At 42.2% G+C, this 137,641-nt stretch overlaps 5 protein-coding genes, 1 long non-coding RNA gene and 1 pseudogene across 6 annotated transcripts; 2 read left to right on the forward strand and 5 right to left on the reverse strand.

Annotated features, from left to right (window-relative positions):
- Positions 1-25,351: 25,351 nt before the first annotated feature.
- Positions 25,352-31,779, reverse strand: LOC120056417 (interferon regulatory factor 8-like). Its single transcript, XM_039004577.1, has 9 exons — positions 31,679-31,779; positions 31,291-31,464; positions 29,470-29,653; positions 29,078-29,181; positions 28,722-28,830; positions 27,940-27,987; positions 27,422-27,826; positions 27,114-27,229; positions 25,352-26,583 (listed from the first exon to the last, which is right to left on the reverse strand). Exons 2-9 carry the CDS (start codon positions 31,462-31,464, stop codon positions 26,386-26,388), a joined length of 1,338 nt encoding a protein of 445 aa, XP_038860505.1. The 5' UTR covers positions 31,679-31,779; the 3' UTR covers positions 25,352-26,385.
- Positions 31,780-44,161: 12,382 nt separating this feature from the next.
- LOC120047748 (dual specificity protein phosphatase 22-A-like) lies at positions 44,162-73,782 on the reverse strand. Its single transcript, XM_038993306.1, has 7 exons — positions 73,502-73,782; positions 71,044-71,077; positions 70,177-70,259; positions 69,336-69,385; positions 59,610-59,684; positions 59,353-59,524; positions 44,162-45,489 (listed from the first exon to the last, which is right to left on the reverse strand). The coding sequence occupies exons 1-7, from the start codon at positions 73,520-73,522 to the stop codon at positions 45,289-45,291; spliced, it is 636 nt and encodes a 211-aa protein (XP_038849234.1). The 5' UTR covers positions 73,523-73,782; the 3' UTR covers positions 44,162-45,288.
- A 511-nt stretch (positions 73,783-74,293) lies between these two features.
- Positions 74,294-82,593, reverse strand: LOC120047758. The gene is made up of 5 exons (XM_038993316.1): positions 82,515-82,593; positions 78,751-78,827; positions 78,212-78,376; positions 75,770-75,901; positions 74,294-74,612 (listed from the first exon to the last, which is right to left on the reverse strand). The coding sequence occupies exons 2-5, from the start codon at positions 78,824-78,826 to the stop codon at positions 74,476-74,478; spliced, it is 510 nt and encodes a 169-aa protein (XP_038849244.1). The 5' UTR covers position 78,827; positions 82,515-82,593; the 3' UTR covers positions 74,294-74,475.
- Positions 82,594-84,274: 1,681 nt separating this feature from the next.
- LOC120056426 (ER membrane protein complex subunit 8-like) lies at positions 84,275-86,979 on the forward strand. The gene is made up of 5 exons (XM_039004588.1): positions 84,275-84,783; positions 85,076-85,152; positions 85,248-85,317; positions 85,421-85,515; positions 85,972-86,979. The coding sequence occupies exons 1-5, from the start codon at positions 84,565-84,567 to the stop codon at positions 86,129-86,131; spliced, it is 621 nt and encodes a 206-aa protein (XP_038860516.1). The 5' UTR covers positions 84,275-84,564; the 3' UTR covers positions 86,132-86,979.
- A 4,427-nt stretch (positions 86,980-91,406) lies between these two features.
- Positions 91,407-92,879, reverse strand: LOC120056436. Its single transcript, XR_005477798.1, has 3 exons — positions 92,813-92,879; positions 91,824-91,927; positions 91,407-91,458 (listed from the first exon to the last, which is right to left on the reverse strand). It is a non-coding gene; the product is annotated as an uncharacterized LOC120056436 (long non-coding RNA).
- Positions 92,880-96,118: 3,239 nt separating this feature from the next.
- On the forward strand, positions 96,119-117,714 carry LOC120052670. The gene is made up of 5 exons (XM_038999721.1): positions 96,119-96,151; positions 97,928-98,058; positions 114,878-114,964; positions 115,158-115,308; positions 115,469-117,714. The coding sequence occupies exons 1-5, from the start codon at positions 96,119-96,121 to the stop codon at positions 116,630-116,632; spliced, it is 1,566 nt and encodes a 521-aa protein (XP_038855649.1). The 3' UTR covers positions 116,633-117,714.
- Positions 117,715-120,144: 2,430 nt separating this feature from the next.
- LOC120052679 overlaps positions 120,145-137,641 on the reverse strand; it is an 81,385-nt pseudogene continuing 63,888 nt past the window's right edge.

A 137,641-nucleotide genomic window follows, 5' to 3' on the forward strand; every position in this document is an offset into this window, starting at 1 on the left:
GCCCATAAAAGGAAAAAAACAGAGAAAGAGGACGGCAAAGTTACATAAGAAATCGCTCAAATATGTCTGTGTGTATTTGTGTGCATATATGAACATGCGTGTGTCTGCGTGCATTTGTGACTGTGTGTGTGTGGTCTGTTAGAGTTGATTTATAGATATATGGAGAGGCAGGGGGTAGAGTGAGGGGATGGTTGCGGGACAGGTTGTAGACTAAACCCAGACATTACAGACAGAGATAGAGAGAGAGAGCATCAGTACCTCTGCCACCCAGCCAGCCTCTTCAGTCAACAGACCAGACAGACACTACTCAGACGAGTTAATCATCCATCCAACTGGCAACCGGATGTCAGGTACTGTTTGAGATTGATTTGACCTGCAAGGAAGTCTTTTTGAATGTCCTTGAGGATAGCATAATGCTCTATAGCTGTTGAGTTTTATCCCACCACTGTTGCCATCAACTCTCCCAGCTCACCAAATTAAACTACCTCTGTGGAACTATTTCAGTTTCACTTTATGATTTACTTTGCTGTGTTACTAGGTTTCCGGTGTAGGCTGGAAATTACGGTGTGGAAGTCACCCCTCTCCTGACCCCTCTGTGTGCCCAGCGTTAGGGTTAGGAGAGGGTCACACATTGTTCAGGAGGATGCAGATCTGCAGACACAGTGGCTGATGGATGGCCTTTCAGACTTGTTCCCTGGTTCAGCTGCAGACGGGAAACCGTAATTCACACAGTGGAGGAACATGAACACGGATCAGGCCCCTCTCTGCTGCTCTGCACAAGTTTATTCCTGAATTCAGGAAGAGATGAAGAGGTTCTGGGAGAGGGAGGGAGGGAGGGAGGGAGGGAGGGAGGGAGGGAGGGAGGGAGAGGGAGAGGGAGAGAGGGGGAAGTAGGGAGGGAGGTAGGGAGGGAGAGAGGGAGGGAGAGAGAGAGAGGGAGAGAGGGGGAAGTAGGGAGGGAGGTAGGGAGGGAGAGAGAGAGAGAGAGGGAGAGAGGGGGAAGTAGGGAGGGAGGTAGGGAGAGAAGGGGAGAGGGGGAAGGAGTGAGGGAGGGAGAGAGAGAGAGAGAGAGAGGGAGAGGGGGAGGGAGTCATGGAGAGGGAGAGAGAGAGAGAGAGAGAGAGGGAGAGGGGGAGGGAGTGATGGAGAGGGAGAGAGAGAGAGAGAGAGAGAGGGAGAGGGGTAGGGAGTGATGGAGAGGGAGAGAGAGAGAGAGAGAGAGAGAGAGGGGAGTGAGTGATGGAGAGGGAGAGAGAGAGGGAGAGGGGGAGGGAGTGATGGAGATGGAGAGAGAGAGAGAGAGAGAGAGGGAAAGGGGTGGGAGTGATGGAGGGGGAGAGAGAGAGAGGGGGAGGGAGGGAGGGAGGGAGGGAGGGAGGGAGGGAGGGAGGGAGGGAGGGAGGGAGGGAGGGAGGGAGGGAGGGAGGGCTCAGTGGGCTAGGATAGAAGGATGGGACAGAGAGTAAATCTTCACACACAGCTGTCCTCTATCTCCTGTAGTAGGGTACCAGGACACTGCAGGTGATGCTATATACATACTATCTCATACTCATTACTGTCATGGAACACCTACACATGACTGATGTACTGTACAGTCAAGCCTCATTTACTGTAGCTGTCCACCTTTAACAGTACGTTTCCATCACAAACACACTACCACACACTTGGTGTGGTCAACAAACAAAAATATTGTTGCACCACGTGTGCACTCTCAATGACCCCAACACACATAGACACTGTACTGTTGACTAACCCCATTCCGTACCAAAACCGCAACATTCAAACGAGGCTGCAAAGAAAACTAATGGGACTGTAGCGACTGTGTTGGCATCAAAATCTGGGGTGTGAACTATGTTTCTATTCAAGCGTTGACTGACATGGTAATGTCCCAATAGTATTGGAGAAAAGTGGAAAAAACGGACACCTCTGACGCTGTATGTTAAATTGTGACATGTCATGACATAACGTACAGCACGCATAATGCAAATGATTCTGTGTCTTACAGCCTCTCTCCACCAGGTGTAGCGCTTCTCTCACAGTTTAAAAACAAGAAAGGGACAGGGACAGGGACAGGGACAGGGACAGGGACAGCCGCTGTTAACTTCAGAAGATAACTTCAGCGCCGCCCTAAAAACCCCATTCAAATTCAACACAAACCTTCAAATAATGTCATGACACATTATATAAACTCTTTATAGTGTTTATTTACATTTTAAGTTGGACAAATCGGGTGAAAAAAGCTGTTTCCCCACACGGAGGGCATGTTGTCCGGTCCTCTGGCAGTCTCTATGGGGGTACCACAGGGTTCAATTCTCGGGCCGACTCTTTTCTCTGTATATATCAATGATGTTGCTCTTGCTGCGGGTGATTCCCTGATCCACCTCTACGCAGACGACACCATTCTGTATACTTCTGGCCCTTCCTTGGACACTGTGCTATCTAACCTCCAAACGAGCTTCAATGCCATACAACACTCCTTCCGTGGCCTCCAACTGCTCTTAAACGCTAGTAAAACCAAATGCATACTTTGCAACCGTTCGCTGCCTGCACCCGCCCGCCCGACTAGCATCACCACCCTGGACGGTTCCGACCTAGAATATGTGGACATCTATAAATAGCTAGGTGTCTGGCTAGACTGTAAACTCTCCTTCCAGACTCATATTAAACATCTCCAATCCAAAATCAAATCAAGAATCGGCTTTCTATTTCGCAACAAAGCCTCCTTCACTCACGCCGCCAAACTTACCCTAGTAAAAGTGACTATCCTACCGATCCTCGACTTCGGCGATGTCATCTACAAAATAGCTTCCAATACTCTACTCAGCAAACTAGATGCAGTTTATCATAGTGCCATCCGTTTTGTTACTAAAACCCCTTATACCACCCACCACTGCGACCTGTATGCTCTAATCGGCTGGCCCTAGCTACATATTCGTCGCCAGACCCACTGGCTCCAGGTCATCTATAAGTCCATGCTAGGTAAAGCTCCGCCTTATCTCAGTTCACTGGTCACGATAACAACACCCACCCGTAGCACGCGCTCCAGCAGGTATATCTCACTGATCATCCCAAAAGCCAACACCTCATTTGGCCGCCTTTCCTTCCAGTTCTCTGCTGCCTGTGACTGGAACGAATTGCAAAAATCGCTGAAGTTGGAGACTTTTATTTCCCTCACCAACTTTAAACATCTGCTATCTGAGCAGCTAACCGATCGCTGCAGCTGTACATAGTCCATCTGTAAACAGCCCACCCAATTGACCTACCTCATCCCCTTACTTTTTTTATTTATTTACTTTTCTGCTCTTTTGCACACCAGTATCTCTACTTGCACATGATCATCTGATGATTTATCACTCCAGTGTTAATCTGCTAAATTGTAATTATTCGCTCCTATGGCCTATTTATTGCCTACCTCCTCATGCCTTTTGTTAACTCTGTGTTGTCTGTTCACACTGCTATGCTTTATCTTGGCTAGGTCGCAGTTGTAAATGAGAACTTGTTCTCAACTAGCCTACCTGGTTAAATAATTGTGAAACATTTTTTTTTTTTTTTTTTTTAAATAACGGGATATCTATCACGCAGTAGGTTTCTCTTCCCCACCCGTCAATTTCAAAAAGACCCGACAGAGCTCATTGCCTTCTTCAATCATGCAGAGAGGGGCAGCATGAAGGCCTCGTCATTCATTTTGCTGGAAATTGTGCTTTACAATGGTATTCATATTACAGTTGACCTGGAAGTATTACGTTTTTTGGGCGCTAAAATAAGGTAAATTGTACGTTACAGCACGATGTACAGAAGTTTTATCTTGGCCAGGTCGCAGTTGTAAATGAGAACTTGTTCTCAACTGGCCTACCTGGTTAAACAAAGGTGAAATAAATACAATTTTTAAAAAGTGCGTTAGCTAACTATAGTAGAGTGAGTCTTCTATCAATATTGAAGCCGTGGCTTCTATGTATACACCTCACTATACACCTCACTGTCCCTCTCTGTGTATCTCTCTTTACTGCAGAAAGAGCTGAGGAGGGAAATGGCCGCCACAGAGGAATTTACTCTGGTGTTTGGTTTTCTTTAATCCCAACCACTTCAGGAAGGTCTCTCTCTCTCTCTCTCTCTCTCTCTCTCTCTCTCTCTCTCTCTCTCTCTCTCTCTCTCTCTCTCTTCAGCCCTATCTTTAACCTCCCTCCCTCCCTCTCTCTCTCTCTCTCTCTCGCTCTCGCTCTCTCTCTCTCTCTCTCTCTGTCTCTCTCTTTCTCTGTCTCTCTATCTCACAGAAAGTTGTAAGGTGGTGCAGATGAGCAATATTCTGTCTGAGTTAAATGCCAGAGTATCACTTGTGTTTACATTAGTGACCACAGCCCCCTGAGGCCTGGCTTACAGGAGCCATCCATGTTTATTCTTGTTGGAAACAAGACACTGCTGTAGGCAGGGGCGCAACTTTGGTTTTAGAAGTGGGGGGGACATAATTAGGCGTCCGCATGGTGCTCGTTTTGTATCAAATTCCAATGATAAAACTGGGGGGGGACAAAAACGCAGTTTCAGAATGTGGAGGGGACATGTCCCCCCATCCCCAGTGAAAAGTTCACCCCTGGCTGTAGGTGTACGAACCTCTCTCTCTCTTTCTCTCTCTCTTTTTTCCTCCCTCTCTCTATGTTAGTAGGTGAAAAGATACATACTTCTTCCCCAGTCACAGGTGTTATATGTGTTTGGAGGTATTTATGTGTGTGTGTGTGTGTGTGTGTGTGTGTGTGTGTGTGTGTGTGTGTGTGTGTGTGTGTGTGTGTGTGTGTGTGTGTGTGTGAGTGTGTGTGTGTGTGTGTGTGTGTGTGTGTGTGTGTGTGTGTGTGTGTGTGTGTGTGTGTGTGTGTGTGTGTGTGTGTGTGTGTGTGGGTGCGTGAGCATGTTTCCTAATAATTGACCTTGAATGACCATCTGAATTACCCAATCTTTTTCTTTAACCTCAAAACATAACTGATGAAATAATTCCAGACCATAAACTTACATGTTACTAGTCACACACAGACACACATACACACAAACACACCTACCCCTTTGATAATTTGGTTGGATTTGACCAAAACCACAAAATGCGAAAATCACACTCTCACAGCCCCAAAAGCTGAGGGAACTCTCACACTCCAAACCTCAAATAAAACTAGAAAATAACTTTCACTATTTCACTCTATTTCACAAAAAGAGGAATAGAACTTATGACCACAAAGCACTAAACATTTGTTTTTCCTCAGTGATATTATGATATTTCTAAGATTTATGTTCAGGATTCATCTTTCTGCCTTCTTCGCAAGCCATGTTGGCATACGGTCAATGTGTCCTGGTGTCAAGGTATGAGCATTCATCCCAGTGCCATCTAGCTCCCTCTCATGGCTGAGCCTCATACTACAGTTGAGATATTCAAGAGAAGTCAACAGGATTTTTTTTATTTCCAAACAATATTATCTCTGTGGGCACCAATGCCCATCTTTGACACAAAATGTAACATCAATACGTTTTTATTAGACTTGTATTGTGGATGTATATCCTGGGAACCTCTTGTACCCCATTAGACCGCATTTGCCAGCAGCATCCCACCCTGCATCCCACTGTTGGCTTGCCTCTGAAACTAAGCAGGGTTGGTTCTGGTCAGTCCCTGGATGGGAGACCAGATGCTGCTGGAAGTGGTGTTGGAGAGCCAGTAGGAGGCACTCTTTCATCTGGTCTAAAAAATATCCCAATGCCTCAGTGCAGTGATTAGGGACATAACCCTGTGTAGGGTGCTATCTTTCAGATGGGATGTTAAATGGGTGTCCTGACTCTCTGTGGTCACTAAAGATCCCATGGCACTTATTGTAAGAGTAGGGGTGTTAACCCTGGTGTCCAGGCTAAATTCTGGCCCTCATACTGTCACCTAACCATCCCCAGCTTACAATTGGCTTATTCATCCACCCTCCTCTCCCCTGTAACTATTCCCCAGGTTGTTGCTGTAAATGAGAATGTGTTCTGAGTCAACTTACCTAGTAAGATAAAGGTTAAAAAAAAGACCAATGGGGCCTGAAGACTGAGACAGATGCTCTGGACCCAGGCATGCAATCCTCTCTCTCTCTCCCTCATATATGCACATTCTCTTACTCTACTTCCTGCTCCTTCACTCTGCCAAGTCTTCAATTTGGTGGCCCAATGAGTAATTGTGTGTTGTTGATGAGTAAGTGAGAGTCGGTCATTAGGCTGGATGTGGAAAGTCTCTGCATGGGAAAGCCTTGGTGTGTTTCCCCTGTTGTGTCCAGGGTGACAGTCTGAGAGAGGGTTTCTAAACACATGCCATTGTAAACACGCTCTGAAGAGGCATGCAAGCAGCCCACTCAGCCTGTACAGTATATGTCTCCCTGGGTTTTCATCCCCTCTGGTTGCATGGTGCTTTAACGGAGCCAAAGATAATGGAAGATGTCAGAGAGCTGAGGTAGTCATAGGTAGGGCCAAAGACCCCTTAAGCCCTTAGAGACTAGGTGGGAAGAAGTGTAAATTGAAGTAATTCAGATTTAAAAAATCAGATTGTTTTATTGTTGTCATCTCAACGTTAATAACACAGTAATCAAGACTCTGACCTCATTGTACAGGGTCCCATTGATATTGGAACACCTGCCAATTCATTTTAGGTCTCTCCCTCTGCATGAAAGCAAATTAGATTTAAAAAACAGATAAAAAAAATACCTTATGGAACAGCGGGGACTGTGAAGCAACACAAACATAGGCACAGACACATGCATACACACACACACACACACACACACACACACACACACGATAACATACGCACTATACATACATATGGATTTACTACTGTAGATATGTGGTAGTGGTGGAGTAGGGGACTGAGGGCACACAGTGTGTTGTGAAATCTGTGAATGTATTGTAAAGTTTTTAAAATTGTATAAACTGCCTTAATTTTGCTGGACCACAGGAAGAGTAGCTGCTGCTTTTGGCATCCATAATAAATACAAATACAAATGTAACTATGGAAATGCTGCAAATCAAATCAAATTGTATTTGTCACATGCGCCGAATACAATAGGTGTAGACCTTACTGTGAAATGCTTACTTACAAGCTTACAATGTCCAATGCGAGTAAGAGACTTCACATCGTGGAGGCCCGAAGGAGACCCTATGAGAAGTTTGGCAGGAGATGCCTCCTGTGCCCTGTTCACCCTGACCACCCCCTGGATGCTCCTGCTACACCCCACTACACCCCCTTTCACCTCCACGCACCCCGACCTTATAAGACACATTTTCCTGTTTGTGTTTCCTGTGTGATTACAGTAGTTGTTGGAATTACAGAGAGCGAGAGACTGACAGACAGGGGACTGTACAGTAGGGAATGCCCAGATACATGCCACAGCTGTATTGGTGGAAATATGCAAACGTGTGCAGTTCTGATTTGACAGTTCTGATTTGACAGTTCTGATTTGACAGTTCTGATTTGACCGTTCTGATTTGAAGGTTTAAGGGAAACTGCCGTCATACTACTAAACTGTTGCATCATTATATTAGTGAGAGGATTGATACATGAGCTTAGGGTTTATTATTGAGTTATCAAATTAAGAGTTTATTTCCAAAGCACTATATATCCATTTCAGAAATGTTGGCAAATTAGGTTTTATTGTTTAAAAAAATTATGAAAGAGATTGTTTTTTTGTTTTTTTACTGTCTAATCATGGTATGGGGTTGTTCAATGACAGACATGTATTTGTTTAAAATCGATAATTTTAGAGTGACAAATGTCGTGTCTTTGGCTATGCCAGATTAAGTGATATGACATGCTATTCTATAAAATCCTTTCTCCGTAATAACTATTACCTGATTGAGCTAATCATGTACGTAAATGTAATTAACTAGAAAGTCGGGGCACCACGAAATAATATTTATAGAGCTGTTATCTTCCGAATAAACTCTTAAAGACCTAGTAATATTTTACATCAATAGCAGTCAATATTAATCGTCACCTTATTTCAGTCTCATCTGAAAGTTGTAAATTCTTGGTTATCTTCATGAACCCTGGCTAACACGTTGAATCAGCAATACAAAATTGAAGTTTAATTATCTTTTTACTAAATACCTAACTAATCACACAGAATTACATATACACAGAATGAATCAAACCTTGATTACAAATTATGTCATAAAGGAAAACGTCCCTAGCGGGCGGAACAGATATGACAGCTGGTTACACAAAAGAAAAGGGGGCTGGGTTTGAGTGAAAGAGCGGGACGACTTGAGGAACCAAGGGGAGAAGCCATGCTATCGCAAATACAGTATCTTATGCATTCTAAATTACCGCCCATTTGGAAAGGAAAATGCAATAAATATTTACTCTGAGCTGCACTTCGGTAGGTTGGTGGTAGATGGAAGGCCGTGTTGCCCAACCGAGTCCTTTGTCCTTTGAAGAATGTCTCTACGTTGTAGTAACGTCGTTGTGTAGTAGACGGGATACTCGGTCTGTTCTTTCCTAATTTACGTTTGCAGCTGCTGTTGCTAACTCCACGTCTAGGAGGTATCACTTCTGTAGTGAATAAGAGTTCAAAGTTCATACCATTCGCAACCAAAGCTCACGCTGATGTTGGCTTAGTTCTGTAGTTGACATGTTAGTCCTTTTTAACGTAGGGACCGTCGTCCTCACATCCTTGGAACAGGAGGTTACATTTTCGTCAAGGGCTTATATAGTGGAGGGGGAAAAGGGGTGTGTTTCATAATTTACAACCCATGTCTCTTCACGTGGGCGGGCCACTGAGTCGGGCCTAATTCACTCATGAAAACCCAATTCTCACATTTTAGAAGCTAAAATCACATTTCATCCCATCATGAATAATTTCATATTCAAACATTTAAATTGAACAACAATTCCATGTGAATCCGATAACTCTGATGTGTAGACTTTCCACTGTAGAGTTTATGTCATTCTATCATTGATCAGAATGTCTCAGATGACAACCGAACTGAATATATTCATTAAGTACCACCGCATATGTTCAATTGGTCGGATTACCAGACTCAATTGGACTCATTACCAGACTCATTACCAGATTCAATTGGTCATTTCCCCCCACCTTCTGATGTTCCCAGAATCTCCATGTTAACCAAGGGGTTTTCTAATGTCACATCAGTAGGGTAGAGAGAGGAAAAAGGGGGGAAGAGGTATTTATGACTGTCATAAACCTACCCCCAGGCCAACGTCATGACACAAATAATCATGTTTTTTTTTGCAAAACGCTATATATCTGCCTGACTCGCAGAGAAATAAGTAGTACTGCTAGGTTTACACAGTCAAATGTAAGAAATACGTTTAGAAAATGATTAAGAACTGTACAAATTATACATTTGTGACATCAATATTAATACAATTTTAAAAAATATATATTCAATTGTCACGCCCTGAGCCTTTTAATTTCTCTATTTGGTTAGGTCAGGGTGTGATTTGGGTGGGCATTCTAGTTTTATATTTCTTTGTTGGCTGGGTATGGTTCCCAATCAGAGGCAGCTGTCTATCGTTATCTCTGATTGGGAATCATACTTAGGCAGCCTGTTTTTCCACCCTAGTTTGTGGGATGTTGTTTTTGCACAGTAGCTGTATAGCCCTGCAGAACTTTACGTTCGTTTTTTTCCCCTTTGTTGTTTTTGGTGTTATTTCAAATAAAGTACGATGAACACTTTCCACGCTGCGCTTTGGTCTCATTCCGACGACGGACGTAACAGCAATAAAGTAATATGAGATCTGTATGTAAAACATTTACATTTGTCATTTTAGTAATTTAGCATGCTGTTATTGTTACCTAACTAGGAGTGCTGGGTGCAGAGTCAGGCGCAGAGAGCAGAGGTTTAAGGAAAACCGTATTTATTCCGATGAGAAAAGGTCATGCCAAAACAACAGGCGAATAAATGACCGGCCCAAAACAGGACACAAACAGTCCGGAAAAATACAAACAATACCATCCACAAAACAGAACAGAGAAACAAGCCCGCACAAAAGCAGGCGGGCATAACAGGCTTAAATAGCCCTAAACCAAACCCCAAACAAGAAACAGGTGAAACCAATAAGACATAACCAACAGAAAAGGAAAAGGGAATCGGTGGCAGCTAGTAGACCGGTGACGACGACCGCCGAGCGCCACCCGAACAGGAAGGGGAGCCACCTTCGGTGGAAGTCGTGACAGTACCCCACCCTCACGCGGCTCCTGCAGCACGCCGACACCGGCCTCGAGGGCGACCCGGAGGGCGAGGCGCAGGGCAATCCGGATGGAGGCGATGGAAATGCCTCAGCAGTGATGGATCCAAGATGTCCCCCACCGGTACCCAGCACCTCTCCTCCGGACTGTACCCCTCCCAGTCCACGAGGTACTGTAGGCCCCTCACCCGGCGTCTAGAGTCCAGAATAGAACGTACTGTGTACGCCGGGGACCCCTCGATATCCAGAGTTGGCGGAGGGACATCCGGCACCTCACCTTCCTGCAGAGGACCAGCTACCACCGGCCTGAGGAGAGACACATGAAACGAAGGGTTAATACGATAGTAAGAAGGGAGCTGTAACCTATAACACACCTCGTTTATCCTCCTCAGGACTTTAAATGGCCCCACACACTGCGGCCCCAGCTTCCGGCAGGGTAGGCGGAGTGGCAGGTTTTGGGTCGAAAGCCAGACCCTGTCCCCCGGTGCGAACACGGGGGCCTCACTGCGGTGGCGGTCAGCGCTCCTCTTCTGCCGCCCACCAGCTTGTTTGAGTTATTCCTGGATGGCCCTCCAGGTCTCCTGTGAGCGCTGCACCCACTCCTCCACCGCAGGAGCTTCGGTCTGGCTCTGATGCCACGGTGCCAGGACTGGCTGGTAGCCCAACACGCACTGAAAAGGCGACATGTTCGTGGAGGAGTGGCGGAGTGAGTTCTGAGCCACCTCCGCCCATGGGACGTACCTCGCCCATTCTCCTGGCCGGTCCTGGCAATACGATCGCAGAAACCTACCCACATCCTGGTTCACTCTCTCCACCTGCCCATTACTCTCGGGGTGATAACCCGAGGTCAGGCTGACCGAGACCCCCAAACGCTCCATAAATGCCCTCCAAACTCGGGACGTGAACTGGGGACCCCGATCAGAAACGATGTCCTCAGGCACCCCGTAGTGCCGGAAGACGTGGGTAAACAGGGCCTCCGCAGTCTGTAGGGCCGTAGGGAGACCGTGCAACGAGAGGAGACGGCAGGACTTAGAAAACCGATCCACAACAACCAGGATCGTAGTGTTCCCCTGAGACGGGGGAAGATCGGTGAGAAAATCCACCGACAGATGGGACCACGGCCGTTGTGGAACGGGGAGGGGCTGTAACTTCCGTCTAGGCATGTGTCTAGGAGCCTTACTCTGAGCGGACACTGAACAGGAGGAGACATAAAACCTCACGTCCTTAGCTAAGGTGGGTCACCAGTACTTTCCCCTAAGACCCCACACTGTCCTCTCAACACCCGGATGACCCGAAGAGGGTAGCGTATGAGCCCACCGAATCAATTGATCACGAACACCAAGCGGCACGTACTGAAGACCCGCTGGACTCTGTGGAGGCGCAGGTTCCAATCGTAACGCCCGCTCGATGTCCGCGTCCACCGCCCATACCACCGGTGCCACCAGACATGAAGCTGGAAAGATGGGAGTAGGATCGATGGACCGATCCTCGGTGTCATAGAGACGGGACAGCTCGTCGGCCTTCGTGTTAAGGGAACCTGGTCTATAGGAGATAGTGAACCTAAATCTGGTGAAAAACATGGCCCACCTTGCCTGACAAGGGTTCAGTCTCCTCACTGCCCGGATATACTCCAGATTACGGTGGTCAGTCCAGATGAGGAAAGGGTGCTTAGCCCCCTCAAGCCAATGTCTCCACACTTTCAGAGCTTTTACCACAGCTAACAACTCCCGGTCCCCCACATCATAGTTTCGCTCCGCCGGCCCGAGCTTCTTCGAAAAGAAAACGCAGGGGCGGAGCTTCGGTGGTGTGCCCGAGCGCTGTGATAGCACGGCTCCAACCCCAGCCTCGGACGCGTCCACTATGAACGCCGACGAGGGGTCCGGATGGGCCAACACGGGAGCGTCGCTAAACAGCGCCTTCAGACGATTGAAAGCTCTGTCTGCCTCTGCTGACCACCGCAAACGCACCGGCTCCCCCTTCAGCAGTGAGGTAATGGGAGCTGCCACCTGGCCAAAACCCCAGATAAACCTCTGGTAGTAATTGGCAAACCCTAAAAACCGCTGCACCTCCTTTACCGTGGTTGGAGTCGGCCAATTACGCACGGCCTTGACGCGGTCACACTCCATCACCACCCCCGAGGTGGAAATGCGATAACCCAGGAAGGAAACGGCTTGTTTGGAGAACACACATTTCTCCGCCTTGACGTATAGGTCATGCTCCAGCAGTCGCCCAAGTACCTTGCGCACCAGAGACACATGTGCAGCGCTTGTGGCGGAATAGATCAGGATATCATCAATATACACCACCACACCCTGCCCGTGCAGGTCCCTGAGAATCTCATCTACAAAGGGTTGAAAGACGGCTGGAGCATTCTTCAACCCATACGGCATGACGAAGTACTCATAATGGCCAGATGTGGTACTAAACACGGTTTTCCACTCATCTCCCTCCCGGATATGCACCAGATTATACGTGCTCCTGAGGTCCAGTTTAGTGAAAAAACGCGCTCCGTGAAATGATTCAACCGCCGTAGCGTTGAGAGGTAGCGGGTAACTAAACCCCACTGTGATGGCATTTAGACCTCTATAATCAATGCACGGACGCAGACCTCCCTCCTTTTTTTCACAAAAAAGAAACTCGAGGAGACGGGTGACGTGGAGGGCCGAATGTACCCCTGCCCCAGAGATTCAGTGACATATGTCTCCATAGCCACTGTCTTCTCCTGTGACAATGGGTACACGTGACTCCTGGGAAGTGCTGCGTTTACCTGGAGGTTTATCGCGCAATCCCCTCGTCGATGAGGTGGTAATTTGGTCGTCCTCTTCTTACAGAAGACGATAGCCAAATCGGCATATTCTGAGGGAATGTGCACAGTGGAAACCTGGTCTGGACTCTCCACCGTCGTGGCACCAATGGAAACTCCTATACACCTACCTGAACACTCCTCTGACCACCCTGGAGAGCCCCCTGTTTCCATGAAATCCTAGGATTGTGACTAGCCAGCCAGGGAACCCCCAGCACCACTGGAAACGCAGGTGAATCAATAAGGAAGAGACTAATCCGCTCCCCATGATCCCCCTGCGTTACCATGTCCAGTGGAACCGTTGCCTCCCTTACCAGCCCTGACCCTAACGGTCGGCTATCTAAGGAGTGCACGGGAAAGGGTGGATCTATCGGCACCAGCGGAATCCCTAACCTACGAGCGAGTCCGCGATCCATAAAGTTCCCAGCTGCGCCTGAATCAACTAGCGCCTTATGCTGGAGAGAGGGAGAAAACTCAGGGAAAGAGATTAGTAAAAACATGTGACCAACAGGGAGCTCTGGGTGACCAAGAAGTGTCACCTGGGGTGACCAAGAAGTGCTCTGCCTGCCCTTGTCACGATCGTCGTCCTCCTCATCTGAGGAGGAGTAGTAAGAAGGATCGGAGGACCAAAATGCAGCGTGATGATTATCCATTTTAATTAGAAAACTTGAAAACAAAGAACAAAACAATAAACGGACAAACGAACGAAAACGCAACAGTCCCGTATGGTGACATACAAAAAAGACACAGAAACAGGAACAATCACCCACAACCCACAATACAAAACAGGCTACCTAAATATGGTTTCCAATCAGAGACAACTACTAACACCTGCCTCTGATTGAGAACCATATCAGGCCAAACACATAGAAATAGACAAACTAGACATACAACATAGAATGCCCACTCAGATCACACCCTGACCAATGAAAACATAGAAACATACAAAGCAAACTATGGTCAGGGCGTGACAGCCCTCTCGACTACCAGACAAGCTCCTCCAGCACCGGTCGGCAGTGTGTTCTCTCCGACCACAGCTGGTGCAGGAGGAGCCTCCTCCTCTGGTTCCCCTCGATGCGGCCCCCCCTAACTCCATAGGTATTGGAGCGGGAGGGCCGGGAGGTGGAACTAACAGGGCCCGTTCTGAACGCCCGCGGGCAGCTAGCAGGTTGTCCAGTCGGATCGACATGTCTATGAGCTCGTCAAGGGAGAGGCGTCCCGACAAGCTAGCTCCCTGCGGACGTCCTCCCGGAGGCTACACCGGTAGTGGTCCATCAGGGCCCTGTCATTCCACCCCGCTCTAGCGGCCAAGGTCCGAAACTCCAGCGCGAAGTCCTGCGTGCTCCTCGTCTCCTGCCTAAGGTGGAACAGCCGTTCACCGGGTGAACTCTGGGTAGTGGTCCCTTGCGGAGTCTGGGCTGTTCCAAACCGCGTTGGCCCACTCCAGGGCTCTGCCTGTCAGGCAGGAGACGAGGACGCCACGCTCTCCTCACCAGAGGGAGTCGGGCGAACGGTAGCCAGGTATAGATCGAGCTGGAGCAAGAATCCCTTGCACCCAGCCGCCGTTCCATCATACTCCCTTGGGGGCGCGAGATGAAGAGCGCTGGACCCGGACGCCGCCGGAGGAGTCGATTGAGTAGTCGAAGGAGGAGCTGGAGGTGCGGTAGGGAGACCACTCCTCTCCCATCGGTCCATTCTCTCCATCATCTGGTCCATCGCTGACCCGATTCTATGGAGGATGGCCGTGTGATGGAGGACACGCTCCTCCATAGATGGGAGAGGGGTTGCAGCTGCTCCTGCTGACTCCATACTATGGTGCGGGCTTCTGTTACGTAACTAGGAGTGGTGGGTGCGGAGTCAGGCGCAGAAAGCAGAGGTTTAAGGAAAACCGTATTTATTCCGGTGAGAAAAGGTCATGCCAAAACAACAGGCGAATAAATGACCGGCCCAAAACAGGACACAAACAGTCCGGAAAAATACAAACAATACCATCCACAAAACAGAACAGAGAAACAAGCCCACACAAAAGCAGGCGGGCATAACAGGCTTAAATAGCCCTAAACCAAACCCCAAACAAGAAACAGGTGAAACCAATAAGACATAACCAACAGAAAAGGAAAAGGGAATCGGTGGCAGCTAGTAGACCGGTGACGACGACCGCCGTCGACCACCTTTTTTTGCAAAAGAACACATTTTAATTCACATCTAAAATCTGTGAATTAAAACATCAGAAAAATTGGTGGGTATAGTGTTTTGGAAATAAACTGTTCAAATACGGAGTTGTATGTTAGTTTGACCCTATGCCACTAATCCTGTATGTTTTGGGATATAAATAATCCTGTTGAGTAAACTACTGAATTATTATTCCTCTTCAAGAAACTGTTGCATTGGCCACAAGTGTATCGGTGCTGCTCACTCGAAGACTGTTTTAATGTAAAAGAAAATAATCAACTTTGTTAAACAGATAACAAATAAGTGAAAAGCATCTGTTTGTTCTGAAGGAATCATTTTGGAAAATCAGGGAATGGAATGTATTGTGTGGTTTGTGTCAGGAGCAAAGTTATCATGGACAACATACTGCAGCTGCATCCAGGTCTGAATGAACTAGCGATAGGAAGATTAGCAGTAGATTTGATCTACTAAAACCTTTTCTCTCTCAAATACTGTTATTATTAAATAACTTACATAATATTCTGAATTGGATTTTCATTAACTAAGTAATAGTGTTATTTATTCAGTAAATGTACTAATTTAATTCAGTAAATGATAAATAATAGACATCCACTAGTTACATCTTTAAAGTTTCCATACTTGGCCCATTATTCATACATTTTGCAGGTAATGAAATAGCAATAATTTCTGATATTAAAATGAAAACACATTTGCTCTGTAAATATGCAACTTGAAAACACGGAAGTAAAAAACAGAAGTGAATGCAGAAAATCCCTCCGTATTTCAACATAGGTAAATAACCATGGCTAATGCTGTGCAATGGTTATTTTCATTTTAGTCACATGATTTGTCTCACACAATATTTCATGTGTCATTGCAACAAAGTACATTACCGAGGACTACTGTACATTTCCGGGAGGTTTCCTGCACACAGATTAAGCCTAATCCTGGACTGAAAAGCATGTTCAATGGAAATTCTCCACTGTTTTAGCTTTTTAGTCAAAGACTAATCCTAATATGTGTCTGGGAAACCGGCCCTTCGTGTTTCTTGTTGGACTCAATAAGGAGTAGTCCTGAGTAGCACCACTAGAGGGTAATGTGGTAACATAAACTCTGATTGTGGATTCACTGGACTGGCTCGCCAGTTTATTACTGAGTTGAATAGGGCAGAGAATTACCAAGGTAACTTAGGCTTTACCAAGGTGTATGGAAATAGCATTCGTACCCCATTCACTTGTTTTCCTCTTTCACAAGCTATCCTTAGCTTGTTTCATATCTTTGAAAGATTCCCCATAGCATTACCCATAGTTCTTCTTGGTTCTTCTTGGTTACATAACAAGGTCTATCCTCTACAGCTAGTGTAGCCTTCACTAGCATGGTTAGCCAGCCATAGGGGATGTGCTTCAGTGAGCTCTACAGCTCTGCGTTACCTTCCCCTCAAGCCCCAGTGTGGTGCATGTTAGACTTACATGCAAATGAGCAGACAGAAATACACTTTCCCCCCTCACCTGGCTGCTGTTTATAACCATGCAAATGACTGCATGTTACCCTGCCAGGCTGTCGATGAGACTGTGCTTACTGGGAGATTATTTTAGCTCAGTGTTTGTTATGTTTGTGAACCATGACGTTGATATTCTTCATGGGTGGCGGGCTGAATGGTGGCTGTCAACATTTTGTTTGCATGAAAACCTTCCAGATTGATATCATGTGTGGTTATTCTGTAATTCTTATCAGAAAAGTTCCCAGGTCCCTTTTTTATTTTCTCATAATGATCGTTGATTACAGAAAAGTGTCCTTCATACTAAATAGTAGCCAAAATGTATTTACATCTACAACAGAATATTTTGCAAACATTAATTAGCTAGTGATGTGTTTACATTATATCCAACCAATTCTTACATTTCATTCAAAATACATCAGGATATTACACATTGCAAGATATACAACCTTTGGTCAAATGTGTTTACATAATAGGTGGCTCATGTTCAGGTTCCGGTCGACCTCAGAGAGGGAAGCGTGTCCTACACAGGCATTCTGCAGTCAACAGACAACCCTGTAGCCCTATAGCTGAGGTTGGACCACAGGCTCCTCCAGCTGCACTCCAACCGTTATAGACCGACTTTTATTAATATCCATCCCAGCAGCACCTGTGGCCTGAGCGGGCGGTTTTTCCTCAGTAAGAGGTTGTGTAATCAGGTAACATGTCTGGGGTCTGATGTGGTGGTTTCACCTCCAAAATGTTGTTCCTCTATCATACATGACAGGGTTGGATCATTCCATTTTGAAGAAAAAATCTATATCAACATTAGTTTCAGGGGGTATAGTGTGCATAACTTATGCACATAAATGTTTGCTTTATCTTTAAGATTTCTTGTAATTGTGCTAAATGTGCTAAAGTTTTCTAGTGCAGGTCTGCAGGAAGTTATTTCCACCTCCTTGTTACCAACTAGGTTTTAATTCCTTCACAAAGCTGCGACTTCAGTCACCAAGACACTTGTGATTCACACATCTTAATACTGCTTATTTACAACCTCTATAGAGAGAAATATTAATGGCATCTTTTTGTAGGCACTAACTCCGCCCTGGTTCATTGGACTAAACCTATGGGAAAATGAATGGCGTTTTTGTAGGGGTTTTTAATAAACGCCGAAAATAAGGTCTGTGGTAAACACAGGCTTAGGAAATCTTATATATTTTGCTCTATGAGATCATCTTCACCAGCTAATGTGACATTCTGTGAATTTTGAAGCATTTATGTAATAAAAAAAGCATTTATGTTAACTGACTGATATTATGTCATAGAATAAAACGTATAAGATCTCCTACGCCTGTGTTAACCTCAGACCTTCTTTTTTGGCTTTTAACCCTAAACTCTATTCCTTCCCTATTCATTTTCCCCATAGGAATGGATGAATAAACCAGAGGCAACTCATTTACATTTTTTAGGACTACAAGCTGCGAGAGCTATATACATATCATATACAGTACCAGTCAAAAGTTTGGACGCACCTACTCATTCAAGGGATTTTACTGTTTTCTACATTGTAGAATAATAGTGGAGACATCAAAACTATGAAATAACACATATGGAATCATATGAAAAAGTGTTAAAAAAATTAAAATATATTTGAGATTTGAGATTCTTCAAAGTAGCCACCATTTGCCTTGATGACAGCTTTGATTGGAACCAAAAATCTAAAATTTGCACTCATTAGACCAAAGGACAGATTTCTACTGGTCTAATGTTCATTGCTCGTGTTTCAAGGCTCAAGCAAGTCTCTTCTTATTATTGGTGTCCTTTAGTAGTGGTTTCTTTGCAGCAATTCGACCATGAAGGCCTGATTCACAGTCTCCTCTGAACAGTTAATGTTGAGATGTGTCTGTTACTTGAACTCTGTGAAGCATTTATTTGGGCTGCAATTTCTGACACTAACTCTAATGAACTTATCCTCTGCAGCAAAGGAAACTCTGGGTCTTCCTTTCATGATGCGGTCCTCATGAGAGCTAGTTTCATCATAAATCTTGATGGTTTTTGCGACTGATTGACTGACCTTTATGTCTTAAAGTAATGATGGACTGTCGTTTCTCTTTGCTTATTTGAGCTGTTCTTGCCATAATATGGACTATCTTCTGTATACCACCCCTACCTTGACACAACACAACTGATTAGCTCAAACACATTTAGAAGGAAAGAAATTCCACAAATTAACCTGTTAACTGAAATGCATTCCAGGTGATTACCTCATGAAGCTGGTTGAGAGAATGCCAAGAGTGTGCAAAGCTGTTATCAAGGCAAAGGTTGGCTACTTTGAAGAATCGCAAATATAAAATATATTTGGATTTTTATTAACACCATTTTGGTTACTACATGATTCCATATATGTTATTTCATAGTTTTGATGTCTTCACTATTATTCTACAATGTAGAAAATAGTAAAAATAAATAAAAACCCTTGAATGAGTAGGTGGGTCCAAACTTTTGACAGGTACTGTACACTTCAGCTATTCTCATCTCAGGTGCTTTTCTGTGTCTTTCATCTATCGGAACCCTATGACTGTCACCTGTCTTTGAGCTGGCCAACCACATCCTGTCCCCTGACACACACACACACAATCCAGTGAGCACTGAGCCGTTTGAGATGGCCTGGGTCAGAGCGGCAGGTTGGAGCAGAAATCCCCTGTACTGTGACCCTGTGATCACTGTGGCAGCCCCCATACTCTCCCTTGGGACTGACACCCCACCCCACTCTACATCACCACCACCCACCCCCTATTACCCTGCTGACACTGTAAGTTTTGTTTCACCCGAATTCACCCAAATACGAACAGAAGAGCAAATGGTCAACCTAGGACTCACCAAGTTAAAAAAAAAACTATTTAAAAGTTGTCTATATTTCAATGGAGAACAATTCCTGTTCAGCAATGTCCTCTCGATGTGTACAGACACCTCCCCTACACACAATTTCCCCTTTCACTTCTATATGTAGTATTTTCTATGTGAGTATAATCTATGTGCTCCAGCCAGGGTCTTTGACTCCTTGACCATTGTCTGTCTCTGGCTCCAATGCTCTGTGTCTTATTCCTCTTTTCTATAGGGAAGTTGCATTCTGCTCAGTCGGATTCTCTCCGGTCCACATGCTCTTCCTGTCCAGGCCAGGCCAGATGAGGAGGTCACAGATCACTCCTCCGGACAGGAACACCAGATGCTGCAACTCTCAACTGACTTTACACAGTGAGAGCTCTATGTATTTTATGTTCTATGGACTTTAAACTGTGATCTGTACGTGCATGTTAGCTAGTAGGAGATGGATGCAGTATGTTATATGTACTGTATACCTTTATGGCTTTTCAGTTAAAAAAAGGTTCAAACTAAATAAATACAATTGATACCTTTAGATAGCCTACTGTATACATTTCTCACTCATATTAAAGGATTTTCAACACACGCATATGTATGTGTCTTCAGCTGGTCTTGTCTAACTCATTATTTCTGACATTAAAACTTGCTAATAAGCTTCCTATGGGTACAGCCCCCTGTAGAGGCTGGTTACTCACGGGCCCAGACCCACTGGCTTATAGCAGATCACCATGCGCAATGCCAACCGTTGGCTGGAGTGGTGTAAACTCACCGTTCTTGGATTCTGGAGCAGAGGAAACACGTTGTCTGGAGTGATGAATCACACTTCACCATCTGGCAGACTGACGGACGATTCTGGATTTGGCGGATGGCATAAGAACGCTACCTGCCCCAATGCATAGTGCCAACTGTAAAGTTTGGTGGAGGAGGAATAATGGTCTGGGGCTGTTTCACGGTGTGGGCTAGGCCCCTTAGTTCCAGTGAAGGGAAATCATAACGCTACAGCATACAATGACATTCTAAACAATTCAGTGCTTCCAACTTTGTGGCAACAGTTTGGGGAAGGCCCTTTCCTGTTTCAGCATGACAATGCCCCGGTGCACAAAGCGAGGTCCATACAGAAATGGTTTGTCGAAATCGGTGTGGAAGAACTTGACTGGCCTGCACAGAGCCCTGACCTCAACCCCATCGAACACCTTTGGGATGAATTGGAACGCCAACTGCGAGCCAGGCCTAATCGCCCAACATCAGTGCCCGACCTCGCAAATGCTCTTGTGGCTGAATTGAAGACCACGTGTAACCACGCCAACCCAGGACCTCCACATCCGGCTTCATCACCTGCGGGATCGTCTGACACCAGCCACTCGGACAGCTGATGAAACTGTGGGTTTGCACAACCGAAGAATTTCTGCACAAACTCTCATAAACCGTCTCAGGGAAGCTCAACTGTCCCAGTTCTTCCTGTCCCAGTTCTTCCATGCATACTCACCAGACATGTCAACCATTGAGCATGTTTGGGATGCTCTGGATTGAAGTACAGTACCAGTCATAAGTTTGGACACACCTACTCATTCAAGGGTTTTTCTTAATTTGTACTATTTTTTAAATTGTAGAATAATAGTGAAGACATTAAAACTATAAAATAACACATGGAATCAAAATGTATTTTACATTTGAGATTCTTCAAAGTAGCCACCCTTTGTTTGATGACAGCTTTGCACACTCTTGGCATTCTCTCAACCAGCTTCATGAGGAATTTATTTGGATTTGTTTTCCACCATTTTTACACTTTAGTAAAAATAAAGAAAAACCTGTGAATGAGTAGGTGTATGTGTTCCAGTTCCCGCAAATATCCAGCAACTTTGCACAGCCATTGGAGAGGAGTGGGACAACATTCCACAGGCCACAATCAACAGCCTGATCAACTCTATGTGAAGGAGATTTGTTGCGCTGCATGAGGCAAATGGTGGTCACTCCAGATACTGACTGGTTTTCGGATCCACATCCCTACCTTTTTTTAAAAAGGTATCTGTGACCAACAGATGCATATCTGTATTCCCAGTAATTTGAAATCCATAGATTACGACCTAATGAATTTATTTAAATTGACTGATTTCCTTATATGAACTGTAACTCATTCATAAAAAGAGATAGGTGTGAGATAAAGGACGCATTGACCCCCAGAACTTGTGGCTCCTCCGCCTTGCAGGGACCCCTCCCAGAGGGGCTTGGTGGTGGGTTTGGGGTCAGAGGGACATAAGTGAACCGATACTGATTAGAGGAAACAACCCTGGACTGCCGGCCAATGTGTGTGTGCATGTTTGTGGTTCATGTGCATGCATGTGGGTGTGTGTGTGTGTGTGTGTGTGTTTGTGTGGGTGAGGTCAGGTGTCTATCCTCCAGGTTCCAGGATGTGGGTTCCCTCTCCACCTGTCTCTCCACCCCTCAGTGTTCTCGCTGCTCTCCCAGTTCCTCTCTTGTTGACTATTCTCATCTCACACATGCTTGTCTCTAACCCCACTCCTCCCCAGAGACGCCAGTCAAACTCCCAACCCACTCTGATTGCATAATAAAGATCCTTTTCTTAGGAAATCACAGGTTCCAGCATAATATTACATTCTGTTATTTTGTGTATGTCTTGGTTATGCTTCTGCTTCTCACTTGGTATTTACTTTGTCAAATGTTTTTTTTATACCTATATTGTAACAGGAAGTGATGATGAGACAAATCTCTCTTTCACTGATTAGCCTTGTATACAAATCGATACACATCAATATACTCCCGAGTGGCGCAGCAGTCTAAGACACTGCATCTAAGTGCTAGAGGCGTCACTACAGACCCTGGTTTGATTGCAGGGTGTATCACAACCGGCCGTGATTCGGAGTTCCATAGGGCGGCGCACAATTTGCCCAGCGTCGTTAGTGTTTTGCCGGGTTAGGCCGTTGTTGTAAATAATAATTTGTTCTTAACTGACTTGCCTAATTAAATAAAGGTTAAATAAACATCAATACATGAAAAGCAAAACACAATCATAGAATCATTCTTCAGTAAAGTTTCCGCAATCATCCTTTTGAAATGCCCTAGAGGCACCAATTCTTCCACCCTTAGAGAGCCTTGGAGATCATTCCACAAGTCATGTGCAAAAAAACTAAAAGCAGATTTACCTAAATCAGTGGAGATGGAATGGATCTCAAGATTTAGCCTTCCCTAAGACCGGGTCTGGTATCTTGTACGTCTGTAAGTAAAAAATGAAGTAAGGTATGGAGGAAGTTTATAAAGGAGGGCTTTATAAACAAAAACAGTGCTATATAAACAAAAAAATCACATAACAATTGAACAAAACAATGATATAATTGAAACAAGCAGTAGAAAATACCATTTAGCAAAAAGGTTATGTGGGAATGCACCTGTAGATCTCACCAAGACCTTTGAACTTTAAGTCATCATCTATTTGGGTGGGGCAGCTAAAGCATCATCAACAACAACTGTCAATCTTTAATCTGGTATGTATTTACTGTATGTCCCTTATTTATGGAAATTCACACAGTCTTTCTCCACATCCTTCTGTCCTGGGTTTCTGTTACCTGCTTCTCCACCTTGTCCCTGCGGTTAGTGAGGCCAGGATTCATATGATACAGTATCATCCAATCATCAGCACTGATACAGTAACTTAATAACAGTAGTCACAATATAGTATTCAAAATACATCTCAATACAGTTTAGAAAGTAAAATACATATACAGAAGATAGTTTGATTATGCAAACATGTATAATATTGAACACAAGTGAGAGAAGAAAACAAAGTGTTTGCCACTAGATATGACTCCACCCATGGCTTTTCATGCATTGTTTCCTGTAAATGTTGCCTTTCTCCAAAGACAGGCAAACAATAATGATGTTTTAGAGTCTCATATGTAGCCTAGTTACGTATAACTGAATGAATGCAATTCTTGTTTCACATCAAAATTAAATAAATGGAAAACATAGCAGTACAGAAAATCTTACTTTCATGTTCTGCTTTTACATACAACTGGGCTCACATAGGAAAAAGGACATATTTTTATTTCCTGTGTTTTTGAGTGTCAATGGTGAATATGATGAAACAAGATGAGGGGATTCACAGACCAAAACATTGTGAGGGAAGGGAGTGGTTATTGCTGACTATACAGCCCAGTTCAGAGACATCTTTTCATTTTAAGAGAAGTCAGCAACAAATCCAGCCACAAAACCAGAAAGAGAAAAAGCAGATTTCAAGGAAATACTTTGGAGCATAGTAATTCCTCTTTATTTAATCTTTAATTTCTTTGATGATTCTAGTTAGTTCGTGAGAGGCTGAAGTGTATGTCAGTGTCTCTAGATCTGGCATAATGCATGTGTAGAGACCATTACATTCAATTACTACTGTAGTGTCTGTATGATACCACCACAGCCGCTGATGTTGAATGTAAGTCTTGCTTTTTTATGATCATTTATTGTGGGAAACCTCAGACGCCACAAGGCAGTGTTGCAAAACAGGAGACACCACACTGCAACTGTAGACAGAAAATCGAAGCTTGTGCTTCGTGCATAAGTGCACTTCAACACCCCCATAACCAACTTGTCTCATTATAACTAGGGACAGCAGTTTTTCCTGACCACTTGATCTGACCAGGAAGTCTGAGTTATTAGGCCTAGAGTTTGTCCTGCTCAGATCACATAAGTAGAGGCAATAGACCCAATTCTATTCTTCTGAATATTAGAGACACAGGGGGTTAAATGAGCCTAGTCTCAGACAGATCTTATTTGAGGGGTAGACTTGGTTTCCTGTGAAAGTTTCTGACGGCTTGCAGTCAGTTCCTGCTTGTTGAAACCCTGTAGAGGGGTTCTGACAGATGTGTAACACCTCTACATGTCTCTGGACAACACACACACACACACACACACACACACACACACACACACACACACACACACACACACACACACACACACACACACACACACACACACACACACACACAAAAAAATGTATCCGAGCCAGCCCAGTACAGTTCTTGTCAGCCCTGTAGTGTGAATCAGGCACAAGTGTGTTTCAAGTGAAATACATTACCTAGACTATTTGTGATGAGAGTGTGTTTCAAGTGAAATACATTACCTAGACTATTTGTGATGAGAGTGTGTTTCAAGTGAAATACATTACCTAGACTATTTGTGATGAGAGTGTACGAGTGCGGCTTGTTAGCAATGTTTTGTCGCTGAATTCCAAATAAATAAGTGCTGAGTGACATGAGAACTCTAATCTGTGTGGGTGTTAAGTGGGCATGTTTGTGTAGGTTGTTCTTCTGTAATTTAGCAGTTTCTCATGATGTGAGATAGCCCATTCTCTAGAAGTTACCACCAATGAGAAGAACAATAAATGAATCCCCCACAGAGGGAATGGGGAGATCACAAAGACCTTTGTCTCTCTTCTTCTGCCCTCTTCCTCCTTTCTCTCCTTTCTCCATCAGCCATGTCTTACTCACTGGGGATGTCCTAGACACTAGTTTCCCTCCTCTATGGTCCATCCTTTCTATGGTTTCTGAAAATGTTGGCTGTTGTTCCATTACTAGTATACTCATTCCCTCACTCAGACACACGTGATTTCACTTGTGGGATGCATGGTGACGGGTGCCTCTACCATGGAACTGAGATTCTATGGTGGCTAGTATGGGTACACTTCTCTGGAAAATGCTTTTTTAGGCCGCCTGCGTCTTTCAAAGTATTCAATGAAATACACACACACACACAGGAAAAATATGTAATTTTACAATTTATTCTGGTTTATTGTGTGCTGAATAGTTTTAGCTGTGGTTTTCAAGCCATCATCAAAGCCTCAAACAATGATACTTTCAGTAAGTGACTTTATAGATATTGCTGTATAACAGCTCATAAATAAAATACAAGCCAAATTAAGAGATTCACTGAAAAGTTTGATATTATTTCAAAGTTTGAAAAATGAATTCAGAGAGAGTAAAACAGTGGGCAGAATACGATAGTAAAACCTATCTATATCAAATAAAATCTCTCATACATTATAAGAAAAATATGTTTCTAGAGTACAAATAGAAAAAATATAAACGTTTTAAGGATGTTCGACATTTTACAGTTATACTGGCCCCTGATTTAACATGTTTAAATGTATATACACTTTGATATGATAACTAGTATGGACTATTGGATTGAATATCAATCACATTTTCCATCATAAAAAATACATTAAAAGCAGGTGAGAAATCTGACAAAAGCTAGTCAATTGATAGACACAAATTCTAATATAACATTCAACACTTCAGGGTTTATTCAATCAAATTTACTGCTGTAGTAAATTAACCACATGTTGTTTAAAAATGAATAGTGATAACATTGATGATAGTAGGTTTACAAGACAGAATAGTTCAAACCACTATTTATTCAGAATTGTATTACATTTTTACTGTGTTTTTTTTCTGGATTGGGGGAAACATGTGGTATACTTACTGGGGTGGTACATTTGATGAGTAAACCTTTTAATACCTTTACAGCACCATTTGTAATACGGTTGTATAGTAATTCCCTTTCTTGACACACAGTGCCTCTGTAACACCCAAGCTGCATAGCTTTGTGTCCTATCAGTTCACACCTTGCAAGTATTGGCTTTGTTGGCTTTCTCCATTCATCAAAGTATGCTCTTGCTCATTGGCTCTGAAGAATTGAAAAGCATTGGAATGCTGTAAGCAAGGGCTAAAAGGTGTGAGACGCTGAAGCGTATGTTAGTGACATATTTCACCATATTTCATGTCAGTCCTTTCTTGTTATATCAATGAGGGGGAGTGAAGGAAGGTGCTCTGTTCAGGCGGTGATGGGCATGTTGTCCCTGTAGCAGGCTGCCCTCTGGGGGGCGGTGTAGCTACACAGGTCCTGGTAGATCCTGGCCATCTGTTCCCCGGCCTGCAGCTCGTCTGACTGGATCTCCAGGTTAGGACTGCTGTACTGGGAACGACGCATGCTCACCGCATCCAACAGCTGCTGACAGTTCACTGGAGTGACCTGTGGCCGAGCACAGACAGAGAAAAAAGAAGAGAAGGGGAGAGGGAGAGAAGGAGAGGGGGAACTGTAAGCTCAGTCTGCCAACTTCTGACAGTAGACTGGAGTGATCTGAACACAACCAGACAGGGAGAGAAGAAGAGAGGTAACTGTTAGCTCAGTTTGTATTTTTATGGTACACTCTTAGCACCTTTTTTCTATCTAGAACCTTAAAGGGTTCTTCGACTGCCCACATAGGAGAACCCTTTGAAGAACCATTTTTAGTTGCAGGTAGAACCCTTTTGGTTCCATGTAGAACCTTTTTATACAGAGGGTTCTACATGGAACCCAAAAGGGTTCTATCTGGAAGCAAAAAGGTTTGGGGACAGCCCAAAGAACCCCTTTGGAACCCTTTTTTCTAAGATTGTAGTGGTGCCCTTTTGACCAAATCACCTTGAAGACTAAAGTTACCTCTATTTACTCAAACACATTCTGGGACTGTGCAGGGTGGATACCACATGTTTCAGTGATCCAGGGGATATAACCTCTGTTACCTGGACGATGATAAGTTTGCTCTTGGCTGTGCTGAGGTCATGAAGCTCCTCCCCGAAACACAGGGTCACCATGGGGTCAGGTGCGGGAAGCTGGCCCTCCTGGTACAGCTGGAGAGCTGGGACAAACAAAGCAGACAGAGAAGAACTTATTACACAGACAGATAATGCTTCATCATAACTGCACTCTGATGAGTGAAGGCATGTACTCCAAAGAGTATCTGTCTGTCAGTAAAGAGTACATGTATTCCTGTCCTCTTCAGAGCACAACATCCTAAATCAAAAAACAACATGAGTTCCTTCCTCCTCACCTTGGAAGAACCTTCCTGTGTCAAAAATCTTGACCACAGCGTCTCTCTCCAGTTTGCAGGGCCCCCCATGGCTGTAGTGGGGGCCCAATCCCCCCTGCCCGCTCCAGAACACACGACTCTGGCACAGCCTCTTGATGAAGATGCCCTCGCGGTTAGCACGGACCAGCACGCCCCTCTCCAGGTGGCCCAGGAGCTTGCGGGTGACATGGCGTTGGCGCTCAACCTCGATGAGCTCAGCGGGAGGGAAACGGACGTTCTGCAAGCTGTCTGCGAGACCGTAGGGGGACCTGTGCTGTACCAAGGGAGGCTGACCCGGAGAGATACGACAGCCATCAGCATGAGATGTCACCACGCTGTCCATCAGCTTCCCACCATAGAAGAAGTTAATGATCATCTGGGAGAAGGCTGGAAACAGAGGGAGGAAAGTGTTGAGAAAGCCACCGCATTGTCTTCTATTAAGTCTCGCAAGAGTAATGGAAATAAATACATTTGTATTTAGAAATACTGAGGAAACATACCGGCATTGAAAGAACCCATCGGCGAGGGATCTTGATGCCCCGGGAAGACTGCAGGGTAATAAAAAAAAAAAGATAACTGACTTTGTGGTATAGATATTTTCTATCATAAAATTCAAATATTGCCTTCCTCTTACATATGCAGCATGCTCGTTAAGATGCAATGATCTTGAGTGACCGTGAAAAACATCTGACCCCTCTATCATGTCATGATTTGTCATTTCATCAAAAAATACAGCCCGTCAAGCACAACAGACTCACAGGCGGCGTGACCAAGAACAAAAAACACCTTAGTCAGCAAAGTGCTAAAGGAAATGAGCAAATCGTTCCCCCTCTAGAATTCTAGAATCATGTCAACAAGCCTGTGTTAGAAGCCATAACTGCAAGGTAATGTCGCAGAGTTTTGCCTCGCTATATATGCAGTTATTTTTAAATGAATAAATCGCAACCTCTCACAAAGGAGGAACTGTAGCCTCATAGAACATACTACAATAATGCCCATTTTGATACAGGAGACATAAACATGCAAACATTCTCTACACACCTTAAAAAATGTTCTCATGGAAAACAGCTAGACAGATACTTTTAACAAAGGACAAAATGATGTATAAGCGTTTGCTAACTAATTAGATAGATCAGATAATTCACATACATATATGTTCCAGTCGCCACTGTATGAACGTGTTAAAATGGACATGACACCACTGCATGTTGGCGATAATCCACTAGATTGGATGACACTGCTAAAGAAAAGAACAGTTGACTGAGTGGAGAAAGACCCTTACCACTGACGCTGCCCTGGGACCAGTACTCTGGGCTGGGCTGCATCCTACAGCCATCCTCCTGGGGAGAGTGGCTCCTCTTGACGATGCCAAGGTACTCATCACTGGAAGACTGACAATGGAATGACACACCATGCAATTAGTCTCTAATAACCATACATCAACAATCATACATATAATCATACATATTTAGAAACAGAAGAGTTAAGATAGTTGATAGTGGAGGATAGAGACAGAAAAGGAGAGAACTTGAGTGACAGTAAATCAAGAAAACAGAGAAAAACAGAGAGAGTAAAGTTGGTGAGAAATATAGATAGAGAGAGGAAAGGAAGAAATGGATGGAAAAAAGAAAAGCATACCTGTTTCACCTCTTTGATGAGCTCCTCCAGGTCTGCAGAGCTGCAGTCCATGTCAGTAATGTCACCAGGGCTAGATGTCAAAGCTGCTGCTGCACTTTTACCTGCTGGAGCAGAGGGGACAGCATGGTTGTAAGTATTATTGTCACAGCTATTTTTTATATTTACTACGGGAAAAGGCTGATGGTCAAATGTAAATCAAGTCTCAGCAGCAAGCTGTCTTTGTCCAGGTTTCTAAGTTTTCAACTCTGATCAAGGCAACATCCTGCTGCTGAAACATTAGTGACTTTTAATAGATAATTTGGGCATGGGTGCAATTTGACTCTCCATCCATTCAATACAGGTATTTATAATGTTCATTATTCTAATGTCTCCATAGTGAAATATGAACTCACTCTTCTGCTCCTCCTCGGGGACGATGCGGTACACCTTGTAGGGCTCAGAGATGTCCAGCTGGGACCTGTCTCCCACCTCCTCGAAGTCAGGGCTCTTATTCAGGGCACACCGCAGCCTGGTCTTCCATGTAGCAGGCTCAGCCTTCTCCCCCTCCTTAAACTTCCCCTTAAACACAGCCCAGGCCTGCAGGGAGGGAGCAGGTGCATTAGAACGAGAGTCATAGTAACACACATCCAAACATAACACATACCTGCTGGTGCTATCAACAACTTGTTATATTCAAAAAGGTCTGGAACTGAACGAAAGAGATTAGAAAAGTCCACGATGAAGCCATACATAGAAGTAATTAGAATTCAACTACTTTGATAGCCAGAATACAATTAATCACATGATAAATACAGGTAGGTTACATAAAACAAAAGGTTGAATTGTAATGACATGAAACTGGACAGGTTCTGGTTTAAATTATTTGTTAACTGTTAAGTTATAATTACATATAATTACACAAAGATATTAGATTTTCAATGTAATTTCTCTCTGCTTGACTTCTTGTGACCATGGGCTCTATTTTAGCTGGCTCCAGCATAGCCTCCCCTTATTCAAGGCCGATTTAGCAGCATTGCATAGATGCATCTTTTTATCCGGGCCATTAGCCAAGTAGCCAATGGAAAAAGGGGTTTTAAATGGTATGCTGAGAGTGCTTAGAAATATTTGGCCCTCATGCTTTTTCACAATTCACATACCTGCATAGTTAATTTCGCTTGTTCAAGTATCCATCCTCATCTCCACAGAGTGCATTTCATCTGGTTACCAAAGACACACTCCTCCAAACGTATTAAAATTATTCAGTCCTATAATGCATAATCAACGGTAGGCCTAGGCTATATTTTGCTTATTGATAACGTGCCTCACACATACAATGCGATTTGTGGGAGCCTGGTATTTTTTATTTTAGATGAAGTGCGATGCGTAAAGACATGTAGGCTATAGGCTAGGCTCGTTGAAGCCAATTACAACACTGTTGACTGACACCATTCCAAACATAGACTATTGAGCTAACTCATATGTTTTTTTACTGTTGCTATTACTTATTACTGTAGCCTATGCTATTTAATAAGCTGTAGTATAAATCCACAATGGATCAGAACGAGAATAGTCCATGCCCACAGCCGAATTGGAGTTGATGACAATACAAAGATCATCAATAACCTACAGAACTTGAGACAAATACGTGCATTATTAAGCCATGCAATGCATTGAGGGGTCAAGCCCTTGTCACACCTACAACTTGTGTATTTATCAAAACCCAGCCCTTTCGTGCCACTGCCAGCTATTGTGCTTATAATTCTGGCTGTGAAAACAGCACACATGTTTCTGACACACCCCCAGACCAAGAGATACTGCCAGCACTTGGATTTAACATTTTGTTAGGTTTGTTAAAATAGAGCCCCATGACTCATAGATCAACGTATTGTCAATTATGTCATCATACTCTGTAGCCTATTTATGTGCGTTACAGATGGTGAGGATGTGTTAATAAACCAACAGCACGTAATGCACACTCGTTCTATTTGTAGGCGCATATTAAACAATTAATGTGTAGCCTATTTATGCGCGTTACAGGTGGTGAGAATGTTTTAGTTAAACCAACAAAACGTAATTCACACCTGCTCTATTTGTAGGTGAAAAAAGAAGAAGTTTGTGCTATATGTCTCTCCAAAAGTGGTGCGGAAGGCGACACATATCGGTGATCTAAATATGCTCTCAAATCTACCGCTATCAACAAAATCCTCGTTTGAAATTTGAGCCAATGAACCTACCTTGAAGATAGAAGCGTCGACCTCCTGGTTGTAATCCTGCTTCCCAGCATGTTTCCAGGGGATGCGGAACATAGTGCGGCTGTCGTCCTCCCAGAGCAGCCCCGGGTACTGACCGCTCTGGATCTGCTCAACTAGCCACTGTTTCAGCCTCCGACCGCCCGGGTTTACTGACATCTGTCATAAACATTCACAAGACATGTCACTGTATGAGCTGAACGTTTGTTTTAATTTGATGCTTGTTTGTGATAATTAGGAACTTATTTCAAGAGAGAGAGAGCAAAAAGTAAAACAAGATAATATTGGTTTATTATTTCAAAACAACTATCTTTTTATATAGCTTACAAGGGACCACTCTTGAAGAGTTTAAACAAAGACAACTAAATCTTACCTTTTATTTTTGTATTGATACGTCCTTTAGATATCCTTGTGATATCCTTCAAATAGATTATTGAAGACTTTTAAACCTTAACACCAAGTCGTTGTCTCAGAGTCAATAGAATAAATCTTTACTCGCATACAGTTTAATCTCTTCTTTCAGATGAATGAAGCATTGACTGCAAGCTGATTGGACAGATGCGTTTCACTTGTATCCAATCAGGTTCGGGAAATACTTATAGATAAACCAATTCGGAAGTCTTGTTCTTCGAAGCATGGGCATTTACAAGAAATCATCTGACATGAGATATCGTAGTAGGGTCTATGCCACAGTTGGCTACAGACGGCGGGGTATTGAACAATCCTGGATAATAATTAGTAAAGGATAAAGGGAATTTCACAGCGTCATAACATTACATTTTACTGTAAAGGTCGGCCCAACAGGTATTGCTCCTTCGTCACCCCACTGGTGCAGGTTTTACTACAGCCCAGGCTGCATTCAAACAACTGTAGGTGTAGGCAGAGTGACTTTCATGTTGGCTATGTTGGAGCGATATGTACTCTGAAATAGATGCAATTATAAAGTGTTTATCATGTTACCATGTGAATTAGTTTTTATTTCGTGAGAATAAGAATGTCCAAAAAAAAGACAAAGTCTCTAATGCCAACATGCTTATTCATAGCCCTTATACTGAAAGGACTATACACAAAACATTAGGAACACCTGCTCTTTCCATGACATAGACTGACCAGGTGAAAGCTATGACCCAATTATGATGTCACCTGTTAAATCCACTTCAATCAGTATAGATGAAGGGAAGGAGACAGGTTGAAGAAGGATTTTTAAGCTTTGAGATATGATTTATGTATGTGTGCCATTCAGAGGTTGAATGGGGTATGGTAGTAGATGCCAGGCGCACTGATTTGAGTGTATCAAGAACTGCAACGCTGCTGGGTTTTTCACACTCAACAGTTTCCCGTGTATATCAAAAATGGTTCACCATGATTCATTTCAATTTTAAAAGCTTCTATGAAAATGTATATAAATCAGAATTAAACAACAGTTGGACTGATCCTATATCCTATAACAACTCTGAAGCAAGACAAAAAATAATCACAAAAAACAGAGATATTAGATAGTGTTAAAACATTCACATGGAGAAAAGCATCAGGAATGGATGGCTTTCCCATAGAATTCTATTCAACATTTGGTGACAAAGTAGCCCCCCTATTTATACAAGTGACAACACACGTCACTCAAACCAGTACTTCCTAGTTCCATGTATCAAACAGTTATTTCAGTTATATTAAAATCAGGAAAATGTGGAGAGTTCCCTGCTGATTATTGACCCATAAGTTTAATAAATTATGACAAAATATTAAAGCTTATAAACAATAGAATGGCAAATGTCTTATCAGACTTGATACATATCAATCAAAAAGGGTTTATTAAAAATAAACACCTACAAAAAATACAAGAACATGTTTCAGTTTAATACAATACACAAAAAAACAAGATACAGATTTATCAGTAATGGTTGTTGATGCCAAAAAGAGTCAACCGTCAATGAATGCCCTTTTCGGAAAAAAAAGTTTCGAAATTTTCAACTTTCCAGCTGTAATAATACATTTAATAAAAATATTGTATAATTGTTCTAAAGTAAAAATACAAACAAATAACACAATATCTGATGAAATTGCTTTAGAAAGGATCACAAAACAGGGATGTCCCCTCTCCCCCCTCCTGTTTGCAGTGGCAATTAAACCACTTGCAGAAATAATTAGACAGGACCCAAACATAACAGGTATTGGTAAACATGACCATAAACTAATCTTATTGGCAGATGATCTCTTGATATACCTGACCAATATTGAAAACTCAATGCCCCCTTTGTTAAAAATATTTACAGAATATTCAAAACTCTCAGGATATAAAATTAACTTCGGGAAGAAAAAATAATTACGGCAATAGGATTCTTTTAAATTTAATTGTCTCGATTTACAGCAATACTTTAAGTGGACCACAAAAAATATTAAATATTTAGGATACTTAATAAGTGACAACAAACTACACATTTAAACAGATAACTTTATTCCATTACTCAACCATATGAAAGCAGATCTAATTAAATTCAATAATCTTCCCATAAATCTTACAGGTAGAATTAACCTCTTTATAATGGCATGGCTGACAAGGTTTTTGTATTTATTTTCAGTAATACCAATTACCCCACCGAAGAGTCATAAAAAAAGTGTACTCAGTCATAAGACTTTATATGGGAAAATGAAATGCATAGAATAAAAAGGAAACTTTTACATCTTCTGATGTTGGTTTTAACCTTCCAGACATGGTATTGTATCAACTTGCCACTCAAGGCTTTTACTTTGCAGCAGATAGTTAAATGCACTAAAAAGGAACAATGGGTACATATTGAAGATGTGCATGCTCATCCCCAGAATATTTTTGCATGTCTATTTTCAAAGGATAAGGAACACTATCACAACATGGGAGAAAATTATACGTATTCTAGAAGAACCAATATCACTTCTTAAAAACACAACCTTATGGAACAATCCTTGGACAGCTTTTCAGAATTCACCGATAAATTGGTCGACATGGAAAACTAAAGGCATAGAAACCGTAAATGACTTGATAACAGAAATACATTTATTTCCATGACAGAATTACAAATACATGCAACTTAAAAGTTAGATATCACAAAATGTATATTTGAAAACGTTTGGACATCACAGCAACCTTGAGGGAATCTTATTTGTCAGAAAAAGGATGTTCATATGATAGGGAAGATATACAAAACCTTGCAGAGAGCATATCCAACTGACAATCTCTTAGAGAAAAATAGAAACTATTGAAACCAACTTTAAAAAACTGATGTTGGCACAAGATGGAAGGAATGTTAGCATAACTAATGAAATTACAGCTAACAAAAAAGTATACTTAATCCAGTATAAGATAATGTATAGAAATTATTATGCAAGAGACAAAATTCACAAATTATACAGTACAACGGCAGAATCATGTCTTAAGTGTTAAACAAATAATGACTTAATAATCCATGCTTTTTATGAAGTCCGGAAGTTGTGGACGGAGGTAGAAAGTTGGCTGTCAGAAGTATTGCAATGTAAACTTAATTTTAATCTGTCTGTCTGCATATTTCAAGACATGGCATATGGGGGTGTAGTGAGGTACCCGATGGGTTGGACGATTCTCTTCTCATCACTCATCTTGAAAAAATGGATACAAAAAACTTGGAAATCAATCAATCCGCCATCATTAACACAATGGAAAAATTGAAAGATTTATCATTTAAATATTGAAAATGCGTGGGCTATGGAGAGAAACAAAATGGTGCAGTTTCAGGCCATGTGGCGGGAAATGATGTGGGCCCTGGAGATGGGGGTATGTGCTAGTGTGTCTAGCCTGGTGGGATGTAGTTCATGTGTGTATGATGTTGTCATTTGTGTGTATGTTTTGTATTGTTTATAAAATCTTATAAAAAAAGAATGGTTCACCACCCAAAGGACATCCAGCCAACTGTGGGAAGCATTGGAGTCAACATGGGCCAGCATCCCTGTGGAGCACTTTCGACACCTTGTAGTCCAAGCCCCGACGAATTGAGGTTGTTCTGAGGGCAAAAGGGATGCAACTCAGTAATAGGAAGTCGTTCCTAATGTTTTGTACACTCCATGTATATGCTAAAAATAGCCTGCCCTACAGCAGAGAGCTGATTTCATCTGACTAATATTAAAACTACACAGGAATGGTTCAGTGGTTTCAACAGATACTACAGGACTGAATGTTGGAGGAGAGGGTTAACTTGTTGTGCCCCATCCTCAGTACTGTATTCAGACAGCCTTTGTATGTATCATTTCGAAACTGAGAAAAGCAGTTGTGGTGGAGGTAAGGTCACATGTCAAGGGTGCGTTTTGAGGATTTGAGCCATGTCGTGGTCTGGGCTCACCTGTACAGCGGGGGTGGAGTCTGTATAGGGGGGGGACTGTTTGGGGAAGCTGGGGGTGGCATGGTCTCTGGGTCAAAGAAGGACTTCTCACTGAGGGGAACAGAACACTAATTGTTACTACTGTGTCCATGCCAGTCTGGGGTGGCACGGCGAAGGCACTCTGTCTCTGACCAACCCTCCATCTCTGGGTCTTTCCCTAACACATACACAAATAATAGTTTATTTGTCACATGTGCTGAATACAACAGGTGTAGACTGAATCGTGAAATTCTTATTTACGCGGCCTTCCCAACGATGCAGAGTAAAAACACATATATTTTTTAAATGGTAACACGAGGAAAAAAATACACAAGAATGGAGCTACACTACATGACCAAAAGTATGTGGACAGCTGATCATCGAACATCTCATTCCAAAATCATGGTCATTAATATGGAGTGGTTCCCCCATGTGCTGCCTCCACTCTTCTGGGATGGCTTTCCACTAGATGTTGGAACATTGCTGCGGGGGACATTAGTGAGGTCGGGCACTGATGTTTTGGCGATTAGGCCTGGCTTGCAGTCGGTGTTCCAATTCCTCCCAAAAGTGTTTGATGGGGTTGAGGACAGGGCTCTTGGCAGGCCAGTCAAGTTCTTCCACGCCGATCTTGACAAACCATTTCTGTATGGACCTCGCTTTGTGCACAGGGGTATTGTCATGCTGAAACAGGAAAGGTCCTTCCCCAAACTGTTGCCACAAAGTTGGAAACAGAATCACTAGAATGTCATTGTATGCTGTAGTGTTAAGATTTTTCTTCACTGGAACTAATGGGCCTAGACCTAGCAATGAAAAACAGCCCCAGACTATTATTCTTCCTCCACCAAACTTTACAGTTGGCACTAAGCATTGGGGCAGGTAGCGTTCTCCTGGCATCTGCCAAATCCAGATTTTTCTGTTTCTGTCATCACTCCAGAGAACGAGTTTCCACTGCTCCAGAGTCCAATGGCGGCGAGCTTTACACCACTCCAGCCGACGCTTGGCATAGCGCATGGTGATCTTATTAACTTCTTATGGCTGGGGGCAGTATTGAGTAGCTTGGATGAATAAGGTGCCCAGAGTAAACTGCCTGCTACTCAGTCCCAGAAGCTAAGATATGCATATTATTAGTAGATTTGGATAGAAAACACTCTGAAGTTTCTAAAACTGTTTGAATGATGTCTGTTAGTATAACAGAACTCATATGGCAGGCAAAAACCTGAGAAAGAATCCAACCAGGAAGTGGGAAATCTGAGGTTTGTAGGTTTGCCTATCCAATATACAGTGTCTTTGGGGTCATATTGCACCTCCTAAGGCTTCCACTAGATGTCAACAGTCTTTAGAACCTTGTTTGATGCTTCTACTGTGAAGGATGAGGGAGTAAGAGCTGATTGAGTCAGGGCTCTGGCAAGGTGCCACGAGCTCACTCAGGCGCGCCCCGTGAGAGTTAGCTGCGTTCCATCGCATTTCTACAGACAAAGGAATTCTCTGGTTGAAACATTATTGAAGATTTATGTTAAAAACATCCTAAAGATTGATTCTATATTCTACATCATTTGACATGTTTCTACGAACTGTAATGGAATTTTTTAACTTTTCGTCTGGCCTGCGCGTCATCAATTTGGATTATGGAATTAAACGCACAAACAAAAAGGAGGTATTTGGACATAAATTATGGACGTTATCGAATAAAACAAACATTTATTGTGGAACTGGGATTCCTGGGAGTGCATTCTGATGAAGATCTTCAAAGGTAAGTTAATATTTATAATGCTATTTCTTACTTCTGTTGACTCCACAACATGGCAGATATCTGTATGGCTTGTTTTGGTCTCTGAGCGCTGTACTCAGATTATAGCATGGTGTGCTTTTTCCGTGAAGTTTTTTTTAAATCTGACACAGCGGTTGCATTAAGGAGAAGTTTATCTAAAATCCATGTATAATACTTGTATCTTTTATCAATGTTTATTATGAGTATTTCTGTAAATTGATGTGGCTCTCTGCAAAATCACCGGATGTTTTGGAGGCAAAACATTACTGAACATAACGAGCCAATGTAAACTAAGATTTTTGGAAATAAATAAGAACTTTATCGAACAAAACATACATGTATTGTGTAACATGAAGTCCTATGAGTGTCATCTGATGAAGATCATCAAAGGTTAGTGATTAATTCTATCTCTATTTCTGCTTTTTGTGACTCCTCTCTTTGGCTGGAAAAATGTCTATGTTTTTCTGTGACTAGGTACTGACCTAACATAATCAGATGAAATCGGACACTGTGGTGGGATTAACAACAAGTTTATCTTTAAAATGTTGTAAAATACTTGTATGTTTGAGGAATTTTAATTATGAGATTTCTGTTGTTTGAATTTGGCGCTCTGCACTTTCACTGGCTGTTGTCAAGTCGATCCCGTTAACGGGATCTCAGCCATAAGAAGTTTTAAGCTTGTGTGCGGCTGCTCGGCCATGGAAACCCTTTTCATGACGCTCCAGACAAACAGTTATTGTGCTGATGTTGCTTCCAGAGGCAGTTTGGAACTCTGTAATGAGTGTTGCAACTGAGGACAGATGATTTTATGCGCTACGTGCTTCAGCACTCGGTGGTCCCCATTCTGTGAGCTTGCATGGTCTACCACTTCGGAGCTGAGCCTTTGTTGTTCCTAGATGTTTCCACTTCACAATAACAACACTTACAGTTGACCGGGGCAGCTCTAGCAGGGCAGAAATTTGAAGAACTGACTTGTTGGAAAGTTGGCATCCTATGATGGTGCCACATTGAAAGTCACTGAGCCCTTCAGTAAGGCCATTCTACTGCCAATGTTTGTCTATGGAGATTGCATGGCGGTGTGCTCAATTTTATACACTTGTCAGCAACAGGTGTGGCTGAAATAGCCGAATCCACTCATTTGAAGGGGTGTCCACATACTTTTATATAGGTCCTGTGTAGCTCAGTTGGTAGAGCAGGTCACTTGCAACGCCAGGGTTGTGGGTTCGATTCCCACGGGGGACCAGTACGTATGCACTCTACTGTAAATCGCTCTGGATTAGAGCGTCTGCTTAATGACAAAAATCTCAAAAGTAAATATATAGTGTATATACAGGAAGTACCAGGTCAATGTGCAGTGGTATGAGGTATTTGAGGTAGATATAGAAAGTCTACTCCCCCTTTCAACATTTTCGGCTCATAGACTGGAATTAAAATGTAATTTTTCCCCATTGATTTACATATCCTACCCCACAACTACCAAGTGAAAAAAATATTCTGGAATTTTTCATTAAATCTATTTGTAAAAAATGTAACTGAAAATCTTGGTTAGATAAGTGATAACAATCCTGAATTACATCAGGTGTAACCAATCACCTTCAAAATCACACACTAAGTTTATTGGCCTATATCTGTGTTAAAATGTAGTGATTTGCATGATTGCAGGATAAATTCAGCAGTTCAAATCAAATCAAATTGTATTTGTCACATGCGCCGAATTCAACAGGTGTAGACCTTACATGCTTACTTACAAGCCCTTAACCAACAATGCAGTTAAGAAAAATACCTAAAAAATAATAAATAAAAGTAACAAATAATTAAAGAAATAACAATAGCGAGGCTATATACAGGGGGTACCGGTACAGAGTCAATATGCGGGGGCACCGGTTAGTTAAGTTAATTTAGGTAATATGTTAATGTAGGTAGAGTTATTAAAGTGATTATGCATAGATAATAATAACAGAGAGTAGCAGCAGCATAAGAGGGGGCAATGCAAATAGTCTGGGTAGCCATTTGATTAGATTTTCAGGAGTCTTACGGCTTCGGGGTAGAAGCTGTTTAGAAGCCTCTTGGACCTAGACTTGGCACTCCGGTACCGCTTGCCATGCGGTAGCAGAGAGAACAGTCTATGACTAAGGTGGCTGGAGTCTTTGACTATTTTTAGGGCCTTCCTCTGACACAGCCTGGTATAGAGGTCCTGGATGGCAGTAAGCTTGGCCCCAGTGATGTACTGGGCCGTACACACTACCCTCTGTAGTGCCTTGCAGTCGGAGGTCGAGCAGTTGTTACACCAGGCAGTGATGCAACCTGTCAGGACACTTTTGATGTTGCAGCTGTGGAACTTTTTGAGGATCTGAGGACCCATGACAAATATTTTCAGTCTCTTGAGGGGGAATAGGTTTTGTCGTACCCTCTTCACGACTGCCTTGGTGTGCTTGGACCATGTTAGTTTGTTGGTGATGTGGACACCAAGGAACTTGAAGCTCTCAACCTGCTCCACTGCAGCCCTGTCGATGAGAATGGGGGTGTGCTTGGTCCTCCTTTTCCTGTAGTCCACAATCATCTCCTTTGTCTTGATTACGTTGAGGGAGAGGTTGTTGTCCTGGCAACACACGGCCAGGTCTCTGACCTCCTTCCTGTAGGTTCCCTCTGCTGGGTAGTGAATTGCAAAGCAAACACTCAACCATAAGCACCAGGGAGCTTTCAAAAGAACTCTTGGACAAAGTTGTGGAAAGGCACAGATCAGGGGATGGGTATAAAAATATTTTAAATGCCTTGAATACCCCTTGAAGCACTTGGGAGATTCTGTAACCATGTGGTCAAAATGTTTGTGTTCTGACAAAATGAAAATGAAACTATTTGGACTAAATGTAAAGCTTTATGTTTGGTGCAAACCCTACACGGCACATCACCCAAAGAACACTATCCCTAATGTGAAGCATGGTGGTGGCAGCATCATGTTATGGGGATGTTTCTCGTCGTCAGGGACTGATCAGGATAGAAGGTAAAATTAACGGAGCAATGTACAGAAAAGTCCTTGAGGAAAACCTGCTACCCTCTGCAAGAAAGCTGAAACTCGGTGGGAAGTTCACCTTTCAGCACGACAACAACCCGAAGCACACAGCCAAAGCTGCAGTGGAGTGGCTAAGGAATAAAAAGGAACATTTCCTTGAGTGGCCCAGTCAGAGCCCTGACCTAAATACAATCGAAACTTTGCAGCATGACTTGAAGATTGCTGTCCATCAACGCTCCCCAAGGAACTTGAAAGAGCTTGAACAGTTTTGCAAAGAAGAATGGTCAAATATTGCCAAATATAGGTGCGCAAAGTTGGTAGAGACCTATCCCAACCGACTCACGGCTGTAATTGCTGTCAAAGGTGCTTCCACCAACTCAGTGGGGTGGAGAGGTATACAATTATGACATTTCAGTTTTGTATTTAATATTTTTTTAAATTGCGCTTTGGTACTATTTTCACAAGTGTGTGGTACATTTTCAAAACTCTTAACTGGTCACACTTGTAACAGTCTTTCATTCAAAACCTGTCATTGTGCATTGATTTGGAATGTAAACATCTCTCACCACTCAACCATTGATTCAAAATATACATTTGTGAAATGCAATGAGAACATTGGTTTAATCCCCAAAACACAACATTGATATCGTTTCAATCTAGTCATTTTAACTACCAGTTAATCCAATACCAAACAATGCAACATACATGTTTCGAATCACCCTTAGAAGTGATGAAAGTAATATGCTACAGTCCTGTAAATTACAGTAGATTACAGTTTTCACATTAGGCAATACACTTACATTACCCAACAAAATGGATAGAAAATCTATAATTTCCATAATATCTATCCAATGTGTAATCAAAGGTGTGATCAATGAAGACAACTACAACCATTCATGCAACATATAAAAAAAATGCAATATAGGTGTACTGTCTCTAATAAAATGTAAGAAATTAAATGAAACAAATTAAATCGATGAAAATAAAACATAACGTTTAGCTCGCATTCATTTGTATCAAGCCTGTCTTGAGCATTTGGCCATAAATTCATCCACATCACAGTGAATGTCCTCATTGTTCATGCACCACGGGAAAAAGCTTTTGGCATGGCGAATACAAGCTTGAAATTTGGTCTGCATTGATGTCATAACATGCCTCATCCATGGCCAGAAGGAGGTTGGCAAGCTCATGGGGATGGCGATCGTACAGCTTCGACCTTCAATCCTATTGAGGATTTTCAACCCAATTGAAAATCCTCAATAGGGTTAAAAGAATAGAGAGTATGGGGCAGGTATGGCATCACGAATCGGGGATGGGCCCGAAACCATGCCTGAACCACCTCTGCATGGTGGAACCTAGCATTGTCCCACACAATGACCCTTCACCTTGACAGGCCTGCTCAATTTGATTGAGAAACACAATGAGCTTTGCAAGTAATGGCCGATGTCCGACCACAACATCTTCAGAGATAGCTGTTTCCCCCACGTTGTCCAGGCACTTGGATGGTCGCCAGTTGGCCGATGTTCCGCCCACGGAGTCGAGTTTTGGCCAGGTTGAAGTCCGCTTCATCAACAAAGATATACTTGTGATTGTTCACAGCAGCATCAAGCACCCTCTTAAAATATATTTTGGTTAGTTACTTTTACAGTATAGTTACAATATGATATTGTGATTCTGAGGATAGAACAGAGTATACTGTCAATAGATCATACTGTAAGAATACTGTAACATGTTTTGTGAATTTAAATGCATTATAATGTCATTTACTATAAATGTAATGGTAATATGCATAGTGCATATCCTGTAGACTTACAGGTTTTCTTGATGAAATGTTCTCATTATCAAATTGACAGTTGATCTTTTTAGATCGGGGTGAACTAATTTGGCAGCCTCTGCCATGGTAAGGCCTCTGTTTGCCACATGGTCAATGACGATGACCCGGGCTTCATTCGACACAGTTTCCTTACAGGGCCCATGCCCACGTCTTTGACCTCTTAATGTACCAAAGCGATTAAAAAGCAGCATTTCCCAATCTCGGCTCTGCCCCCCTGGGTACACATTTGATTTTGATTCAAATCATCAAAGCTTGATGATGAGTTGGTTATTTGAATCAGCTGTGTAGTGCTAGGGCAAAAAACAAAATGTGCACCTGAGGAGGGAGGGGTGCAGAACCGAGTTTGGGAAACCCTGCTCTAAAGCACTGACACAACAAAGTGTGAAAAAAGTCCAAGGGGGTGTAGACTTTCTACATGAAGGCAGGGTAAAGTGACTAGACATCAGCATAGATAATAAGAACATAAACAACATAGTGGCAGCAGCATATGATGTGTAAAAGTGTGTGTGTGTGTGTGTGTGTGTGTGTATATATATATATATATATATATATATATATACACTACCGGTCAAAAGTTTTAGAACACCTACTCATTCAAGGGTTTTTCTTTATTTTTACTATTTTCTACATTGTAGAATAATAGTGAAGACATCAAAACTATGAAATAACACATATGGAATCATGTAGTAACCACAAAAGTGTTAAACAAATCGAAATATATTTTATATTCTTCAAATAGCCACCTTTTGCCTTGACAGCTTTGCACATGCTTGGCATTCTCTCAACCATCTTCATGAGGTAGTCACCTGGAATGCATTTTAATTAACAGGTGTGCCTTCTTAAAAGTACATTTGTGGAATTTCTTTCCTTCTTAATGTGTTTTAGCCAATCAGTTGTGTTGTGACAAGGGGGGGTGGGGGTAGTATACAGAAGATAGCCCTATTTGGTAAAAGACCAAGTCCATAGGAATGGAAGACCCAGAGTTACCTCTGCTGCAGAGGATAAGTTCTTTAGAGTTACCAGCCTCAGAAATTGCAGCCCAAATAAATGCTTCACAGAGTTCAAGTAACAACTGTTCAGAGGAGACTGTGTGAATCAGGCCTTCATGGTCGAATTGTTGCAAAGAAACAACTACTAAAGAACATCAATAAGAAGGACATCAATAAGAAGAAGAGACTTGCTTGGGCCAAGAAACACGAACAATGGACATTAGACCGGTGGAAATCTGTCCTTTGGTCTTGAGTCTAAATTGGAGATTTTTAGTTCCAACCACCGTGTCTTTGTGAGACGCTGTGTGGGTGAACGGACAATCTCCACATGTGTATTTCCCACCGTAAAGCATGGAGGAGGAGGTCTATGGTGTGGGGATGCTTTGCTGGTGACACTGTCTGTGATTTATTTAGAATTCAAGGCACACTTAACCAGCATGGCTACCACAGCATTCTACAGCGATACGTCATCCCATCTGGTTTGGGCTTAGTGGGACTATCATTTGTTTTTAAACAGGACAATGACAAAACACACCTCCAGGCTGTGTAAGGGCTATCTGACCAAGAAAGAGAGTGATGGAGTGCTGCATCAGATGACCTGGCCTCCACAACCCCCCAACCTCAACCAAATTGAGATGGTTTGGGATGAGTCTGACAATTTAGCAGTCTTATGGCTATTTAGCAGTATTATGGCATGGGGATAGAAGCTGTTGCAGAGCCTGTTGGTCCAAGAGCTGATGCTCTGGTACCATACACTTTCAAGCACAAGCTCTCTCTATCTCTGCACATACACACACACAAACACACATTAGTTTTGTTATGATTTGATAATACTTTGGTTTGTAGCCAGCCTTATACAATTGTTGTAAGGTTGTTTCAGTCTCAATATGCTGCTTTGGCTTCATAATAGTATTTATTAGCATATATTTTTTGGCAAACAATGAAAGTGTACATTTTAATATTAATAAAGCAGATACATAAACTATGATACAACATCATTTGTACCACTAAACATTTAACAAAGATCTTAAAAATTCCCTAAAACTAAAATAATATTTATAACTTCTGATAAGCAAATTTCCAAAGAAGATTTACGGTAGATTTTAGGAAGACCCCATATTATGACTTTGGGCTGTAATGATTCTTCATTTTACGAACTGGAACGAAGCATTCATTTTCTATGGCAAAGCTGCTGTTATTTAAAGCTTTATCACATGCAGGTATACAGTAGCTGGATCAGCTTGAATTAGGGCGGAGAGCATCTTATGTTCATTCATATGTCCATTCAACCTTCAACACCAATCAGATCTTCCATCTAACCAGCGGACTGCATTTAACATGATGTAATCATGGTACCATGTAATAACATATTGATAAACATATTAATAATAATTTATTAAAATGTAATGTTAGGTGTAGGACTTTTTCCTGATCATGTAACCTAACCAGGACCTCGTTATAGGTCTTAGGCAGATGATTACAACAAAAAAATGCTAGTCCTACACTTCTTTACCTGTTTGGCCTTAAAAGTTGACCCGTTGGGTTTAGAGATGAGTTGAGGCGAGGTTATAGGACAGGTGAATCCTCATGGTAGTATGTGGCTGTAAGGTCAAGGTGTTGAGGTGTGGAGGTGTTTGGACTAAGGCTTCAGTGAGCATCAGAGCTCCTGATCAGGCTGTACTAAGGTCAGTTTAGTGGCGAGGGACATGGGAGGTAGTGCAGTGGTGAGAGAGTCAGTTAGACAATACCCCTATGCACTTGGGACCTGCAAGTACGAAATAGTTACAGGCAATAAGGTGACAATTCCACCTAGTCTATCAGAGGGTGGGGTGGAGCTATTCCCATATTGCTTAGGAGGACTAGGCTCTGGAGAATGTCTTGGTCAAGAGAAACCCCTGGCCCTACTTACACCCATCAGATCCTTTCAGATCTAAGTGCCTAGGGATTGGGACATTGTCTCACTCAACAGGCAGGCCTGAGCTGGAGGTTGGTGGGACCAGGGAGACTCGCGGCCCCTTGGCTCATCTGTTGCCCCCAGAGCCGTTGTAGGCATTGTAGGGTAGAGGGTAGACACTGGAGGCCTGGTTCATCCAGCCCTGGTCCCCTCCTCTCCTCTGGTTCTCCTGCTGCTGCTGCTCTATGTACTGGTTCAGCAGCGCTCCCACCTGCTCCTGGTCCTTGAAGGGACTGTGGCGGAAACTGGCCCGCAGCCACGCCCGGTACTGGAGAGAAAGACAGAAAAGACCATGTTTGGTGGTTCAGATCAATTAGTGTTCTATGGTCCCCCAAGGATGGGATGTCAGAGCAGAGTGTTCTGGAGTCAGAGCAGAGTGTTCTGGAGTCAGAGCAGAGTGTTCTGGCGTCAGAGCAGAGTGTTCTGGCGTCAGAGCAGAGTGTTCTGGAGTCAGAGCAGAGTGTTCTGGAGTCAGAGCAGAGTGTTCTGGCGTCAGAGCAGAGTGTTCTGGCGTCAGAGCAGAGTGTTCTGGCGTCAGAGCAGAGTGTGTGGGTGAGAAGTTATTTTTCTATTGTGGTGTAGTTTACCACACTTTCTCTTGGTTTCTTTCCCTTCCCAGTAGATGGTGATAGATGTAGATAGAGGCAGCTACAATCTAAGCAATTTATCTCTAGATCAATCTCTGTGTGTGGTTGGCAAACGGACAGCAGACATTCCTGAAAACGAGGGACTTTCCTCGGCAGCTCAGAGAGCCATAAGAGGTCCAACAGCTGTGCCCCCAACAGACTCACTCTGGCTTTAACAACATTGCTTCTGGGCTTGATCCCAACTTGAATTCTGTGCACGTAAATCATGCATTGATGTCATTGCATGTGTAACTTGTGAAAATTCAAGTTACACATGCTGATCTCAAGATGAGATGTGACCTTCTATGAGGACTGTAAGTATCATATCCTTACACAGACAATGTCCTCTATAATGGCCCAGTGTCTGGGTTTAACGGTACACAGGGATTAGTACTGGTTAGAGGGCCTCGAGGAGGCAGCAGGGGTTGGGTGGGAAACCCCTGGCAGAAGTCCCAGGTCTTTAGCCCAGCAGTCAGTGGGCCCACATAGGGACCAGTGAGAGCTGAGGAAGGGGTGGAGAAAGCTAGCTCTGAATCAGAGCTTTACCAGGAACCTGCCTCCACTTCCGTCACTCCTCCTCTGACATTCCTGCTCACACAGTAGCTACGGGCTCTCAAGCAAAAACAGATCTAGGACCAACCTCGATTGTAGTGACTGTGCAAGTGATGTCACCCAATTCCATTGAAGCTTGTAGAAAAGTACACTTTACAAAAAAGAACTTAGGAAAATTGCAATTGGTTCAGAACAGGGCAGCACGGCTGGCCCTTGGATGTACACAGAGTGATAATATTAATAATATGCATGTCAATCTCTCCTGGCTCAAAATGGAGGAGAGATTGACTTCATCACTGCTTGTATTTATGAGAGGTGTTGACATGTTGAATGCCTCGAGCTGTCTGTTCGAACTACTGGCGCACAGCTCGGACACCCATGCATACCCCACAAGACATGCCACAAGCGGTCTCTTCACAGTCCCCAAGTCCAGAACAGACTATGGAAGGCACACAGTACTAAATAGAGCCATGACTACATGGAACCCTATTCCACATCAAGTAACTCATGCAAGCAGTAAAATTAGATTTAAAAACAGATTTAAAAAATACCTTATGGAACAGCGGGCACTGTGACGCAACACAAACATAGGCACAGACACATGCATACACACACGATAGCATACGCACTATACACACACGTGTACATGGATTTTGTACTGTATATACGTGGTAGTGGTGGAGTAGGGGCCTGAGGGCACACAGTAAATGTATTGTAATGTTTTTAAAATTGTATAAACTGCCTTAATTTTTCTGGACGCCAGGATGAGTTAATCAAATCAAATCAAATATTATTTGTCACATGTGCCGAATAAAACAGGTGTAGACCTTACAGTGAAATGCTTACTTACAAGCCATTAACCAACAATGCAGTTTTAAGAAAATCCCTAAAAAAGTAAGAGATAAGAATAACAAATAATTAAAGAGCAGCAGTACAGTGCCTTGTGAAAGTTTTCATGTTGGCCCCTTGGCATTTTTCCTATTTTGTTGCCTTAAAACCTGGAATTAAAATATATATTTTGGGGGGGTTTGTATAATTTGATTTACACAACATGCCTACCATTTTGAAGATGCAAAATATTTTTGGGGTGAAACAAACAAGAAATAAAACAAAAAACTGAAAACTTGAGCGTGCATAACTATTCACCCCCCCAAAGTCAATACTTTGTAGAGCCACCTTTTGCAACAATTACAGCTGCAAGTCTCTTGGGATATGTCTCTATAAGCTTGGCACATCTAGCCACTGGGATTTTTGCCCATTCTTCAAGGCAAAACTGCTCCAGCTCCTTCAAGTTGGATGGGTTCCAGCTGGTGTACAGCCATCTTTAAGTCATACCACAGATTCTCAATTGGACTGAGGTCTGGGCTTTGACTAGGTATAACAGTTTTGCTTCCGTCCCTCTACCTGGGCTCAAACCAGGGACCCTCTGCACACATCAACAACTGACACCCACAAAGCATCGTTACCCATCGCTCCACAAAAGCCACGGCCCTTGCAGAGCAAGGGGAACAACTACTTCAAGGTCTCACAGCGAGTGACGTCACTGATTGAAACGCTATTAGCGTGCACCCCGCTAACTAGCTAGCCATTTCACATCAGTTACATAGGCCATTACAAGACATTTAAATGTTTCCCCTTAAACTACTCGAGTGTTGCTTTAGCAGTATGCTTAGAGTCATTGTTCTGCTGGAAGGTGAACCTCCGTCCCAGTCTCAAATCTCTGGAAGACAAACCGGTTTCCCTCAAGAATTTCCCTGTATTTAGCACCATCCATCATTCCTTCAATTCTGACCAGTCCCTGCCGATGAAAAACATCCCCCCAACATGATGCTGCCACCACCATGCTTCACTGTGGGGATGGTTTTCTCGGGGTGATGAGAGATTTTGGGTTTTCCTTGATGGCCAAAAAACTCAATTTTAGTCTCATCTGACCAGAGTACCTTCTTCCATATGTTTGGGGAGTCTCCCACATGCCTTTTGGCGAACACCAAATGTGTTTGCTTATTTTTTCTTTAAGCAATGGCCACTCTTCCGTAAAGCCCAGCTCTTCCGTAACGCCTAGGTACTGGATGGCAGGAAGCTTGGCCCCAGTGATGTACTGGTCCGTACACACTACCCTCTGTAGTGCCTTGCGGTCGGAGGCCGAGCAGTTGCCATACCAGGCAGTGATGCAACCCGTCAGGATGCTCTCGATGGTGCAGCTGTCAAACCTTTTGAGGATCTGAGGACCCATGTCAAATCTTTTCAGTCTCCTGAGGGGGAATAGGTTTTGTCGTGCCCTCTTCACGACTGTCTTGGTGTGCTTGGACCATGTTAGTTTGTTGTTGATGTGGATGCCAAGGAACTTGAAGCTCTCAACCTGCTCCACTACAGCCCCGTCGATGAGAATGGGGGCGTGCTTGGTCCTGTAGTCCACAATCATCTTCTTTGTCTTGATCACGTTGATGGAATGGTTGTTGTCCTTGCACCACACGGTCAGGTCTCTGACCTCCTCCCTATAGGCTGTCTCATCGTTGTCAGTGATCAGGCCTACCACTGTTGTGTCATCGGCAAACTTAATGATGGTGTTGGAGTCGTGCCTGGCCGTGCAGTCATGAGTGAACAGGGAGTACAGGAGGGGACTGAGCATGTACCCCTGAGAGTTCCCCATGTTGAGGATCAGCGTGGCGGATGTGTTGTTACCTACCCTTACCACCTGGGGGCGGCCCGTCAGGAAGTCCAAGATCCAATTGCAGAGGGAGGCGTTTAGTCCCAGGGTCCTTAGCTTAGTGCTGTCCAACAATACTCTATTGTGGCTCTATTTCTTTTCACATAAACAAAACATTCAGTCCAGGTGCCCCTTTTTTGTATTTTTTTTTTGCAATTCTCAATAAGCCTTTCAGGGGCTCTGACAGTCCTTTTTGGTCGTTCTGCTGAAGTGCTTCCTGAAACAGTTGGACAGCGTTCATTGTCAGTCAGGGTGTTCTGACTGAATTGTCCATTTCCATTTCATTTGACGCTTCAGCAGTATCCTCCTGATGATCCTCAGTCCCTTGAGTGAATGGCTCCAGCCTTAGATCCACTCTGTTTCGTCTCAGTTGTGATCCATGCTCTGTTTGGATCTCATAGGATCGCGGTGCAACTTCTCTCTGCACACACCCTTGCTGTATCCAGGTTCCTATAGTGATGTCTCGGAGTCGTACATGATCTCCAGGTTTCAGTTCAGGTAAGTGTCTTGCACTTTTGTCGTGACGATGTCCTCAATGCACTTATTGATAAAGCCAGTGACTGATGTGGTGTACTCCTCAATGCCATCGGAAGAATCACGGAACATATTCCAGTCTGTGCTAGCAAAACAGTCCTGTAGTTTAGCATCTGCTTCATCTGACCACTTTTTTATAGATCGAGTTACTGGTGCTTCCTGCTTAAATTTTTGCTTATAAGCAGGGATCAGGAGGATAGAGTTATGGTCAGATTTGCCAAATGGAGAGTGAGGGAGAGCTTGGTACGCGTCTCTGTGTGTGGAGTAAAGGTGGTCTCGATTTTTTCCCCTCTGGTTGCACATTTAACATGCGGATAGAAATTAGGTAAAACTGATTTCAGTTTCCCTGCATTAAAGTCCCCGGCCACTAGAAGCGCAATCTCTGGATGAGCGTTTTCCTGTTTGCTTTTTGGCGGAATACAGCTAATTGAGTGCGGTTTTAGTGCCAGCCTCGGTCTGTAGATAGCTACGAAAAATACAGATGAAAACTCTCTAGGTAGATAGTGTGGTCTACAGCTTATCATGAGATACTCTACCTCAGGCGAGCAAAACCCTGAGACTTCCTTAGATATCGTGCACCAGCTATTGTTTACAAATATGCACAGGCCCCCGCCCGTGTCTTACCAGAGGCTGTGGTTCTGTCCTGCCAATAGAGTGTATAACCCGCCAGCTGTATGTTCTTAATGTCGTCATTTAGCCACGACTCGGTGAAACATAAGATATTACAGGTTTGAATGTCCCGTTGGTAGGATATACGTGCTTTCAGTTCATCCCATTTATTTTCCAGCGATTTAACGTTAGCTAGCAGAGTGGAAGGCAAGGGCAGATTATCCAGTCATCGCCTGATCCTCACAATGCATCCTGATCTCTTTCCGCGAAACCTACATTTCCTTTTCCAGCGAATCACGGGGATCTGGGCCTGGTCGGGTGTCCGTAGTATATCCCTCGGGTCCGACTTACTGAAGAAAAACTGCTCGTCCAATTTGAGGTGAGTAATCCCAGTTTTGATGTCCAGAAGCTCTTTTCGGTCATAAGAGAAGGTAGCAGCAGCATTATGTACAAAACAAGTAACGAACAACGCAAAAAATAAAATAGCATGGTTGTTTAAGAGCCGATAAGACGGCAGCCCTACCCTCCGGCGCCATCTTCATTAGCTGCCTTGGCAGTAGCTAATGGGGATCCATAATAAATACAAATACACAAGAAATTGTATTTGACCGATATTGTTTTTTATTCCTTCTATTCATATGTGTTCTATTTCTATGTCAGTCCTGGTGATTCTGTAAGTGTGACACACCATACGTTAATTGAACATTACCCAGCCCTCCTTTTACCACAGTGGAACCACAGCCTGTGGGACATGCTCCATCTTGCCCTTCCAGTAAAGCTCTAACCATTTAGGTCAACAAGTCCAACAGACCATCCAGATCTGCGGTTTCTGGAGGGAATCCAGGAAATAAACATCTAATAATTTGTTGTGTAACACCATATATATTGCGAAATAGGACGAACTGAAAGTGTCTCTGAAAGTAATATATGGAATTATGTTCCATTTCAGTAACGATATATGAATACAAAGAGGGAACTGTAGATTATAAAGAGACAAATAAAATGTTCACACTAGTGTGAGCCTAATGAACCTAAACATTCTTTTCGCTTCAGTTGTCACATTCTTTTGGCACCTGTGTGTTCACTAATCAAGGTTATGCAGCTTAGATGTGTTCCACACCGCTGGATCTATAGACATCATTTATGAACATTTTGGAAATGCAGTGAGAAATCAAAACAACCACACAGTTGGACATATTATTGTTCTGACATGAACATTGCTACCCCTCACCGAACACATCAAACATGGATGTCCTTGTAAGACCAGCCGAGTATAGTGCAGTTTATGCTCTTTTGGGTCAGACTTCCACACAGGACAGTGGGATTGATCCGTGTAGTTCTCAGCTGTGCTGTGGGAAGACATGGCTGACATTTAAAACAACGGAACATCACATCATGGGCTTCTGGTAGACAGGTGTTGAACATCACATCACGGGCTTCTGGTAGACAGGTGTTGAACATCACAGGCTTCTGGTAGACAGGTGTTGGACATCACCTCACGGGCTTCTGGTAGACAGGTGTTGAACATCATGTGCTTCTGGTAGACAGGTGTTGAACATCATGGGCTTCTGGTAGACAGGTGTTGGACATCACCTCACGGGCTTCTGGTAGACAGGTGTTGAACATCACGGGCTTCTGGTAGACAGGTGTTGAACATCACGGGCTTCTGATAGACAGGTGTTGGACATCACATCACGTGCTTCTGGTAGACAGGTGTTGGACATCACATCATGGGCTTCTGGTAGACAGGTGTTGGACATCACATCATGGGCTTCTGGTAGACAGGTGTTGGACATCACATGGGCTTCTGGTAGACAGGTGTTGAACATCACATCATGGGCTTCTGGTAGACAGGTGTTGGACATCACATCATGGGCTTCTGGTAGACAGATGTTGAACATCACATCACAGGCTTCTGGTAGACATGTGTTGAACATCACGGGCTTCTGGTAGACAGGTGTTGGACATCACCTCATGGGCTTCTGGTAGACAGGTGTTGGACATCACGGGCTTCTGGTAGACAGGTGTTGGACATCACATCACGGGCTTCTGGTAGACAGGTGTTGGACATCACATCATGGGCTTCTGGTAGACAGGTGTTGGACATCACATCACGGGCTTCTGGTAGACAGGTGTTGAACATCACAGGCTTCTGGTAGACAGGTGTTGGACATCACATCATGGGCTTCTGGTAGACAGGTGTTGGACATCACGGGCTTCTGGTAGACAGGTGTTGGACATCACATCATGGGCTTCTGGTAGACAGGTGTTGGACATCACAGGCTTCTGGTAGACAGGTGTTGGACATCACATCACAGGCTTCTGGTAGACAGGTGTTGGACATCACATCATGGGCTTCTGGTAGACATGTGTTGGACATCACATCATGGGCTTCTGGTAGACAGGTGTTGGACATCACATGGGCTTCTGGTAGACAGGTGTTGAACAGCACATCGTGAGCTTCTGGTAGACAGGTGTTGAACAGCACATCATGGGCTTCTGGTAGACATGTGTTGGACATCACATCATGGGCTTCTGGTAGACAGGTGTTGGACATCACATCATGGGCTTCTGGTAGACAGGTGTTGAACATCACATCATGGGCTTCTGGTAGACAGGTGTTGGAGATCACATGGGCTTCTGGTAGACAGGTGTTGGACATCACATCATGGGCTTCTGGTAGACAGGTGTTGAACATCACATCATGGGCTTCTGGTAGACAGGTGTTGTACATCACATCATGGGCTTCTGGTAGACAGGTGTTGAACATCACATCATGGGCTTCTGGTAGACAGGTGTTGAACATCACATCATGGGCTTCTGGTAGACAGGTGTTGAACATCACATCACGGGCTTCTGGTAGACAGGTGTTGAACATCACGGGCTTCTGGTAGACAGGTGTTGGACATCACATCATGGGCTTCTGGTAGACAGGTGTTGGACATCACAGGCTTCTGGTAGACAGGTGTTGGACATCACATCATGGGCTTCTGGTAGACAGGTGTTGGACATCACAGGCTTCTGGTAGACAGGTGTTGGACATCACATCATGGGCTTCTGGTAGACAGGTGTTGGACATCACAGGCTTCTGGTAGACAGGTGTTGGACATCACATCACAGGCTTCTGGTAGACAGGTGTTGGACATCACATGGGCTTCTGATAGACAGGTGTTGAACAGCACATCGTGAGCTTCTGGTAGACAGGTGTTGAACATCACATCATGGGCTTCTGGTAGACAGGTGTTGAACATCACATCATGGGCTTCTGGTAGACAGGTGTTGGACATCACATCATGGGCTTCTGGTAGACAGGTGTTGGACATCACATCATGGGCCTCTGGTAGACAGGTGTTGAACATCACATCATGGGCTTCTGGTAGACAGGTGTTGAACATCACATCATGGGCTTCTGGTAGACAGGTGTTGGACATCACATCATGGGCTTCTGGTAGACAGGTGTTGGACATCACATCATGGGCTTCTGGTAGACAGGTGTTGGACATCACATCATGGGCTCCTGGTAGACAGGTGTTGGACATCACATCATGGGCTTCTGGTAGACAGGTGTTGAACATCACATGGGCTTCTGGTAGACAGGTGTTGGACATCACATCATGGGCTTCTGGTAGACAGGTGTTGAACATCACATCATGGGCTTCTGGTAGACAGGTGTTGGACATCACATCATGGGCTTCTGGTAGACAGGTGTTGAACATCACGGGCTTCTGGTAGACAGGTGTTGGACATCACATCATGGGCTTCTGGTAGACAGGTGTTGGACATCACATCATGGGCTTCTGGTAGACAGGTGTTGGACATCACATCATGGGCTTCTGGTAGACAGGTGTTGAACATCACATCATGGGCTTCTGGTAGACAGGTGTTGGACATCACATGGGCTTCTGGTAGACAGGTGTTGGACATCACATCATGGGCTTCTGGTAGACAGGTGTTGAACATCACATCATGGGCTTCTGGTAGACAGGTGTTGAACATCACATCACGGGCTTCTGGTAGACAGGAGTTGAACAGCTCAACATGGGCTTCTGGTAGACAGGTGTTGAACATCACATCATGGGCTTCTGGTAGACAGGTGTTGAACATCACATCATGGGCCTCTGGTAGACAGGTGTTGGACATCACATCATGGGCCTCTGGTAGACAGGTGTTGAACATCACATCATGGGCTTCTGGTAGACAGGTGTTGAACATCACATCATGGGCTTCTGGTAGACAGGTGTTGGACATCACATCATGGGCTTCTGGTAGACAGGTGTTGGACATCACATCATGGGCTTCTGGTAGACAGGTGTTGGACATCACATCATGGGCTTCTGGTAGACAGGTGTTGGACATCACATCATGGGCTTCTGGTAGACAGGTGTTGGACATCACATCATGGGCTTCTGGTAGACAGGTGTTGAACATCACATGGGCTTCTGGTAGACAGGTGTTGGACATCACATCACGGGCTTCTGGTAGACAGGTGTTGAACATCACATCATGGGCTTCTGGTAGACAGGTGTTGGACATCACATCATGGGCTTCTGGTAGACAGGTGTTGAACATCACGGGCTTCTGGTAGACAGGTGTTGGACATCACATCATGGGCTTCTGGTAGACAGGTGTTGGACATCACATCATGGGCTTCTGGTAGACAGGTGTTGGACATCACATCATGGGCTTCTGGTAGACAGGTGTTGAACATCACATCATGGGCTTCTGGTAGACAGGTGTTGGACATCACATGGGCTTCTGGTAGACAGGTGTTGGACATCACATCATGGGCTTCTGGTAGACAGGTGTTGAACATCACATCATGGGCTTCTGGTAGACAGGAGTTGAACAGCTCAACATGGGCTTCTGGTAGACAGGTGTTGAACATCACATCATGGGCTTCTGGTAGACAGGTGTTGAACATCACATCATGGGCCTCTGGTAGACAGGTGTTGTACATCACATCATGGGCTTCTGGTAGACAGGTGTTGAACATCACATCATGGGCTTCTGGTAGACAGGTGTTGAACATCACATCATGGGCTTCTGGTAGACAGGTGTTGAACATCACATCATGGGCTTCTGGTAGACAGGTGTTGAACATCACATCATGGGCCTCTGGTAGACAGGTGTTGTACATCACATCATGGGCTTCTGGTAGACAGGTGTTGAACATCACATCATGGGCTTCTGGTAGACAGGTGTTGAACATCACATCATGGGCTTCTGGTAGACAGGTGTTGGATGGAGTGGTGGGTGGCTACTAGTATCAATGCAATGTGTATTTATTTAGTCATTTTCTTATAAATTACCTATAATTTATTACAGTAATGTATAGGTTAACAAACTAGTGGTACATTATTTACATTAGTTGAGTAATCATGAAATACAGTATCATTTTAATGTTATATACAAAATAGTGTTACAGACTTCCTATCATAAATTCAGGATTTCCAGATGAACCAAGACAGTTCCCATGTCTGGTAAAAGAGAAGAGTTTTGTTCAGGTGTCACGTGCCTCCTAACGGAGGGAGGTGCAGGAATCAGGAGGAGGAGAGCAAGGAATTCCCAGTGGCAAAATAGTTTAATGAGCATTCCCAACACAACTACAACATGGGACTGAAACACGCCCAAACGAGGTTGCCACACACACAGGGAAATAAAGCGCATACACACGGAGGAGAAACCTCTGCTACTAAACTCAATACCAAACGGCACAACTGCCGAGAGAAAAGAAACCCTGTGGTGCAGACACGCACCCCTACTAACGTAACCACAGAAAACAATCCCGCACAAAGACTAGCAGGCAGCGGAGGTAAATATACCCACCGAAATCAACTAATCAGACACAGGTGTAAACAATACAGACAGACACAAACAAAAAGGAAAAATGGATTGGTGGCAGCTAGTAGGCCGGCGACGACGACCGCCGAGCACCACCCGAACAGGAAGAGGAGCCACCTTTGGTGGAAGTCGTGACATCAGGTGTGTCACTGTGAAGTATGTTTCCTCCCACACAACCGTCAGGTGTCACAGCGACTCCCATTACCACCATCCATAACCAGCCATACAACATACTCAAACCTCTCTACAAGAAAATGTACTGTGTTACAAAAATATGCACTGTGTTACAAAAATACACACCAAGGAAGGTACAATGAACAGTTAGACTACACACGATAAGGACAGACAGGAGACTTGAGTCCCAAACCCAGCTTTGAGTCAGACTCTCCACCATTCCTTTACCAGTTTTCACTTCCAGATCAATTATTCATGAGAAAAGGATTACTCAAAATTGGAACAAATTATGTCAATTTCAGTTTTGTTTGCTTGAAAACACCTCTTTGCTTTGAATCCATTCAAAGTAAGTCAAAGTCCAAACTAAGGAACAGTGACCTGGACACAACCCCTAAGACACTATCACACTTACTGAACCTTACCTTATGCACAACAAAACACCCACGTAATAATGCATTTATAATCATTTTTAACAACAGACATGCCTTAGTTGTATCAGTGTTTTAGGCAAAGTGTTGTGAAATTAAAAAAATATACAATTGATCACCTCTATATACAGTATAACACTATAGATAAAACTATTGGGATGACAAGAGCAAATTCTCTCTAAGACACAGTCGTGGGAAAAGCATGAAGAAAGGAATCCCATTTCCCCTTTGATCCTCAAAATCACTGTCAACTCAACCAAACAATAAGAAAATAACAAATGTTTTTTTCTTCAGTGAAGACATGTTGCAAGCCTCTGACAGTAATTACAGTCACGTGATGGTTATTACCAGGCTAATGCAATTTCAGCAAGCCCCTCCAGTTCCCCTTCTGTATGCTACACACACACACCAGTTCCAGAGACAAAGCCCTTCTCAGCAACCTCCATACACAGCTCTCTTTGCAGCATGGTCTAGAAACGTGCGTGTGTGTGTGTGTGCGTCTGTATGTCACACATCATTTCACAGGTTTGAAGTCTGATGTGTGTGGAAATAGCTGCCCCACAACAGGAAAGCCATTTTCTCCCCCCACTACATCTTGTGTGAATAACATGCAGATGGGTATAAATAAACTGACAACACAGATACTCACTTTGAAACCAGCAAACACTTTAGTCTAGGTCTAATGACATGAGAGTGAAGGAGGGTGAAGTCACGGTTCATATGCATGATGGTGGCACTTCTAATTAAATAACTTATGTATTTCTGGTGGCCCAGATGAAAGTCACATAGTAACAGTTTACACACGATCTAGTTGTCTTCTGTTTGCCTAAATACATTGAGGGTTCATAACCCACCTCGGTCATAACAGCAAGTCCAGAGAAAGCCATCAGCCATCACAGAGATCATCTCCCAGATTGCTAATGAGCAGTATGATGAGTGTAGGAAGATCCCTGGTAGGCCATACAAAGTTGAGTCAGGCAACCAGGAAGGATGGGCTCCAGGTTTACTGTCAGAGACCCACCTCCATCTACAGAAGTGAAAGTAAACCAAAAGTATGAACCTGACAGGGCAGGAGTGGCCTTGTAGAAAACAGCTGCATCATTAACTGATAGCAGCTGAATGATGACACATTCCTGTGACTCTGTACTATGAGTTTGGCTTCCGAGTGGGTGTTAGAGAAATGGTGGGACTTAACTGGCATTCTTCTTACTCACTGAAATGGTTTACCGTTGATAGGCCTGAACTATTCAAGTCTAAATATTACGCCTGAGCTGTGTTACAGGGTGTTTTTCTGCCCACATTGAATTGCGGGAAGCTGTAGAATAATAACAATAATTTGGGGGTTGCTTATATTTGTCCTGTTATTTGTTGCATATCCCAACTCCCCGTGAGACACCTGCAGGGAGTGGGGTCACGGCCAGGGTCACCATTGTACAGCGCCCCTGGAGCATTAAGGGCCGCCCCCAGGTGGTAAAAGTAGGCAACAATACGTCTGCCACGCTGATCCTCAACAGTGGGGCCCCTCAGGGGTGTGTACTTAGTCCCCTCCTTGTATTCCCTGTTCACCCACGACTGCATGGCCAAACACGACTCCAACACCATCATTAAGTTTGCTGACGACACAACAGTGGTAGGCCTGATCACCGACAACGATGAGACGGCCTATAGGGAGGAGGTCAGAGAACTACAACCTCTCCCTTGATGTGAGCAAGACAAAGGAGCTGATCGTGGCCTACAGTAAAATGCAGGCCGAACAGGCCCCCATTAACATTGACGGGGCTGTAGTGGAGGGGGTCTAGAGTTTCAAGATCCTTGGTTTCCACATCACCAACGAACTATCATGGTCCAAACATACCAAGACAGTCATGACGAGGGCACGACAAAACCTTTTCCCCCTCAGAAGACTGAAAAGATTTGGCATGGGCCCCCAGATCCTCAAAGGTTTCTACAGCTGCACCATCGAGAGCATCCTGACCAGTTGCATCACCGCCTGGTATGGCAACTGTCGGCAACTGATCGTAAGGCGCTACAGAGGGTAGTGCAAACGGCCCAGTACATCACTGGGGCCAAGCTTCCTGCCATCCAGGACCTATATAATACGTGTGTCAGAGGAAAGACCATAAAATTGTCAGAGACTCCAGTCATCCAAGTTATAGACTGTTTTCTCTGCTACCGCATGGCAATCGGTACCGGAGCACCAAGTCTAGGACCAAAACGCTCCTCAACAACTTCTACCCCCAAGCCATTAGACTGCTGAACAATTTATAAAAATCGCCACCGGACAATTTACATTGAACCCCCCCTCCCCCTTGTACACTGCTGCTACTCGCTGTTTGTTTGTTACCTATGCATAGTCACTTCGCCCGCACCTACATGTACAAATTACCTCAACTAGCCTGTACCCCCTGCACACTGACTCGGTACCGGTGCCCCTTGTATATAGCCTCATTATTGTTATTCTTATTGTGTTACTTTTTATTATTACTTTTTATGTTAACCTACTTGGTAACTATTTTCTTCTTCTTGAACTGCACTGTTGGTTAAGGGCTTGTAAGTAAGCATTTCACGGTAAAGTCTATACTTGTTGTATTCGGCGCATGTGGCAAATAAAGTTTGATTTGATATACAGGGTGTGTGTGTTTCAATGTGTGTGTAACTACCTCTGTGACTTGGTTCATCTGGTACTCCTGTAGTTGCTGTTGGAAGCCATAGTTCGGGCCTACGAAGGAACGCACGGCCTTGACAGCCGACAGACACTCCTCCCAGCTGTAGGTGGTGACGGTCATCAGGTAGGCCACCACCATGGTAGTACTACGGGACACACCGGCCAGGCTGCATTATGGGACAGAGCATAGTCATGAGGGGTCAGGTACGGTCAACAGAAAGTTAGTGGTTTATGGTTAGGTGGTGTATGTACCAGTGCACCAGACAGGCCCCTCCATTTAGACGACATTTGTGGATGAACCTGATGCTCTCTTTGAAATGCTGTGACCTGCAAAGACAAAAACACATGGCCTTATAAGTACAAGTACAGAATAAACAGTGTAGTGTAAAAAGTGTATCACTGATCATATCAGGATGTGGATTGTCTTGTCATAGGTGAGACTAGGGCTGTTAAGATGACCATATTACTGCCACACTGGCGGTCACGAGTCATGATGGCAATCAAATTCCACGTGACCATTTAGACACGGTAATTAGGCTTCTCCAAGCTCTGATGCTGCTGATGGTCATTAGTAGCCTACCTAACTTGCCAACTGCCTGGTACTTAGCATTGTCCCTCTAATCACTCTGACATCAATGCAAATGTTATTGAAAATCTAAATCAAACACTGAATGAGAGCCCATGAGCTCATGTTGCGCAACATTTCTATGCAATTGCATGAGAAAACAGAGTGATGGCCTCTATTAAAAATAGGAGGATCACATCAGCTTTCTATAGGCTAGGCCTACTATATTTATTTCTCAACTTCCCTAATACTAAGCACATTGCTTCTCTTTACAACAGGAGTATAGCCTACCTGGCTGGCATGAAAATGAACCACGAGAATAGCGTTCTCCACTCTCTATTTAAGTGCATAGATTCCATGTATTTTTTCCCGGCCCCTGTTTTGAGACAGGTACATGATAAATCAAAATTTCACATATATATTATTTAGTATATGTAAAGAGAAGATTAAATCAAGAATAGTCTGATGGGTGACAATATTAGCCTATCACTTGTGAATTATATATTATCACTTGATGCCCAGCTTAAGGCAAGAAACAGCACAATACTTTTTTTGGGAGACTTTTCACATCATAGTGTAATGGCTGTTGGAAGGAGAGGACCAAGGTGCAGCGTGGTACGTGTCCATATTTATTAAATGAACACTGAAATAACAAAAATAACAAAGCTAACAACCGAAACAGTTCTGGCTGGTGCAGACACACAAAACAGAAAACAACTACCCACAAAACACAGGTGGGATGTGGCTACCTAAGTATGGTTCTCAATCAGAGACAACGATAGACAGCTGCCTCTGATTGAGAACCACACTCGGCCAAACACATAGAAATATAAAACATAGAACAAAAACATAGAATGCCCACCCCAACTCACGCCCTGACCAAACCAAAATAGAGACATAACAAAGGAACTAAGGTCGGGGCGTGACACATAGCTGCACACCTCATATGTAGCCTAGCCCATAGGACTATATGTTTTGAAAAGGTTTGTATCACAATTAAAGTGGCCAAATAACTTCTTAAAATGGAGCACAATAATCAGTTTTACAACGGGTGTAGAGCCTAACTGGCATACATGTGAAGCATGTGAGTTTCAAGTATGGGGAAGATAATTTTCACCATAAAAATGCACATTTATAATAAAAGCATTACATTCATAATTGCATTTGCGGTCACTTTTTAGAATTGTGTTTTCCTGCTAATGGAAGATTTGTGCTTATAGCTTACTACGGTGTGCACATTGCTGCGCTTATAATGTGAGGAAATATCCTAATAGTTGATCAACAATTTAAGCTAAACGTTCTGATCTGTTGCTTCAGGCTCATTGCTTAAAAAAGTAGTTTTGATGCTAGTGGTTGGATTAATTTGGAATCTATCGCATCCCACAACTGTCCTACACTATGTTTGGAATATTTATTTCTCACACAGAATATGTCGACTTTTGTACTATGGGGGATAATAGATTGACATAGGCTAGTGTTTTTGCTGTTTGTTAGGCCTACTCATCTTGTTGGCTGACGAAAAGTAAATGTGGACAGTTCTTCCTCGGAATTGGATAAGGACACACGCAGTTGCCTCCCCAATGTGTCTGTCTTCACTTGTAGCCTGTGAGAAAGACCCGTCACGTGATGGAGAGCCATGTGAGTAAGAGGTGCATCAGAGCGTGCAACCGGGAGAAGGGAATTATAATAATTATATTCAGCCCAAGAGCACAATGGCCACTGGCCGCTAAAGACATAGATTTCTTTTTACGTGACATTACAGCCACACAAAAGGGATGCCACTGGAAAATTCGAGGCATTATCAAGAGCTTGTCAAAGTGTGTACAGCAAAAAACAAAGCAGGGCTCATGCCTTTCATGCAACTTTTTTCAAAACATCATTAGAGTCGCACCATTAGAGTCGCATCATGCAGCCTTATTGTATTAAAAATCAGAAGATATAGCCCGATGTTTGTATCACAACCAAAGATGCATAAATAACTTGAAATTAAGTATTTAGGAGTAGCTGTTTCTTTGTTAAGCGCTCAACACAGAATAGCTGCATATGCACACTCCTTTAAAATGTTTGGAGAAAATATCCTTTCTATTTTACTCAGCTATGTTCAATTGTATTCTTCATTCTATACAATCATGTAAAATAATGTCACAGAATTCTAAGCAAATCTTGTCTGCTTAATGAACTAGTGTACAGTTCCACAGACATATGGCATAGCCAGATCAGGGCCTAACACAAGGACAACACAAGGACAACAAAGAGTATGCTATTCTGTTCTTCTGAAATAGACTACATTTTCTTCATATCATGTTTCTTTAGACCTGTCTAAAATAAATCACGGATTTACTGTGATGATGTAGGCTCTTACATGGATATATTAGACTTTATAAAATGTAGATGTTCCAAAGATCTGCATCAGTGGAAATGTGTGGAAGCCAGGAGAAGCTAAATGTGTTTATGTTAATTAATGGTCAATTACCGTGAAACTGGCAGTTATTTGCTTAACAATCACCAGCTGACAAAATGTCATGACCGTCACAACCCTAGGTGAGACCAGATCTATAACTATATAAATTGATTTCAGGTCACATTTTATGGGATATGAGAAAGAACAGGAAGAAGTGAAACTAAGGTGTAAAAGTCATCTGGACCCCATCTCTGCACAGCACAAGTTCCTTCAATCCGTTTCATCTTAGTCATGATGTCCAGATAGATACCTGTCCTGTCTTATACCCAAGTATCTGTGTCCAATCATCACACCACTGGGAAGTCCCAGGGCACAGTCTAGTAATTTAGCAGACGGTCTTATCCAGAGTGACTTACATTAGTGCATTCATCTTAAGATAGCTACTGTAGGTGAGACAACAACACATCACAATCGTAGCAAGTACATTTTCCCTGAACAAAGTGGTTATCAGCAAAGTCAGTGCTAGTGGGAAAAGACGCATAAGGATGTTATGGAGGGGGAAGGGATGGGTAGCTTACTCTGGAGATGGTGGTGGAAGTGATCTGTCCTATACAGTTGTCTTGTTTAGTAGCACTCTCCACTGGACACTACCAGGAGAACCTAGAAGTATTTTCTATTCAACTTCCATTGTCATCCAAGAAAGTCATAATATCTCTCACACAACCCGTTGGTTTGTCAATTCATGCACCTTTGTAGGACTGCGAGGTAATGAGAGTATAAGGGACTCCTATACTGCTTCCCCTCCCAGACTTTACAACCACTATCATTCCATCTTTAGAGATCATCTTTTCATGTAGATCAATACAGCATGTACCCCAACTAACATTCTCCTTCCATCTACCCTATACTGTGACTTGATCTGTTTTTTGCTGTTGGTGTATGGCTACCACTCCAAACACTATTGGGAAATAGTAGTGAAGCGTTGCACAATGGGAGAGTCATATGGTGGGGAGCATTGTCCTATAACAGCAAAAGCTGCTTGGTTACCCAACCAACTCAACAGCCAGGGGCTAAAATAGATGGATTGCGCGTTCCCTCCTTCTCACTTGGAGTCAAACTCTTGCTGAAAGATGTCTCCTCAGCACTTTTCTAATTATTTCTGGTCCAGAGGTTTCCGGCTATCTTGTTAAATGTGCAGAAATGTATTATGTGGTGATTGTTTTGTGTTTTGAGAGGCTGAACTCCAAATGAAAACAAAAAGAAATAGGATCTTACACTGAGTAGACAAAACATTAAGAACACCTGCTCTTTCCATGACAGACTGACCAGGTGAATCCAGGTGAAAGCTATGATCCCTTATTAAATCAGTTTCAATCAGTGTAGATGAAGGGGCGGAGACAGGCTAAAGAAAAGTTCTTAAGCCTTGAGACATGGATTGTGTATGTGTGCCATTCAGAGAGTGAATAGGCAAGACAAAATATTTAAGCGCCTTTGAAACAGGCATGGTTGTAGGTTCCAGGTGCACCGGTTTGTGTCAAGAACTGCAATGAGGGAGGGGAGGGGTGTTTGGTATACTCAGTGTATATTTATGCAATAAGCCCCGAGGAGGTGTGGTATATAGCCAATATACCATGGCTAAGGGCTGTTCTTACGCACAACGCATCGCGGAGTGCCTGAACACAGCCCTTAGCCGTGGTATATTGGCCATACATCACAAACCCCCGAGGTGCCTTATTGCTATTGTAAACTGGTCACCAACGTAATTAGAGCAGTAAAAATACATGTTTTGTCAAACCCGTGGTATACGGTCTGATATACCATGGCTGTCAGCCAATCAGCATTCAGGGCTCGAACCACCCATATTATAATCACAAATGAAGGACAGTGGCAAACTGTATGGTTGAATCCAAACAAAGACTCTGTAGTGCTTTAGTTTTGTGATATCTGGTAACTGAAGATATAGGACATGTCCACCTGAATCTAATTCTAATTCTTGTTTCTTGAGTTTTTAATAAAACAACATGAAGTGGGGGTCAGGTCAGCATCCTACCACAATAATGACACACTCTCAGAGACTCATAAGGAGAGAGGCCCCCAGTCCTAGCCCCTAGGGCCCCTAGCCATGTCAGTCCCTGGCCTGGTCTCTAAAAGCGGGGAACAGGGGGACGTGATGAAACCAGTGCGGAGACCGTTAGCCCTGTTTTCCCAGCCTAGGGATTGTGACAGAGGGACTATAATAGGCCTGGTGACCGAGGCACAGCAGGATGTCACAGCAAGGCTTCCTTCCTGCTGCCTGCAGACCAGTTGGTTGCGACAGGGGGGTCAGAGGCCCCCCAACCCAACAACATCCCCTCCTCCCCTCATCCGCAACCTCCAACCACCCTCATCATCATCATCATCTCTCTCCTTCTTATTTTCCTCTGAGAAGACAAGTGATTGACAGACTGACTGAGTTATGCTCTGCTTGCGGGAGGTAAAAAAAAAGACTTACTAGTCGCCAAAGTTACGGAGCATGTCTTTAACACTAGTGTCTGTCCTTTTCTGACTGACTGGCAGACAGGGTGTTTCTGTCCAGGTATGAAAAGAAGGGTAGAACATTCCACCCTGGTAGTTATCCTTACTGCGCTACACAGCGGGCTACAATACTAATGTAATGAGCAGTAATTAATGTGGACAGTGGACACAGAACAAACTCAACAGATGGTGCAGGTCATAGGTACCATGGAAGTAGCTCTCTCTTTTATAGGATCTCTAAAAGTGGTGCGTGGCCAGCGTAATGTGCGGCTATGTATTGGAAAACGACACAATTATCTGTGCTTTTTTGGGCTTAGGCTCATAAAATGTCTTTAATGTATGGCTCATCAGGCTCAGGTGGCTTCAGGCTTGAATTTTCATGCCGATCAAAGCTCTAATCAAATCCAGACATACAGTTGAAGTCGGAAGTTTACATACACTTAGGTTGGTGTCAATAAAACTATTTTTTCAACCACTCCACAAATTTCTTGTTAACAAACTATAGTTTTGGCATGTCAGTTAGGACATCTACTTTGTGCATGACACAAGTAATTTGTCCAACAATTGTTTACAGACAGATTATTTCACTTATAATTCACTGTATCACAATTCCAGTGAGTCAGAAGTTTACATACACTAAGTTGACTGTGCCTTTAAACAGCTTGGAATATTCCAGAAAATGATGTCATGGCTTTAGAAGCTTCTGATAGGCTAATTGACATCATTTGAGTCAAATAGAGGTGTACCTGTGGATGTATTTCAAGGCCTACCTTCAAACTCAGTGCCTCTTTGCTTGACATCATGGGAAAATCAAAAGAAATCAGTCAAGACCTCAGAAAATAAATTGTAGACCTCCACAAGTCTGGTTCATCCTTGGGAGCAATTTCCAAACACCTGAAGGTACCACGTTCATCTGTACAAACAATAGTACGCAAGTATAAACACCATGGGACCATGCAGCCGTCATACCGCTCAGGAAGGAGAAGCGTTCTGTCTCCTAGAGATTAACGTACTTTGGTGCGAAAAGTGCAAATCAATCCCAGAACAACAGCAAAGGACCTTGTGAAGATGCTGGAGGAAACCGGTACAAAAGTATCTATATCCACAGTAAAACGAGTCCTATAGACATAACCTGAAAGGTCGCTTAACAAGAAGAAGCCACTGCTCCAAAACCCCCATAAAAAAGCCAGTCTAGGGTTTGCAACTGCACATGGGGACAAAGATAGTACTTTTTGGAGAAATGTCCTCTGGTCTGCTGAAACAAAAATAGAACTGTTTGGCCATAATGACCATTTTTATGTTTGGAGGAATAAGGGGGAGGCTTGCAAGCCGAAGAACACCATCCCAACCGTGAAGCACGGGGGTGGTAGGATCATGTTGTGTGGGTGCTTTGCTGCAGGAGGGACTGGTACACTTCACAAAATAGATGACATCATGAGGCAGGGAAATTATGTGGATATATTGAAGCAACATCTCAAGACATCAGTCAGGAAGTTAAAGCTTGGTCGCAAATGGGTCTTCCAAATGGACAATGACCCCAAGCATACTTCCAATGTTGTGGCAAAATGGCTTAAGGACAACAAAGTCAAGGTATTGGAGTGGCCATCACAAAGCCCTGACCTCAATCCTATAGAAAATCTGTGGGCAGAACTGAAAAAGCGTGTGCGAGCAAGGAGGCCTACAAACCTGACTCAGTTACACCAGCTCTGTCAGGAGGAATGGGCCAAAATTCACCCAACTTATTGTGGGAAGCTTGTTGGAAGGCTATCTGAAATGTTTCACCCAAGTTAAACAATTTAAAGGCAATGCTCCCAAATACTAATTGAGTGTATGTAAACTTCTGGCCCACTGGGAATGTGGTGAAAGAAATAAAAGCTGAAATAAATCATTCTCTCTACTATTATTCTGACATTTCACATTCTTAAAATAAAGTGGTGATTTTAACTGACCTAAGACAAGGAATTTTTACTAGGATTAAATGTCAGGAATTGTGAAAAACTGAGTTTAAATGTATTTGGCTAAGGTGTATGTAAACATCCGACTTCAACTGTACTTACCCAGCGTACGAAACATTGCTCTCTCTATGACAGACTGACCAGGTGAATCCAGGTGAAAGCTATCCTCCCTTAAGGATGTCGCTTGTTAAATCCACTTCAAATCAGTGTGCATGAAAGGGAGGAGACAGGTTGAAGAAGGATTTTTAAGCCTTGAGACAAGTGAGACATGGATTGTGTATGTGTGCCATTCATAGGGTGAATGGGCAAGACAACAGATTTAAGTGCCTTTGAACGGGGTATGGTAGTAGGTGCCAGGTGCACCGGTTTGAGAATGTCAAGAAGTGCAACGCTGCTGGATTTTTCACACTCAACAATATTCCGTGTGTATCAAGAATGGTCCACTACCCAAAGGACATCCAGCCAACTGTGGAAAGCATTGGAGTCAACATGTGCCAGCATCCGTGTGGAACGCTTTCGACACCTTGTAGAGTCCATGCTCCGATGAATTGAGGCTGTTTTGAGGGCAAAAGGGGGAGCAACTCAATATTAGGAAGGTGTTCCTAATGTTTGGTACACTCAGTTTATATGTTTTATATGCTTTGGAATGACACTTCCGGTTTTGGCGGGAAATACCTGGTGCCCGAGAGAAAAGTGATTTATTCTCGGGATGGAAACATTTTTAAATACCGGGAAAATATTCAACTCTACTAAAGACTGAATGTGAAAGTGATAATGGCGTGGGTGGAAGTAAGGACACCCACACAGAGCAGAGCTGAGCAGAACGGTCTCAGTGCTACAGGGACTCTACCCTCAGCTGTCAAGTCACTTGGAGAGACATCACAGGATTAAGCATGTGATGCTAGGGGGACTCTGACACTACTTTTCTTTTCAAATAACCACAACGTGTAATCAAATGACATGAAAGACCTGCCTCCAATGACCACCACAACACTAGAGTCGGAGTCCCTTACTACTGAAATGATTCTCGTGTGTTACAGCATTTGTATTATCATTTTCAGGGGTTGGAACCGGTTCAAGGAACAGAACCGAAAACCGGAAAAGAACAACATTTTTCAAGGAATAGAAATGGAACCGGGAATGAAAGTGATCCATACTGTTCCGGAACAGAACCGTTATTTTAAAAGCAAGGAAAACCGGTTAATAACGTTATTTTACGTTCCAGGCATTTTTTTCTAGTCCCACAAAAAAAATGCAACAAAGCGCCAATGCAAAGCCCTCACTCTGTCACTCAGAAACTTATTCCAGCGTCTGCCTGCAAGCTGAAAATCTTTGCCGATGTATGTGCATGTTTAAGTTACCTGCCTCTCCCCCTTCCGAAGCATAGGCTACTGTATTGACGTTAGAAGAGTGAGAAGATGGGGAGAGATAAATGTATTCACTTTTTCAATGCTAGTTAAGAATATTATAGGCCTAGTTACTGTATAACTCTGTCGACCTAATTCATATAATGCATGTCATAACAAGATGCCTAGAGCTTCAAGCCTGCACCTTAACCATCTCTCGCTCTCTCCCCACTCGTAAAATTTCAGTCACATCTTGCGCAATAGTCTACACTTGTCTGTCCATCATGCATGTAAACAACTAGCTTGCCTGCTCTATCCGCAATGATTGGTGAAGTAATTTAATGAGCAGGTTAAAAAAGAAACAGAAAGGAACGATATAAACTGGTACTTTTTTGGGATTCGAACCGGTTCAGAACTTTATTTTGCTGGTCGGAACAGTGGAACGGAACAAAAGAAATGTGGTTCTGTACAGAACGAAATGATTGGGAAATGATTTCGGTTCCAACCCCTGATTATTTTTTATTTTCAACTGTTACATTTCTGCAACTTGTTTAATAAAATTTTCAGTATTTATACTAAATGGTAGTATGCCAATGGCGACCCACCAAACATGAGAGCAGCTTAGAGACAGAGAAGTAAATGTTTTGGTCTGCTGCTATAATGACAGAGGGGGACTTGATAACACACGTGAAGCAGCAGCAGTCTATCTAGCTCGTTTCACACAGTGGGGATGGGGTCTATATAAAACTACAGCCATTTAAAATACTGCACCATCTCCACACTCTTTCCTGCTCTGATAGCAGAGCCAGACAAGTCAAACTGAGATGTCTTTCTCTCAGAGTCCTTTAGATTATCAGGTCTTAGTGTTTTTTTACTGTTTTGGTCTCTGACTTGATAATGTAGGTACCCTGTTTATTTCTACCTGATACATACTGTATGAACCTTTAAAAGACTTCCAGGCTTATTTCAGTTGTTTCAACGACAAAGTGACTAATCTAATTTTCCTGCCTGCGTGTCACCCTGGAGCCACAAACTGAAGAGTTCCGTTCAACTGATGTTATTGAAACAATATGACACGAGTCATATCTTGTTCACAGGAAGAAAAGAGGGACCTCTGACGATGGTATACAGCGGAGTGGCTTGTGTTGGTGGATTTGTTTGACAATGAATGGTGTGTGTGTGTGTGTGGTAACTCACAGGTTCTGGCTAGACGCATCAGCTGCGTGGATACACAGGTAGGTCATGTCCTGTGAGAGGTAAACAGATAGGAGTACAAACACAACACGAGGGTCAGTTTTGTTCTGCACACAGCACATGCCATCTACATGTGGTCACAGTACAGCTTATCAGCGGTATATCATTCACTTTCTTTCAATTAGCATTCTTGTAATTTTTTCTATTGTTTGAAACAGTAATTAGTAAGTAAGGTGTGTGGTCATCAACTGCACATTGTTGTTGGATGAGTCAAGTAAATACATACACATACTCAACTGAGTATTATAAATGAACCACATAGGTCAAATAAAACTAAAATATGATGCTTCAAGAGTGAAGTGCTTTATTGAACAGTTAAAGCTTTGTCTAAAGTTCTACAGCCCAATGTCACTGGTATGTATTAAACTGTGAGACACCACTACCCCCAGCTGGCTTCAACTATGTACTACAAAATCTATGTTTTCCACTTCTACAAAATTATGCCATACTGTACGGATTTCATTACACAACACAATTCCCATGAATCAAATCAAGGAACTGAATACTGACCCAAAAAGTTATGAGACGTCTCTCTAGAATTTGAGACAAAGTCCCATATTCACTAACTGAGTATGAGGAAGTTAAAAATCATTTAAATATTTAAGTTTGACTCATGTAAGACATGTTATTCAAGGTTATGGTCAATGGTCATGAAATCCCATTTCAGTTCTTGACCAACTAAACCAGAATGAAGCCTACTCCAGCCTGACTCAAGACACAACAATGTATTCAGTCTGTCTGTGAAACTGGCCTTGTGTCCTCTATGGCTGCCTGCCCCACTCACCTCCAGCACGGGTTTAGCATTGTTATACACAGACAGGATGTGGCTGATGTTGTTCTGGGACAAACTTTCTCTGTTCTCCGAGTCTGGGAAAAGACGAAGGGAGGGAGAAAATGTCGATCAGTGATTCTTCTCAGTGAATTTCTATGAGACCCTCAGTAGACAAAGCAATGCCATAAGGAGAGAGAGGAAATGCATCATTTGAAGTGTTTAAGACCCAAGAGTGGCTTGCCCAGAAGCAGCATCTTTGACTTTGTGGCTGTAATTTGGTTAGCAATCATTTGGCCTTGTCACTTAAAGCTATTTTCAGTGTGTGAGCAGTACTTGGACCATCTAGCGAAGCCATCATCAGTATGGCTAACATTATAGCAGGGTAGATGTCACATTAAGCTGGTAGGGCAGAAACCCCCATGGCTGAGGAGCAGATAAATCACCAACATTACCAGAGGGAGTAAATGTGCCATATTCTACTGATGGATACAGTATGATGCATGCAGCAGCCTTAAGTTGGGCCATGCCTTAGTTCATTGAGCTACAGTACACATATAACCTTCTGCTACTCTATTTTGATCTATACATAACTATAATACACTCACTAGATATTCTTGTTATCTCTTCCCTTGTTAAATTTGACCATACCTTACAGGTAACGTATCAACAACATTATAACAACATAAGGACAGAGAAAGTAAAGCTCATGTGCATCAATAACAGAAGAAAATGCCTGAGTCTCTTTGAAAGCTGCCCTGGATTCAAGCAAGATGCTGCTGCCACACCTAGTGAATTAGTGAGTGTTGCCTCTTGGGTGTGATGCCTGACTGTGCAATATATAAAACAACTGAATTGATTTCAACAGAATCCTGTTCTCACCTCTGATATTTCCCAGGTAGAGCCCATCAACAACCTGCAAATAGGAAAACAAAGAGACATTTCACTAGTTAGATATTCACAATTTGAGCATGGCCTTAACCTTAGTGATGCTCCTTATCTATGGTCGTAGGACGTATTCAGGTGTCCAGTTTGGTCAAACAGTATTTTCCCAATTGAGAAAACAAACAGGAACCGTTCTCATAGCTAAGTCAAGCCTTATAGGGCCTGTAATAAATAGTATTGCCTGGCATGACTGGGATTGAGGAGCACTGAACCAACTCTGATGGTTAAGGCCATGTTGACACAAAGCTGTGCAATAAAGCTGTAGCGATCCCATCATGATCTCTTCTAGACATTACAAGACTCCTGCATTATTTAAGACTTCAAAATAAAAAGTATATGCCTGCCTATGATGTTAGTGTCCTCTGAAATTCAGATAAGCTTAGAGCTTCAGTCAGGGTGGAATTACAGTGGTGCCCAGAGGTGCTTCTGGACACTCCCATCACCGTTAACGGGACACTAAGAGGTGTAATATATACAGTACCAGTCAAAAGTTTGGACACACCTACTCACCTACTCATTTTTCTTTATTTGTACTATTTTCTACATTGTAGAATAATAGTGAAAACATCAAAACAATGTAATAACACATACCGAATCATGTCGTAACCAAAAAAAGTGTTAAAACAAAATATATTTTTGATTTTAGATTCTTCAAAGTAGCCACCCTTTGCACAGTCTTGGCATTCTCTCAACCAGCTTCACCTGGAATGCTTTTACAACAGTCTTGAAGGAGTTCCCACATATGCTAAGCACTTGTTGGCTGATTTTCCTTCATTCTGAGGTCCAACTCATCCCAAAACCATATCAATTGGGTTGAGGTTGGGTGATTGTGGAGGCCAGGTCATCTGATGCAGCACTCCCTCACTCTCCTTCTTGGTAAAATAGCCCTTACACAGCCTGGAGGTGTGTTGGGTCATTGTCCTGTTGAAAAACAAATGATAGTCCCACTAAGTGTAAACCAGATGTGATGGCGTATCGCTGCAGAATGCTGGGGTAGACATGCTGGTTAAGTGTGCCTTGATTTCTAAATAAATCACTGACAATGACACCAGCAAAGCACTCCCACACCATCACACCTCCTCCTCCATGCTTCATGGTGGGAACCACACATGCAGAGATTATCCGTTCACATACTCTGTCTCACAAAGACACAGCGGTTGGAACCAAAAATCTCAAATTTGGACTCATCAGACCAAAGGAAAAGATTTCCACCGGTCCAATGTCCATTGCTTGTGTTTCTTGGCCAAGCAAGTATCTTATTATTATTGGTGTCCTTTAGTAGTGGTTTCTTTGCAGCAATTCAACCATGAAGGCCTGATTCACAGTCTCCTCTGAACAGTGGATGTTGAGATGTGTCTGTTACTTGAACTCTGTGAAGCATTTATTTGGGCTGCAATTTCTGAGGCTGATAACTCTAATGAACTTATCCTCTGCAGCAGAGGTAACTCTGGGTCTTCCTTTCCTGTGGCGGTCTTCATGAGGGCCAGTTTCATCACAGGGTTTGATGGTTTTTCAGACTGCACTTATAAAATGTTCTGCATTGACTGACCTTCATGTCTTAAAGTAATGATGGATTGTCATTTCTCTTTGCTTATTTAAGCTGTTCTTGCCATAATATGGACTTGGTCATTTGCCAAATAGGGCTATCTTCTGTATACCACCCCTACCTTGTCACAACACAACTGATTGGCTCAAACACATTAAGAAGGAAAGAAATTCTACAAATTAACAAGGCACACCTGTTAATTGAAATGCATTCCAGGTGACTACCTCATGAAGCTGATTGAGAGAATACCAAGAGTGTATAAAGCTGTCATCAAGGCAAAGGGTGACTACTTTGAAGAATCTAAAATCTAAAATATATTTAGATTTGTTTAACACTTTTTTAGTTACATGATTCCATGTGTTATTTCATAGTTTTGGTGTCTTCACTATTATTCTACAATGTAGAAAATAGTAAAAATAAAGAAAAGCCCTTGAATGAATACGTGTGTTCAAACTTTGACTGGTACTGTATATACAAAACATTTAAACACCCAACTATTGACAGATAACAATAAGGACTTTAAAACAGTCAAAATAGTAGGGCAAAGTGTTTTTCTCCATTTGATACCCTAAATCCAAACCTGTAACCTGTATGAGTTATCACGTTATTATATTAATTTACAGTGTGTGATGAGTAGCCTACCCTTTGGTTTTATTCAGGGAACTATAGGGACGTTCAGTGTTGCAGATAGACATGTAGATGGCTGATGTAAATACCATGACATAATATATTCCGCGCATATCTATGTGCAACGTTTACGCCCCTCCGAGGAAGTGCCTAGCTACAAAATAACAATCAAGCCATTGAACAGAACAGATACATTAATAACAAAAACACAAAGGCCCCTACCTTGTTCATTCCATTTCCCATCTCTCTCGCAGACGACAAAGATTATGAAGTATTTAAAATACAGCTGAGTATTTACGTCTCAATGCAACAACGCAAAATATTGGACAAGAACATGGACTGACTTTCAATAACATGAAGCGGTGCGTGCGAGTAATCGCGAAATGGTCTGTCCGTCACTAGTGAGACCACTTCGCGCCTCTGTAGTTCAACATGGGTGTACTTTGACCGCTTTGTCTACATTGCTTCACAAGACGATCGCCATAATGCTGCTCTGTATGACCTGCGCTCCATAATCCTCTTCCGGGTTTCCCCCGAGAAATTATATCATTGGTACATGGGATCGTAATGCAGCCCATTCCGCGCGGGTTTCGTGACATTAGACTTGTTAAGGATTATCATCAATTCATCCAGTACTACTTATTTGTACTATGTCCTAAATAAATGCATTTTAAGTATTGGAATTATCGAATAGCCTATGCTTTTTAATTCCTGTAAACCCACACATGCCTGCCATAGCCTAATCCAGGACTACAGCGTGGATTCCTTAAAAATGGCAACTAAAAACATGGCACTAGTACGATATTCACACAATTAGCTAAGAGGCAAGAAAAGTCTTGCCAGGTTTCAAAATAGGGTCAATCCATGGGTGCTGATACATCACACCTATGCTCTGTTTATGATGTTCCTTGTACTAGTAAGCCCTACACATATAATTGACATGTCGGGCCTACTCCTCCAGTGGCATTTAACCATCCACAACATGGTAGATATAACAGCAAAGGGGAGACATACTATTGGGTAAACATAGGAACTTTTATTTTGCTCTATAATACATGATAACCTTAAGAGGAAGAGACCTTCCAAAACGTATTGACTGAGGTAATGTGGACAATAGATAAATACAGACAAGTAATTGGTATGTTTGTACGTTTGTTGGTGACATGGTATGTAATGTGGTCCACTGGATGGTTGGTTTACTTCTTCCATTCCTTGTTCTCATAGTCCCATTTGGCTGAGAAGCCCTCCACGGGGTTGATCCTCATGTCCAGCATCCTCTGCACCTCCTTCTCTTTCCATTCTGACTCAAAGGTGGGGGGGACAGGTCCGTACACTGCAGCGAGACAGACAGCTTGTTAGGCTCTGCCTCAAAGTTCACCCATGAACATATATTCTTTAATAGTCTGTATTGAACATTTATCTACCAAGGTAATCATTATTGAGAACATTGTTTCACAATAACAACCTGGTTGCTTGTCAGTTATAACAATTATGGTTGATGCAATACAATGGCAGAGAAGACAGGCAACCCATTTATTTGAAGGGGCACTGATGGCCAAATTGAATATTTGAATTATGTCATAAATAACATCTTGTATATCTATCTCATTGAGATAGAATGCTGACTTATGGCTCTTAACAGGTGGGTGGAAAAGCCATGAACATCAACGTACACCGAACAAAAATATAAACGCAGCACGTAAAGTTTTGGTTCCATGTTTCATGAGCTAAAATAAAATATCCCAGAAATGTTCCACAAAAAGCTTATTTTGCTCAAATGTTGTGCACAAATTTGTTAACAGCCATATTAGTGAGTATTTCTCCTTTGTCAAGATCATCCCTCCACCTGACAGGTGTGGCATATCAAGAAGCTGATCAAAGAGCATGATCATTAAACAGGTGCACCTTGTGCTGGGGACAATAAAAGGCCACTAAAATGTGCAGTTGTGTCACACAACATAATGTCTCAAGTTGAGGGAGCGTGCAATTGGCATGCTGACTGCAGGAAGGACCACCAGAGCTGTTGCTAGAGAATTGAATGTTCATTTCTCCACCATAAGCTGCCTCCAACGTTGTTTCAGAGAATTTGTCAGTACGTCCAACCGGCCTCACAACCACAGACCATGTGTTACCACGCCAGCCCAGGACCTTCACCTGCAGGATCGTCTGAGGGTGGGTGGGGGATGCTGAGGAGTATTTCTGTCTGGAATAAAGCTCTTTTCTGGGGAAAAACTAATTCTGACTGGCTGGGCCTGGGTCCCCGGTAAGTGGGCCTATGCCCTCCAATGCCCACCCCCCTACCCAGTCATGTGAAATCCATAGATTAGGGCTTAAATTATTTATTTCAATTGACTGATTTCCTTATTTGAACTGTAAATCTTTTAAATTGTTGCATGTTGCGTTGATATTTTTTCAGGATATTACAACTGAATGATCACAGACTCCATCCACAATAAATGTTCCCATTCCTTTTCTTATTAGAAGACATACCAAACTTCCTCTGCCATAGGACAACCAGTCCTGTCATGCCAATAAAGAAGAACATTCCTGCGATAACTGATTTCCACTCCTTTGTGCCCTCGTTCATCTCTGCGAAGCTCTGCTTGAAGCTAATACGGTACACTGTTGGTAAAGAGAAAATGCAAGACCTTGGTTAGATAACAATTTAACACAGCCTAACGGGTAGGGATGTGCATCTCTCCTTACATGCACGATTCAATATGCATCTAGATATATGGGCTCCGATACAGGAACGATATTTTTAGTTTGAAACGATTTGACGCGATTCAATTTAATTAGTGGAATGAATCAATGCGATTAACAATGATGGCATGAACACATTAATTTTCCATTCTAAATGAATATCTGATAGTGATGGCGCTCAGGAGCTGAGTTGGATCTGACTGAGCTGACTTCTCTGAGCTGAGTGAACGAACCATGGCTTGTCGTTGCTGTATGATAGAGAAGTATTTCTGCCGTGTGTGTAATGTAATGTGTGAGTTGATCCATAGGGCAGACTGAGCATCTACCACTATCAGATTAGGGGGGGCAATTTATGTTTTGTCCCCACACTGCTATAACTTGTCATATACCAGATACATTTTGAGCTAGTAAAATTTATATATTTATCTTAAGAAATTAGCTTTGACATACATAGCCAATTAATATAACACAGGTTTGGATTTCACCTGCCTCAAAAGTGAAAGGTTTTGACCGTTTGGAACCAGAGGTGATCTATTCTCCCGTTCTGACCAGTCCGGCTGGCGAAAATGATTGCGGTCCTTGTTATGAAATTACACCTTTATCCTGTTCATGTAAATATGACCAAATCCAAACAGAACTAACAAAAATATTTTGTACGGTGAACCTGGCAATCGAAAAAACCCAAATCAGCAGTTAGATGTGCAATCAGCAAGATGTGAGTTATGTCCACTCCGGTAGCCGACAGAGCTCCACCAGTAAATGTATTTTCTACAGCGCATTTGGTAACACAAATCAGGTTTCCATCCAACCTTTAAATGCAAGTAAAGTACCTGTTGGAACCCAAAGAAGTGTATGCCATGCCCGATGGAAATTTGTCAGTAAACTTTCCAAATGTCAACAAAACACGCTAGACAAGGTGGGATCCTTTAGTGTCTGTAAATTAATTATGCTTGAATGTCGGTGGAAATGCCTTAATGAGCAAATATTGATATAATAACCATCATATCGAAGTAAACTTGGAGTCACGCAATGACGTGTGATCCTCCCACATTAGGAAAACATGCAGTTTATTAGGATACAGATGAAATATGTTCTGATGAACTTCACAGGGTGTTTAATGTGCAGATGATGAGCTTGATGCTCCTTTCCAATAAATAGAGGGTCTTATTCTGGTGACATGATCGTTGACGCTTGGCTGCCGTGACAAAAATAATCTCTCTTTTGTCCATAATAATCTAATGTAGGCTATACCCACACTGTGTCTGTGACCTGATGGCTACAGCGCACGTGCCAATACTAGAGTGGGCACACGTGCTATATAACGCACATTTTTTTGTGAGAAAACCATCAGTAGAGCTGAAAATGCAGTGGAAACCCACTTAACTTGTATTTTCTATTCGATACATGGGAATTGAACCACCTTTTATCCTCAACAAGTCAATTTAATGAAAAAATGTAAGAAAATGTGCATATTGTTTTTATGCAGATTTGAGAATATTCACATGAAAATCTATCACCAATTGGACGGAAGCCTAGCTAAATGACCCAGCAAATGACATCGGTTGTCCCTCAATTAATAAAACCTATTTAATATTGCGAAAGCCACTTTAAAAACATCTTAATGCTGAAGGTGCTGTGCAGATGTTGCCTACAAATATTAGAACAGGGATAGGGTAGCCCTACCTCTCGTTGGCGCAAGCAGCTGCGTCTCCCGCACTGCGTACATAGTTATCTGACTTGTAGATCAATATCACATGCAAATACATGCACAAACGTTTGATAGGCTGAAGGAGAGGACGCATCAATTCAAACAGATGAGGTATTTTCAGAATAAGGCAACAAAAAAATAGCATAATAAACGTTAGTGAACCGGCGATTCGTAACATTTTCATTGGTTTTCTTACCGATGCATGCTACATATGGATCGGTTTGGGCTCCCACGGACAGATGCACTCACATCTTAAACATTTGAACCAGGGACCGACGCGTATCGGTGAATCGTGTAACTCTGTGTTGTTGTCTGTGTCACACTGCTTTGCTTTATCTTGGCCAGGTCGCAGTTGCAAATGAGAACTTGTTCTCAACTAGCCTACCTGGTTAAATTAAGGTTAAATAAAAAATATCCCTACTAACAGAACAGATAGGCAAACAATACTTCTGTCTTGTTTTGAGTAAGCAACAAAACTGACAAATGTCAAGTATTCAACAACAAAGGTGAAAACCACTTACATGCAATCTTCTCCTCATTGGAGAGTGTGGCCCAGGAGCCCTTCTCCTTCTCCTTTAAGGACTTCTGCACTGCACTCAGCTCTGTCACAAACTGGACGTCTGGGAGGGGGTTCTCCCGCCTGTCAAAGTAGGCTGGGAGAGCGTAGTCGTCTACCTTGGCAACACCTGCAGGAAACTCACCATGTTACTACATAGGACTGACAGACACAACCAATAAATACATGTATTCAAACCTGCATGGGACCTGCTTAGAAAATATGTGCATACGCAAATACATACTGTGTTGTGTGCCTTTGGGAGCCGCATAACTGCTTTTTCAGTCTACCTAAAAAACGTAAATATCTTATTCTACAATAAGCTGGTATTGTCTGATTACTGTACATCTCCAAACCATGCTGGTGGTGGTGTATTTTATCCATTGTTTACATTTGTTTGTGTGCCAACTTTTTAGTGGTAGGTACAATTTACAGAGGATGGTTTTAAAGGTCCATACCATGAAGGTCAAGTATGTGGTGTGTACTGCCAACATAGTCACTCACCATGTCCCCCACGTACACAGATTGATGTGGAAATGGCACGTTTGCCAACAAGGCTAAGGGCTCTGGTGGCCAGCATTCTGAAAGAAAATAACATGTATGAGAAAACCCTTGATGAAAAATGAATATAGCTAGCTACTACTGTAACAAAACATTACTGACCAACGAATTACAAAGAAGTTATTCTGATGACATGAAACTATAGCCTAGAGGCTAGCCATTAGGTCTCTGTAAAATAGTGTGGTTAGTTTTATTCTTAGTCAATTCAATTTATAGAAAAATAGCAACTGTTCAACAATAATTTATGAAACTGCACGCATCCCTAATCTGACATTTAGCAACTAGTTATGGTCACTGCTCAAGCACACATAACTAGCAACCAGTTTTTGTAACAAATACAATCTAATTAACAGAACTGTCAAAAAAGAGGAAAAACTAGTTAGCTACGTTAACCTAGATAAAGTTACCCAGCTAAAATGTCTATGCTAAAAAGTTGCCTAGCAAACTAAATATAGCTAGCCATCTTTCGATTTAGCCATCCATCTGCAAAGGACATTTCAAGCTTACATTAACCATACGTTTCAATGGTAACAGACAGGCTAATAGATAGCTAGCTAACGTCTATGTTGAAAATATTAAGTTACATTCAAACTAGGCTAACGTAAGCTGAACTAGTACCTGGGCTTGTGGAGGGGATGAATATGATGAGATTTCCTCCGACACCCAGGATCCTTCAGTTCAAAGTCCCATTAGCCAGCTCTGCAAACTTGAATTATGTCAAAATGCGTTCTGGACTCATCAAAATATGTAGTTTCGCAGAACTACTATTGTTATTACTGATGTTATGCATGGCACGCACTTCCAAAAAAGGTCGACAAAAACAGTTATTTTACTTTGACCTTATTTGGAAGTACAAACCATGCGTAACGACAGTAATGACGATAGTTGCTCTATGAAAGTCCATATATTGTTGAGTACTGAACATTTTGACATAACATTTGCAGAACTGGCTAATGGACTTTGAATTGAAGGATCTGATCGTCTCAAGCCCAGGTACTGGTTCAAACCAATGACGTATATAAACCCTGGATTGCTGATTCTATGGCTGCAGTCCAAACACTTAAAATCAAAAGTATTTATAAAGCCCTTTTTACATCAGCCGATGTCAAAGTGCTATACAGAAACCAAGCTTAAAACCCCAAACAGCAAGCAACGCAGATGTAAAAGACGCACACTATCCCCTTAAATATTAAGTGGAGACTTCTGATGATGTATCATGATGTCTGACAAGTATACACTTGCAGGGCAAGGAATGATTTTTAAATCGACCACCTTTGCCCAGATATCGTCACTCGTTCATCCTGCGATGATTGTGTTTTCAGCCACCGGTAGCTTGTGGGTGCTTTATATGCAGTACAGTCAATTATGAGTGCATGTCTACTTATATTAACTATATAAGTACTCATATACGCCTACTGTATGATAGCTAGCAAATCAATTAGCTAACTAACATTAGCCTGCCTAGCTGGAACTTCTGAAGGAAAATGTTTTTTCTACAATTTCCAAATGCTAACCAAACAAAAACATTAACTTTTATGGACATACTTTTATGGACATACATACACTTATTATTCTAACAGCTTTTTTGTTAGTAGAGTATTTAATTGTCTTTAAAATACAGTTCAATTTATTTTTGTACGGTAATAAAATGTGGTGTTCTGTTTGTAAATTTACATTTGTGAATATGAAACTTGGCCAAAAGAATAATGAAATGAATTACATAAAAATGTTTCAGCTTATTTCTATCGTATGTAAAGAATCCAAGCAGTACATCTCTCCACAATAGTGTAAGATCTTCATAAATGTGTTCAATTATAAATCTACTTATGTCTTGCCACAGTTTTCTTACATGAATACAATGCCAAAAAAATATGCAACACTGTTTCTGGGTGGTCATTACAAAAGGAACAATTTAAGTTGATGTTTTCCTTAAAGTTTCACTGGAACTTTGTCAATATTATAATTGCAAACCAACATGAAGTTAAGGCTACCAAAAGAAGAGAAGACATGATGAGGAATAAAATTCCACATAGAACCTTTTAGGAATTGTTTTATCCAATTGATCTTAAAAGTCTTATTTAAGGTAGTAAAGTCAAGAAAATTCAGCCCACCATTCTCATAAGTGTTCATTACAACAGTTTTCTTAATTTAATGGGTACGGTTTCTCCACAGAAAGTTGAAAAGCATCTGGTCTATCTCCTTGCTTATTGTACCGTCAAGATAGAGCGTCATATGTTAGTCTAGAGATACCTTCAGCCTTGGTTATTAGGACTCTTCATTTTAAAGATAAGTCCCTCTGTAGCCATTGATTTAGCTTCTTCAGTTTTTTTTTTTTTTTTTAAATAAAAGGGTTAAAATGTAGTAAGCCTCTAGACTTCGGATCCTTTGTAATGGTTATGCCTAAATATGTAAGTTCGTCTTTTACTGGAATACCATAATATGAAGGTGTCACACAATCTGACAGCCATGAGTTCACATTTATTAATGTTAAGATATAGACCAGACGCTTTGGAAAAGGATTGTATCACATTGATCGATATGGGAATTTGGTTAGCGTCTTTCAGAAAAAGTGTAGTATTGTCTGCCAGCTGGCTTATAATAATTTATTTACCAGCGTTGGAAATACCTTGTACAGGACTATTATTTAAAGAATTTGTATGAAGTTGGGTGATTAATAAAAACAGGTACGGCGAGATAAGACAACCTTTCCTAATTCCTCTCTTTAACTCAAATCTAGGTGAGGTGCCATATTTCAATTTGATAGAGCTGTTACCATTTGTATAGAGTCTTAATAGCCTTACAGGAAAAAAATCCCCACTTAAAAATCATTCCTTTCTCACCCTGCAAGTGTATACTCGTCAGACGTCATGATAAGTCATCGAAAGTGTCCACTTAATATTTGAGGGCTGAGGGGATAGTGTGCCTTTTAAGTGTTTGGACTGCAGCCTATGTATTGGTCATTGAGAGACTAAATATTATGTATTTAAGTATATTTGTTGTTGGACAGTAACACTAGTACTAAACAAATATAATATTAGGAAATTGTTTGCTTCGCTCTCAATGTAAAAGTATGCATGAAGGTGTCTAATAGAATTAACGTGTCAAAAACGAATGGCGAAATTAATAAATGCATTTCTATTGCTTCCTAAATCTGTTTTACAATTGAGGAGTACCAAGATGACTACGCAGTGATCTCAATACAGCGCCCCGTAAGGCATCCGGGGTTTATACACATCATTGGTTCAAACGTTAGTAGCTAGAAGGCTCACACTCAAGCTGACGATGCTAATCATCGCTAACTGGCACAAGGTCAAATACATAGCAGACATCCAACATGTTATTCCTTGTGTAATATTCCTGCTCCGGTCTAAACTCCACAGTAACATTACAAATGACTATGAGGAGGAATACCCACAAAAAAATTATACTACATACAGGAAAAGGGCACCTTAACTAACGTTAGCTAGGATGCTAGCTAGCCTAGCCAACCATTGCATATTTGCCCCTTGTCTTGTCTGCCTCTTTTCAATGTCAATGTCAATCTCTTCACTCGGCTCGTTCGGAAACATTGACAAATCCATTTCTGATTACACAGCAGACATGTAGCATGTTTATCTTCATAAAAAAATATACAGTATATAATATGTTCTATGATAGCTGTATATCAGACGTCTAATAATTTAGAAAATTCACCCAACATCTCTTACTTTTTCTCCTTTCGCCGGCGCTCCAAAAACCATAAAGGAAGTGTGATTAACCGGAAATACGTAGCTGGTGAGGGAAACTGTGGTAGGTCAAATGTAGTCACACTATTATATACATATTAAAATATGTTTGTAAATAATGTGAGTGGTAATTCATTTAGCTGTGCAATTGAATTCTAACTTTTACGACATTAATGTAGCGAAACTAGTGTTCATTCGCTACCATGTTGCGCAGCATTGGCATTCTTCCTGTCACGCGATGTGCCCTGAGATGAACCAAAATGGTGTTTGTGGCCTGCCATACGGTGTGGGATTCAACCCGGGTGTGTGCTACCTTCGTCCCGCCAGCAAGAATAAGCAAGACCTAGCAAGAACAAGGCCGTGACCTCGGTGATTTTACTTTAAAATAAAAGTTTCGAAATGAAGATGGTGAAAAATTAAACAAATGGTCGAAATTCGTAACATTTTATGAGGAAATGTTAGCAGATTTAGAATGTTGTGAAAAAGCAATACAGTTAATCGCCATTATAGCACAAATAATATTATAGCATTGACATTATTGTTAACAGCATTCAAATTAATTTTATTTAACCTTTATTTAAACTAGGCAAGTCAGTTAAGAACAAATTCTTATTTACAATGACAGCCTACCAAAATACAAAAGGCCTCCTGCTGGTCACGGGTGCTGGGATTAAAAATAAATTAAATAAAAAAATATAGGACAAAACACACGTCACGAGAAGACAGACAACAAAACACTACATAAAGAGAGACCTAAGAAAACAACATAGCATGGTAGCAACACAACATGACAAAAACATGGTAGCAACACAACATGGCAGCAGCACAACATAGGTAGCAGCACAAAACAGAGTACAAACATTATTGGGCACTGACAACAGCACAAAGGGCAAGAAGGTAGAGACAACAATACATCACTTAAAGCAGCCACCACTGTCAGTAAGAGTAAGTAAGAGTCTTTGAATGAAGAGATTGTGACAAAACTAATGATGACTAAATAGTTATGGTAAGAACAGTAATAAATAACAAAACATGATTTATAATGCTACTATTAATACTAATAGTAATAATAATATTATAATAATCAACTTTCGAAAACACTTGTAAATACCATTCTTAATTAACCCATTCATATTGAACACTGTTCAATACATTTTTCTTTTTGCACCGTAGTAAACAATCCATTCTACTTAGGAGCACTCAAAGTTTCCAAATCCATAGAGTTTACACCCAGAGGAGTGTCGCTGCTCATTTGGTGGGCCTTATAGGGTGGCCCATCAATTTAAATAAAACAGATTTTTCATATTGGACATTGGATTTAAATTGATGGGCCACTCTTTAAAGTCCACCAAATCAGCAGTGATGCTCCTCTGGGTGTAAACTCTGTGGATTTGGAAACTAGAAGTGCGCCTGAGTAGAGTGGAACCCCCTTTTACTGTGACACAACGTACAGATACTTTTATAATGGGCAATAAATGAGTACTCACACAAAAAACATTGATGACCATTTAGGCTTTAAAAAATAAACATCAACAAATAAATGACATGTCTTATATAATTACTTTTAATTATTCTTTGTATGATAAGTAGTATACAATGTATCGATAATTGTGCACATTTTCCATAATTTTCGCCCTAGTTATTCATTTACAAAGTATACAGGGCTGGATTTTTATTCTGAAGTATTCCAAAAATTGGTGACCCGGAAGTACTTAGTTATTCTTGCCTGTTTCATAGTGGTGTGTGTGTGTAGCATGGTACCGGTGCAAACCACCAGAGAGAAGCCAAGCAGCGTTAATTTGTAGTAGGATATAACGTTACCGTCGTGACCAACATACAACATTAATGCACTGTAACATTCACGAAAAGTTACCTTTATGTAGGTAGCTAGTTATAAGAGACTCGATTACCGTAGTCAACCTGGCAGAGCTGTCACTCTGTTGTATCGGGTATGATATCCGTTGGCTAGCTGTCAAGCTAGCAGTCTCCAGACCATCCTTGTACAATTAGCTAGTTTAGTGTCTATCTCGAAATGAGAATGAGTATTAAATTGACAACTCAGGCTTATTGCAAGATGCTTTTGCATGCTGCTAAATATCCTCATTGTGCCGTGAACGGATTACTGGTTGCTGAGAAACAGAAGGAGAAGAAAAAAGACAGCCACTCCACTCCAATCCTCTGTGTGGATTGTATACCACTATTCCACGGCACACTTGCATTGGCACCTATGCTGGAAGTTGCACTTACATTGGTGAGTGAATTGATCGTCGTTATCTTCTATTCACATGTAATGTTTCAAAAATGTTCATGTTACTCCACTGCATGTTCACCACTGCAAGTTACTGGGCCTGTGGAAGTAGAAGTGCATTAACAGCTGTCAGTCCTGCTGACTCGTCAAGCTAAACTCAACATCATGGTGAAAGAAGTTTCTGATGTTTCAACTTGTCCATTGGTGGAGTTTATCAGAAACTTCCTTCACAGTGGTGTTGAGTTTAGTCAGCTAGTCAAACAAGCTAATATATTTTTTCTTTCCCCACTTCCAGATTGACACGTGGTGTAAAGAGAATAAATATGTCATAGCTGGGTATTACCAAGCCAACGAGCGCACAAAGGACTTCAGGTAACAATATTTTGATACAGGATCCCGTTCAAGCTCTGTGGAGAGTTGTGTTGATATGATACACAATGTACTCTGTCTTCTTTTGACTTGCACAGACCTAACCAGGTTGCTGAAAAAGTTGGGGCCAGGATTGCAGAGAACTTCAGCGAAGCAGCAATGATTATGGTAATCCTCTATTAGCCGTCCAGTATCAGAACTGCCACATTACTGAATTCACTCATAAGACCTACACTGACCACTGTATCTCTAATAATGTTGTGTTCCTCAGGTGGACAGCACCAGATTCACCATGGGCTGCTATGAGCCCATATTAGCCATCTATGACCACCATGAAAACAAGTGGAAATGCAGGGACTGTAATGTGTAAGTGTTCCTGAGCTTTCCTAATATGTCATGTGGGATAGATATATCACAGCTACTGAACAGCCATTTATCCAAAAAGATTTGGAACGACATGGTATACTATGCCAATATCTGTTAGTGTGGTAGATATTTATTTTACTCTTATTATTATCTATCCTGATGCCTATTTACTTTACCCTGCCTTCATGTACATATCTACCTCAAATACCTTATACCCCTGCACATTGATCTGGTACTGGTACTCCCTGTATATTGCTCCATTCTTGTGTATTTTATTTTATTCCTCTTGTGTTACTATTTTATTTTTAAACTGCATTGTTGGGAAGGGTTCATAAGCAAGCATTTCAAGGTGAAGTCTACACCAGTTATATTCGGTGCATGTAACAAATACGATTTGATTTGTGATTCTCGAACGTGGAGCTGCGGTTCTGGAGTGTTGGTTTGTGTGTGTTCCAGGGACTGCTTTGAGGACTGGTGTGAGGCTCAGAAGATCACGTCGGCTCTGCTGGAGGGCAGGTCCTACGAGAGCCTGATCGACTTCGACAATCACCTAGACGACCTCAGGAATGACTGGACCAACCCTGAGATCAACAAGTCTGTCCTGCACCTGTGCTAAGCCTCCCAGCCGAGTGACTGCACTGCACTGCACTAGACAAAGACCTTGCGGCCAAAACGGCGTTGGACGTGCTAATACTACTGTAGCGCAGGAATGCTGAATGCTAAGTCTTTGTTCTCAGTGAATTGCTCTCACAGGGAAGAGAGCTTTCAGAGCACTGGCCAGTCTATTTTCATGGGCAAGCAGGACACATGTACGATTGGGATCTTTGTTCCCGTAGTAGGGAGGATCAAGGTGATCAAGACCTTGGTGTCATTCAATGCAACGTGTTCATTTTCTTTCTCATTTTTTTGAGTACGATTTTTGTATGCTAATAGTTAATGAAGATGTATGCGTAATTCTGAATGGTAGGGAAACATGAATATCATTTATTTAGACTTATATTGAATACTTTAGGTTCTTCAGAAATAGTAGTGTTACAGAGATGATAGACATGATAAATTATTGTTCTGAGATTTGACTTATTGAAATATTACAGAATTGTAATCAACAAGAGATGTTATGTTTTTTTATTTCACTACATATTAAGTCTTAATGTTTATATTCTCAGAACTGTTTCACTCTTGTTTTTCTTTTAAGAGATAGCTTAGTATTTATTTGTTAAAAGATGATCTGATTATTCTTTACTTTATTTGCTGAAATAAATCTTATTGCATAAGTAATAAACTGTAAGTCACTTGGGATAAAAGCATCTGCTAAATGTCCATGTTATTATTATTGATTCATGAATGATATATTTCGGGTTGGATTAAGATATAAAAGCCTAAATAAAATAATTTGTGAGGTTTTGATATATTAAACCTTTTTGTAAAAAATAGTTTGGACTGAATGTACAAATAAAATGTAACTTTTCAGATATTGTGCATGTTTTTTATGCCTTTTTCTAAAATCACTCCCTTACCCTAGCGCTGCCCTAGATCCATAGATCTGAATGAGTTGGGTGTTCAATTTAGGAAGCAGTGTTCCATCATTTTGGGTTGAGACAGCATACAGTGGATATTAATGGAAAATACTTTCCATTTTCATTTATCCCCCCTTTTTCAATCTTGTCTCATTGCTGCAACTCCCCAACTGGCTCGGGAGAGGCAAAGGTCGAGTCATGTGTCCTCGATAACATGACGCGCCAAACTGTGCTTCCTAACACCCGCCCGCTTAACCAATGTGTTGGTGACAACACCATTCAACTGACGACCGAAGTCAGCCTGCAGGCACCCAGGCCCGCCACAAGGAGTCGCTAGAGTGTAATGAACCAAGTAAAACCTCCCCGGCCAAACCCTCCCCTAATCCGGACAATTGTGCGCCACTTTATGGGACTCCCGGTCACAGCTGGTTGTGACACAGCCTGGGATTGAACCTGGGTCTGTAATGATGCCTCAAGCACTGCGATGCAGTGTCTTAGACCGCTGTGCCACTTGGGAGTCCGGAAAATATTTTACAATCTATGAGGGTCCATCAAGACAAGATATAGAAGCTGAGACGGTATAGAAAAGTTTATTCTAAACCATCTCTGGTAGAAGTAAGGGGCCATGACAAATGGTTTGGTGAAAAACTGATTCCAGAAAGAGTCCCTACCCCAAAGAACTTTCCATAACCTATCAGAGAATATGATTCCAACAGGAAATGTACGCCTTTCTTACACACACCTTTCCTAAGTACTTCTCAGTAGTTAGTAGTCTAACTTATCCAGAGCTTGGATTGAAATAGGTGTCGGTACTCATTTTTGGTGCCGTTACTGTTTACATTTAGGTGCAGGAGCTCCACAATACTTTAGAGCTAATATTCTATAAGCGGAACAGGAGCTCAAGCAGTATAACATTTGAGGTGGTTCCCTTGCATGTGCTGAATACATTGAATTCAACGCTGAAAACCTTCCCACTTGCTGGCCAACAGATTTTCTTGTGGAGTTTTCATTCAATAGGATTTATAGTACATTTATCTTAAACCATCCCTTTCAATATGATGTGCCTTTAACCTGTTAAGGAGGCGGAACCATGTTACCAGAGCAACGATAGGAGCACCATCTGTCAATCAGACAGCAAGCTCTACCACTGAGTTAAGCAGCCAATGAGTTAGCGGGAGGACGCTAGGCCCTTCCCCAGAGCCTCCTTACTCTACCAAGCACACGAAATAGCCCCCTGGCTCTATGGAGGATGTCTAGACTCTAGATGCTGTGAAACTCTGATTTTAAAATGTACTTGTTTGAATTAATTGTAATGTAATATATTATTTGTTGAATGTAGTAATTAGGTATTTAATGAATATATTGCTGTAATTTCAGACAAAAAATAAAATATTTGAAAAATGTACTTGAACAGTTAAGTTGTTCCTCTGAAAGCTCCAGGAGTGAAACATAGAGGGATGTAGGGACCAGACCTGCAGCCAATCTCCCCTCCCTGCCATCTCACATCCACAGCATCAAACTGGAGTTCAAACAGAACCCCTTTAGGACTACATACTCAAAGCCTTGTCAAGTCTGACTGAGCACTACAATACCCACACTGCATTGCGATCTATGCTGCCGGAGGTCCTCTTGTAAGGCTAAACGTTTTATTTTACAAAACTACAGGCCAGACACTCCCACAGAAGGAAGGTATGGGAATAGAGAGACTGGGGAACAGGGGTACTGAGGCACAGGAGACAGCTATGGCCAGCAGCAAGGTGGACTGATGTAGGGATGAAAACACACACTATAGATGCACAGTGCAGAGCAGGACAAGGATTCATATACTTGGCAAAAGAGAACCTTTCATTGACTTTGGATTTGAGGGCCCTCAAGTGGAGAAAAAAATAAATCGTCCATTATCCAATTGTTGGCAAGGGCTTTGACATTATGATACGTGGGATCAATGTAGTAATATAACACGTTTTGAAGTGGGCTGGCCATTTCAATTCAGGGAGTTGTCTTAATTGCTCTATTTTGAGGTTTAAAAAAGTCTCATGATATTTTGTGTAAGGGAGGGCTACTTTTTGGCACTATTTCCTTTTATGGCAAACACAAAGGAGAAGAATCTAGCAAGATCTCCCTCGGTGCATTGTCACATGGTACTGTCTGCATTGTTTCCTCTCTCTAGGTTTAGTGATGTGAATGTCTCATAATGGGTGTTGTGTCCCTTGTGCTTAATGATAAGGTCCAGAGAGATTGGTCTAGTTATCAGACAACAGTTCTACTAAGGGCTCATCCCTGGACTAGGGGCTGAAGGGGAATATATTAGAGAGAGAGAGAGCGAGAGAGAGAGCGAGAGAGAGAGCGAGAGAGAGAGCGAGTGCGAGAGCGAGAGAGAGAGAGAGACTAACTGTAGCGGTCACTCACTCTTTCCCATGGGTAACTACTCACACAGGGAGAGTGGTAAAACATGCTGTTCCTGACAGGAGGGGTTCTGTGTGGGTGTTCTGACAGAGTGCATGGATCTGGGAGGCCTGTGGGGCCTGGAGTTAGGTCTTACCCCCATCTCAGTAAGCCTTACGGGGCCTGGAGGCCAGGGGAGGGAGGGATGTGGCTGGAGCTCAGGCTGCTGCTATGGCAGCACACATGGCTGGGTCAAAGGAGGAGAGGAGAAGAGGAGAGCATGTTCTCTCTCTCCTTTTCTCCCTCAATCTATATCTCTGAACAGGGCAGTCCTGACCAGCAGCAGAACAAACACTAAAAGCAAAGCTTTCTGTTTCAACCAAAAAAGCATGAACATATAAAAAAATGGCAGGCTTATTTTCTTCTTCTTAAAAGAACAATGATTAAAGTAATAAAAACATACAAAATTATTTTTAGTCTTAATATCATTTACAATACAAGGCTGAAGCACCTTTTAAATTCTTATTCTCATCTCAAAATAAAACATTTCCTTTATTCATTCCAAAATGTGCATTTTGTAAGTTCTTCCCTAATTTGAACAGTTCTTTGTCGTAACACAGTACCACCAGGTAGTTCTTCAGGTCTTTCTCTTTAAGTGCATTTCAAGTTTGAAAGCTGGCCTGATGTCACGATCGTTGTATGTTGGATGAAGAGAGGACCAAGGCGCAGCGTGATAACAATACATCTTCTATTTATTATAACGAAGACGAAGAACACTTAAACAAACTATACAAAAACAACAAACGTGAAGCTATAATTACAATAAGTGCAGACACAGGCAACTTACATATAGACATAGACAATCACCCACGAACTACCTAATGAATATGGCTGCCTAAATATGGTTCCCAATCAGAGACAACGATAGACAGCTGTCTCTAATTGAGAACCAATCTAGGCAACCATAGACATACATACACCTAGACTAGGCACTGCCCCATAAACATACAAAACCCCTAGACAATACAAAACACATACATCCCCCATGTCACACCCTGACCTAACTAAAATAATAAAGAAAACAAAGATAACTAAGGCCAGGGCGTGACACCTGTCCTGCCGCCAGGAGAGATGCTGGGAGGTTCAGTCCTGTCCGATTGGCCAGAGGTAGGGGCATTGGATTGGTGGTAGATGGCGCTATGTCACGTGTAACTATCTGTCACCATTCCAATTGCAGGATTGTCTGTGTGGGCGTGGCTGTGAGGGGAGTCCAGGATGGGGCTGGGATAGCAATGTAAGAGAGTAACTGGTGCCTGATGAAGAGAATGGTGTGAGTCTGTGCCTCTTTGTATGTTTGTGTGTGTTGACCATGCCGTCCTAGAGCTTTGCCCCATGTGTGACGTGCCCGTTGCACCCTCTGACCCCAGGGTTAGCACAGACCACTGGCTGGTGGCACCGTCCCTGGCAGGCTGGCAGCAGCCCCAGTCAGTGCTTCACTGCTTGGACCTGCTGCCCCATCCATCTGTCAATTAATCCATTATCCCTCTCCTGTGGAGCTGTCCATCCCTCTCTCCTGTGGAGCTGTCCATCCCTCTCTCCTGTGGAGCTGTCCATCCCTCTCTCCTGTGAATCTGTCCATTCCTCTCTCCTGTGGAGCTGTCCATCCCTCTCTCCTGTGGAGCTGTCCATCCCTCTCTCCTGTGGAGCTGTCCATCCCTCTCTTCTGTGGAGCTGTCCATCCCTCTCTCCTGTGGAGCTGTCCATCCCTCTCTCCTGTGGAGCTGTCCATTCCTCTCTCCTGTGGAGCTGTCCATCCGGGTCCAGATCCAGGCTGGGTCATAAAAATAAACTCTGTTTGGGCGGGGAGGGAGGGGGCCGGGCCTGGGGGTCAGTGGAGCTGTCACCTGGGGAGGTAACCCTTGTAGTGCCCTCCCCTGGCCCAGTGGGGCTGCAGCAGCGTCAGACACTTCCTGAAGTGCTCCAACTCGGTCTGTAACTTCTCCCTCTCCACCGCCAGCTTCTGTCTCTGAGACATCAACTCCTATAAAGAGAGAAGAAGGTAGTAGAGTCAATAAAACCACATTAACAAAAATGTAACAACTCCATAAAGAGAAAGTAACAAAAACACACGCACACACGCATACACACACACACACACACACACACACACACACACACACACACACACACACACACACACACACACACACACACACACACACACACACACACACACACACACACACACACACACACACACCTTGCTTAGAATTCTGTGGCATTATTTAATATTATTTTACAGTATGAAGAATACAATTGAACATAGCTGATTAAAATAGAAAGGATATTTTCTCCAAAGATTTGAAGGAAGCTCAGTGACGATAGATGTAGCAGACAGGGTCTTACCCCCATGCTGTGTGAGAGCTGCTCTGCTGTCAGGCTCAGGTTGTAGTGCTGGTTCTCCAGTCTCCGACACTGGCTCTGCAGCACCTGGCGCTCCACACCTTGCTCTGGAGGAGGGAGGGAGGACCGAAGGCAGGGGAAGAGAAGGAGGGGAGTGGAGAAGGAGAGGAGGGAGGCAGAGGAGGAGAGGGAGAGAGGAAGGAGAAGAGAATAACAGTGAGCCTGAGGGGATATGACCTGGGTTCTCATTAGCATCCATGCTAACACTCCCTACCTGTCTCTCCCCATGTACCAATAACCAGAGAGCAGCACACAGCTAGAGCTACAGCAGACCATACTGCCACAGGCAAGCAGCACACAGCACACAACTCACTACACAAGACTCATTACAGATAGTGTGTGTATGTATGTTTGACTGTTTACATCCTATTTGTTGGACCAACGAGAGTAGTACAAAACGATAAATGCCACCCTCTAGTGTTGGGAATACGCTACGACTACTCTTAACCAAAGTCAAACATGTTCATTGGTCTCTAGATTTCAACCATAATTGAACCATTCCAAAACCAAGGACATTAGACATTAACGGTCCAATGCTGCCATTTTTATCTCAATATCAAATCATTTCTGGGTAAAAATGAAGTACCTTATTGTGATTGTTTTCAATTAAAATGTTAAAAAGGAAACAAAAGTAGATTCTTAGTAAATAGCAATTTCTCAAGCAAAAATGTTACTAGGAGTGTCTGGGAGTGCTCTAAGTGGGAAGGGAAAAACTGAAAACTATATTTTATTGGCAGCGAGGTTTGGAACTCTTTCTTATTGGTCTATTAACTAATTCACTGCCTGGTGATGTCTCGAGGCAGGACAAAACGCCATCCCACTAAAACAGCCTGAAAAAAAAAAATATATATATTTTTTTAATGACAGGCTGGAATTACGTTTTGACTGCACTGGGCCTTTAAATAAACATAGAAAAGTGACTGACTGCTTACCTTCAATGTATTCCTGATAGTCTTCAAAGATCGCTTCAATCCCCTGCCACCTTGGTACTGGGGCCTCCTCTTCCTCGTCTTCTTCTGAGTCCTCTTGTGCAGACTGCTTCTCCCTCGCTCCTGGGGGCTCCTGGTGGGGTTGCGGGGGGCAGTGTTGCCCATTGGGCTGGGGGTGCGGGTGCGCGTGAGAGTGCGGGTGTTGAATGGAGTGTGCGTGCGTGAGGGTGTGTGGCGGGGGCGGCCGGCTGGGGGCGTAAAAGTAGGTTAGCTGGGTCTATGCTTTTTGTCCATATTCTGATGATTTGTGCTGGAAAACCGTGCAAGGCAAGCTAAACACGTCAACCCTGTTAACCATGGATAGATAGGCTAGAAATATTTTAACAGTTACATTTTTGGGTGGGAAAGTTGCATTCAATTGCCCATCCTTGTTGCACAGAACAGGCTTCCATTCCCTCTATCACAAGGGGATTTATGGCTGATTTAAGATGTAAACCTCAACCCTGTTAAGGTCAACCCTGTTACTTTCATGGCAATACATTGGCACTTACTATTGTATTTATATTTATTTAACCACTTGAGATGGGAAAACTCTTTATGACAGAATGTTAAAATCAGGTAAAATGTTGCACAACCTTAATGGTCAGAATTAGGATCTATTTTGGTTTCAACTGGCAAGTGTCTTCACTGACATTTTCAACCTCTCCCTGACCGAGTCTGTAATACCTTCATGTTTCAAGCAGACCATCATAGTCCCTGTTCCCAAGAACGCCAACGTAACCTGCCTAAATGACTACTGACCTGTAGCACTCACATCTGTAGCCATGAGGTGCTTGAAAGGCTGGTCATGGCTCACATCAACACCATCAACACCATCATCCCAGAAACCCTAGACCCACAATTTGCATACCGCCCCAACAGATCCACAGATGACGCAATCTCTACTGCACTCCACACTGCCCTTTCCCACCTGGACAAAAGGAACACCTATGTAACAATGCTGTTCATTGACTATAGCTCAGCATTCAACACCATAGTGCCCTAAAAACTCATCACTAAGCTAAGAACCCTGGGACTAAACACCTCGTTTTTTAACTGGATCCTGGACTTCCTGACGGGCCGCCCCCAGGTGGTAAGGGTAGACAACAACACATCTGCCACTCTGATCCTGAACATGGGGGCCCCTCAAGGGTGCATGCTTAGTCCCCTCCTGTACTCCCTGATCACCAACGACTGAGTGGCCAAGCATGACTCCAACACCATCCTTAAGTTTGCAGATGTCACAACGGTGGTAGGCCTGATCACCGTCAACAATGAGACAGCCTATAGAGAGGAGGTCAGAGACCTAGCAGCGTGGTGCCAGGACAACAACCTCTCCCTCAACACGATCAAGACTAAGGAGATGATCGTGGACTACAGGAAAAGGATTGAGCACGCCCCCATTCACATTGACGGGGCTGTAGTGGAGCAGGTCGAGAGCTTCAAGTTCCTTGGTGTCCACATCACCAACAAACTATTATGGTCCAAACACACCAAGACAGTCATGCAGAGGGTACGACAATGCCTATTCCCCCTCAGGAGACTGAAAAGATTTGTCATGGGTCCTCAGATCCTCAAAAAGTTATACAGCTGCACCATCGAGAGCATCCTGACTGGTTGCATCACCACCTGGTATGGCAACTGCTCGGCATCCGACCGCAAGGCGCTACAGAGGGTAGTGCGTACGGCCCAGTACATCACTGGGGCCAAGCTTCCTGCCATCCAGGACCTCTATACCAGGCGGTGTGTCAGAGGAAGGCCCTAAAAAAGTCTAGGTCCAAAAGGCTCCTTAACAGCTTCCACCACCAAGCCATAAGACTGCTGAACAGTTAGACAAATGGCTATCTGGACTATTTGCATTGACAACCCGTTTTTTTACGCTGCTGCTACTCACTGTTTATTATTTATTATCTATGCATAGTCACTTTACCCCTACTTACATGTACATATCACCTCAATTACCTCAATTAACCTGTACATTGACTCAGTAGCGGTACCCCCTGTATATACCCTCATTATTGATACTTTTTTGTGTTACTTTCTTTTTACTTTAGTTTATTTTGTAAATATTTTCTTAACTCTTATTTTTCTTAAAACTGCATTTTTGGTTGAGGGCTTGTAAGTAAGAATATCACGGTAAGGTCTACACCTGTTGTATTTAGTGCATGTGACAAATACAATTTGATTTGATTTGATCTGGAGATTCACAGTATAAGCTGATCCTAGATCTGTGCCTGAGGATAACTTGCACCTGGAGTATGAACGAGAGCTGCTGTGGTACCTTTGTGCTTCTGTAGGGCCTTCTGTGTGGACTGGAGGACAGACTCGTGGAACTGCTGGGCAAACTCTTCAGCAGTAAAGCTCTTCCAGGGCTTGGTCCGGCCATTCAGGCTGGGGGGAGCGTCTTTAGGCTGCATGGGGGGCCGCAGGCTATTCAGCAGGCTGGACGACGAGCTCCTCTTGGAGGGGGGGCCCTTAGGCAGCCCACGGGTCTTTTCCGGGTAGGGGAGTGGAGGAGGGAGGTCCTTTGGTCTCAGTGCGTCGGAGGAGGAGGAGGAGGGGGCTAAATGCTGTCACAGGAGTCCGCACTGAGCGGCTTGGCTGATTCGCTGGAAAGCTCTAAGTTAATGCATTATTATAGAGATGTCTCTCATAGACCTGTCTCTGCACAAACAGCAGGGACGGAATGAGGAAGAGAGTGTGTGTGTGTGTGTGTGTGTGTGTGTGTGTGTGTGTGTGTGTGTGTGTGTGTGTGTGTGTGTGTGTGTGTGTGTGTGTGTGTGTGTGTGTGTGTGTGTGTTTGTGTGGGAGGCTGCACTCTGCCATCTGCAGGCAGCATGCGGTAAATCCACAGGATTAGCTCGGGATGTATACTTGCCGCTGCCACTCCATGCCTCACCACAGCAGTGTGTGTGTGTGTGTTTATGTGTGTGTTTTTGTGTGTTTGTGTGTGTTTGTGTGTGAAAATGTATTTGTTTGGATATAGCTATTGACTTATAATTTGACTGGAATAGGAAGGTGGCTGTGTGTTCAGTGTCATATATCCCTGCTTCTCTGCTGTGCATCTGATAACGTTCCCAAAGAGGATGAGATCCGCACGCTGGTGAAGGACATCTGGGACACGCGCATCGCCAAGAGAGAGAATAAAGTAGACGGCACACGTCAAACGTTTGATTTATGACCCTATGTCTGGATGACGTGTGCATGCCCATATTTGGGGATCCGGTCAGGACATCCTGGCGGGAAGTGATCACGTGGTTATGCCCATATATGGGCATCCTTTTCCTGTTCTCACGCCTTAGAGTGAGTGCGACAATATGTATATAATGCCTTTGAAGTTGTCATGATGATTGATGTCTAGGGACCTCTTTGAACTGGGGGGGATGAACATTTCAAAGAGTATGACACCACACTCCCCCTATTTTAATGCCCTTAGGGTTGTTGTCTATGAAACAGGAATGTCTGGGAGGGGGGGCTTGTGTGTGTGTGTGTAAGCTTTTAACAACAATAAAACAGCCATCTAAATAATGTTTCTCGGCCCAACACACTGTCGAGTTTCCTATTTTGTTCTCTTTTTATTTGTACATGCACCGAGCTTCCAGGTGGCTCTAAACCATTTTAGAAATACAATTTTAAAACCATTTGATTTAATTCAAAATATTAAGTACATACATTTTAAAACATGTCATAATTAATTACACCTTTTTACTATTCCTTTCTTACAGATAAAGGGCCTCGTTAGCCCTGACCATTATCCGTATCCAATTCACCATCGCCATGCCTGGCTCTCATGCACACTTCATCAAAGCTCCGTAAGTTTTCACTCCATGGGTAGATAATCCGTCGGGCATGTAGGTCCTGTGTATGTCCCAAGGATAGCCGCGGCCAGCGCCGTAATTGTTCACGATTTTGGAAAAGACTGTGCAGCTTATTCTTAAGGGTTATGAATATGGGATAATCAATCCATTTAAAGCTAAACCCTGGCATGAAGTAGTTCACATCCAGACAGGCTTTGGAAAATACATACGAACTAGCAGATTTTTGTAGCATCTCTACTATATCTGTCATGTTACTGTGGTCTTTTTAAAAGTCAATAAACATGTGTGTAGAGTGTACACTTTTGTTTCACAGTAGATTTGTTTAAGCCCACCAAGAAACACCTGATTTATCCCACAGCAATAATGAATAAGCTGGGTAGAAAATTAATCTGTTTAAGTCATAAGTAAAGGCCTTTCAAAAAGAGGCTGGCATGATTGACTGTGACACATATTTAACACGTATTGCTTGTTACAGAAGACTACTGTTGTACATTGAATATCCATTCATTCGTGTTACACCTTGATGTGTTGGATCTCTATGTCTGTACATAGTGTGAAATGCGGTTTCCCTAAAGTTATTACCCCCTAAACCTGAATCTGAAATTAACTTTATGATCTTTTCTTAACCCCAATACTTTGGGGTTGTAATCTACCTGTTTCAAAATCCCCCCGGTGTACATGCACCGAACATCCATAGGCTGGAGCCACCTGGAAGCTCGGTGCATGTACAAATAAAAAGAGAACAAAATAGGAAACTTGACAGTGTGTTGGGCCGAGAAACATTATTTAGATGGCTGTTTTATTGTTGTTAAAAACTTAAAATGTACACAATGAGAAGGGACCTTGTTTCTAACACTCCGGTAGACACAGACACACACACACACACACACACACACACACACACACACACACACACACACACACACACACACACACACACACACACACACACCGGGGGGCACTGGGTTATGATTAGAACCGGGGGGCACTGGGTTATGTCCCGTCATGTGACCGGGCAAAACCGATGAGGGCGGACCTCCTTGCTCAAATGGAACAGTAGTCGGCGCCACCGGGTCATATTGTCAACAAGGCAGCATGATAGATTGTTCAGAACATAGGCTAGTCTGGAAAGGCAGATAAAGTGATACATGGGTTTGTTGTATATGTTGTTAAATATGTGAACTTTGTGTAGAAACATGATTTTTTCCCTTATTTACATTCTCTTCTCTTTTCATCCCCCTCTCCATCTTTCCCTCTCCAGCTGGACAACCTGACTCTGATGGAGATTAACACGACACGGTCGTTCCTGCTGGACACTCTCAACTGCATGTATAAACTGCGCTCAAACCTGCAGCCGGCTCCAGTGGGGGCAAAGCCCAGGACCACTGATCTGTATTTATGGACTAGATCTGGACCTGTGCCGCAGCCTCTCCTCTCCTAAGCAAGATGGAGCAGACTTAGGCCCAGCTTTACTAAGCATTTGCACCAGCTGCAAAGTAAAATAACAGAATCAAGGAATCCAGACATTAAAACAGAATTCAACAAAATTCTAAAATGCATTGAGCTTAGTAGGGAATCTTATTGAACATTAATTATCCCAAGTTTATCATAAGTCATGAACAGAATGCATCAGTGATTTCTATTTCCTGCAACTTTTCTATTAAAAAAGTGTGATTTTTTTAGAGCGAAAACCTGAAAAACAGGAAACCTGGAAAAACAAAATGGAAATTTAGAAAAAATCTAATGGAATCAGGCAAAAAATAAAAGTGATTTTATGGAGCCCTATGTCTGATCCTAGAGAAGACAGAGCTGACCAGCAGATCTTATGAAGTGGGAGTACTTATCTGAAGTTGTTATGCCCCAACTATCTGATTCCTTAATACTATGTGTTATGTCATTGGATTTGTTGAAGTTGAAGCTTCGGACAATAGCAATCATCAGCAGACCGATAGTCCTCTTCAACAGGCCATGGGCTCCCTGGAGGAAACACCCTGCTTGGGTCTGGCTGATCCATGTTGTTTTGTGTGTTATGTATGGTTGGACTTTTCAAAAAGAAATCCTGGTTGATGCCTTTTAAAAGATTTGCTTAATAGAGGTAGCAGTGATGGTTTAGAGATAGATACCTTGGGTAACAAGTTTCTAGCCATGTATGATTCTGAATAGACCGGTAAGTCTAGTTTGAGGAAGAGGAACAACATAATGTTATGGATGGCGGAAGCAACCTGCGAAACGTTAAAACATGTAGTGTTTCAGTATGTGTTATTCAAATATGTATATATTTTTGGTAAGTGTGTGTTGTGACAAAGTACATCCCCTTATGTTAGTCTGGGGGACACCTCTCATAACCCTAATACATAAGACAACAGTTGGCATGTACACTCTTTATGTGTATGTGTAGGCAGCAGCCTCTCTGAGTTAGTAATTGCTGTTTAGCAGTCTGATGGCCTTGAGATAGAAGCTGTTTTCCAGTCTCTCGGTCTCAGCTTTGATGCACCTGTACTGACCTTGCCTTTTGGATGGTAGTGTTGTGAACAGGCAGTGGCTCGGGTGGTTGTTGTCCTTGATGAATCCTGTGACATCGGGCGGTGCAGTTGCCGTACCAGGTTGTGATACAGCCCGACAGAATGCTCTCGATTGTGCATCTGTAAAAGTTTTTAGGGTTTTGGGTGACAAGCCAGATTTCTTCAGCCTCCTGAGGTTGAAGAGGTGCTGTTGCGCCTTCTTCACCACACTGTCTCTGTGGGTGGACCATTTCTGTCTGTCTGTGATGTGTACGCTGAGGAACTTATAACTTTCCACTGTCTCCACTGCTGTCCCGTCGATGTGGATAGGGGGGTGCTGCCTCTGCTGTTTCCTGAAGTCCATGATCATCTCCTTTGTTTTGTTGACGTTGAGTGGGAGGTTGTTTTCCTGACACCACACTCCGAGTGCCCTCACCTCCTCCCTGTAGGCTGTCTTGTCGTTGTTGGTAATCAAGCCCACTACTGTTGTGTCATCTGCAAACTTGATGATTGAGTTGGAGGCGTGCATGAACAGCATTCTTAGGTATTCCTCTTGTCCAGATGGGATAGGGCAGTGTGCAGTTCGATGGCAATTGCGTCGTCTGTGGACCTGTTGTGGCGGTATGCAAACTGAAGTGGGTCTAGGGTGGCCGGTAAGATGGAGGTGATATGATTCTTGACTAGTCTCTCAAAGCACTTCATGATAACAGAAGTGAGTGCTACGGGGCGGTAGTCATTTAGTTCAGTTATCTTTGCCTTCTTGAGTACAGCAACAATGGTAGCCATCTTGAAGCATGTGAGGACAACAGACTGGGATAAGCAAAATTGAATATGTCCGTAAACACACCAGCCAGCTGGTCTGCGCATGCTCTGAGGACACGAATAAGGATGACGTCTGGGCCAGCAGCCTTGCGAGGGTTAACACGTTTAAATGTTTTACTCACGTCGGCCACGGAGAAGGAGAGGGGGGAGGTGCAGTCCTTGTTAGCGGGCCACGACGGTGGCACTGTATTATCCTCAAAGCGGGCAAAGAAGATGTTTAGTTTGTTTGGAAGCGTGATGTCTGTGATGTGGCTGGTTTTCTTTTTGTAGTCTGTGATTTCCTGTAGACCCTGCCACATACGTCTTGCGACTCCACTTTGTCCCTGTACCAGCATTTCGCTTGTTTGATTACCTTGCGGAGGGAATAACTATACTGTTTATATTCAGCCATATTCCCCGACCTCATGGTTAAATGCGATCGTTTGCACTTTCAGTTTTGCACGAATGCCGCCATCCATCCAAGGTTTCTGGTTAGGGTAGGTTTTAATAGTCACAGTAGGTACAATATCTCCAATGCACTTCTTTATAAACCCATTGTCCTGGGTGGTGGTCCGAACAGAGGATCCGCTTTCGGGAAAGTCGTATTCCTGGTCGTAATGTTGATAAGTTGACGTCACTCTTATGTCCAATAGTTCTTCCAGGCTGTATGTAGTAAGACTTAAGATTTCCTGGGGTAACAGTGTAAGAAATAATACATAAAAAAACGAAATACTGCATAGTTTCCTAAGAACTCGAAGCAAGGCAACCATCTCTGTCAGCGCCATCTTGCAACTTTGAGGTTTGAGGTGGAGATCAAAGGAATGCAGGTGTGGTGGAGATGTGTCTACAGATACTCTGTATTCTTTGCTGTTTTTAAAAACTTCATTCCCTCATAATCCCACCCCCATTATGCATGATAAAACTAATAAGGTAGAGCAACTTGTCAGTTCCAAGTGGAACAACATCTACTTTATTTTTTCCAACTGAAATAATACCATTCTCATTGCACTGTAATTTACAACTTGATAAGAGCTAGGTAAATGAGTAATCCGTTTGGATAATGGGATTGTAATTATAAATGACAATTGTTTTAGATCTCTTACATTATGATTGAGGTAGACAAAATGTGAAACCAGTCACATGGCAGAAAACTGAACCATATCAACATATAACCTATTCCACAGTGAAGTTTATGAAATGCTGGCCTTGCAGGGATGAAATTTGGAGACCCAAGTTATAGGCTTCTGTAACCAAACACAATTGACAATATGGTGCCAAACCTACCAAGTTGATTCATGATTTGTAGAATGTTGTAATTATAAATTTGTCTAATCTTCAAATATTTCATAGATTGAATAATTGAATATGGCAACATTCAGGATGAATCAAACCACAGTATTTTTTATTCACCAATATATTTAGTGTGTGAAGGCTCTCTTAACCTATTTTTTATTATTATTTATGAATACTTTCCTAACCCTAAATAATATACAATATCAGATAATTTTTTCATCGACAAATTGGGTCTGAAAAAGAGAAGAAAATGCGTGTATTGACATGGCTTTCATTCATTGATCCCTAATATTCTGAACCGTTCTGTCCATATATTCTGGTAAATCTGTCGAAAATTCAAATTAAAGTTGAGCTGACAGCCATTTGCACTGTTTCGCTACGGCTGTAGTCAATAATCTAGCAAATGGGCAATATTTCATTAATCTAGCTACAACCTTTGGCTTTCACCTGGAATTGTATATTTATGTCTGAGGAAAAAAACACTTTTCAACCCACATGATCTAGTACACAACAAAAGTATAATAAAACATATAGAAATTAAAAAAATTGGGAATTAAGTATTTTTGTCTGTAATAAAGCCCTTTTGTGCAGAAAAAAATCATTCTGGTTGGCTGGGCATGGCTGCCAAGTGGGTGGGCCTATGCACTCCAAGGCCCACCCAATGCTGCACCCCTGCCCAATCATGTGAAATCCATAGTATATTTAGATCCGCCTGCTCTAGATAAATTCAGCGATTGCTTTGCCATGTCTGTGCTATGAAGCAGTCCAGCTGGATAAATACTTTACTAAGGACTGCTCCTTTGACATGATGTCGCAGTCAGTAAGTATAAGTAAAGATACCTTAATAGAAAATGACTCAAGAAAAGTGAAAGTCACCCAGTAAAATACTACGTAAGTAAAAGTCTAAAAGTATTTTGTTGTAAATATACTTAAGTATCAAAAGTAAATGTAATTGCTAAAATATACTTAAGTATTGAAAGTAAAAGTATAAATCATTTCAAATTCCCTATCTTAAACAAACCAGATGGCACGATTTGTTTTTATTTAATTACGGATAACCAGGAGCACACTCCAACACAGACATAATTTACAAACAAAGCATTTGTGTTTAGTGAGTCCTCCAGTTCAGAGGCAATAGGGATGATCAGGGATGTTCTCTTGATAAGTGCGTGAACTGGACCATTTTCCTGTTATGCTAGCCATTCGAAATGTAACAAGTACTTTTGAGTTTCAGGGAAAATGTATAGAGTAAAAAGTACATTATTTTCTTTAGGAATGTAGTGAAGTAAAAGTACAAGTTGTCTAAAATATAAATACTACAGTAAAGTACAGATATCCCCCCCAAAATACTTAAGTAGTACTTTAACGTATTTTTACTTAAGTACTTTACACCACTGGTCGCAGTGAAGTGATATAAATCGATGTGATGATGCAGCCGACCACCAGAGGGAGGTCTGTCTCCTGACTTATAAAACGGTGGGAAATCAATTAAATAAGTAATGTAAACATATACACATTTTTAAAAGTAATTCTAGTGCCTGATTTCAGGGACTGTCAGTTTAAGAGGTACACCAATTTAAAGTAATCGCTTTAGATAAATGAAAACCCTATTGAATGAAAACTCCATGAGAAAATCACAATGACTACATCAAGCTTGTGACTATTAACTCTTTGGATGTATTTGTTTCGGATGTTGTGCCCAATAGAAATTACTGGTAAATAATATCACTTTTATTGTAAAGTTACATTTATTGTAAATAAGAATATAATATGTTTCTGAACACTTCTATGGTAATGTGGAAGCTACCATGAATACGGATTGTCCGTAATCATAGTAGCATCCACATTCATGTAGAAATGTTCAGAATCATATTCTATTCTTATTTACAATAAAAGTGACTCCAAAATGACACAATATTATTTACCATTCATTTCTATTAGGCACCACATAATCCAAAACACAACCAAAACAAACTGCAAATGCATCCAACGTGTTTGTAGAGTCACAAGAGTGATGTAGTCATTGTGTGCTAGGAATATGGGACCAAATACTAAACTTGACTAAATTGAATACACCGTAAGTGAGTTTCTCAGAATACTTATGACACCTTCAAATGGGGTGACTAGATACATACAGTGCTTAAATTTCTAAACGGTAAAACAGATATGTATGAAAATTCCCTCAAATAAAAGGCGTCATTCTGTACTGTCACCTTGATCTCAAATCCAAAATGCTGGAGTATAGAGCCAAATGAAAAGTTATAGCTTCAGTCTATGTCCAAATAACTATGTACAGAATGCCTCAGCGTATGCATTCTACAAAAAATGTCTAGTGTTGCAGTGTCGTCAGTGTAAACTGACATGATTTCATGTAATAATGTCTTCACAAGAATATGGTTTGCTGCAGAAGAATTACAGCCCTAGATAGCGCTAGTAAGGACAACACACCTATCCAACTACAGCTACCTAGTATGAGTCTTCCTCCCTGGTAAGACCATGGACTAGAATCATACAGGTTTCATTATTAACAATGTTGAGTAGCCTTTCTATTTACTGAAAGAATTTAAGTTACACCTCAGGAAGTGCTTTCAATGTGGGAGTGGTCAGCTCTGCTGCATGTTGCACAGCTCCTAAGAAACTCTTATAGGAGTGGTTTCTTGCTAATCTGGTTTTACATTTCATTGTTAGGTATCTATTTACTGTAGATAAGAAGTTACACCTCAGGAAGTGTTTTTCCTGGGCAGCCCTGCTGCATGTTGCACAGTTCCTAAGAAACGATAGGGTGGAGAATTAGATCTCAGCATACTTGAGAAATGTCATCCACCCACACAAAAGTCCTTCCTCTTCCATCTCTGGTTAACCCATGCCATGACTACTGTTGTTCAGGTTGAATTAATCATAGTAAATATGAATTAATGTACAGTATATCTTGTCACATTATAGCCTATATAGGGGTTAATATTTAAGTGCGTAGCCTGAATGGTCCCAGAAGCATAGCAATGACTATGTATCCGGGACCATTCCGGAAGAGGCCATTGTGGCTATGCTTCCGGGGCCATTCTGGCTACGCTTCTGGGGCCATTCTGGCTATGCTTCCTGGACCATTATGGCTAGATGTGATAACCTCCCCTCATGCAATGCTTTATTATAAAGGTCATATTATTTCACCCTACCCCCTCGCGGCGAGTCAGCCCCAGGTTTTCAGGGCAGAGTCCTGAATGTTCTGAAACTCTGATGACGCTCCTGTTCAGGATAGTATAGACAGGTTGGTTCTTTAGCAACACAACCGACGCGTGTCAACTATGGGGCAAAACAGATAGGACTGGCTAATATATTTTATTATTTTAATGTTTTTTTATTTGGCATTTTTTATGATTATACAGATAACGGAAAGAACAGGTAGAGGGCAGAACACACACGGATCCCCTACCAAGTCAAACCCACCCCAACCCCCCCATGCTCTATTAGAGCCCCACCCCAAAACTAGACTTAAAGCAGGCACGATATACAATGAGTAATATAATCAAATAGTAAAAAAAATACAACAATGTTATAAAACAAAAAGTTTTAAAAAAATAGTAAAAATAATTATACAAATTCTAATTTGGGTTGGTTTATGGAGTTGTGAAATTTGTTGGGTCCATGTCTTCTACAAAGGATAGGAAAGGTTGCCAGATATTATAAAATGTAATTGCAGATCCCCTAACGGAGTAGCGTATTTTCTCTAGCTTGAGATGTTGCATAACTTCCTTCCTTCTTCCTAAAAGTAAGAGGAAACCAATCCTTCCACTTAAATAGTATGCCAGCATGTTGCCCATAGAACTGTTTAGAGGGACCTCCTGTGGTGCTACTCCATAGAACTGTTTAGAGGGACCTCCTGTGGTGCTACTCCATAGAACTGTTTAGAGGGACCTCCTGTGGTGCTACTCCATAGAACTGTTTAGAGGGGTCTCCTGTGGTGCTACTCCATAGAACTGTTTAGAGGGACCTCCTGTGGTGCTACTCCATAGAACTGTTTAGAGGGACCTCCTGTGGTGCTACTCCATAGAACTGTTTAGAGGGACCTCCTGTGGTGCTACTCCATAGAACTGTTTAGAGGGGTCTCCTGTGGTGCTACTCCATAGAACTGTTTAGAGGGACCTCCTGTGGTGCTACTCCATAGAACTGTTTAGAGGGGTCTCCTGTGATGCCATTCCATAGAACTGTTTAGAGGGGCCTCCTGTGGTGCTACTCCATAGAACTGTTTAGAGGGGTCTCCTGTGGTGCTACTCCATAGAACTGTTTAGAGGGGTCTCCTGTGGTGCTACTCAAAGAACTGTTTAGAGGGACCTCCTGTGGTGCTACTCCATAGAACTGTTTAGAGGGGTCTCCTGTGGTGCTACTCCATAGAACTGTTTAGAGGGGTCTCCTGTTATGCCATTCCATAGAACTGTTTAGAGGGGTCTCCTGTGGTGCTACTCCATAGAACTGTTTAGAGGGGTCTCCTGTGGTGCTACTCAAAGAACTGTTTAGAGGGACCTCCTGTGGTGCTACTCCATAGAACTGTTTAGAGGGGTCTCCTGTGGTGCTACTCCATAGAACTGTTTAGAGGGGTCTCCTGTTATGCCATTCCATAGAACTGTTTAGAGGGGCCTCCTGTGATGCCATTCCATAGAACTGTTTGGAGGGGTCTCCTGTTATGCCATTCCATAGAACTGTTTGGAGGGGCCTCCTGTGATGCCATTCCATAGAACTGTTTAGAGGGGCCTCCTGTGATGCCATTCCATAGAACTGTTTGGAGGGGCCTCCTGTGATGCCATTCCATAGAACTGTTTGGAGGGGCCTCCTGTGATGCCATTCCATAGAACTGTTTAGAGGGGCCTCCTGTGATGTCATTCCATAGAACTGTTTAGAGGGGCCTCCTGTGATGTCATTCCATAGAACTGTTTAGAGGGGCCTCCTGTGGTGCCACTCCCAATAATGCAGTAATCTCTCCAGTATAGAGAAAACATCAAAAATTGATATCCAGAAATCTGTCAATTTCGGGCATGTCCAAAACATGTGTAATAAAGTAGCAGGAGCCTGTTTACATCGGTCACAAGTGGGAACTATTTCTGGTCTAATCTTGGATCATTTTGACCAATGGGGCTGGCTAAGATTGTTGACAACATGTAAACTATACTTCATCTCCAATGTTTATTGAAAACATAAATACATTTATACAATGAGCACTTGTTGTCTCTCAAATACATTGTTACAGTTGTTGGTTAGCTAGCTGGCAAATGTTTTGCCATATTAGCATAGATGTGGCAACAGTCAAAACACCTCAAAAAAACAAGACATGGTATCAAGAGCAAGTTAAAACTAGCTGAAACGAGCCACCTACGATTCCCCACAAGGCAGCTTATTGTCATTGTTGCTAGCTATCAGGCAACAACACATGTTCTTCTGCCCCATTGAAGCGTACACATCGTTTTCGTGACGTTGTCAGCTAACCTTATATCGACACAGGGCTAGACCCAGATGCAGACACAGGAGGCAGATGGTTCGAGTCTCTGATGTTTATTGAAATAAAAGGGGCAGGCAATAGGCAGGTCAGGGACAGGCAGAAGTTCATAAACCAGGTTAGAGTCTGAAAGTTACAGTGGGGGCAGGCAGCCTCAAGGCAGGGTGAACGGTCAGGCAGGCGGGCTCAGTGTCAGGGTAGGCAGAACGGGTCAGAACCGGGAGGGCTAGAGAAACAGAGACTAGGAAAACAGGCGCACGGAAAAACATGCTGGTAAGCTTGACAAGACAGGACAAACTGGCAACAGACAAACAAAGAACACAGGTATAAATACACTAGGGATAATGAGGAAGATGGGCAACACCTGGAGGGGGGGTGGAGACAAGCACAAAGACAGGTGAAACAGATCAGGGTGTGCCAAACCTGGCTATAGAGATATCCGTAGGCCTACGCTACTGCCTTATTAAAACTAAACATATTCATTAAAATAATCAGTCACACTTTACTGTAATTTTTCCCACAAATGCATGTACTACAGTTACATATGAAGACAGGCTACTGTGTAATGACACATTATTGTGTGTGTGTGTGTGTGTGTGTGTGTGTGTGTGTGTGTGTGTGTGTGTGTGTGTGTGTGTGTGTGTGTGTGTGTGTGTGTGTGTGTGTGTGTGTGTGTATCATAAAGTTTAGCTTGACATGATTCACGGCCACCAACTTGCTATATCCTGTTTTCTAAAAGTGACCATGAGATGACTGACGGGAAGGCTATACAGTATGCCTCTTCCTCTTAGATGCTTCTCTCCACCTATTACAAAAGGAGCAAAATATGCAGATAACTTCATTCTTGAGAGGTATAAGAGGCCACCTCCTATTCTGGGCCTCATAAAGAGGAACCTTCAACAGCTCACATACAGAACTTCTGCCTCAAAGGACCACTCATTGAAGCATGAATAAAAAAGGCATGTAAAGACAGTGAAGTGATCAGAAGACGATTAGTGGGTAAGACTTTGTTTCGGGTTTTGTTGTATATTTACGTATTTGTCTAAGTTGACAGGATTGACTATCAGGAGCAGGGAATATAGGCCTATATGACAACTTAGAAAAGTATTTTGTTATGTAATTCTATTGACACTAAAGGACTAGGGTGGGGATTCAGTACAAGGCTCAAGTGTAAATTGCCTTTAAATTACCTTTACTGTAAATTATCAACTCAACTACATTGCTATGCAATCGTGAAAATGCAATGTTAATAAAATGTTAGGGTTATTACAATGGCATAAGTGTTAACAGTAATATTAACAAAACTAAATATAAGACTAAGTATTTAAGGGAATATCTAAACACTGCCTTGTTGAATTGACTACAGCCAAGATACCAGTAGGTGGGAAATAATGTTAATTTGTATTCTGATGAAAATATCCCTTTAAAGTTAGTATGATGTGTATGTTTGAAATGTATTTGTATTTGAGCTCAAGCAGTAGAAAATGTTAAGTGCCAGTACTCAGCTCTGGTGAGCTCCTACACAAGTCAAGCACTATGAATTTTGACAGTGAAACTACATTTTTAATTTTAGATGTACAGTGCCTCTATAAAGTCTACAACCCCCTTGGATTACTTCAAATGTTATTGCATTACAAAGTGGGATTAAAATGGATTTGATTGCCATTTTTTTTGTCAATGAGCTACACTAAAAAAAACACTGGAAAAAAATTCTAACGTTTTTTAAAGATTCATGAAAATGTTATAACTAAAATATTGTCGTTTCATAAGTGTGGGGGGGGGGGAGCTAGATACATAAAATGCTTTTATTTCTAAATGGAAAAACTGTGCATTCAGAAAGTATTCAGACCCCTTGACTTTTCCACATTTTGTTACAATACATCCTTATTCTAAATTGCTAAAACTTTTTTTTACTGTGTGTAGATTGATGAGGGAAAAAACACATTTAATCAATTTTAGAATAATACCCCATAATGACAAAGCAAAAACAGTTGTTTTTTGTGTGCAAATGTATTAAAAATAAATAACGGAAATATCACATTTACATATGTACTCAGACCATTTACTCAGTACTTTGTTAAACCGCCGCCTCAAGTCTTCTTGGGTATGACGCTACAAGCTTGGCACACCTGTATTTGGGGAGTTTCCCCCATTCTTCTCTACAGATCCTCTCAAGTTCTGTCAGGTTGGATGGGGAGCGTCACTGCACAGCTATTTTCAGGTCTCTCCTGCGTTGTTTTGGCTGTGTGTTTAGGGCCGTTGTCCTGTTGGAAGGTGAACCTTCGGCCACGTCTGAAATCCTGAGCGCTCTTGAGCAGGTTTTCATCAAGGATCTCTGTACTTTGCGCCGTTCATTTTTCCCTCGATTCTGACTAGTCTCGCAGTCCCTGCCGCCGAAAAACATTCCCACAGCATGATGCTGCCACCACCATGCTTCACCGTAGGTATGGTGACAGGTTTCCTCCAGACGTGACGCTTGGCATTCTGGCCAAATAGTTCAATCTTGGTTTCATCAGACCAGAGAATCTGGTCTCTCCTTAAGGTGCCTTTTGGTCAAACTCCAAGCCGGCTGTCATGTGCCTTTTACTGAGAAGTGGCTTACATCTGGCCGCTCTACCATAAAGGCCTGATTAGTGGAGTGCCGCAGAGATGGTTTCCCTTCTGGAAGGTTCTCCCATCTCCACAGAGGAACTCTGGAGCTCTGTCAGAGTGACCTTCGGTTTCTTGGTCACCTCTCTGACCAAGGCCCTTCTCCCCCGATTACTCAGTTTGGCCAGGCGGCCAGCTCTAGGAAGAGTCTTGGTGGTTCCAAACTTCTGTAATTGAAGAATGATGGAGACCACTGTGTTCTTGGGAACCTTCAATGCTGCAGAAATGTATTGGTACCCTTCCCTAAATCTGTGCCTCGACACAATCCTGTCTCGGAGCTATACGGACAATTCCTTTGACCTCATGGCTTGGTTATTGCTCTGACATGCACTGCCAACTGTGGGACCTTATATAGACAGGCGTGTGCCTTTCCAAATCATGTCTAATCAATTGAATTTACCACAAGTGGAATCCAATCAAGTTGTGAAAACATCTCAAGGATGATCATTGGAAACAGGATGCATCTGAGCTCAATTTCGAGTCTCATAGCAAAGGGTCTGAATACTTAAAACTTATTGTCAATAGGGGGGCGCTATTTTCACTTTGGAAAAAATCGTGCCCAATTTAAACGGCCTCGTACTCTATTCTAGATCGTACAATATGCATATTATTATTACTATTGGATAGAAAACACTCTCAAGTTTCTAAAACTGTTTGAATTATATCTGTGAGTAAAACAGAACTCATTTGGCAGCAAACTTCCAGACAGGAAGTGAAAAATCTGAAAATGGGGCTCTGTTTCAGGGCCTGCCTATTCAACTGGCTTATATTTATCGATATACATGCACTTCATTCGCCTTCCACGAGATGTCAACAGGCAGTGGAAGGTGGAATGGGGTGTCTAGCTTGATCTGAGGTCGAACAAGAGCTTTTGGAGTGGCAGGTCAGGAATTTCCTTTCTCTACCAAGGCGCGCGAAGCACCTCCATATTGTCTTCTGAAAAGCGTTCGGTATACACGGCTAATATCTCCGGCTCTGATTTTATTTGATACATGTGATAATAACATCGTAAAGTATGTTTTTTCAACCGAGTTTTATCAGATTATTCAACGTTTATTGGGACTTTTGGAGTTTTCCGTTCTTTGCATCGAGAGAAAATGGGAACGTCATCAACATTGGCTAGCATTGTGGTGCGAATTCGACAGGAGAAAAGGACATTCTAAAACCAAACAACGATTTATTCTGGACCAAGGACTCCTTGTACAAGATTCTGATGGAAGCTCAGCAAAAGTAAGAACAATTTATGATGTTATTTCGTATTTCTGTGGAAAATGTTGATTCCTATTCTCTGCCGTTTTGGCAAGCGCTGTCTCGCAATAACGCAACCTGTTTGTTATGGTAAAGTTATTTTTAAAAATCTAACACGGCGGTTGCATTAACCTGTTTGGGCTGCAGGAGCAGTATTGAGTAGCCAGATAAAAGGTGCCCATTTCAAACGGCCTCGTACTCAATTCTTGCTCGTACAATATGCATATTATTATTACTATTGGATAGAAAACACTCTCTAGTTTCTAAAACCGTTTGAATTATATCTGTGAGTAAAACAGAACTCATTTGGCACAAACTTCCTGACCAGGAAGTGGAAAGTCTGAAAACTATGCTCTCTTCTAGGTCCTGCCTATAAATGAGCATGATACGTATTAGTATACATGCACGTCATACACCTTCCCCTGGATGTCAAGAGGCGGTGAGAGAAGAAATGGGGTGTTTATCTTGGTCTGAAGTGGAATAAAAGCTCTTGGAATGACGTGTCACCCATTTCCTGTTTTCAGGAAGGCGCGAGGAGGGACCTGGATTTGCCTTATGAAAAGCTTTCGTTATAGGCGACTACTATCTCCGGCTTTGATTTTATTTGATACATGTGACCATATCATCGTAAAGTATGTTTTTTCAATATAGTTTAATCAGATTATTGAATTTTTTTCGGGAGTTTTGCCGTGTTCCGTTCTCTTCCGTTTGTTGACATGGAGAGATTCGTGCCACTTGGCTAGTGTGCTTGCTAAATCGAGAGGGAAAGAGGCCGTTCTAAATCCAAACAACGATTGTTCTTGACAAAGGACCCCTTGTACAACATTCTGATGGAAGATCAGCAAAAGTAGGAAACATTTTATGATGCTATTTCATATATCTGTCGTACATGTGAACTAGTCGTCGGCGCCCAGCTTTTGGGTACTCTAGCTATACCGAAGCTGTATGTCGTAATGAAGTTATTTTTAGAATTCTAACACGGCGATTTCATTAAGAACTAATGGATCTATCATTTCCTATACAACATGTATTTTTTAGTTATGTTTATGAATAGCTATTTGGTCAGAATATGTGTGTCAGAAAAAGTGTCAGAAAAATATCCGGACGTTGTGGGAAAAAGTAGCTACGTTAGCACAATGTATAACCACTGATTTCAGCTCTAAATATGCACATTTTCGAACAAAACATAAGTGTATGTATAACCTGATGTTATAGGACTGTCATCTGATGAAGAATATCAAGGTTAGTCAAAAATTATATATCTTTTGCTTGTTTGTTACGATCGCTAACTTTTGCTACTGGGAAATGGCTTGTGTTTCTGGCTATTGTGGTAAGCTAATATAACGCTATATTGTGTTTTCGCTGTAAAACACTTAATAAATCGGAAATATTGGCTGGAATCACAAGATGCCTGTCTTTCATTTGCTGTACACGATGCATTTTTCAGAAATGTTTTATGATGAGTAATTAGGTATTTGACGTTGGTGTCTGTAATTATTATGGCTGCTTTCGGTGCAATTTCTGATTGTAGCTGCAATGTAAACTATGATTTATACCTGAAATATGCACATTTTTCGAACAAAACATAGATTTATTGAATAACATGTTATAAGACTGTCATCTGATGAAGTTGTTTGTTGGTTAGTTTGGTTGGTTCTTGGTTAGTTAGGTTGGCTTTGTGCATGCTACCTGTGCTGTGAAAAATGTCTGTCCTTTTTTGTATTTGGTGGTGAGCTAACATAAATATACGTGCTGTTTTCGCTGTAAAACATTTTAAAAATCGGACATGTTGGCTGGATTCACAAGATGTGTACCTTTCATTTGCTGTATTGGACTTGTTAATGTGTGAAAGTTAAATATTTAAAAAAAATATATTTTGAATTTCGCGCCCTGCACTTGAAGTGGCTGTTGTCATATTGATCCCGACTTAGGGCTTGCAGCCAGAAGAAGTTAAGAACCAGTGTATCTTTCATTTGCCATACAACAAGTATTTTTATGTAAAGTTTATGATGAGTTCTTTGGTCAGATTAGGTGAGTGTCCAAAATAGCTCCGGACATTCTGGTGAATCGATGCTACATATTCACAATGTATAACCACGGTTTGCAGCTCTAAATATGCACATTTTCGAACAAAACATAAGTGTATTGTATAACCTGATGTTATAAGACTGTCATCTGATGAAGTTGGTCAAGGTTAGTGATTAATTTTATATCTTTTGCTGGTTTTTGCGATAGCTACCTTTGGCGGTGAATAAATGCATTTGTGTGTTTGGCTATTGTGGTAAGCTAATATAATTCTATATTGTGTTTTCGCTGTAAAACACTTAAAAAATCGGAAATATTGGCTGGATTCACAAGATGTTTATCTTTCATTTGCTGTACACCATGTATTTTTCATAAATGTTTTATGATGAGTATTTATGTATTTCACGTTGCTCTCTGTAATTATTCTGGCTGCTTCGGTGCTATTTGTGATGGTAGCTGCAATGTAAAACTATGATTTATACCTCAAATATGCAAATTTTTCGAACAAAACATGAATGTATTGTATAACATGTTATAAGACTGTCATCTGATGAAGTTGTTTCTTGGTTAGTGACTAATTATATCTCTATTTGGTCGGTGTTGTGATAGCTACCTATGCGGTTGAAACATGGTGAAAATATGCGGTTGAGTCTTTGGCTATTGTGGTTAGCTAATAGAAATACATATTGTGTTTTCGCTGTAAAACATTTTAAAAATCGGAAATGTTGGCTGGATTGACAAGATGTTTATCTTTCATTTGCTGTATTGGACTTGTGATTTCATGAAAATTATATTATATGATATCCCTGTCCCGTTAGGCTAGGCTATGCTAGTCAGCTTTTTTGATGAGGAGGATCCCGGATCCGGGATGGGTATCACTGAAAGGTTTTAAGTAAATAAGGTATTTCTGTTTTTTATATTTAATACATTTTAGCTTTGTCATTATGGGGTATTGTCTATAGATTGATGAGGACATTTTTTTATTTGATTCATTTTAGAATAAGGCTGTAATGTAACAACATTTTGAAAAAGTGAAGGGGTCTGAATACTTTCTGAATGCACCGTACATATCATGATGTCTGTATGTGCTGTTCAAGGAGTAAAATCTGATTGGTTGATTGGTTTGTTAATTTACACTAGTTCAACTAATCTGCCATTAGTGGAAGGTCGCCAATCTAATTGTTTCTGAAAATAATCCCTTTCTGATATCTGTATTTAAATGTTTTAATTTTTAATTTTAAGTAGTCCCTTATTGCTGTCTGTATTAAAATACAGTATTAGTAATCACCCCCAAATGATAGTCAACGTTTTTAGTTCCACAAATAATATTTGGAACCATAGTTATCTAAAATGTGCTCACAACAATCCTTCCTCATGTTGTACAGTAAATAACAAACCACAGCAGTGATGCAGGTGTTTTCTTGCGAACGTATCCGAAAAGGAAGATGGGTCTCTAATGAAATATTCAACATGGTGGAGGAATGTTGGTGACCTGCAACACAACACAAGTCCCACAGGGAAACTACTGGGGTAGATTGCTGAGAACACCAACAGATATATATTTTTAGATAGGCCTAATCATATCTCCATCTTTAGAGGCATTAGGAAAAACCTTCATCTGAATCATTTAGTTTCACTAAGAAACAAGGAAATAGTGAATGGGTTGATCGATGTCTTCATCAAATGTAGTATGCTATTCTAAGCTCTAGTATATTCTCTATCAACATTCAAGTGTCAATGAAGTATGGTTGGATTTATAAAATGTCAATAGCCAGTAATGAAATGAGAATCCATTCTCGGTAACAGGAAAGTGCCAAAAAAATATTACTATTTACAATTATTTAGCAAATTAAGGAGAAGATTTATGAAATGGAGATGTATTGCACATATCATTTGATTTGATTTGAAATAGATCCTTTCCTCCTCATACAGTAGGTCTGTCTGAGACATCATGGAGGGTAATAACAGACAACAGATAGAAAGATCACGAGAAATATCAGAAGAAATATCCCCAGAGACGTCTCCTATGATGGTTCCGGCAAGCCAACCACGCTCCTCAATGTTCTCCTGCTGTTTGTGGATGGCATCTGATGAACCTGTAGACGTCCCAGCTTGTAATGTAACGCAAGGTTAGAAGAGAATGGTTTATCACTACACATTCAATCTAACGAACTCTACCTCCTTCCCAAAATGCTCTGTCTCTGAATAGCCTGTTTCTCCCCTCAGACTGTATTGTGAAGCCGCCCACCAGACAGTCTCATGTCAACAACCCAGACACCAGCGAACACATAATACGGTAGGGAGATTGGAGATAGTGGGGACACCATTTGGTGAAAATGACTCATGAAGGGAGTTTTGGAGGAAAACGTTTTGGGTGACGGGGGTGGCACAGTCCTCTCAAAGTACATTTTCCTATTACTGGTAGCTATGTTATAACTTGTTATAACTTTTTTTTTTAAACCATGATTTATTTCCGTTTTGTTCTGCAGATTGGAGAATACTGAGCTGCACATGTTGCCCGCTGGTGCCAAGAGGTCGAACAACACCCTACAGCCAGGGCAGCCAGGGCCCTCTAATACGAAGAAGGATAAAGGAGGGGACCAAGATGGAAGGAACAAGCTCAACCAGGGGTCCAGTCAGGTGAGCCAACAACAGTGTCATTGTAATAGAAAAACTTTCAGAGTTGAAATCTGTCCTCTCCAAGGGATTCTGCAGATTTCTAGCAGTGACTAAAAGTACGATCATTTTCTAACCTTACATGGTTTGTTTTTGTTGTTTCTCCTGACAAACCCAAAAGCAGAACCAGGATCAAAAGATCAAGTTTCTGATCAATGTGCCCATGTGGGTCCCACTACCTGACAACAACAGAACACAGGAGCAAATCCAGTCGCAGGTTCAAAGGTTACTGAAGTTGTTGGAGGATACAGGATTTAAGGAGGAAGATGAGGAGCACCTGAAAGATGTGGCCATCATCATTGGCCTCAATGGCAAAGAATCTCCTGAGCTCAGGAAGCAGCTGCCAATGCTGATGAACGTGAAGGAGAATACGGTATTGAAGTTTAAAAAGATTTCATTTACCTGGGGACCCAAAGGTGACATTAAATATGTAGACAGTATAAATAAAAAGAAAGGTATACCATATACGGATATCAGAGAATATCTAAAAGATCATGAAGAAACTAAAGAGCTTGTTAGAGAGTTGAGAGGACAGGATCCTGACGCTCTGATCTATTTCAGTTTCATTGACGCTGATACTGTAGACTTTAACCAAGTGTACAGCTCTTATTTAGAGATAGTCAGAAAGCACTCTAACACTCACTCTGGCATCCCACCAACGGTGATGTCAACAGGCTATGAGTTTCCTGAGGGGGATTTTAAGAGGCCAAGCCAGGTTGACAGAGCGATTCGAATTGAGACAGCAAAACACTTTCCTCTCGGCACATACTATCCAGAGCCCAACTTCTGTGTTTTACTCCTAAAGGGGGAGGACACACTAACAGAGAGCTTTCTTGGAAAAGGCAAAACAATGGAGTCGCCAAAATGTATCAAAAAAGTTAAGGACCGTGAAAGATTCACAGCAGTCTTTACCGCTGACAATCCCATAATTACCACTGTTCCAGCAAGGTGTAAAATAAATAATGATGGCCTGACAACTGCTCAATCACATTATAATCCTAGGGTTTGGGCAACAAGTGCATATATCCATGGTGAGATAAAGAGTGAACTAAAGGGCCAAGGAAGTTCTGGTAAAACAAGAGCATTCTTGATGGAACTGTTGACTTGTCCAGATGAGAAATTTGAGGACAAGTGTAAAGAACTTCCTGTGGTGAATAATGATGCATTTCTGAGCCTGTGTAAGGCAGCTGGCAAGGTCCGAGAATACAGAAAGAAAGTGAGTGAGGATGAGAACCAACAGGATAAGAGCAGGCCGGCAGAGAGCAGAGCAAAACAACCAGAGATGTAACGCATACGTATTCATGGCAGCTCTAAAGCCTAGACTTATGTTGACATAAAAATCTGTAGCATTACTTTTTTACGACTTTTGTTATTTTGCCGTAATGTATTGAGACACTGTTTGTACCCTGGGGACATTTATTTTGAAAGCGATAGTATTCCCAGAGGCACCTTTGAGAGAGTGTGGAGAAAAAGACACAGAGTGGATATTGATGACTGCTTGGCTGTATCTCTTGGTCCAGAGAAATTCAACTACACGTAATAGTTTTCCATTGTAGCCCGTGTTTTATTTTGACTGCCAATCCACAAGTCCTCTGTTGGAGGTAGTGTTAAATATCTACAAGCAGAAATAAGGGTGATACAAATCTATCCAATCCAGAATGAGAATGTCATTTCCGAACAAGACATAAACTCAAATGTTGCTAAATGACCTGGATGAATCTCTAGTCATACACAACTATGGCTGTAACCGTTTGTGCCAGAATACTCAGACATCAGCTTTCATGGTGTAAAGGTGAGGAGTGTTATACAGTATAAAACAATTAGGAATGAGAGGTATAATAAGTTAGTCAGGAAACAAAGGTTAAATCACTTACAGTTACAACAAGTGCCATGGAATTTTAGTGACCACAGTCAGGACATCTGTTTAATGTCCCATCTGAAAGGCTGCACCTGACGCAGGGCAATGTCCCTGTCATTATCCCTGGGCATTGGGAACTCCTTAGACCAGAGGGAAGAGTGCCCCCTACTGGCCCTACAACACCACTTCCAGCCTACTGTATACATATTTGTTGTGTCCGATATAATTGCTCCATTCAATCCATAGCACTAAAGAGCTGCGCTATAGTGTGATTGAAATGTAAAGCTAATTTCCGATTGAGTCGATATATGCAGCGTTTACCGTGAATGCAGTCTCCGCAAATGTGGGAACATGGCTTTTAAGTTGAAATGGCTGTTTTCCATTTAAACATGCATGTAGGGTAGATAGGGTTTGATGGAAGAGTAGAGAAACTTTTCTGACTGTGTAACGGATCTCCTCTTCGTCGGATGAGGAGTAGCAAGGATCGGACCAATGTGCAGCGTGGTAAGTGTTCGTCATTTTATTAAACTGAACTGAACACTACAAAGTAAACAAAAAAAGAACAACCGAAACAGTTCCGTCTGGAAACTAATACTAAGACAGAAAACAATCACCCACAACACACAATGAAAAACAGGATACCTAATTATGGCTCCCAATCAGAGACAACGATAGACAGCTGCCTCTGATTGGGAACCACACCAGGCCAAACATAGAAAACCAACAACCTAGAAAAAAGAACATAGACTGCCCACCCTAACTCACGCCCTGACCAAACTAAAATAGAGACACAGAAAAGGAACTAAGGTCAGGACATGACAGACTGTGACTGCATGACTGCCCTTCAGGCTGTGATGATTCATATGAACTTTATCACTGAATACTTTGTTGTGAACCTTTTAGTTTTAATCATAATTAATATTAATAAAGCGTTGTTGATATAATACAGTGATATATAGCAGGAATGGAAAACACCTTTTACTTTGAACTAATCATAATGCCTGGCCAGAACTAACCATTTTATAAAACTATATAAAGCTATGCTATGTAATGGTAAGATTTGTCCTTGCCAAGTCCTTCTATACTAACAATGTGTACCTACACTGTCAATTTATAACCATCACATGTATTTACTATCATTATAACTATCACATGTATGTTCTATCATTATAACCATCACATGTATGTTTTATCATTATAAATATCACATGTATGTTCTATCATTATAACTATCACATGTATGTTCTATCATTATAAATATCACATGTATGTTCTAACTATCATTATAACCATCACATGTATGTTCTATCATTATAACTATCACATGTATGTTATATCATTATAACTATCACATGTATGTTCTATCATTATAACTGTCACATGTATGTTCTATCATTATAACCCTCACATGTATGTTCTATCATTATAAATATCACATGTATGTTCTAACTATCATTAGAACCATCACATGTATGTTCTATCATTAGAACCATCACATGTATGTTCTATCATTAGAACCATCACATCTATGTTCTATCATTAGAACCATCACATGTATGTTCTAACTATCATTTTAACCATCACATGTATGTTATAACTAACATTATAACTATCACATGTATGTTCTAACTATCATTATAACCATCACTTGTATGTTCTAACTAACATTATAACCATCACATGTATGTTCTAACTAACATTATAACCATCACATGTATGTTAAAACTATTATTATAACCATCACATATATGTTCTAACTATCATTATAACCATCACATATATGTTCTAACTATCATTATAACTATCACTGTAACTATCACATATATGTTCTAACTATCATTGTAACTATCACATGTATGTTCTAACTATCATTTTAACCATCACATGTATGTTATAACTAACATTATAACTATCACATGTATGTTTTAACTATCATTATAACCATCACATGTATGTTCTAACTAACATTATAACCATCACATGTATGTTATAACTATCATTATAACTATCACATGTATGTTCTAACTATCATTATAACGAACACATGTATGTTCTAACTAACATTATAACCATCACATGTATGTTATAACTATCATTATAACCATCACATATATGTTCTAACTATCATTATAACTGTCACATATATGTTCTAACTAACATTGTAACTATCACATATATGTTCTAACTATCATTGTAACTATCACATATATGTTCTAACTATCATTGTAACTATCACATATATGTTCTAACTATCATTATAACTATCACATATATGTTCTAACTATCATTATAACCATCACATGTATGTTCTAACTAACATTATAACCATCACATGTATGTTCTAACTATCATTATAACTATCATATGTATGTTCTAACTATCATTATAACTATCACATATATGTTCTAACTATCATTATAACCATCACATGTATGTTCTAACTATCATTATAACTATCACATATATGTTCTAACTAACATTATAACTATCACATGTATGTTCTAGCTATCATTATAACTATCACATGTATGTTCTAACTATCATTATAACTATCACATGTATGTTCTAACTATCATTATAACTATCACATATATGTTCTAACTATCATTATAACTATCACATATATGTTCTAACTAACATTATAACCATCACATATATGTTCTAACTATCATTATAACCATCACATGTTATGATCAGTAATCACATAATAAAGTTTTGACATTTGATTTGATGATTTCACTATATTTTCAGTTTTTTCCTGCCTCATAATAAACAAATCCAATGAAGTAGAAACACTTAATTGATAACCCCCATCTCTTATCAGATGCACTCTCACTGTTAAACACACATCAGAGTTCAAATTTTACTCAAACACTGAAAATAGATGGTCAACCTGCAGGAAGGAATGGGGCGAAGAGAAGACTTGACTATTCAAGTACATTTTTCAAATATTTTATTTTATTTTTTGTCTGAAATTACAGCAATATATTCATAAATACCTAATTACTACATTCAACAAATAATATATTACATTACAATTAATTCAAACAAGTACATTTTAAAATCAGAGTTTCACAGCATCTAGAGTCTAGACATCCTCCATAGAGTCAGGGGGCTATTGCGTGTGCATGGTAGAGTAAGGAGGCTCTGGGGAAGGGCCTAGCGTCCTCCCGCTAACTCATTGGCTGCTTAACTCAGTGGTAGCGCTTGCTGTCTGATTGACAGATGGTGCTCCTATCGTAGCTCTGCTCTGGTCTGTAAACATGGTTCCGCCTCCTTAACAGGTTAGGTTGTTCCTCTGAAAGCTCACCAGGAGTGAAACATAGAGGGATGTAGGGACCAGACCTGCAGCCAACCTCCCCTCCCTGCTATCTCACATCCACAGCATCAAACTGGAGTTCAAACAGAACCCCTTTAGGACTACATACTCAAAACCTTGTCAAGTCTGACTGAGCACTACAATACCCACGCTGCATTGCGATCTATGCTGCTGGAGGTCCTCTTGTAAGGCTAAACGTTTTATTTTACAAAACTACAGGCCAGACACTCCCACAGAAGGAAGGTATGGGAATAGAGAGACTGGGGAACAGGGGTACTGAGGCACAGGAGACAGCTATGGCCAGCAGCAAGGTGGACTGATGTAGGGATGAAAACACACACTATAGATGCACAGTGCAGAGCAGGACAAGGATTCATATACTTGGCAAAAGAGAACCTTTCATTGACTTTGGATTTGAGGGCCCTCAAGTGGAGAAAAAAATCATCCATTATCCAATTGTTGGCAAGGGCTTTGACATTATGATACATGGGATCAATGTAGTAATATAACACGTTTTGAAGTGGGCTGGCCATTTCAATTCAGGGAGTTATCTTAATTGCTCTATTTTGAGGTTTAAAAAAGTCTCATGATATTTTGTGTGAGGGAGGGCTACTTTTTGGCACTATTTCCTTTTATGGCAAACACAAAGGAGAAGAATCTAGCAAGATCTCCCTCGGTGCATTGTCACATGGTACTGTCTGCATTGTTTCCTCTCTCTAGGTTTAGTGATGTGAATGTCTCATAATGGGTGTTGTGTCCCTTGTGCTTAATGATAAGGTCCAGAGAGATTGGTCTAGTTATCAGACAACAGTTCTACTAAGGGCTCATCCCTGGACTAGGGGCTGAAGGGGAATATATGAGAGAGAGAGAGAGCGAGAGCGAGAGCGAGAGCGAGAGAGAGCAAGAGAGAGACAGAGAGAGAGACAGAGAGAGGGACAGAGAGACAGAGAGAGAGAGACAGAGAGAGAGAGACTAACTGTAGCGGTCACTCACTCTTTCCCATGGGTAACTACTCACACAGGGAGAGTGGTAAAACATGCTGTTCCTGACAGGAGGGGTTCTGTGTGGGTGTTCTGACGGAGTGCATGGATCTGGGAGGCCTGTGGGGCCTGGAGTTAGGTCTTACCCCCATCTCAGTGAGCCTTACGGGGCCTGGAGGCCAGGGGAGGGAGGGATGTGGCTGGAGCTCAGGCTGCTGCTAAGGCTGCACACATGGCTGGGTCAAAGGGGGAGAGGAGAGGAGTGGAGCATGTTCTCTCTCTCCTTTTCTCCCTCAATCTATATCTCTGAACAGGGCAGTCCAGACCAGCAGCAGAACAAACACTAAAAGCAAAGCTTTCTGTTTCAACCAAAAAAGCATGAACATATAAAAAAATGGCAGGCTTATTTTCTTCTTCTTAAAAGAACAATGATTAAAGTAATAAAAACATACAAAATTATTTTTAGTCTTAATATTATTTACAATACAAGGCTGAAGCACCTTTTAAATTCTTATTCTCATCTCGAAATAAAACATTTCCTTTATTCATTCCAAAATGTGCATTTTGTAAGTTCTTCCCTAATTTGAACAGTTCTTTGTCGTAACACAGTACCACCAGGTAGTTCTTCAGGTCTTTCTCTTTAAGTGCATTTCAAGTTTGAAAGCTGGCCTGACCTGCCGCCAGGAGAGATGCTGGGAGGTTCAGTCCTGTCCGATTGGCCAGAGGTAGGGGCATTGGATTGGTGGTAGATGGCGTTCTGTCACGTGACCACACCCATTCCATGGCTGAGCTGCTCTCCGATTGCAGGATTGTCTGTGTGGGCGTGGCTGTGAGGGGAGCCCAGGATGGGGCTGGAACAGCAATGTAAGAGAGTAACTGGTGCCTGCTGAAGAGAATGGTGTGAGTCTGTGCCTCTTTGTATGTTTGTGTGTGTTGACCATGCCGTCCTAGAGCTTTGCCCCATGTGTGACGTGCCCGTTGCGCCCTCTGACCCCAGGGTTAGCACAGACCACTGGCTGGTGGCACCGTCCCTGGCAGGCTGGCAGCAGCCCCAGTCAGTGCTTCACTGCTTGGCCCTGCTGCCCCATCCATCTATCAATTAATCCATTGTCCCTCTCCTGTGGAGCTGTCCATCCCTCTCTCCTGTGGAGCTGTCCATCCCTCTTTCCTGTGAAGCTGTCCATTCCTCTCTCCTGTGGAGCTGTCCATCCCTCTCTCCTGTGGAGCTGTCCATCCCTCTCTCCTGTGGAGCTGTCCATCCCTCTCTTCTGTGGAGCTGTCCATCCCTCTCTCCTGTGGAGCTGTCCATCCCTCTCTCCTGTGGAGCTGTCCATTCCTCTCTCCTGTGGAGCTGTCCATCCGGGTCCAGATCCAGGCTGGGTCATAAAAATAAACTCTGTTTGGGCGGGGAGGGAAGGGGCAGGGCCTGGGGGTCAGTGGAGCTGTCACCTGGGGGGGTAACCCTTGTAGTGCCCTCCCCTGGCCCAGTGGGGCTGCGGCAGCGTCAGACACTTCCTGAAGTGCTCCAACTCGGCCTGTAACTTCTCCCTCTCCACCGCCAGCTTCTGTCTCTGAGACATCAACTCCTATAAAGAGAGAAGAAGGTAGTAGAGTCAATAAAACCACATTAACAAAAATGTAACAACTCCATAAAGAGAAAGTAACAAAAACACACGCACACACGCATACACACACACACACACACACACACACACACACACACACACACACACACACACACACACACACACACACACACACACACACACACACACACACACACACACACACACACACTGATTAAAATAGAAAGGATATTTTCTCCAAAGATTTGAAGGAAGCTCAGTGACGATAGATGTAGCAGACAGGGTCTTACCCCCATGCTGTGTGAGAGCTGCTCTGCTGTCAGGCTCAGGTTGTAGTGCTGGTTCTCCAGTCTCCGACACTGGCTCTGCAGCACCTGGCGCTCCACACCTTGCTCTGGAGGAGGGAGGGAGGACCGAAGGCAGGGGAAGAGAAGGAGGGGAGCGGAGAAGGAGAGGAGGGAGGCAGAGGAGGAGAGGGAGAGAGGAAGGAGAAGAGAATAACAGTGAGCCTGAGGGGATATGACCTGGGTTCTCATTAGCATCCATGCTAACACTCCCTACCTGTCTCTCCCCATGTACCAATAACCAGAGAGCAGCACACAGCTAGAGCTACAGCAGACCATACTGCCACAGGCAAGCAGCACACAGCACACAACTCACTACACAAGACTCATTACAGATAGGGTGTGTATGTATGTTTGACTGTTTACATCCTATTTGTTGGACCAACGAGAGCAGTAGAAAAGGATAAATATCACCCTCTAGTGTTGGGAATACGCTACAACTACTCTTAACCAAAGTCAAACATGTTCATTGGTCTCTAGATTTCAACCATAATTGAACCATTCCAAAACCAAGGACATTAGACATTAAAGGTCCAATGCAGCCATTTTTATCTCAATATCAAATCATTTCTGGGTAAAAATTATGTACCTTATTGTGATTGTTTTCAATTAAAATGGTCAACAACAAAAAATATTAGCTTCTTAGCAAATAGCAATTTCTCAAGCAAGAATTTTACTAGGAGTGTCTGGGGGTATTTGTTCTAAGTGGGGAGGGAAAACTGAAAACTATATTTTATTGGCAGAGAGGTTCGGAACTCTCTTTCTTATTGGTCTATTAACTAAATCCCTGCCTGGTGTCGTCACCAGGCAGGGCAAAACTTCACCCCACTAAAACAGCCCCCAAAATAATAATAACAATAATAATATATATTTTTATTTAATTACAGGCTGAAATTACGTTTTGACTGCACTGGGCCTTTAAATAAACATAGACAAGTGACTGACTGCTTACCTTCAATGTATTCCTGATAGGCTTCAAAGATCGCTTCAATCCCCTGCCACCTGGGTACTGGGGCCTCATCTTCCTCCTCTTCCTCCTCTTCTTCTGAGTCCTCTGGTGCAGACTGCTCCTCCCTCACTCCTGGGGGCTCTCGGTGGGGGTGCGGGGGGCAGTGCTGCCCATTGGGCTGGGGGTGCGGGTGTGAGTGAGGGTGTTGGATGGAGTGTGCGTGCGGGTGTGTGTGAGGGTGTGTGTGTGGCGGGGGCGGCCGGCTGGGGGCATTCTGCAGCTCTGGAATGTTGTAGTGCACTGATGAGTCCTGGAGGTGAGAGGGCGCTGAGATCACTGTGGATCCACCTAGATAGAGAAAGAGAGAGAGAGAGAGAGAGAGAGAGAGAGAGAGTGAGAGAGACAGAGAGGGAGAGGGAGAGAGGGAGAGAGACAGAGAGGGAGAGGGAGAGGGAGAGGGAGAGAGGGAGAGGGAGAGAGGGAGAGAGGGAGAGGGAGAGAGGGAGAGAGAGAGAGAGAGAGAGAGAGAGAGAGAGAGAGAGAGAGAGAGAAGGATATATATTTTTTAAATTGAACTTAAAAATTGTCAAAGACTCTAGCCACCCTAGTCATAGACTGTTCTCTCTGCTACCTCATGGCAACTGCATGGCAACCGCATGGCAAAGGCTCCTTATCACCTTCTACCACCAAGCCATAAGACTGCTGAACAGTTAAGACAAATGACTATCTGGACTATTTGCATTGACAACCTGTTTTTTTACGCTGCTGCTACTCGCTGTTTATTATTTATTATCTATACATAGTCACTTTACCCCTACCTACATGTACATATTACCTCAATTACCTCAATTAACCTGTACATTGACTCAGTAGCGGTACCCCCTGTATATACCCTCGTTATTGATACTTTTTTGTGTTACTTTCTTTTTACTTTAGTTTATTTTGTAAATATTTTCTTAACTCTTATTTTTCTTAAAACTGCATTTTTGGTTGAGGGCTTGTAAGTAAGAATATCACGGTAAGGTCTACACCTGTTGTATTTAGTGCATGTGACAAATACAATTTGATTTGATTTGATCTGGAGATTCACAGTATAAGCTGATCCTAGATCTGTGCCTGAGGATAACTTGCACCTGGAGTATGAACGAGAGCTGCTGTGGTACCTTTGTGCTTCTGTAGGGCCTTCTGTGTGGACTGGAGGACAGACTCGTGGAACTGCTGGGCAAACTCTTCAGCAGTAAAGCTCTCCCAGGGCTTGGTCCGGCCATTCAGGCTGGGGGGAGCGTCTTTAGGATGCATGGGGGGCCGCAGGCTATTCAGCAGGCTGGATGACGAGGTCCTCTTGGAGGGGGGGCCCTCAGGGAGCCTACGGGTCTTTTCCGGGTAGGGGAGTGGAGGAGGGAGGTCCTTTGGTCTCAGTGCGTCAGAGGAGGAGGGGGGTTTAGACTGCCCCAGGAGTCCGCCGGGGGAGGAGGGACTGACACTGAGTGGCTCATCTGATTCGCTGGAAAGCGCTGAGGCAGGATCTGTCGGGACAGGCGGATGTCACAGTCAATGAATTGAGACACATTCCCACCCAGAATCATATAAATATACTGTATCAAGACATCAGCAGGCAATCAATCATTTGAACCCCAACCCATAACATTACTGCCTGTAACATTACTACAGAGATGTCTCTCACACACCTGTCTGATAGATTAAGCATAAACAGCAGGGAAGGAATGAGGAAGGGTGTGTGTTTGTGCATGTGCGCGCGCGTGTGCTTACCCGAGTTCTGTGCTGGGGGGGTCTTACATAGGGGGTGAGGGGCATGTCTGATGGTATCCAAGGTTACGCTCTTCTGTTTAATAGCCTGAAGCAACTCTACCACTGTCTCATTATCTGGCAGAGAGAGAGATAGAGTGAGAGATAGAGGGAGAGAGAGAGAGAGAGAGAGGGAGAGAGAGAGAGGGAGAGGGAGAGAGAGAGAGAGAGAGAGAGAGGGAGAAAGAGAGAGAGAGAGAGAGAGCGAGAGAGAGAGAGAGAGAGAGAGAGAGAGAGAGAGAGAGGGAGAGAAAGAGAGAGAGAGAGGGAGAGAGATGGAGAGAGAGGGAGAGAGAGAGAGGGAGAGAGAGAGAGAAAGAGAGGGAGAGAGGGAAAGAGAGAGAGAGAGAGAGAGAGAGGGAGAGAGAGGGAAAGAGAGAGAGGGAGAGAGAGAGAGGGAGAGAGAGAAAGAGAGAGAGGGAGAGAGAGGGAGAGGGAGAGTGAGAGAGAGAGAGGGAGAGAGAGAGCATTAACATCTCACCCCCATCTCTTTAATGTGTGTGTGTGTGTATGTGTGTGTGTGTGTGTGTGTGTGTGTGTGTGTGTGTGTGTGTGTGTGTGTGTGTGTGTGTGTGTGTGTGTGTGTGTGTGTGTGTGTGTGTGTGTGTATGTGTGTGTGTGTATGTATGTGTATGTGTGTATGTGTGTGTGTGTGTGTGTGTATGTATGTGTGTGTGTGTGTTTGTGTGTGTTTGTGTGGGAGGCTGCACGCTGCCATCTGCAGGCAGCATGCGGTAAATCCACAGGATTAGCTCGGGATGTAAACCTGCCGCTGCCACTCCACGCCTCGCCACAGCAGTGTGTGTGTGTGTGTGTGTTCGTGTGTGTGTATCTGTGTGTGTGTGTGCTCGTGTGTGTGTATCTGTATCTTTCTCCTCACAGAAAGTCCAGCTGTCACACTGAAGAGGGAGGCAGTGTAATGTGTAATGCATGCTTGCAAAAGTGTGTTTAATATACACTGCTCAAAAAAATACAAGTCAATCACACTTCTGTGAAATCAAACTGTCCACTTAGGAAGCAACACTGATTGACAATAAATTTCACATGCTGTTGTGCAAATGGAATAGACAAAAGGTGGAAATTATAGGCAATTAGCAAGACACCCCCAATAAAGGAGTGGTTCTGCAGGTGGTGACCACAGACCACTTCTCAGTTCCTATGCTTCCTGGCTGATGTTTTGGTCACTTTTGAATGCTGGCGGTGCTTTCACTCTAGTGGTAGCATGAGACGGAGTCTACAACCCACACAAGTGGCTCAGGTAGTGCAGCTCATTCAGGATGGAACATCAATGCGAGCTGTGGCAAGAAGGTTTGCTGTGTCTGTCAGCGTAGTGTCCAGAGCATGGAGGCGCTACCAGGAGACAGGCCAGTACATCAGGAGACGTGGAGGAGGCCGTAGGAGGGCAACAACCCAGCAGCAGGACCGCTACCTCCGCCTTTGTGCAAGGAGGAGCAGGAGGAGCACTTCCAGAGCCCTGCAAAATGACCTCCATGTGTCTGCTCAAACGGTCAGAAACAGACTCCATGAGGGTGGTATGAGGGCCCAATGTCCACAGGTGGGGGTTGTGCTTACAGCCCTACACCGTGCAGGACGTTTGGCATTTGCCAGAGAACACCAAGATTGGCAAATTCGCCACTGGCGCCCTGTGCTCTTCACAGATGAAAGCAGGTTCACACTGAGCACATGTGACAGACGTGACAGAGTCTGGAGACGCCGTGGAGAACGTTCTGCTGCCTGCAACATCCTCCAGCATGACCGGTTTGGTGGTGGGTCAGTCATGGTGTGGGGTGGCATTTCTTTGGGGGGCCGCACAGCCCTCCATGTGCTCGCCAGAGGTAGCCTGACTGCCATTAGGTACCGAGATGAGATCCTCAGACCCCTTGTGAGACCATATGCTGGTGCGGTTGGCCCTGGGTTCCTCCTAATGCAAGACAATGCTAGACCTCATGTGGCTGGAGTGTGTCAGCAGTTCCTGCAAGAGGAAGGCATTGATGCTATGGACTGGCCCGCCCGTTCCCCAGACCTGAATCCAATTGAGCACATCTGGGACATCATGTCTCGCTCCATCCACCAACGCCACGTTGCACCACAGACTGTCCAGGAGTTGGCGGATGCTTTAGTCCAGGTCTGGGAGGAGATCCCTCAGGAGACCATCCGCCACCTCATCAGGAGCATGCCCAGGCATTGTAGGGAGGTCATACAGGCACGTGGAGGCCACACACACTACTGAGCCTCATTTTGACTTGTTTTAAGGACATTACATCAAAGTTGGATCAGCCTGTAGTGTGGTTTTCCACTTTAATTTTGAGTGTGACTCCAAATCCAGACCTCCATGGGTTGATAAATTTGATTTCCATTGATAATTTTTGTGTGATTTTGTTGTCAGCACATTCAACTATGTAAAGAAAAAAGTATTTAATAAGAATATTTCATTCATTCAGATCTAGGATGTGTTATTTTAGTGTTCCCTTAATTTTTTGAGCAGTGTATAACGTATAATTAAGCAATAAGGCACAAGGGCTGTGGTATATGGCCAATATACCAAGACTAAGAGCTGTTCTTAGGCACAACGCATCTAAACTGGTTACCAACGTAATTAGAACAGTCAAAACAAATGGTCTTACCCGTGGTATACGGTTTGATATACAACGGCTTTCAGCAAATCAAGAATCAGGGCTGGAACCACCCAGTTTATAATGTAAAATAGAGATAGTGAAATGTCAGGTGTCTGTCACACTGTGTACATGTCTCCAGAGCACAGTGGACTTGATAACCATGTCCATGACAGCTTTAGGGGTAGGAGGTTAGTTGCTCTGTGCGGTGAGGTTGGATGGTGAGTAGGGGTTAGGGTGTAGTGTTTAGGATGTAGGGTACATACCTCTCCTCTGCTGTACAGAGACGTGGGACAGGCTGAACATGGTGAGGAAGCGTTTCTTGTCTTCCAGTTCGGGGGCTCTGTCCATCTCCTCTGGGGTGAAGTGGGTGCTGAGGGGGGCCGGGGGAGGAGGGGTGCGTTTGGACAGCACAGCCGGGGGCGAGGGGCTGCGCTCCCTCAGCATCCTCCTCCTCTTCCTCCTCTTCTGCTGCACCAGGTGGTCGCGTCGTGACACCGTGGTCAGACCAAACACACACAGGAAGTCCACTTTCTACAGGGGGACAGGAACGTATTATAAAGCCAGGAGATAACAGTGTGTATAGAGTGTGTGTGCAGGATAAAACCGTACCTCCGTGGAGTCGTCCAGTTTGAGAGGGGGCTGCCCTGCTACCCTCCTGAGGTGGGCTCTGACCTCCTCCTCATCACTCTCATCATACGAGTCATCCAGCTCGTAGTAGTAACCTGGAATGACCAGAGGAGGCAGTTAGTACTGACTTACATACAACTAACAACTTCAGTACATACTACCACTACACAAACACAACTAACAACTTCAGTACATACTACCACTACACAAACACAACTAACAACTTCAGTACATACTACCACTACACAAACACAACTAACAACTTCAGTACATACTACCACTACACAAACACAACTAACAACTTCAGTATATACTACCACTACACAAACACAACTAACAACTTCAGTACATACTACCATTACACAAACACAACTAACAACTTCAGTACATACTACCACTACACAAACACAACTAACAACTTCAGTACATACTACCACTACACAAACACAACTAACAACTTCAGTACATACTACCACTACACAAACACAACTAACAACTTCAGTACATACTACCACTACCACTACACAACTAACAACTTCAGTACATACTACCACTACACAACTAACAACTTCAGTACATAATACCACTACACAAACACAACTAACAACTTCAGTACATACTACCACTACACAAACACAACTAACAACTTCAGTACATACTACCACTACACAAACACAACTAACAACTTCAGTACATACTACCACTACACAAACACAACTAACAACTTCAGTACATACTACCACTACACAAACACAACTAACAACTTCAGTACATACTACCACTACACAAAAACAACTAACAACTTCAGTACATACTACCACTACACAAACACAACTAACAACTTCAGTACATACTACCACTACACAAACAGAACCTACAACTTCAGTACATACTACCACTACACAAACAGAACTAACAACTTCAGTACATACTACCACTACACAAACACAACTAACAACTTCAGTACATACTACCACTACACACACACAACTAACAACTTCAGTACATACTACCACTACCACTACACAACTAACAACTTCAGTACATACTACCACTACACAAACAGAACTAACAACTTCAGTACATACTACCACTACACACACACAACTAACAACTTCAGTACATATTACCACTACACAAACACAACTAACAACTTCAGTACATACTACCACTACACAAACACAACTAACAACTTCAGTACATACTACCACTACACAAACACAACTAACAATTCAGTACATACTACCACTACACAAACACAACTAACAACTTCAGTACATACTACCACTACACAAACACAACTAACAACTTCAGTACATACTACCACTACACACAAACAACCTACAACTTCAGTACATACTACCACTACACAAACACAACTAACAACTTCAGTACATACTACCACTACACACACACAACCTACAACTTCAGTACATACTACCACTACACACACACAACCTACAACTTCAGTACATACTACCACTACACAAACACAACTAACAACTTCAGTACATACTACCACTACACACACACAACCTACAACTTCAGTACATACTACCACTACACAAACACAACTAACAACTTCAGTACATACTACCACTACACAAACACAACTAACAACTTCAGTACATACTACCACTACACAAACACAACTAACAACTTCAGTACATACTACCACTACACAAACACAACTAACAACTTCAGTACATACTACCACTACACAAACACAACTAACAACTTCAGTACATACTACCACTACACAAACACAACTAACAACTTCAGTACATACTACCACTACCACTACACAACTAACAACTTCAGTACATACTACCACTACACAACTAACAACTTCAGTACATACTACCACTACACAAACACAACTAACAACTTCAGTACATACTACCACTACACAAACACAACTAACAACTTCAGTACATACTACCACTACACAAACACAACTAACAACTTCAGTACATACTACCACTACACAAACACAACTAACAACTTCAGTACATACTACCACTACACAAACACAACTAACAACTTCAGTACATACAACCACTACACAAACACAACTAACAACTTCAGTACATACTACCACTACACAAACACAACTAACAAATTCAGTACATACTACCACTACACAAACACAACTAACAACTTCAGGACATACTACCACTACACAAACACAACTAACAACTTCAGTACATACTACCACTACACAAACAAAACTAACAACTTCAGTACATACTACCACTACACAAACACAACTAACAACTTCAGTACATAGTACCACTACACAAACACAACTAACAACTTCAGTACATACTACCACTACACAAACAGAACCTACAACTTCAGTACATAGTACCACTACACAAACACAACTAACAACTTCAGTACATACTACCACTACACAAACACAACTAACAACTTCAGTACATACTACCACTACACAAACACAACTAACAACTTCAGTACATACTACCACTATACACACACAACTAACAACTTCAGTACATACTACCACTATACACACACAACTAACAACTTCAGTACATACTACCACTACACAAACACAACTAACAACTTCAGTACATACTACCACTACACAAACACAACTAACAACTTCAGTACATACTACCACTACACAAACACAACTAACAACTTCAGTACATACTACCACTACACAAACACAACTAACAACTTCAGTACATACTACCACTACACAAACACAACTAACAACTTCAGTACATACTACCACTACACAAACACAACTAACAACTTCAGTACATACTACCACTACACACACACAACCTACAACTTCAGTACATACTACCACTACACAAACACAACTAACAACTTCAGTACATACTACCACTACACAAACAGAACCTACAACTTCAGTACATAGTACCACTACACAAACACAACTAACAACTTCAGTACATACTACCACTACACAAACACAACTAACAACTTCAGTACATACTACCACTACACAAACACAACTAACAACTTCAGTACATACAACCACTACACAAACACAACTAACAACTTCAGTACATACTACCACTACACAAACACAACTAACAACTTCAGTACATACTACCACTACACAAACACAATTAACAACTTCAGTACATACTACCACTATACAAACACAACTAACAACTTCAGGACATACTACCACTACACAAACACAACTAACAACTTCAGTACATACTACCACTACACAAACACAACCTACAACTTCAGTACATAGTACCACTACACAAACACAACTAACAACTTCAGTACATACTACCACTACACAAACACAACTAACAACTTCAGTACATACTACCACTACACAAACACAACTAACAACTTCAGTACATACTACCACTACACAAACACAACTAACAACTTCAGTACATACTACCACTACACAAACACAACTAACAACTTCAGTACATACTACCACTACACACACACAACTAACAACTTCAGTACATACTACCACTACACACACACAACTAACAACTTCAGTACATACTACCACTACACAAACAGAACTTACAACTTCAGTACATACTACCACTACACACACAACTAACAACTTCAGTACATACTACCACTACACAAACACAACTAACAACTTCAGTACATACTACCACTACACAAACAGAACCTACAACTTCAGTACATACTACCACTACACAAACACAACTAACAACTTCAGTACATACTACCACTACACAAACAGAACCTACAACTTCAGTACATACTACCACTACACAAACACAACTAACAACTTCAGTACATACTACCACTACACAAACACAACTAACAACTTCAGTACATACTACCACTACACAAACACAACTAACAACTTCAGTACATACTACCACTACACAAACACAACTAACAACTTCAGTACATACTACCACTACACAAACACAACTAACAACTTCAGTACATACTACCACTACAAACACAACTAACAACTTCAGTACATACTACCACTACACAAACACAACTAACAACTTCAGTACATACTACCACTACACAAACAGAACCTACAACTTCAGTACATACTACCACTACACAAACACAACTAACAACTTCAGTACATATTACCACTACACAAACACAACTAACAACTTCAGTACATACTACCACTACACACACACAACTAACAACTTCAGTACATACTACCACTACACAAACACAACTAACAACTTCAGTACATACTACCACTACACAAACACAACTAACAACTTCAGTACATACTACCACTACACAAACACAACTAACAACTTCAGTACATACTACCACTACACAAACACAACTAACAACTTCAGTACATACTACCACTACACAAACACAACTAACAACTTCAGTACATACTACCACTACACAAACAGAACCTACAACTTCAGTACATACTACCACTACACAAACACAACTAACAACTTCAGTACATACTACCACTACACAAACAGAACCTACAACTTCAGTACATACTACCACTACACAAACACAACTAACAACTTCAGTACATACTACCACTACACACACACAACTAACAACTTCAGTACATACTACCACTACACAAACACAACTAACAACTTCAGTACATACTACCACTACACAAACACAACTAACAACTTCAGTACATACTACCACTACACAAACACAACTAACAACTTCAGTACATACTACCACTACACAAACACAACTAACAACTTCAGTACATACTACCACTACACACAAACAACCTACAACTTCAGTACATACTACCAATACACAAACACAACTAACAACTTCAGTACATACTACCACTACACAAACACAATTAACAACTTCAGTACATACTACCACTATACAAACACAACTAACAACTTCAGGACATACTACCACTATACAAACACAACTAACAACTTCAGGACATACTACCACTACACAAACACAACTAACAACTTCAGTACATACTACCACTACACAAACAGAACCTACAACTTCAGTACATAGTACCACTACACAAACACAACTAACAACTTCAGTACATACTACCACTACACAAACACAACTAACAACTTCAGTACATACTACCACTACACAAACACAACTAACAACTTCAGTACATACTACCACTACACAAACACAACTAACAACTTCAGTACATACTACCACTACACAAACACAACTAACAACTTCAGTACATACTACCACTACACACACACAACTAACAACTTCAGTACATACTACCACTACACACACACAACTAACAACTTCAGTACATACTACCACTACACAAACAGAACTTACAACTTCAGTACATACTACCACTACACACACAACTAACAACTTCAGTACATACTACCACTACACAAACACAACTAACAACTTCAGTACATACTACCACTACACAAACACAACCTACAACTTCAGTACATACTACCACTACACAACACAACTAACAACTTCAGTACATACTACCACTACACAAACACAACTAACAACTTCAGTACATACTACCACTACACAAACACAACTAACAACTTCAGTACATACTACCACTACACAAACACAACTAACAACTTCAGTACATACTACCACTACACAAACACAACTAACAACTTCAGTACATACTACCACTACACAAACACAACTAACAACTTCAGTACATACTACCACTACACAAACACAACTAACAACTTCAGTACATACTACCACTACACAAACACAACTAACAACTTCAGTACATACTACCACTACACAAACACAACTAACAACTTCAGTACATACTACCACTACACAAACAGAACTAACAACTTCAGTACATACTACCACTACACAAACACAACTAACAACTTCAGTACATACTACCCACTACACAAACAGAACCTAACAACTTCAGTACATACTACCACTACACAAACACAACTAACAACTTCAGTACATACTACCACTACACAAACACAACTAACAACTTCAGTACATACTACCACTACACAACACAACTACAACTTCAGTACATACTACCACTACACAACAGACTAACAACTTCAGTACATACTACCACTACACAAACACAACTAACAACTTCAGTACATACTACCACTACACAAACACAACTAACAACTTCAGTACATACTACCACTACACAAACACAACTAACAACTTCAGTACATACTACCACTACACAAACACAACTAACAACTTCAGTACATACTACCACTACACAAACACACTAACAACTTCAGTACATACTACACTACACAACACAAACTACACTTCAGTACATACTACCACTACACAAACACAACTAACAACTTCAGTACATACTACCACTACACACAAACAACCTACAACTTCAGTACATACTACCACTACACAAACACAACTAACAACTTCAGTACATACTACCACTACACACACACAACCTACAACTTCAGTACATACTACCACTACACACACACAACCTACAACTTCAGTACATACTACCACTACACAAACACAACTAACAACTTCAGTACATACTACCACTACACAAACAGAACCTACAACTTCAGTACATACTACCACTACACAAACACAACTAACAACTTCAGTACATACTACCACTACACAAACAGAACCTACAACTTCAGTACATACTACCACTACACAAACACAACTAACAACTTCAGTACATACTACCACTACACAAACAGAACCTACAACTTCAGTACATACTACCATTACACAAACACAACTAACAACTTCAGTACATACTACCACTACACAAACAAACTAACAACTTCAGTACATACTACCACTACACAAACACAACTAACAACTTCAGTACATACTACCACTACACAAACACAACTAACAACTTCAGTACATACTACCACTACACAAACACAACTAACAACTTCAGTACATACTACCACTACACAACACAACTAACAACTTCAGTACATACTACCACTACACAAACACAACTAACAACTTCAGTACATACTACCACTACACAAACACAACTAACAACTTCAGTACATACTACCACTACACAAACACAACTAACAACTTCAGTACATACTACCACTACACAAACACAACTAACAACTTCAGTACATACTACCACTACACAAACACAACCTACAACTTCAGTACATACTACACTACACAACACAAACTAACAACTTCAGTACATACTACCACTACACAAACACAACTAACAACTTCAGTACATACTACCACTACACAAACACACCTAACAACTTCAGTACATACTACCACTACACAACACAACTAACAACTTCAGTACATACTACCACTACTACAAACAATAACAACTAACACTTCAGACATACTACCACTCCACAACACAACTAACAACTTCAGTACATACTACCACTACACAAACAGAACCTACAACTTCAGTACATAGTACCACTACACAAACACAACTAACAACTTCAGTACATACTACCACTACACAAACACAACTAACAACTTCAGTACATACTACCACTACACAAACACAACTAACAACTTCAGTACATACTACCACTACACACACACAACTAACAACTTCAGTACATACTACCACTACACAAACAGAACTTACAACTTCAGTACATACTACCACTACACACACAAGAACCTTTAATGATGTTATTTCGTATTTCTGGAAAATGTTTAGTCGTATTTTCGTTCCTTTTTGCGGGCGCTGTCTCGCTATAACGTAAGCTGTTTGTTATGGTAAAGTTATTTTTAAAAATCTAACACGGCGATTGCATTAAGAACTAGTGTATCTTTCATTTGCTGTCCAACTTATTTTTTTAGTAAAGTTTATGATGAGTTCTTTGATTAGATTAGGTGACTGTCCAAAATTTCTCCGGAGATTCTGGTGAATCGATGCTACATATTCACAATGTATAACCACGGTTTGCAGCTCAAAATATGCACATTTTCGAACAAAACATAAGTGTATTGTATAACCTGATGTTATAGGACTGTCATCTGATGAAGTTGGTCAAGGTTAGTGATTCATTTTATGTCTTTTGCTGTTTTTTTGCGATCCTACCTTTGCGGTGAATGAATGCGGTTGTGTGTTTGGCTATTGTGGTAAGCTAATATAATGCTAATTGTGTTTTCGCTGTAAAACACTTAAAAAATCTGAAATATTGGCTGGATTCACAAGATTTTTATCTTTCATTTGCTTGTACAACAGATTT

This window comes from Salvelinus namaycush, chromosome 1 (assembly GCF_016432855.1).
Source record: "Salvelinus namaycush isolate Seneca chromosome 1, SaNama_1.0, whole genome shotgun sequence".
Classification (NCBI taxonomy): domain Eukaryota; kingdom Metazoa; phylum Chordata; class Actinopteri; order Salmoniformes; family Salmonidae; genus Salvelinus; species Salvelinus namaycush.

What these genes read in the sequence shown, in the direction of transcription:
- LOC120047748 (XM_038993306.1), bottom strand. Translation starts at nt 73,522, where the DNA reads ATGGGAAATGGAATGAACAAG. An exon ending in GATGCGTCTAGCCAGAACCT is followed by an intron (nt 59,685 to 69,335) that starts GTGAGTTACCAC and finishes TTGTCTTTGCAG; the next exon opens with GTCACAGCATTTCAAAGAGA. An exon ending in AGATGAACCAAGTCACAGAG is followed by an intron (nt 45,490 to 59,352) that starts GTAGTTACACAC and finishes CTTTCTCTCCAG; the next exon opens with TACCGGGCGTGGCTGCGGGC.
- LOC120052670 (XM_038999721.1), top strand. Translation starts at nt 96,119, where the DNA reads ATGGGCATCCTTTTCCTGTTCTCACGCCTTAGA. An exon ending in AAGCCCAGGACCACTGATCT is followed by an intron (nt 98,059 to 114,877) that starts GTATTTATGGAC and finishes GTCTCTGAATAG; the next exon opens with CCTGTTTCTCCCCTCAGACT. An exon ending in ACCAGCGAACACATAATACG is followed by an intron (nt 114,965 to 115,157) that starts GTAGGGAGATTG and finishes TTTGTTCTGCAG; the next exon opens with ATTGGAGAATACTGAGCTGC.
- LOC120056426 (XM_039004588.1), top strand. Translation starts at nt 84,565, where the DNA reads ATGAGAATGAGTATTAAATTGACAACTCAGGCTTATTGCAAGATGCTT. An exon ending in GAGCGCACAAAGGACTTCAG is followed by an intron (nt 85,153 to 85,247) that starts GTAACAATATTT and finishes TGACTTGCACAG; the next exon opens with ACCTAACCAGGTTGCTGAAA. An exon ending in GCGAAGCAGCAATGATTATG is followed by an intron (nt 85,318 to 85,420) that starts GTAATCCTCTAT and finishes TGTGTTCCTCAG; the next exon opens with GTGGACAGCACCAGATTCAC.
- LOC120047758 (XM_038993316.1), bottom strand. Translation starts at nt 78,826, where the DNA reads ATGCTGGCCACCAGAGCCCTTAGCCTTGTTGGCAAACGTGCCATTTCC. An exon ending in CTGTGTACGTGGGGGACATG is followed by an intron (nt 78,377 to 78,750) that starts GTGAGTGACTAT and finishes AGTTTCCTGCAG; the next exon opens with GTGTTGCCAAGGTAGACGAC. An exon ending in CAATGAGGAGAAGATTGCAT is followed by an intron (nt 75,902 to 78,211) that starts GTAAGTGGTTTT and finishes CTTTACCAACAG; the next exon opens with TGTACCGTATTAGCTTCAAG.
- LOC120056417 (XM_039004577.1), bottom strand. Translation starts at nt 31,464, where the DNA reads ATGTCAGTAAACCCGGGCGGTCGGAGGCTGAAACAGTGGCTAGTTGAG. An exon ending in TCGACGCTTCTATCTTCAAG is followed by an intron (nt 29,654 to 31,290) that starts GTAGGTTCATTG and finishes CCCTCCCTGCAG; the next exon opens with GCCTGGGCTGTGTTTAAGGG. An exon ending in CCCCGAGGAGGAGCAGAAGA is followed by an intron (nt 29,182 to 29,469) that starts GTGAGTTCATAT and finishes CCTCTGCTCCAG; the next exon opens with CAGGTAAAAGTGCAGCAGCA.